This window comes from Microcaecilia unicolor, chromosome 5, assembly GCF_901765095.1.
Source record: "Microcaecilia unicolor chromosome 5, aMicUni1.1, whole genome shotgun sequence".
Lineage (NCBI taxonomy): Eukaryota > Metazoa > Chordata > Amphibia > Gymnophiona > Siphonopidae > Microcaecilia > Microcaecilia unicolor.
The window spans coordinates 345,213,385-345,357,563 of record NC_044035.1 but is presented as its reverse complement, the minus strand read 5'-3'; the positions used below and the strand labels follow the sequence as shown (position 1 = coordinate 345,357,563).

The following is a 144,179-nucleotide window of genomic DNA, read 5'->3' as shown; positions in this document are numbered from 1 at the left end:
TGCCTTTTTTAAATTTTGGCCCAAAATGGATGTGTGTCAAAATGAAAATTGGTGTGCGTCCATTTTGGGTCTGAGACCTTACCGCCACCCATTGACTTAGCGGTAAGGTCTCACACGGACGGTAGTGGTCTAAGCACGTACAATGCCTTTTAGCGCCCAGTTAGCGCCGCACGCCAACAGATAAAAATTATTTTCCGGTGCACGTAGTGGACGCACATAAAAATGGAATTACCACCCGGGCCATGCAGTAGCAAGGTGGTAATTCCAAATTGACATGCATTGGACGTGCGTAGGCGCCTGTGTGGCTTAGTAAAAGGGCCCCTAAACTTTTTTCTACCACCAAAAAAACCCCCCACTTCTTTCCTCGATCCTATCTTCTGCTCTTGGTATCAACTCCCATCTCATGGTTTAGACCCCCTTGCCTTCTCTGTAGTTAATAATAATCTGTCTTTGAACATCATCCCAACCAACTGGAAGATGGCCCCTGAATGTCCTCTTCTCAAGAAGCCCACCCTGAACCCTAACTGCGCCGTTCATTACAGGCCAGTTTTTAACTTGTCTTACCTTTCTAAGCTAACTCTTCCTCCTTATGACCCCCAATTTGTCTATCACACTTGATCATTCTCTACTATAACCTCGCTTTGTATTTGTTCATACCAGTATTGGCGATCGCCTCTACTGTACTATGTAAGCCACATTGAGCCTGCAAATAGGTGGGAAAATGTGGGATACAAATGTAACAAATAATAATAATAAGCTCACTGAACATGTTTTATTTCTTAGGGGGCTGGGACCTCACTTGAGTTTACCATCACCAGGGCTAATCTTATCATTCTGGAAAATCGGGCATAGAATGACATTTCCCCCCCACCACCACCTTCCATTTAAAAATCTTCAGATAAAATCATGTGACTATCAAGAGCGTAGCCAGACAGCAGATTTTGGATGGGCCTAGGCAAGAAGTGGGTAGGCACCAAATGTTCTCCCCTCCCCCACCATCACCACCAAAAAATTATCTCAGCTGGCAGGAAAACGCTTCTTTCCACCTTGGCAGTCTGCAGCAGGCATGCGCTGAAAACTGAGCGTGCGCAGGTGCCAGTATTGTGGAGAGTAGAATTTTGTTACTATCAGGGGAAAGTTTTCAGTTGGCAGAGCTTGGGATCCCCAGCAGCTACCTGTAAACATGTGCTACCGTTGGGTGGGCCTGAACCCTAAGTGGGTGGGCCCCGGCCCACCCAGGCCCACCTGTGGCTACGCCGCTGGTGACTATACCTTTTATTTTCTTAGCCTCAAAAATGAAATCTTTCGAGTCAATATTCAAAGTGATTTAACTGGCCAGAAATGACTCCTGCCGATCTCTACTACCACTACGAATCATTTCTATAGTGCTACTAGATGTACGCAGTGCTGCACACATATGCAGGTACTTTCTGTGTCCCTAGAGGACTCACAATCTATGTTTTAGTACCTGGGTCAATGGAGGGTTAAGTGACTTGCCCAAGGTCACAAGAAGCTGCAGTGGGAATTGAACCTAGGTTTCCAGGGCCAAAGCCCGCTGCACTAACCATTAGGCCACTCCTATAAAATATAATAATGAACAATGTGTTTTCCTTATTCCTCAACAACTGAGATCCTTTCTTAATGTGAAGAAATTTGCCTCTGGAGGATCCGTGGTTCTTGGACAGATAAGCTTGGTTAAAATGATAGCCTGATACCAGTCTGCTTTTATTAGATTTTTTGTTTTTTGTTTTTTTCAGCTCCTTCTTTTCTATATTTCCTATGCAAGAGTGGTCTTGAGTTTTCTTTGAAATGGAAAGAAAGAAACTCCTTGCCACTTTTTTTTTTTTAATTACATTCGTACCCTGCACTTTTCCCACTCATGGCAGGCTCAATGCGGCGGGCAATGGAGGGTTAAGTGACTTACCCATAGTCACAAGTTGCTGCCTGTGCCGGGAATCAAACTCAGCTCCTCAGGACCAAAGTCCACCACCCTAACCACTAGGCCACTCCTCCACTGTTGCTACTATTTGACATTCTACATGGAATGTTGCTACTATTGGAGATTCTACATGGAATGTTGCTATTCCACTAGCAACATTCCATGTAGAAGTCGGCCCTTGCAGATCACCAATGTGACCGCGCAGGCTTCTGCTTCTGTGAGTCTGACGTCCTGCACGTATGTGCAGGATGTCAGACTCACAGAAACAGAAGCCTGTGCGGCCTTCTACTACATGGAATGTTGCTAGTGGAATAGCAACATTCCATGTAGAATCTCCAATAGTAGCAGCATTCCATGTAGAATCTCCAATAGTATCTATTTTATTTTTGCTAGTGCCCGTTTTATTTGCTCCAGAAACGGGCCTCTTTTACTAGTTATATATAAAGCATCCCAATGACAATCTTCCAGGAAGAGGGCGACTTTTCCCACCTGCCTTTTCCTGCTGAGGTAACTTATGGTTATGTCTCAGTTTTGGGTTTTTTTTTTTGTTACATTTGTACCCCGTGCTTTCCCACTCATGGCAGGCTCAATGCGGCTTACATGGGGCAATGGAGGGTTAAGTGACTTGCCCACAGTCACAAGGAGCTGCCTGTGCCTGAAGTGGGAATTGAACTCAGTTCCCCAGGACCAGAGTGCAGGATGTCAGACTCACAGAAGCAGAAGCCTGCGCCATGGAATGTTGCTAGTGGAATAGCAACATTCCATGTAGAATCTCGAATAGTAGCAACATTCCGTGTAGAATCTCCAATAGTATCTATTTTATTTTTGTTACATTTGTACCCTGCGCTTTCCCACTCATGGCAGGCTCAATGCGGCTTACATGGGGCAATGGAGAGTTAAGTGACTTACCCAGAGTCACAAGGAGCTGCCTGTGCCGGGAATCGAACCCAGTTCTCAGCTCCCCAGGACCAAAGTCCACCACCCTAACCACTAGGCCACTCCTCCACCTGTTCAGAACCAACTGCTAATTTTCAGGGGCACTGAAAACTGGCTATTTTGGGGGCATTCCAGGGGATCAAGTCAGTACTTCACCAGTTAAATAGTGCTGAATATCTCACTTAATTGGCATATGTTAGCAAGCTCTGGAAATTCAACGCAGTCAGCAAACTGGTGAGAGCCACTGGCTGAATATCAGGCCTTTTGTTGCGATAGTCCGAACCAGTTTGTTTGATTAACGTGAGAAGACATCTACTTATTCCGGATTGAAATCAGATTCTGTGGATACCTGAACAATAGCGATGTGCTTTTGTCAGTGCATATTTGGTTCATTTGGGCACAGTATATAGAAAACAGTTAGTTGATATCGCAATGCCTAGAACTACACTTAGCAAAATGTGACGTAAGTGGCGGCACGTAGGTTTAGGCACAGAGGAGCGCATTCTATGAGTGCATGTAAATGTCCAAGTGCTAGGAATGCCCTAAGCCTGACCTAATCCCACCGCTAAAATACCCCCGACATGCCCCCTTGTGATTTGAATGCACTGCAGATGAATTGCATAGGTACACATCTGCAAAATAGGTTTCGAAGAATACCAATGTGAATGTTTGGCGAAGAAATACGTCTAAATGCTGTTTGATGGTGCTTTTTGCATGTTTTTCTCTTTCTAAAATGAGCTCCCTAGTTGCTAATAAATGGGCTACTATTAAGATGTGTTATTTACTCTTAACCCCATTTTGATAACTTCTCCCTAATGCGTGCAAAAAACATAAAGGAATCCTGTTCAGAAGGAATGGATCCTCAGGAGCTTAGCTGAGATTGGGTGGCAGAGCTGGTGGTGGGAGGCGGGGCTGGTGGTTGGGAGGCGGGGATAGTGCTGGGCAGACTTATACGGTCTGTGCCGGGGCTGGTGGTGGGAGGTGGGGCTGGTGGTTGGGAGGCGGGGATAGTGCTGGGCAGACTTCTATGGTCTGTGCCCTGCAAATGACAGATACAAATCAAGGTCAGGTATACACAAAAAGTAGCACATATGAGTTTATCTTGTTGGGCAGACTGGATGGACCGTGCAGGTCTTTTTCTGCCGTCATCTACTATGTTACTTACTATGTATGAAAAACATTGAAAAAAATCCACACAAAAACTGCTAAAGTTATTTTTAAAACAAAAACTAGCCAAACTATTTTTTTGACCATGCACAACTCTACTAAGCAATGTAATTTATGTAGATATTGTAGGTGCTACATCACCACTTTATCGTATATTTTTCAAAAGAATTTATTGTAAGTTGCGGCTCACCTGAGGTTGAGACCCAAAGTATTTGCAAGAAATATCAAAATCAGAGCTAAAGGGGTTATATTGTTCATTTCAGAAGCAGCAATTGATAACGGCATTGACAATACATAGTAACATGGTAACATAGTAGATGACGGCAGAGAAAGACCTGCACGGTCCATCTAGTCTGCCCAACAAGATAAACTCATATGTGCTACTTTTTGTGTATACCTGGCCTTGATTTGTATCTGTCATTTGCAGGGCACAGACCGTAGCAGTCTGCCCAGCACTAGCCCTGCCTCCCAACCACTAGCCCCGCCTCCCATCGCCGGCTCTGCCACCCAATCTCCGCTAAGCTTCTGAGGATCCATTCCTGCTGAACAGGATTCCTTTATGTTTATCCCACGCATTTTTGAATTCCATTACCGTTTTCATCTCCACCACCTCCCGCGGGACGGCATTCCAAGTATCCACCACTCTCTCCGTGAAAAAATACTTCCTGACATTTTTCTTGAGTCTGCCCCCCTTCAATCTCATTTTCATGTCCTCTAGTTCTACCGCCTTCCCATCTACACAAAGGCACAAAGGCTTTCAGGAGGACAGATTAAAATGCAAAGGAATCCTGTTTAGAAGGAATGGATTTACGGAATCTTAGCGGACTTTGGGTGGCAATGCCGGTAATTGGGAAGCAAAACTGGTGCTGGGCAGACTTCTGCAGTTTATGCCCTGATTGTGACTGAATAGATATGGATGGGCTTGAGTGTAAATTTTAAGGTGCTTCGACGTTAGCTTCAGAACTTTTAGTACAAGAACAGTGCTGGGCAGACTTCTACAGTCTGTGCCCTGAAAAATGATTCTGTGCGCATCCAAAACACGCGCCTACACTACTGCAGGCCATTTTTCAGCTCACCTTAGTAAAAGAACCCCATAAATGGCGCATCTGCCAATGGCTGTTTCACTAATCAGATGCTTCTGAGGAAAGTATTCTGTAGGTCTTGAGTGTGCACTCAGCCTCTATACGAAGAAGAACAGGACATTAGTATGAAAGAAGTTTCTAAACTTAAGTACTGCCATGTTGGGTCATAGCAATAGTCCATCGAGCCCAGTATCCAGTCTCTGACAGTGACCTGTTCAAGGCAGCTGGAAGTGCCCAGCAGAATTTATTGCTCACTGTCAGAAGCAGTGGCATACCAAGGGGGGGGAGGGGGGCGGTGGGGGCAGTCCTCCCCGGGTGCACGCCGCTGGGGGGGGGGGGGGTGCCGCGCGCCGGTCAGCGTCATTGGTTTCAATGCTCCCTCTGCCCCGGAACAGGAAGTAACCTGTTCCAGGGCAGAGGGAGCATGGAAACCAACGACGCTGACCGGCGCGCGGCACCCCCCCAGCGGTGTGCACCCGAGGGGGGTTCTTTCGCCGGGGTGGGGTGTCCCTTTGCCGGGGGGGGGGGCCGCGCTGCATGGGGGGGAGGCGCTGCACCCGGGGGGGGGGGGGGGGCGGGGCACATCGGCAATCCGCCCCGGGTGTCAGCGCCCCTCAGAACGACACTGGTCAGAAGTAAGAGGTGGAAATGCTTAAGTCTATCATAGCTAATGGACCTGTGCTCCTGAAACTTGTCCACAACTTTTAGACTATTTTTGACCACATCCTCCAGCAATAACTTCCACAGCTTAATTGCGTTCTCAAAAAATATATATTAATAATAATAATAATAATAATAAATTACTTTCTTATAGTAGTGCGCACGTATCTATGTTGAAAAAGCATATAACTAGGATGGAGCTCCTCTCCCACCAAACTTCCATTCCATGATCTTCCTGCTTCTGGTCTTCCCCTTTGCCCTCCCCCTCTTCTGTCCACTCAATTCCAATTTCCACTGTAGTGGGTCGGTGTGGGGGAGAGAAATGTGCTCCTTCCTTTTGCAAGATTCTTCTTGGTCCACCATAAATGACCTCAGTGACATCAATGACAGTCTCAAGCAAGTCAGAGTTATGAACTCTCGCCAATGGCCGCCATCTTGCATTCCCCTAGCCCCTTTTGAATCCCCTCAGATTTGTTCTTCAGTTGCATCACTACAATGTAGTAAATTTAAAACGAATCGGTGCCTAGAAAATCCACACAGAAAACATTTCCGCCTAAGCGTATTCTATAAGCAGCGCCTTAGGTGCGGTTTATAGAATATGCTTAGTTGATATCCCAGCGCCTAAAACTACGTGCCTCCATTTACACCAAACAAAAATGTGGCATAAATCCCAGCTCGTAGATTTAGGCACAGAGCGCCATATTCTATAACAATGCGCATAAATTTTGAAATGCCCACAAAACGCCCATTTCCCCACCCATAACCATGCCCCTTTTTGCCTACGCGCATTAAAATTTAGGTGCAGTGCGTTACAGCATATGCTTAGGGAGTTGTGCACGTAAATTCTAATTAATGCCAATTAGTGCTCATTATTGCTTTTAAAGTGCTGTTAAGAATGCTAATTAAATAAAATAAAGAGTGGAGTTGAGCGGGTAGATGTGAAGCGTCTGTTCACGCTTTCCAAAAATACTAGGACTAGGGGGCATGCGATGAAGCTACAATGTAGTAAATTTAAAACAAATCGGAGAAAATTTTTCTTCACTCAACGTGTAATTAAACTCTGGAATTCGTTGCCAGAGAATGTGGTAAAGGCGGTTAGTTTAGCGGAGTTTAAAAAAAGGTTTGGATGGCTTCCTAAAGGAAAAGTCCATAGACCGTTATTAAATGGACTTGGGGAAAATCCACTATTTCTGGGATAAGCAGTATAAAACGTTTTGTACATTTTGGGGATCTTGCCGGGTATCTGTGACCTGGATTGGCCACTGTTGGAAACAGGATGCTGGGCTCGATGGACCTTTGGCCTTTCCCAGTATGGCAATAGTTATGTACTTATGAAAAATCTCACGCTTTGGCGTTCAGTCTCACTCACTGGGAATGCAATTTCACTCGTGGGATAGGTCACCCTTAGCATCTCTGTATTAGCGCAGTGTATTCCTTCCTGATTAGCCCAGATTGTTTTGTTCGTTATCAACTCGCTCGCCTTTAGCCATGAATTTCTTTACAACTTGAAAACATCCTAATAGGAAGGGGTACCTTCCTCCTGCTAAATCTATGCTCACTAGTTCCCTTCGTCTTTTAGCCTTTCCCAGTGTTCCAGTGATGACAAAAGCAATGTGTCTAAACAAAAGCTGTTATAAAAATAGACTTCATGGATCTGAGCCTGCATTAATCACGCCTTTGCTTCTGAAAATAAATCCTCAGAGAACCTGTGACAGAAGAATAAGGATGAATCAAAAGCTATAATAGATGTGCTATATTAGGAATTGTAGACAGCTATCTTTGGCTATAAAATAATTGACTAATATGCCCCAGGCATTAGATTTTCCCTGGACAAAGCCAGTGGGTTGAAATATTACTACTACTATTTAGCATTTCTATAGCGCTACAAGGCATACGCAGCGCTGCACAAACATAGAAGAAAGACAGTCCCTGCTCAAAGAGCTATGTAATAAAAGTGAGCCAAGTATAGGACAATCAAGCCATTGTGACATCACTGATGAGGTTGGCTCTTATTGGTGGACTGAGGCATTATGACATCACAATATTAGCTCTGGTTACAAGAGACTACTACTACTACTTATCACTTCTATAGCACTACAAGGCATGCGCAGCGCTGCACAAACATAGAAGAAAGACAGTCCCTGCTCAAAGAGCTATGTAATAAAAGTGAGCCAAGTATAGGACAATCAAGCCATTGTGACATCACTGATGAGGTTGGCTGTTATTGGTGGCCTGAGGCATTATGACATCACAATATTAGCTCTGGTTACAAGAGACTACTACTACTACTATTTATCACTTCTATAGCGCTACAAGGCATACGCAGCGCTGCACAAACATAGAAGAAAGACAGTCCCTGCTCAAAGAGCTTACAATCTAATAGACAAAAAATAAATAAAGTAAGCAAATCAAATCAATTAATGTGAACGGGAAGGAAGAGAGGAGGGTAGGTGGAGGCGAGTGGTTACGAGTCAAAAGCAATGTTAAAGAGGTGGGCTTTCAGTCTAGATTTAAAGGTGGCCAAGGATGGGGCAAGACGTAGGGGCTCAGGAAGTTTATTCCAGGCGTAGGGTGCAGCGAGACAGAAGGCGCGAAGTCTGGAGTTGGCAGTAGTGGAGAAGGGAACAGATAAGAAGGATTTATCCATGGAGCGGAGTGCACGGGAAGGGGTGTAGGGATGGACGAGTGTGGAGAGACACTGGGGAGCAGCAGAGTGAGTACATTTATAGGTTAGTAGAAGAAGTTTGAACAGGATGCGAAAACGGATAGGGAGCCAGTGAAGGGTCTTGAGGAGAGGGGTAGTATGAGTAAAGCGACCCTGGCGGAAGATGAGACGGGCAGCAGAGTTTTGAACCGACTACATCCCACCTCTCTACTACACAGAAATCACTGCTGAATCCAATTATATAGGACACACGAGCCGCACAGTTACTAACATACCTTTGTACAAACTGAAAATCTAAAGGATGTTATTATGCAACATTAATTACTAGGAGCTTCTGCAGAATTGGTCATTGTGCCCCCCAAACATGAATGGCACAAGGGTTGATCCTTTAATTCCCTCTCCTCAGACATATTCTCAGTGTCTTCTGAAAAAATGGCATGCTTAATGGGGCTTGACATTACAAGATGACAGGATAAAAACTACTGTACTTTTATGGATTAGTTTTTAAAGCAATTTAAAGAGCATCTTAAGATATTGTGCCCTGCTCCACTGCATTTCACAAATTGGGTCTTGCTTGAGAATATTTCCAAAGTAACGATCATCATCATTTTTTGGTAAAATGAAACGTAGTCCAGCCGCGTAGCCTCACGCAATTTACTGTTGTCTGATTGGGTAATGCTTTCATGGAAAATTACCATTAATATGCTACTTCGAACCATAATGAATTTGAAAGTGCTACCATATGGAGTGAATGAAAAGAGTTGCAGGTTCGGTGCCCTGCTTCAGGCTCTTACACCATAAAGGCAACTCTTTAGCTGAATAACCACTTGTACATGTAAATTCCAGAACTTTGGCAGGTCTGTGTACACCTATGCACATATTTACATTGGCGTAGCTACAGGTGGGCCGAGGCAGGCCCGCCGAGAGACTGGGCCAGGCCCGGGACAAGGCCACCCCCTGGCCCCCCCCCCCACCCAAGGTCGCCGCCCCCCCCCCCCCCACCACCACCACCAGGCTGGGCCCTCTCTCCACCCCTGGGCCCTCTGTACTGACCTTAAGTGCCTCACCTTCGAAAGCGCAGCAAGCAGCGGCAGACCACTCCTTCCTTCCGTGTCCCACCCTCGCGGAAGTTACGTCAGGCGAGGGCGGGACACGGAACGAAGGAGTGGTCTGCCGCTGCTAGCTGCACTTTCGAAGGTGAGGCGCTTAAGTTCAATGCCAGGGAGCGACGGAGGGTGGGCGGGCCAGACTGCGGCGATGGCGCCGCCCCCCCCCTGGAGGCCCGGGCCCGGGGAATTTTGTCCCCCCTGTCCCCCCCCCCCCCTCTCGGCGTCCCTGGGCCGAGGTGAGCAGTGACTCACCCACTTTGGATTCAGGACTACATTGTTGACATTGCTGGCCGGGATCCTCAAGCCCCAACAGCTGAGGACATCCTCTGCAGAGCATTTGAGCAGAGGGGAAGTCAGTGGTGCACTTCCAGCCACCAACACCGACACCCCCAAGTAAGCTCAGTTCATGCGCATGAACTGAGCGTGTTCGGGGGCTCGGAGCTGTGGGCGTCGGCAGCTGGAAGCGCACCACTAAGTTCTCTACTGCTTACATGACCCAGGGGACTCTGCAGAGGACATCTGCAGCTGATGGGGCTTGGGAATTCCCCACCAGCCAAGATATTTCTAACTCAGGAAGGAGGGGATGACAGCAGAGAGGAAATGCATGCCCCCCTCCCCGGTCCACCCCTAGGCACCCCCTCCCAGAAATGGACTTCTGACTATGCCTCTGGTTTATGAGTAGCAGGAAAGTAAGACATAAGCATCGCCACACTGGGACAGACCAAAGGTCCATCTAGCCCAGCACCCTGTCTCTGACAGTGGCCAGTGGCCAATCCAGGTCACAATCACCCGACAAGATCCACGGAGCAAAGCATTTTGTACTGCTTGTCCCAGGAATAGTGGATTTTCCCCTACGTCCATTTAATAACATTCTATGGCCTTTTCCTTCAGGAAGACGTCCAAACCTTTCTTAAACTCTGCTAAGCTAACCGCCTTAACCACATTCTCTGGCAACGAATGCCAGAGCCGAATTACGCGCTGAGTAAAGAAACATTTTCTCTTATTTTTTTTACACTTACTGCACTCCAGCTTCATCGCATGCCCTCTTGTCCTAGTATTATTGGAAAGCGTAAACAGACGCTCCTTATCTATCTTTTCCACTCCACTCATTATTTTATAGACCTCTATCATATCACCCCTCAGCCGCCTTTTCTCCAAGCTGAAGAGCCCCAGCCGCTTTAGCCTTTCCTCATAGGAAAGTCGTCCCATCCCCTTAATCATCTTCGTCGCCCTTCTCTGCACCTCTGACTAAGTTCTATTCTGTAAGTGCAAATATAAGTGGTACAGGACCTAATTCTAAATATGGCATGTTCAGTTATGACAGCAAATCAGCACAAGTAACCGATTTGCACGTGTAACTTAATTTAATAATGAGCCAATCAGTGCTGATAATTGGATGGTAACAAACAATTATCGGCACTAATTGGCAATAGTTAGAATTTGCATGCCCTACTTACTTAGGGTCCCTTTTACTAAGGTGTGCCAAAAAGTGGCCTGCGCTGGTGTAGACAAATGTTTGAAATCATTTATTTATTTGTTACATTTGTACCCCACATTTTCCCACCTATTTGCAGGCTCAATGATCCCAAAAAAAAGTTAGAAAATATGAAAAAAAAAAGACCCAACAAAACTACAATGAATCAAAACTTTTGCCCTGTGTTCATCCCTGGAATCAGACTGTTCTGCAGTTTCGCACAGGTTTAACACCTAATGCCAGGCTGGTCAGCCTGGGCAAAGCTGTCTCGCTCCCTTTTGTAACCTTGTTTTTCACTCTGCTGTGCTTTGACATGTCAGAGAAGTGATGTGAAATGATAGGCTGGTGATCAGTGCGCTACCTTTAGATTGTAAGCTCTCTTGAGCAGGGACTGTCCTTCCCCTTGTCTAAACTTGTACAGCGCTGCGTAACCCTGGCAGCGCTATAGAAATGCTAAGTAGTAGTAGTAGTAGTGTAGGCACATGTTTTGGATGCGTGCAATCAATTTTTCAGCACGCCTGGGAAAAAGGCTTTTTTCTTTCTGGCCGAAAATGGATGTGTGGCAAAATTAAAACTAGCGCATGTCCATATTCAGGCTGAGACCTTACTTGCCACCCAGTGACTTAATGGTAAGGTCTCATGCGTTAACCGGGTGGTAAGCAGCCAGCGCACTTAAACTGCTGATTACCGCTGGGTAAGCGCCACACAGTAGAAAATAGAAAATATTTTCATTTTCTACGCACATCAAAAATGGAATTAGTGCCCAGGGCATGTGGTAGGTGCATGGTGGTTCCAATTTGGTGCACATTGGATGCGCGTAGGTGCCTACATGCCTTAGTGAAAGGAAAAGGGAAATGGGACTTGATATACCACCTTTCTATGGTTTTTGCAACTACATTCAAAGTGGTTTACATATATACAGGTACTTATTTGTACCTGGGACAGTGGAGGGTTAAGTGACTTGCCCAGAGTCACAAGGAGCTCCAGCGGGAATTTAACCCAGTTCCCCAGAATCAGAGTCTGCTGTACTGACCACTGGCCTACTCCTCCACTAGCAACATTCCATGTAGAAGCCTGCCCTTGCAGATCAGCAATGCGGCCCCGCAGGCTTCTGTTTCTGTGAGTCTGTGAGTCTGATGTTCTTACGTGCAGGACGTCAGACTCACAGAAACAGAAGCCTGCGCAGCTGCGTTGCTGATCTGCAAGGGCAGGCTTCTACATGGAATGTTGCTAATGGAATAGCAACATTAACATTCCATGTAGAATCTCAAATAGTAGCAACCACTAGGCTACTCTTCCACTCCTTGGGATTCCGGAATCTTGCTATTCTTTGGGGTTCTACATGGAACGTTGCTACTCTGGAAACTTGTTAATGGCACTTGATATACTGCCTTTCTGAGGTTTTTGCAACTACATTCAAAGCAGTTTACATATATTCAGGTACTTATTTTGTACCTGGGGCAATGGAGGGTTAAGTGACTTGCCCAGAGTCACAAGGAGCTGCAGTGGGAATCGAACTCAGTTCCCCAGGATCAAAGTCTACTGCACTAACCACTAGGCTAGTCAGTGGCGTTCCTAGGGTGGCTGACACCCGGAGCGGATTGCCGATGCGCCCCCCCCCCCCCGGCGAAACGACGGACACCCCCCCAGGTGCATCTTTACCTGCTGGGGAGGGGGGTGCCGCGCATCTGTCGGCAACGCTCGTTCCCTGCTCCCTCTGCCCCGGAACGGGTTACTATTAATAGTTGACTTCAAACATGATGAATTAGCCAGTCAGGTTTTCAGGATGCCCACAATGAATATTCATGAGATAGATTTGCATACAATAGTCTTTGCTTGAGACTAACATCAAGAGTTAGGGCCTGTGTCATGAGCAACAGACAATCCCTTCGTGGCCTTTTGAATGAAAGCGGAAAGCTGAAAACCTATCTAGTATGGGGGTGAGAGTTGATGCCCTGCCACCCATCTCCATTCGGGTGAGATGATTACATTACTACCACTGTCAAAGCAAGGAGATTGAAGTCTTTCATTTCAAGTACAAAAAAAAGAAAGATTTGAAACAAATCAACCTCAGCCTCCATCATGTAAGGAGTCTAGGAGCACAGGATGAAGGTTGGCTGGGAAAGCAAAATACCAGCTGAATTACAAATCCGGTTTTAAAGTGAATAAAGGAATGTCCCATTGTCTCAGTATCATATCAAGGTTAATACAATGAAGCATCTCATTTATACATGGGTGCACCGATGTTTCACTGATGTGTCACCAGCCTATCATTTCACATCACTTCTCCGACATGTCAAAGCACAGCAGAGTGAAAAACAAGGTTACAAAAGGGAGCGAGACAGCTTTGCCCACGCTGACCAGCCTGGCATTAGGTGTTAAACCTGTGCGAAATTGCAGAACAGTCTGATTCCAGGGATGAACACAGGGCAAAAGTTTTGATTCATTGTAGTTTTGTTGGGTCTTTTTTTTTCATATTTTCTAACTTTTTTTTGGGGGGGGGGGATCATTGAGCCTGCAAATAGGTGGGAAAATGTGGGGTACAAATGTAACAGATAAATAAATGATTTCAAACATTTGTCTTAAAACTGTTTTAATGCACTTTACTATGTTCTAACATTTGCTAATCTGAACACACATTACTTCAAAGGTTAATTTGTTAAATTAATTCAGCAAATGCCTAAATATTTTAAGGCACATTAATGAATGCATGCTAATGAATGCACATCCCTGCTGACTCTGCTAAGAAAGATAAGCTGTAGAAGAGGATGTGAAGCTCATTTCCATGTGTTGTCCGGGGCGTGTGTAAGGATGGGATCTGGGTGTTCCTAACACTTGGACATTTTTCTGCCAAACTGGAAAAAAACAAAGACATCCAGAGCTATAAGTTGGACGCTTTGGTCTAGACCTGTTTTATTAACACATTTTAATTTACTACATTGGTGTCTGCCTCTGTGGTGCGTTGTAAGTCACATTGAGCCTGACACTGTTGGGAAACTGTGGGGTACAAATGAGATAATAAATAAATAAATGTCACAAAAAAGTGCCCTAAATAACCAGATGACCACTGCAGGAATTAAAGGATGTCACCCCCTTACTCATTCAGTGGTCACTGACCCCCTCCCACCTAGGGTTACCATATTTTGTCCCCCAAAAAGGAGGACACATGCCCCGCCCCACCACACACCGCCCTGCCCCCTGTCACACCCGCCCCGCCCCTTTCACGCCCTCACTCCGCCCCTGACACATTTTCCCCTCCCCCCTGTCACACACCCCGTCACCCCCCCTCCCCTTACCTTACTACTGCCCTGGTGGTCTAGTGACCTCTTCGGGGCAGGAAAGAGCCCCCTCTTTCCTGCCCGGAGCGCTGCCCTGCATGCATTCTTCCTGTTGGTGATCTCGGCGCCGATTCAAAATGGTCGCCGAGAGTTGAAGTCTGGCGAGGTCACTTCAACTCTCGGCGGCCATTTTGAATCGGCGCTGAGATCACCAACAGGAAGGATACATGCAGGGCAGCGCTCCGGGCAGGAAAGAAGGGGCTTTTTCCTGGCCCGAAGGCGGAAGAGGTCACTAGACCACCAGGGCAGTAGTAAGTAAGGGGAGGGGAGCTAGCCATCATGTTTCTATGTTTGTAAAATATTATCACTTATAGTGAGCACATAATACTTTCTATTTGATTTTAAGAAAAATATAGTAAACTTTTTTTTCTGGAGTGCATTTTGCTAGCCCTATTTCGATTTTAGAACTGGATACATATTTACCATTATCAGCATGTTTTTAAACAATTTAAAATACCTTATACCTTGTTTTAGACTCTGTTGATTGGAGTTTAGATGAAAGAAAAGTAAGTGTGACAAGCTGTTAGTCTCCCATTAATTTGGTATGTATGTAGATGTATAATTTGATTTTGAATGGCTCTGTTCAGTGCTTTTAATCAATATTAAAGAATGTATCTATCTATCTATCTATCTATCTATCTATCTATATACACACACACATATATACTATATATAAATACAGATTGAAAAATAACTTAGCTCTTTGACTTAGACTTTAAAAATATACAAAATTAATATTTCGCTTATATGACTCATGCTTGTCATCATATATAATTGTGTGTGCATATTCCCTGGGATTCTATATATCATGCCGCGATTTCTGTGTGGAAATCGAAGTGTATTCTGTAACAATGCACATAACTTAGTTAATAAGCCAATCAGCACTGACAATTGGATTGTTAACAAGCAATTATCAGCACTAATTGCCATTAATTAGAATTTACATGCACTACTTGCTAAGCGTATTCTGTAATGTGGTGCACATAAATTCTAAGTCGCATAGTTGAAAAGTGGGTGTGGTTATGAGAGTAGAATGGGCGGGTCGTGTGTGTGTCTAAAATCTATGTGCTTTGTTATGGAATACCCCAGCTCTGCGCCTAATGTAGGCGTTGGGATATATACCAGGTTTTAGTTGGTGTAATTGACCACGAATACATTTAGTTGTGGGGAGTAGCACTCTGCGTATTCTATAACGTACGCCTAAATTAAAGTGTACTTTATAGAATACGTTTTGATTTCCATGTGGAAATCGAGGCGCGATAAATAGAATCGGGCCCATTATGTGTTATTATGTTCATATATATGTATACTATAATTTGATTTGAAGTAACTGTTTTATGGTTTTAACAGTAAATGCTTTCACTCCTATTGCAACCTGATTGGTGAATCTTGGCCATATTAAGATTTGTATTAAAATTGACGTTTAATCTAAAGTGTCACGTCTTCTTGTCTACATGTTTGGTGTGTTAACTGTTGAATGTGCCATGTTACAATGTGGACCAATTTGGGGGACCTGTTTTCTCACAAGATCTTCTGCCTTTCTGTGGTTCATATTACAAGATGGTTGCAGCATGACTAGAGATTTCATGAATTTCAGAGGTTCTATACACAGCTTATGGTTAACTGTGCTTATGACCCAAACACTAATATTGTCTGACTTTGCTTTCATAAAATAACTAATACAAAAAGACTCCAGTATTTTTTTCATATCACAAAAACGTTTTATTGTATTGCAATGCCCACTAACCTCACCAGCACTGCTATCTAATGTTCAAACCTCACACATTCATTCCTCCACTCACCTTGCACCACCTGTATTTGAATGGATTGTTGGTGGACTGTTGAGTTAGTCATCGAGCACACAGCACTTGTATTGTGATGCATACAGATGATTGGAGGTGGCGTATTTAATCAGCCAACGGAGGGTCAATAGACATACAGTGTTTTTCCATGAAGAGCAGTCATCCAGCGTTTACGTGGCAACACTTTTACAGCGTCCAAGCGGAAGGCGTGGCGTCTGTAGGAAAAGGACTATCTAGCTGGCAGGACTGAGTTCTGATCATTTGTGCATGATATAATGTATAAGTATGATAAAACATATGTAAAATAAGAAACAGCATAAGTCTGCAGTTTAAAATGAAAAATCAGTTGTTTTGTATTCAAATACAGGTGGTGCAAGGTGAGTGGAGGAATGAATGTGTGAGGTTTTAACATTAGGCAGCAGTGCTGGTGAGGTTAGTGGGCATTGCAATACAATAAAACGTTTTTGTGATATGAAAAAAATACTGGAGTCTTTGTGTATTAGATATTAAAAGTGACTCTGGAATTAAAAGAGTTATCCCCTAATTAGTAATTTTGGTTTCATAAAATAAGACAACTTCACATCAAGTGTGTCCTTTTCACAAGTCAGTGACAAGCCGTGCAGCAGAACTCACAGATTCATCAAAATCCGAGAGGATCTCTGACGTGAAAGCTTGTTCTACGGCTTCGAAGATGGATGAAGACCACCTTTCATTTCATATGGGCTATCTTAGCTTACTTGGGATCCGAGACAGTGGCCTAGAGCAGTGGTTCTCAACCCAGTTCTCCGGGCACACCCAGCCAGTCTGGTTTTCAGGTTATCCACAATGAATATGCAAATCTGTCTCTTTGGTATGCAAATATATCTTATTCATATTCATTGTGGATAGTCTGAAAACCTGACTGCCTGGATGTGCCCTGAGGATTAGGTTGAGAAGCAGTGGCCTAGACACAGAAAAAAAAATTCTAGAGCAGGGGTGGGCAATCTTGGTCCTCGAGGGCCGCAATCTAGTCAGATTTTCAGCATTTCCCTAACATAAGTAATGCCACACTGGGAAAAGTGGAGTGGAGTGGAGTGGCCTGGTGGCTACGGTGGTGGACTCTGGTCCTAGGGAACCGAGGAACTGAGTTCAGTTCCCACTTCAGGCACAGGCAGCTCCTTGTGACCCTGGACACGTCACCTAACCCTCCATTGCCCCAGGTACAAATAAGTACCTGAATATAATATGTAAGCCACATTGAGCCTGCCATGAGTGGGAAAGTGCAGGGTACAAATGTAACTTGACGGAGTTTAAAAAGGGGTTAGATAGATTCCTAAAGGACAAGTCCATAGACCGCTATTAAATGGACTTGGAAAAATTCCGCATTTTTAGGTATAACTTGTCTGGAATGTTTTTACGTTTGGGGAGCGTGCCAGGTGCCCTTGACCTGGATTGGCCACTGTCGGTGACAGGATGCTGGGCTAGATGGACCTTTGGTCTTTCCCAGTATGGCACTACTTACAGTATGTACTTATGTACTTATGTACTTAACAACAACAAAAAAAAAGACCAAAGGTCCATCAAGCCCATAATGGAGGCCCTGCATGCAAATAGATCTCATGCATATTGATTAACCCACACCTTAGAGTGAAAATCTCTATCCTGTTATCAATCTAAAACCTATGACTACTGATAACAGCTCAAAAACATTTTTTAAATGCTCCTAATATACTCAAAATATTTTTTTTTGTTATTATTATTATTATTATTATTATTAAAGTTTACTAAATAATAATAAAATATTTTGAGTATATTACCCTGTTTCCCCAAAAATAAGACATCCCCTGAAAATAAGACCTAGTAGAGGTTTTGCTGAATTGCTAAATATAAGGCCTCCCCCGAAAGTAAGACCTAGCAAAGCTTTTGTTTGGCCCCGATGGGACATGGACACAAAAACCTTAGTTTTTTTCGCTGCAACCCAAAGACGAAATAACATTAAAGAAACAAGACTGAGGTGGAAAATCTATTGTCCAGCAGACTCCTACCATCCTCCTTTACGCTTTTGTGAAGATCAACTACCGGTAAGTGAGCCCGGAAAGAAAAGAAACGTCCCCCTTGCAGAAATAATAAAAGAAAAGAAAATGAGTAACCGAGCCCTTTCGGCGCTGCTCCATCGCCCAAGGGCTAAGTCAGACTAGAAGGATGGAAAGTGTTGTGAATGTACAGGAGGAGCGCATAAAGTGCCACCAACGGGGAACGGAGCTACCGTAAAATTTTTTCTTTTAACGTTTGTAATACAGTAGGGATGATCCTGCGCCCTAAGCCCTCTCACAACCTCCCGAGACCCCCAGCCAGAGCAGCCCGGCCCCATATTCCATTACCTTCCCTAGTGCATACCCCTCCTCTATTCCCAGCCTGGCCAGGGCGGCTCTGCTCCGCTCGAGTCCTGCAGTCACTGTGGGCAGATAGGCGAGCCACGGCCTACTCCTGCAGGATACCGCCCCCCACTTCAATACTGTTCCCGACCACCACAGTCCCCCCACTACTCCCGAATAAGACATCCCCTGAAAATAAGACCTAGCGCATCTTTGGGAGCAAAAATTAATATAAGACACTGTCTTATTTTCGGAGAAACACGGTAGAAGCATTTAAAAAATTTTTTGGAGCTGTTATCAGTAGTTATAGGATGCATATTGATTAGGGAAATCCCGAATTGGATGGGGTCTTCCAGGACTGAAGTTGCCCACCTCTACTCTAGAGGGCTGCGGCTATGCCCCTGAGCAATCTGACACGGATTCCCCTCCTAGACCATATTGAACACAGTAACAAATAAATAGGGTGAAAAAAAAATCTGATTGAATTTCACTTCGATTTCATATGATAAATTAAGCTGCCTGTTCAGAAGCTCCTTCTAGTTTAGATCAAAAGAAGAAAGGGCTGCCACAAATCAGGTCTCCTGCCCTGCCTTTCTCCCCCTCTCTGTCTTGTTCACTGCTCTCTGGACTGAGCTGAGCGGATGGAGAGAAGCAAATTGTCCTTAATCTATTATGATGCTAACCAGACCTTTGCTGCTGTGTTATCACGCAAAAACACACAGGGAGATAAAATGAATATTTTTTTAGTGTTATATCACTAGCATCAGTCAAGAAAAAAAGTGCCTCAGAGATCAGCAGAATATCACACGTCTTTTTCTTAAAGCCAATTTGTAAAATCTGCGGGCAGTAATCTTCAACCCTACATTTTCACCTCAAATTGCAACTGCAGTCCAGAGCGCTATGTGAACAGACCGTGCTTTCGTCTGAGCATGCATCCAGAGCTTTCCTCTACAGTTTTTCTAAAAGCATTTCGCTTAACTAGGCTTTGAACAGAGCAAAAGATGGAAGGGAAGGGTTTTGGGATTTATATACATAGCAACATAATAAATGATAGAATGATAATATCACAATTCAATCTTTCATGCAAGAGACTACCTGCGTCTCCATTTTCCTACCTGTAAGAAAATATTTTATAAATCTATATATTCAGCTACTTTTTCATACCAAGGTACTAAATGGTGGAATTCTTTGCCGAAAAATATAAGATCCCAACTTGATTATTTGGTTTTTTTGTAACTTTATGAAATCTTTCCTTTTAAAAAAATTTCTGTCAATTGATCCTGGTGCCTAATCTCCCCCTGCCATTCTCCCCATTATGCTTTATTATTGAATTCTTTATCTATTTATGATTCTATCCTTATTGATATGTCTGGGTTTATATATTTCGTTTCGTATTTTCTAATGACTTCTTTTTAGCTTGTTAGCCACATTGAACGCAACATTGTACGGAAAAATGTGGGGTATAAATGTCATAAGTGGAGTGGCCTGGAGTGGAGGAGTGGCCTAGTGGTTAGAGCAATACTCTTGACATCCCGAGATGGCTGACTCAAATCCCACTGCTACTCCCTTGTGATCCTTAACCCTCCATTGCCTTTATTTATTTATTCACTGCATTTGTACCCCACATTTTCCCACCTAGTGGTATGTTCAATGTGGCTTACAATTAACTTCAGGGGAAACAGGTTATATGTTAAAAAGCTGTGAGGTGCGACGAAGCCAGGTTAAGATCAGTCCAAAGTCGTGGTTAAGGAGTGTTGATCTGTTTGACATCCTTACTCTGCAAAATTGTTGGGGCAAAACCCCTTTAAACCATTTCAACACATTCCCCGTGTTCCCTATATCACTTCAAATCTGGATCAATATTATATGATCAACCAAATCGAACGCACTAGAAAGATCAAATTGGATCAGACTAACCTGCTTACTGGAAGGAAATGTCATCACAACACTAGATAGCAGACTGATCCCTGAGCTCCTTAGGTACAAACTTAGATTATGAGCCCTCTAGGAACAGGGGAAATACCCAGTCTACCTGCATGTAACTCACCTTGAGCTACTACTGATTAGGGGTCTCTTTGGGGGCGGGGACAGAAAGGAGGAGCAGCCCAAGCCAGCTGCATTAACAGGCTGCTAACAGTTCTGCTGCACGCACTGCCTTCTCTTTACCCCCACACTAGCCTGGAAATAGAGTTAAGTGAATTGGAGGGGCATAATCGAACGGGGGCACCCATCTCTAAGCGCAGCCATCTCTAATGAAGGCCCCACATCTCTAATGAAACAAGATAGGTGGCCATCTTTTGTTTTGATAATACGGTCGGGGCCGGCCAAATCTCAACATTTGGGCCGCCCTTAGAGATGGCCGACATTGGTTTTCGCCAATAATGGAAACAAATGGCGGCCATCTCAAAACCGGCCAAACCCAAGCCATTTGGTCGTAGGAGGAGCCAGCATTTGTAGTGCACTGGTCCGCCTCACATGCCAGGACACCAACTGGGCACCCTAGGGGGCACTGCAGTGGACTTCACAAATTGCTCCCAGGTGCTTAGCTCCCTTACCTTGTGTGCTGAGCCCCCCAAAACCCACTCCCCACAACTGTACAACACTACCATAGCCCTTATGGATGAAGGGGGGCACCTAGATGTGGGTACAGTGGATTTTGGGTGGGTTTTGGAGGGCTCCCATTTACCACCACAAGTGTAACAGGTAGGGGGGGATGGGCCTGGGTCCGCCTGCCTGAAGTGCACTGCAGTACCCACTAAAGACTGCTCCAGGGTCCTGCATAATGCTGTGATGGAGCTTGGTATGACATTTGAGGCTGGCATAGAGGCTGGCAAAAAGATGTTGTTGTTTTTTTTGGCTGGGAGGGGGTTGGTGACCACTGGGGGAGTAAGGGGAGGTGATCCCCAATTCCCTCCGGTGGTCATCTGGTCAGTTTGGGCACCTTTTCAAGGCTTGGTCGTGAACAAAAAGGGACCAAGTAAAGTCGGCCAAATGCTCGTCAGGGCTGGCCTTCTTTTTTCCATTATCGGCTGAGGATGGCCATCTCTTAACCACGCTCCGTCCCGCCTTTGGTACACTGCTAACACGCCTCCTTGCACTTTCGCCGGCTCCGCAACGGAAAGCAGTTGAAGCCGGCCAAAATTGGCTTTCGATTATACCGATTTGGCTGGCCTTAGGAGAAGGCCGGCCATCTCCCGATTTGTGTCGGAAGATGGCCGCCCTTCTCCTTCGAAAATAAGTAGGTTGGGGCCCTGTTTACTAAGCAGCATTATAGGTTCGTTAACCATGTACATGCCTACAATATCACTATAGGTACCTGCATGGTTAGCGCATGCGCTAAGTGTAGGCGTGCTAAAAACACTAACGCACCTTAGTAAACAGAGCCCTTGGTCAAGATCACAAATAGCCACAGCAGGATTTGAACTATGCTTTCCTAGTTCTCATCAGCAAAAATATATTGACAATGTGAAGTGAAAACCATAATAAAACAAATAAACTTCACAGATAATACTCTACAACTACTGATAATTCTTACTGTGCTAAAAAAAAAAAAAAGAACAACAACAAGAGAAAATAATCCTCAGAACATTCAGGTGTTCTCTGTCAGCATCTGCGTAAACCAATCATCAGCATAAAGCCTCCTTTAAATCTACTGCCCAAAGTTTGTATGGTTCAAGAAAAAAAGAAATACCTCAATAAAAACCTATATCCTATATAATAAAACGCACCTCCAACATTCTGAAGCTGACTGCATGGCTGAGGCATTCCTGCTCTCTGTATCCATCTCCTGAATTGACATCACGTACTTCCGGGTTCGTCACAAGCAGAAGTGACCAACCACACGAGGTTTCTCAGCTTCAGAATGTTGGAGGTGCATTCTATTAAATAGGATTGGTCAGTTCCTTGAAGCACAGCCAGAGCTCAGTGTCCTGCACAGTAACGCTCCGACACCAGACAGAGAGAGGGGGGAGGGGGGTCTGACACCAGAGAGGGGGGGGAGGTATCTCTGTCACACACACACTCTCTCTCTCACACACACACTCTCTCTCTCTCTCATAGTCAATGTCTTTCTCTCTCTCACTCTCACACACTGTCTCTCACACACTCTATGTCTCACACTGTATCACATTCACTCTCTATGTGTCACACAGTCACTCACACACTCTCTTGGTCTCATACACTCAGTCACACAGAGAGTCTGTGTCTCACACACACTCTCTCTCTCGCACACACTGTATCTGTGTGAAACAGACTCTCTCTCACACTGTGTCTCACATATGCACTTGCACACACTCTCATTCTCACACACACACTCTCTCTCTCACAGACACACTCACACCCAGACTCACTTTCTCTCTCTCACACACTCTCACATTCACTCTCTCTCTCACACACAGTCACTGTCACATACAATCTCTCAAGCACCACTGTGTACATTCCGAGGAAAACCTTGCTAGCGCCCGTTTCATTTGTGCCAGAAACGGGCTTTTTTTACTAGTATATATTTAATTTTTTTTTTAAACCTTATCTGATGGCTCAATGAAACTCATTTTCTCAAGGTCCGGCAGTAGCCATAGTTTCACCCAACTGCTTAAGGGAAATCTCCTGCACTTCTTCCTTTCCACTATGTCATAGTTCCTTTTAGGGAAACTGCTTCTTCACAGAGCTTCTCTGCCCTAACCTTTGCAGGTCCTAGCATGAAAATCCGCACTATAATCAGAAAATCTTTCCTTGTGCAGATCAAGACACTACATTGAATGCGACAAAAAAAATCTCATGGTGATGAGTTACTGCATTGTAAGCAGTTACTCAGTATTGCCTGGTTGACTTGACCCCTGAGTCAGGCGTTGGGTTACACCGAAACACGGCCCATGCCTGGTCATAAATAAAGTGTACTTATCCCATTCTTGAGAGCCATATGCTAATGGCAACATTAGCGCATGAGTGAACTATATCCAACCAAATTAGAGCTTCTAGAGTGTAAAATATTCAACCATCCTTTCCTAAATCAATACACTCTCCTATTTCTACTGTTCTGGTATTATATTGGAGGAAAAAGCCTTTTTCCTCCAAATATAATACCAGATCAGTAGAAATAAGAGAGTGTATTGATTTAGGAAAACATTAGCGCATGGCCATTAATTTAAAAAAAAAAAAAAATGGAAAATCAGCCATTTTACTGCTATGGTAAAAATGGCCTTAGGGGGCAGGGCACAAAAAAAATCCACATAAGGGCGTGCTAAGACCACTTTTTACTGACGCTTAGAAAAGGAGCCTTAGTGATTAGACAAGACAGAGAAAAGGTAGACTAATGAGCTGAGGGGTCCTTTTACAAAGGCAAGTTAGCATTTTTAGTGCACGTTTATTTTTAGTACAAGCTAAAAACACTAACCTGCCTTTGTAAAAGGACCCCTGAATGCTTAACTTTTTTGCTTAAATTGAATAAACCTGGGGCCAGCAAGAGATATCAGTGGTCCTCACAGCGTCCGGGGAGAGGAAGTCCAGACAGAGTATTGGCCTGTGGATCCTGGTCATGGATTTGGGCTGTGATGGTTACACAAGAGGAGGGTGAGGAAGGTTTTTTATTTAGCTAGGGATGAATGTTCATGGATCCGTAAAAGGTCAGTACTACCTATTCAAGTCCTCTGTGCAAATGATAACTGGGAGGTGGTCTGAACACAGCTTACAGGCAGCCAGTGTAGCAGAGTTAGAGGAATATTACTAGATTTGTGGGGGTGGGGTGGGGGAGGGGGAACGCAAGTTTGAAGGTTTGCCCACGGTGTCCAAAATCCTTTCACTGGCCCTGATCTTATGTTGTTATGCTATAGGGCTGAATCTAGGATCTTTGTTCCCCTATAACATTTATTTTATTTGTTGCATTTGTACCCCACATTTTCCCACCTATTTGCAGGCTCAATGTGGCTTCCATAGTACCGTCAAAGGCGTTTGCCCAGTCGGTGGATAACAAATACAAAGTTGTATAGTGATCGTATGAGGTATAAGTGGAGGGTCGGAATGGATGAAGATTGCGTGTTGTCCTGTTCGATCATAGTCATGCTGTGTTGGTAGCAGGGGCGTATCTGAAAGTCGGCGGTAGCGGGGGCCGAAGCCAGAGTGAGGGGGCACATTATAGCCCCCCCCCCCAGCCGCCGCCATTTCTGACCCCCCCCCCCCCCCGCCACCGTGGGTACCTTTGCTGGTGGGGGACCCCAACCCCCACCAGCCAAGGTCCGCTTCCTCCTGCCGCTGCGAGGTTTTTAAAGTTCTTCATCGGGATTCGTCCTCCGTCACTCTGTGCTGCTGTTCAAAGAAGCTGCTAGCTGAATGCAGTTTCGGACTGAGTCTGACGTCGCTGCTGCACGTTGTACATGAGTCTGACGTCCTGCACGTACAATGGTAAAAGTATCTCCTGTTGTTGTTTTGTGTGTGTGTGTGTTGTTTGTCAGGACCTATTGTTTTGCTTTGACTCCAGTTGCCTTTTGATGTCCCCAGAATCTGCTGCCTAATCTTGTCTGACGGTAGGCCAGTCCTACACAAGGTAAGACATGCTGAGTCACACCAAGGTCCATAGAGCTCAGTATCCTGTCTTTAACAGTACCCAGCAGACCCAAAGCGTAGCCGAATGGACTATCCCCATGGAAAATTTACTAATCTATTCTCAAACATAGTAACATATAGTAACATAGTAGATGACGGCAGAAAAAGACCTGCACGGTCCATCCAGTCTGCCCAACAAGATAAATTCATATGTGCTACTTTTTATTTGTACCTGTCCTCTTCAGGGCACAGACCGTATAAGTCTGGCCAGCACTATCTCCGCCTCCCAACCACCAGTCCCACCTCCCACCACCAGCTCTGGCACAGAACGTATAAGTCTGCCCAGCACTATCCCCGCCTCCCAACCACAAGCCCCGCCTCCCACCACCAGCTCTGGCACAGACCGTATAAGTCTGGCCAGCACTATCTCCGCCTCCCAACCACCAGCCCCGCCTCCCACCACCGGCTCTGCCACCTAAACTCGGCTAAGCTCCCAAGGATACATTCCTTCTGAACAGGATTCCTTTATGTTTATCCTACGCATGTTTGAATTCTGTTACCGTTGTCATCTCCACCACCGCATCTGTATCATTGCATTTATAGCACTTAGGCTCAACATAGCCAAAACTTTAAAAATGTGCTTCTACATTTCACAAAATCATTCAGGCCCAGCATAAAAGCTTCAGGGTGGGTGGACATGTCCTGAATGCAAAAGAATTAATTATGCATCAGAAAAAAAAAAAACAGTTAAAAAAGTCCAGCTGTTATCAACATGTAAATTCTCTGTGGGAGACATATCTAGATCCAAGACTTTGAACTGGATCCCAGGATATGTTACTGATGATTTATTAATATTCCTATTGGGCAGTTTCCAGTCTTTGGAGTTTTTAACTGGAATTTCTGGTGCAACATCTTTTTTTTTTTTCCTCTGGTTTTTTATTTTCTGTTTCATTTCTTCTTTCTCTCCCCTCTGTCTTTCCTTCAGAGTGAATATTTTAATACCTGCTTTTCCTTCTCTCTCTCTTCCTATCTGTTCTCTGTATACTTCAAACTTAGATATTTCAACAGGGATTCACTTCTTCAAAACACTTATTTACATTACCTAATATATTTCTGTAAAATCCACTAGATATATTTAGTAAAAATAACACAACTCCTGTAAAATCTTATTCCTAATTTTACTCCTTTTTAACAATCTCTAGTGCAGTGGTTCTCAACTTTTTTTCAGTTAGGACATACCCGATGTATGCAGTACATAAGTACATAAGTAATGCCATACTGGGAAAAGACCAAGGGTCCATCGAGCCCAGCATCCTGTCCACGACAGCGACCAATCCAGGCCAAGGGCACCTGGCAAGCTTCCCAAATGTACAAACATTCTATACATGTTATTCCTGGAATTTTGGAGTTTTCCAAGTCCGTTAGTAGCGGTTTATAGACTTGTCCTTTAGGAAACCGTCCAACCCCTTTTTAAACTCTGCTAAGCTAACCGCCTTCACCACTTTCTCCGGCAACGAATTCCAGAGTTTAATTACACATTGGGTGAAGAAAAATGTTCTCCGATTTGTTTTAAATTTACTACACTGTAGTTTCATCGCATGCCCCCTAGTCCTAGTATTTTTGGAAAGCGTAAACAGACGCTTCACATCCACCTGTTCCACTCCACTCATTATTTTATATACCTCTATCATGTCTCCCCTCAGCCGTCTCTTCTCCAAGCTGTATAGCCCTAGCCTCCTTAATCTTTCTTCATAGGGAAGTCGTCCCATCCCCGCTATCATTTTAGTCGCCCTTCGCTGCACCTTTTCCAGTTCTACTATATCTTTCTTGAGATGCGGCGACCAGAATTGAACACAATACTCAAGGTGCGGTCGCACCATGGAGCGATACAACGGCATTATAACATCCTCACACCTGTTTTCCATACCTTTCCTGATAATACCCAACATTCTATTCGCTTTCTTAGCCGCAGCAGCACACTGAGCAGAAGGTTTCAGTGTATTGTCGACGACGACACCCAGATCCCTTTCTTGGTCCGTAACTCCTAACGTGGAACCTTGCATGACGTAGCTATAATTCGGGTTCTTTTTTCCCACATGCATCACCTTGCACTTGCTCACATTAAACATCATCTGCCATTTAGCCGCCCAGTCTCCCAGTCTCGTAAGGTCCTCTTGTAATTTTTCACAATCCTGTCGCGATTTAACGACTTTGAATAACTTTGTGTCATCAGCAAATTTAATTACCTCGCTAGTTACTCCCATCTCTAAATCATTTATAATGTCACATACACAAACATTATCCATGACTCTCATGGACCTTTGGTCTGACACAGTATAGCACTTTTTATGAGTTAAATGTTGACATGCTCTGCATTCACATAAACCCTCACCCCCCCCCCCCAAAAAAATAACAAACAAAAACAAAAAAACAGATGTAGAACAGAACTAGTACATTTCTCCGTGGAAGTTACCATGCAAAAAGATAGATAGATTTCTGTTTCTCATGTCATTTGATTAATAGCAAAAAATAATCCCAAATAACAAGTATTCTGGTAATCTATATATATAAAAGGCAACCCTGAAGCCTCCAGCCGGAAGTGTGAAGCGCCAGAGATATCCAGTTTTCCACATGTACACTCTGAAGAAAACCTTGCTAGCCCCCGTTTCATTTGCATCAGAAACGGGGCTTTTTTACTAGTTAGTAATAATGCCAAACTACAAACCAAATACTCTCACAACATGAATACTCACTCTGTGAGCATTTCCGTGTTTTTGATTGTAGAGTAAAAATCATTTCGGAGTCCCTGAGGAAGTCTCTGGACGAAACCCTGCAGAGTTGGACTCTTGATGATTGATATAAATACAGCAGAATTTGGATTTACAGAATACACATGTGGAAAGGGGGCAACATAGATAGTGTCCACATTGATGAAGACGCTGTGGAATTTTCATTTCAAGACATCATGATGGCTCAGCGTTTTCAATTTGAAGGCGAGCACATCGAACTAATCAGATAAGGGTCTCTCCTTTATTGTGTATTACCGAAATAATGAGTCTTCACTGAGGTTCAGTGGAACAGTTGGTGATAGCTTGACACGTAATTTGATTGAGTTTGAACATTGAGGTGGAGTTATTAACTCTCCTATAATTAGAGCACTTTATAGTGGTTTGGATAAAGCACGATATAGAATATAAAAATAAAAAACCACGGAGTGGTCCAATGATTGAGATGCTCAACCACCCCTAGAGTAGGCAAGCTTGTTATACATGAGATCTAAAAGCTGCCTCATATTGGGTGAGTAAATACTCTGAGGACCCTCCTAAAATAATTACACATTATATGCATGATAGCTGATAGCTTTAGTGCTCGAGTTAACAAGCGAGGTCAAGCTTTCACCTTCTAGAGTATCCACATTGTGAGAGTATTTGGTTTGTAGTTTGGCTTTTGATTAATAGCAACATAAATGCATTTCTGAGACTTTCCTTTAGACATTTAGAGTCACTGTTTTTAGGCTCAAAAGTGCAAATATTTCCTGACCTTTCAAGACAGACACAGAAAAGGCAGAAAGCTTTTCTGGCCTTTCAGTCCAGGGTGCAAGCTTTAGGTGCCAAGTTTGTGCTTAGATTTCCTTGTTTATGCTTTGTAGTTTATGAGGGTAAACAATTTCAAATTTTTTAATCCAAAACAGCTAAATGATTATCTTGTTGCTAAAGAAGAATTGAATGCTATAACATAATCCTGAATGCACATTGTTTGGGGCAGGCTGGGGATAGCATTCAGGAGTTACGTCTGCCTGTGGATTTTTCCATTTCCATTTATATTTTCTTAAAAAATTATTTCTGATATCTTAGATCTTTGTTCCTTAACTTGTGGACGTAAGATTATCGTTTATTTTTCTTAATGACTAGTAAAAAAGGCCCGTTTCTGGAACGAATGAAACGGGCGCTAGCAAGGTTTTCCTGGGAGTGTGTATGTTTGAGAGAGAGAGAGAGAGCCAGAGTGAATGTGCGGGTGTGTGACAGAGTGAGACTGTCTGTGTGACAGTGTGTGTGTGTGAGAATGAGAGTGTGTGACAGGGCCCCCTCCCCTGTTCCTAATGCCCCTCACCCCGTTCCCTCCCCTCCTTTTCCTCCTCCTTCCCACACTTTGGGTTCCTTAAGGCTTTCAAAAGTCTATGTACCCCCGTGGCCCTAACGCCCAGTATCCGGATACCCCACCGCTTTCCTCCTCACCCCTCCCCCAAGATGTAATACTTTCACGTACTTCATTTTTAAAAAAAAATGTCCTATCTACCCTGTGTCCAAATGCCCGGCATTCAGATTGTGTTCCTCTCGTAAATTTTCATTTCTTTCATTCATTCAGAACTTGCCCCCCCCCCCCCCCCCCCCCCGAACACTTTTGGTTCCTTCAGTCTTTTAAAACTCTCCTATGTACCCTGTGTGCTAATGGCCAGCATTCAGATTGTTCCCAAATGTTCATGTCTTTCAGTGGTTCAGAACTCCCCCCTCCCCCCATTTAACACTTTCGGTTCCTTCAGTCTTTTAAAACTCTCCTATCAACCCTGTGTCCTAATGGCCAGCACTCAGATTGTTTTGCTTTGCCAAATTGTCTGTCACTGATGTCACTGAGGTCAGAGCATGCCTGCCTAGCAGACCACTTCCGGCAGGCATGGTCCCAAGCACAACCTGTTGGAGGTGAGAATTATTATATAGGATTTGTGATGTTTGTATTTTTCTTTATATTTCTTGATGATCTCAGATATGTTGGAGATATGTAATTTAAAATTTAATAATGAAATAAAATAAAACTAAAATAAAACAGCTAGTGTACCTGAAGACTGGAGGGTGGCCAACATCTTCACATTTTTTAAAGGGCTCTAGAGTGACTTAGGAAACTATAGACCAATGAGCCTAATGTTGGTGCCAGACAAAATGAGCAAAGATATTAAAAAAAACAAACAAGAAACACCCCAATGCTCACCAAATAGATAGAAATAACTTTGTGTGAATAAGTTAGCATGGCTTTAGCACAGGGGTTAGCAACCACAGCCCTCAAGGGCCACATCTCATTTGGGTTTTCAAGATTTCCACAATTAATATGCATGAGATTCATTTTCATGTACTGATTCCACTGTATGCAAATATGACCCGATGAGCAAAAAGGTATCAAAGCGAGGTATGTGACTTATTTATAACAGAAGATAGAGGGATATCAACTGCATAATCCTGCAAGATTTCAGCCTCAGGTCAGGGGTGTAGCCACGGGTGGGCCTGGATGGGCCCAGGCCCACCCACTTTTGCTACAGGCCCGCCCCGCCTGCGACAGCCCCCTGCACTGACCTGAAGCGTGTTCTCCCTCCAATCCAGCACCGGCGATCATAGCCAGCCTTCTACCATGTCCAGCAGGAAGTTGCAGAGTAGGCGGGACGCTCCTGAGAAGAAGCTCCGACGACGCGCGCTGGACGTGGTAGAAGGCTGGCTATGATCGCCGGTGCTGGATTGGAGGGAGAACGCGCTTCAGGTCAGTGCAGGGGGCTGTCGCGGGCGGGGCGGTCGCGGGTGGACACAAAATGTGGTGGTGGTGGCGGCGGCGGCGGGCAGGGGGTGGACGGTGGAGAGGAAAGAGGTCTGTGCCCACCCAGTCCACCTCCAGGCCCACCCAAAAATTAATCGCTGGCTACGCTACTGCCTCAGGTATTGACTAATTACAACATTTATTAAAAAAAAAAATAATTAACCCCAGAAATCAATACCCCACTTAGGTACCTGCAGTTTTTAGGCTGTAGAACATGAAAAACATCAAAATTTGTGAAAAACGTTGCATAGTCCCATTCTACTGTCCCTATAGTACACAAAACTTTCAAAAATGAAAGTTGCCCCTCCAAAGTGTTATACCTTTTATCTCTGTTATTTATTACCCCACTTTTCGTACCTTTTCACTCAGCAGATCACAAATAGATCTCATGCATATTCGTGGCCACAGAATTCACAAATGTGTGAATATTCTGTGAAAATAGCTTTCCTAAAATAATTCAGGGTGAAGTAGACCCCCCCCCCCCCCCCCATTTCTTTTTTATTAAAAACCTTTTTATTTATCCTGGCATTTGAAAATAGTTAATAGCAATGGAGAAGGACATAAGAACATAAGAATAGCCATACTGGGTGAGACCAATACCGAACTATGTAATTTTCCTCCAGGAACTTGTCCAAGCCTTTTTTTTAAACCCAGATATGCTACCCACCATTACTACGAGTTCCAGAGCTTAACTATTCATTGAGTGAAAAAATATTTCCTCCTATTTCTTTTAAAAGTATTTTCATGTAACTTCATTGAGTGTCCCCTAGTTTTTGTACTTTTTGGAAGAGTGAAAACTCAATTCACTTCTACTCGATCTATACCACGCAGGATTTTGTAGACCTCAATCATATCTCCCTTCAGCCATCTCTTTTCCAAGCTGAAGAGCCCTAACCTCTTTAGCCTTTCCTCATATGAAAGGAGTTCCATCCCCTTTATCATTTTGGTCGCTCTTCTTTGAACCTTTTCTAATTCCGCTATATCTTTTTTTTAGATAGTCTCTGCTATGACCAACCACACCTGCTGCTTACTACTACTACTACTACTACTACCTGACTGGTTGCTATTGTGAGAGAACAGACATGTGTATAACAGTTCCTTTCCCTCCTCATGTATATATCCCCCATAATTGCATCTAATTTGGTTCCCTTCCCTCCCCTCCAATATTCACCGTTTCTGTAAATATGTCAATATGTAGATATGAATCAGCTATTTGCTTATCTTCCAAAGCCCTCAGCCTTGATGGCAAGGAAGTATGCAGAACAGAGAGTAAAGTATAGTCTAGCCACTGCCTATGCACACTTGCTGGTTGGTACCAGTTCTGGCAATGCCCAGCAGGAGGCACTTCAGTCAGCCTTGATACTGCCGACCTGTGGTCAGGGTATCACCAAGTAACTTGAAAGTAACATAGTAGATGACGGCAGAAAAAGACCTGCACGGTCCACCCAGTCTGCCCAACAAGATAAACTCACATGTGCCATTTTTTGTGTATACCGTACCTTGATTTGTACCTGTATTTTTCAGGGCACAGACCGTATAAGTCTGCCCAGCACTATCCCCGCCTCCCAACCACCAGCCCCGCCTCCCACCACTGGCTCTGGCACAGACCGTATAAGTCTGCCCAGCACTATCCTCGCCTCCCACCACCGGCTAAGCTTCTGGGGATCCCTTCCTTCTGAGCAGGATTCCTTTATGTTTATCCCAGGCAAGTTTGAATTCCGTTACCGTTTTCCTCTCCACCACCTCCCACGGGAGGGCATTCCAAGCATCCACCACTCTCTCCGTGAAAAAATACTTCCTGACATTTTTCTTGAGTCTGCCCCCCTTCAATCTCATTTCATGTCCTCTAGTTCTACCGTCTTCCCCTCTCCGGAAAAGGTTCGTTTGCAGATTAATACCTTTCAAATATTTGAACGTCTGTATCATATCACCCCTGTTTCTCCTTTCCTCCAGGGTATACATGTTCAGGTCAACAAGTCTCTCCTCATACGTAAACTACAGTGACTCCAAAAGCTCAGGACCTTTTTCATTGACAAAATTTGGGAGAAACTAATTTTTCCTGTTTCCTTTTCTATGAGTGGTGTTTTACTTAGCAGAATATGTGTGTTTTCTTATTGGTAAACAAGTACCTACTTTTCTTTGAAAACTTCTGACTCAAAAATGGAATGTTAGGCTCTCACTTCAGTCAAAAGATTGCATGTGCTACTCACCTTTATGAGTTAACGTAAGAAATGTTTAGCAGAACCGGATACTTGTGACTCTGAATTTTGAGTTAAGAGATTTTTGAAGTGAAAGGTAATAAACCTTGCTTATATTTATTTGGCACTTTAGTATATTGCCTTTCAACTGGAGAACAATGTATTGACAGTCCACTGGCATCCTGCTGTGCCTGCCATAACCTGCTGATGGTGTGGATACTGTTACACAGTGGGTTGCAATCACAAGGTCTTTGACCTTTCCTCTACATAAGGAGTCTGCCAGAACTTTACACAATAGCCCCCTAACCCAGTCATAGAGGCTAGTTTGAACTAGGATACATTCCCCCCCCCCCCCCCCTCAGTAATTTGGCTTGAACGTACTTCACAAACCAGGAAACGCCAAATAATTGGAAAGACAAATAATTCTGAATAATTATTACAGCTTTAGGAAGAGCAAACTGACAGACTGACTAGGATGTGTGCACAACCTTTCACCCAACCAAAATAACTCTGGAGTCTGTCATATGACTGCATCCAAGTGTTACTCTGATATATTGTGGAAAATATAGGCAGGATCTAATGCCAGGAATTCAGCCCTATGACCTGGCAAAGCAGCTCAAGTTTCGATTGTGTCATGGTCTCCAATACAGTTTCTTCATTTCCAGGTTGCTGCTAAAGCTAGATTTGTGATGCATGCTCACAGAAACCTTATGCCCTTCCAGACTGAATTATAACCTTTTCCCTACTTCTTGTCATACATTTTGGATTTACTACTTCAGTACATTCTTCATGTTCAATGCAAGAAACTCTATCCGTTTATCTTCTTTCTGTTGGCCACACCCATTTTTTTTTCTGTTGACAAGTTCATAGGCTAAGTTATATGATGTTTGGCTTGTTTATATACCTTCAAGCTTTTCTGAGATCACTTTCTCCGCATGCATTTCCCCCAACAAAGTGGTTTAAAATCCTCTACAATCTGTGCACTCAGAGCCAGCCCAACCACTACGCAAACTAGGCCTCTGCCTAGGGTGGCAGAAGTCAGTGGCTGCACTAAACAAGAGACAGGCTGGAAGTTTGAAGGGGATAGATTGTTAGGCCTTGAGCATATGCTGATAATGAAGACTTCACATCAACTGCGGGGCTGGTGGTTGGGAGGCAGGGATAGTGCTGGACAGACTTGTACGGTCTGTACCAGAGCCGGTGGTTGGGAGGCAGGGCTGATGGTTGGGAGGTGAGGATAGTGCTGGGCAGACTTATATGGTTTGTGCCAGAGCCGGTGGTTGGGAGGCGGGGCTGGTGGTTGGGAGGTGGGGATAGTGCTGGGCAGACTTATACGGTCTGTGCCCTGAAGAGCACAGGTACAAATCAAAATAGGGTATACACAAAAAGCAGCAAATATGAGTTATCTTGTTGGGCAGACTGGATGGACCGTGCAGGTCTTTTTCTGCCGTCATCTACTATGTTACTATGTAACTGCAAACTGGGGCGGACTTGGTGGGATGGTGGAGCAGCGGTGACAGCAATTGCTAGGAGGAGTGAGATGCTAAACATGTGGGAGATAGGAGAAGGATGGAGATCCTGGACACCTTGTGGGGGATGGAGGGGAAAGGGAATTGTAGGATTTCTCAAGATGAGTAGAGAAGGGAAGGGTAAAGGTTGAGTTCCTTGTGTAGAGGAGGAGGGAAGAGAAGATGAAAGGACTCAGGGGGTAGAGAAGGGGAGATACTGGACACCTTGTGGGGGGAGGTTATGGAAGGGACAGGGAGATGCTGGATTTCTCAAGGTGAGTAGGGAAGGGAAGGGAAGGATAAAGGCTGAGCTGGGGGGATGAGGGAAGAGAAGGAGAAAGGCTAGATACATCAGGGGGAAAGGGAAGGGGAGAGGTTGAACACCTTGGGGGTAGAGAAGGGAAGAAAAGATGCTGGACACAAAGGGGAAGGGCCTTCAGTAAACCTTAGGGGGTGGAGAGACCAACAACTGATGGTTCGCCTAGTGCATCAGATCATGCTCCACATTCAAGTATTTTCCTACAATCATGTATTGATAAAATAGCAGAGTTTTGAGAGGCTATGCCCCTCATTCTGTAATCTTGTTCACACATTTTTGTGCTTAGTGTGCAGGTTATAGAACAGTGCCAGGTACATGTGTAAGTTATTTCCCTAATTCAGTGAGAACAGACACTAACAACCAATAATTGATTATTGGAGTTAATTGGCACTAATTTGCAGTTAGGTATGATACCTGCATTTAGGTGCTATCCTTTAATGTAAGCGTCTAAATTATATAGTGCACAACTGTGAGAGGGGTCTGGATATGAGAGGGCATGGGAGAGGCACGGGTGTGCCATGCAGTTACATACTATGGTTTTAGAATACTGTCAGTTATGCGCATAACTGCTGCATTTAGCGGTCAGCATTTATGCCTGCCATAGAGTTAGCGTAAGTGCTGAAACCTAAAGTTACATACATAATTGCGGATTTATGCTAATCTTCTATAACAGCTTAAGTGCATAATTGCCATTCTAGAATTTGCAAGACTGGTCCCAAGGCAGCAGAGATGATGCATCTCCTAATGCAGATGGAGGGGAAGGCTGTTGAGTGGAAGCTTTTAGCTCCTCAGTGGGAATGCGGGAGATGACTTGCAGAGACTTGGCAGCAGTAACTATTTTGTATATCTCGATTAATTTGCAAAGCATCTGAAAATTGAAAAATTTCACTTGTTGGGATCAGAGGCCGAGCAATACAGCATTTTTTAGTTTTGGTTGACACTGTCTGAACGCTTTTGGTCGAAGCCAAAACCGGGCAGAAAATGGACTTTGGGCCTGTTTTGGTGCCGTAATGTTGTCAGCCTCGTTGTTGGGCCGGTAAATCTCACTCTTTGTGACAGGCCATCCTTAACATCTCTGACAAACTAGTTATGAGGAGCAGGCTGGAGGAGGGTGGCGGAATGTCCTAAAAAAAAAAAAAAATCTCCCTTTTTAAAAACTATTTCCCCCTTGACATCTAAAGGTCACTCTAATGCAGTGGTTCCCAACCTGCCAGTGCTGGGGGCACACCCAGCTAGTCACATTTTCAAGATATCCACAATGCATATGCATAATACTTATTTGAGTTCACTCTCTTTAAATGGTTGCATTCATCTAAATAGTTGGCAATTTATTAACAATCTTTACCAAAATTACTATATATTCAAATTCCTCAATCACTATCAAACACACTCATTCATGAATATGCATGCCATAGATTTACATGATCCAAAAGAGGCAGTATATATGAATCTATCGCATACATATTCACTGTCTGCGGATATCCTGCAATCTGAGTGAGGGCACCGGCCACACCAAACATGGCAGTCTCGGAGGGGCCGACGTAAGCGCTCCCCGCCTCGCGCTGATTGGTCGCCGCCGTACGTGTAGCGGAAGTGACGCCAAGGTCCGGCAAGCTGTCGCTCTAGGACCCCCGGGCGCGCGGCAGGTTTGGTTATGACTCTGAGGTGGCGGCGGGCCCTGCTGCTGGCCTGGCTGCGGCTGCCTCCTCCCCCGCCCCGGATGATGACGTCCGTCCGGCAGCCCGAGCCGGTCGCCGGCAGCATGGAGGAGGTGTTGACCCGCTCGGTGCCCCCTCTCCCCGCCTACGAGACCAAGGAGAAGTGGCCGCCCCCGGCCGAGGCGCAGAGCCTGGGCTTCATGCGCTACTACGCGGGGCTGGAGAGGCCCGAGCGCGCCGCTTTCCTGGCCAGGCTGGCCGCGGGCTTCGGGGTGGACCACGCCCTGGTGGCCGAGCTGAGCGGCAAAGTGCTGCAGGTGCAGCAGCAGCAGAGGGACCTGGGCGCCGTCCTGCAGCTGGAGGACAGGCTCAGGCACTACCTGACCCCGCAGTACAAGCTGCTCTTCAGCCACATCAGCAGACTGCAAGGGGGCATGAAGTTCTTGGTGGACCTGAGAGCTGATGTTGTAGAGAGCTTGGCATCGAAGCTGGCAGAGGGCCCCCAGATCAGGGTAAGAGGCCAGTTTTTAAGCTTTCAGGGGTACAACTTTATTTATTTATATTTGTATCTTATTTACTAGCCATTAAGCCCGTAACGACGGGCAAGTTTTTTGTTTTCCTATGGCCTCCCCCCGCCCTCCCCCCATGTCCAGCAACCCTCCTCTTCCCCCTCCCATCCGCTCCATCAACTGTTCTCCATCCTCAGGCTCCCATCCATGTCCACCCATCTCCTAAGTGTACCGCGATTGTGACCTGTACCCTGCCATCCCCTCCGCCACCATTTCCCCCCCCCCCCCCCCCCCCCCGCCGCTGCCAACTTTGACCCCCCGGCGTCGCCCCCCTCTTTCCGCCGGCGTCATGTCCTCCAGCTGCTTTCGTTACCTCCCGTGATTCCTCTTGTCATGTCGTCAGTTCTCCATCGTCCGTTTCCCTCAGTTCCGCCCCCTCCTTCCCTCCCTCCTCCTCCGATTTCCACGCCCATGTCCAAGCCCTCCTCCCTCTTGGGATGTACTGCTGGTGGAGGCGGGGCTTGGACTTCTGCACTCTCAACGTTTGGTCTCTACTGCGCATTTGCGGGTGAGTCGGTCACTTGTCATTTATATGTTTGATTGCATTTGTATCCCACATTCCCCCACCTATTTGCAGGCTCAAAGTGGCTTACAATACATCATGGATAGTGGAAATGAGAGGGGAGTAAACATTTGGTATTACAGAAGGATTTTGGGTTGCATGGTAATGGAATACATAATACATAGTAACATAGTAGATGACGGCAGAAAAAGACCTGCATGGTCCATCCAGTCTGTCCAAGACAAACTCGTATGTGTATACCTTACCTTGAATTTGTACCTGTCCTTTTCAGGGCACAGACCATATAAGTCTGCCCAGCGGTATTTCCCGCCTCCCAACCACCAGTCCCGCCTCCCATCATCGGCTCTGGTACAGACCGTATAAGTCTGCCCTCCCCTATCCTAGCCTCCCAACTACCAACCCCTCTTCCCCTCACCCAATTTCAGCTAAACTTCTGAGGATCCATTCCTTATATAATAGTAATCCTATATAATAAAACTCAACCACAACGTTCTGAGGACACTGATGTCACTGTCAGGTCCTCCGGGCACTTCCTTCCGGTTCGAAGCCTTCGTGGTGGTGAAGCCACCGAAAACACTGTGTTGAGGCCCCGCCCTCGCGTCAAACGTGATGACGTCGAGGGCAGACAATGGCGTCAGTGGCTTCACAAACAACGAATCAGCAGATTGAAGGTGGCGTGCCGAGGTCCGCAACAATGGCGGTCAGTGCCTTCAGAACGCCGAAGGGGTGAGTGGGGAGGTTTGGAAGGAAACCGTGCTAGCGCCCGTTTCATTGCCACAAGAAACGGGCATGTGCGTGAGTAGGGAGGGGGGAGGTTCGGAAGGAAACCGTGCTAGCGCCCGTTTCATTGGCGCAAGAAACGGGCATGTTTTACTAGTATAACAGAAGGAGTTATTAGCCTGGTACTTTTATTTATTTATTTATTTATTATATTTGTATCCCACACTTTCCCCACTAAAAGCAGGCTCAATGCGGCTTACATAGTAATACGTAATAGAATTTTGTTATGTAAAGTAGGAAATTAGGTATCAAACATATAAACAGCAAGTGACCGACTCACCTGCAAACGCGCAGTAGAGACTTCCCTCTCTGTCCTGCCCGCACGTCAAGACGTGATTACGTCAGAGGGCGGAACACAGAGGGAAACGGAGTCGAAGTCACTGTGGGACACTGCCGCCTGGAAGCGAACATCACGTGCACCAACCTCCCCCCCCCCCCCATCCCCACCGCCGCTCCTCCGCATCGGGCCCCCTGCACTGACCTGGTGGCGCCTCTCACCTCATGTGGAAGCGCTACAGGCAGCAGCAGAGCTAAAATTAGTTCAAATCACCTGTCCTCAGATACTGTGAATGAGTTTAATCAATATTAGGGCCGGGTTGCTCTTTCACCAACAGAATTGGTGCTTCTGTATAGAAAACTTTAGAATATATAAAATACACTAAACAGGTTCATTCACTGAAAAGTTGTCCTTTCAGCTAATCACATCTGTATTAGATCATCCATGTCATGGCCTTGTTAATTTATTAGGATTTATTTACTGCCTTTTTGAAATAATTCACTCGAGGCAGTGTACAGTAAGAAGGTGCCTCTTGTTTTCTGTTGTGTGTCTTGTCTGTGTTGATTAGACACTAAGCTCTAGTGAGGAGGGATTTTCTGTAAAGCTCTTCATATATCTTGTAGGACTGCACCAATCTCAATATAGCATGGTACAATTCTAATCAGTTACCTGTCTTGGCTAGTTTTTATATGTCACAGCTTTTCTTTTGGCGGTTGTTTCCGTTTTACAATTAGCAGTTGAATGATACTGTTCAAAACTGTAAATAAACAAAAAAATGCAACAGGTTCCTGCTTTAGGATGCTCTGGCAATAACAGTACTAGATTATCCTGATATCTGCTAATACCTAAATATGGATTAATAATACTTGGCTTTATATTGAGTGGTCCATATTTTTCCTGTGGCTTCATCGTAGGAGGATTTAATGAACTATTATGGATAGTGCACGACTTGTGATATGCACTTTAAAGTATTCAGGTTAGTGCGGACATCTGGTTCACATGCTAAGCTGAATAAGCAAATATCTTTTATAAGGAAGACTTATAGTTAAATCAGGTTTTGTTTTGAAGTGTTGAATTTGGTTGGTAGTTCATAACTTTATGGTTCTGTTAATTTGTGCAAATTTTGCGACTCCTATAACACTGAAAGGGATTCTGACTGCTCTATTCTAGATATGTCAGTTCTATTCAAACTGTAACTTGCCTTGCATACCCATTTTTGCTGTTCCCCATTTTTGCTTTGATGGCATTCGAAAGGAGATGTATCAATAAACTGAATTGAATGATATGAAAGAATAAATTAAAAGTAAATTTGGGATGAGGTGACCTTCCATAATTCACATTTACATGCTACAGAGAGGGACAGTGGTAATGGTGTAATTTGGTGTTCTAGACATCTAGCCCTTCCCCCTTCAGGTAATCTAGTTGATCTTTAATCCCAACCCATGTAGGTGTGCTGCTTTTTTTTTTTTTTTAACCTAGTTAATAGGTGCAAAATAAAGCATTTTATCTTTAAAAAAAACTTTTTTTAAATCATACACTTCGTATTTACGTTGTTTCAGTACTGAATTGCTATGACTGTAATCTAGAAATAACATTTTGTTGTTAATACAGTTTCTACTTCTGGTCAGAGATTTTAAAAAAAGTAACATAAGTCTGTAACGTTATTTACACAGATTCTTTCCAATTATTAGTCTACCGCTTTATCATTTATTTTTTTCCAAGAATAGTTTTGTAATTTTGATGTCCTACTTCCCTTCCACGTCTTCAGACATGGGCAGTAGTGCTTCATTTTATTTAAACAGGAACTGTACCTAAAGTATTTTTACACTTGGCAGTGAGTGCTACTTAGGGTACCCACTTCTGTGGCTTCATACTGGTCAGGTAAGATAGTAGGACTACCCATTAGAAAGCAATATTTGCAGTGTGCCAAGTGGCAAATGCATTAAAAGGTTTTCTCTGCAAATATGCAAATAAAAGCAAATTGTTGGTGTAGGCTGTAACAAGGCCCTGTGTGTGGCTTCTTTGCACAGCTTGCCTTGTCCAACTGGAGCTGCTGCTACATTAACAAAATGATGCCTTTTCCATTACTGAGAAGTAAAGAACTGTTGCCTTCAGATGCAGAATTGGTCTTTACAAGCCAAGGTCTACTAGGGTCTGGGTGCCTGGGCCAGGAATGTCATGACCCAGGTAGCTCTGGAGAGCTAGTGCTGCCGATAAACAGATAAAAGTAACGCGGGCTTGATCTGAGAAGTGAGCAGAGTTTTTTTATACATTAACTTTCAAGGAAATGCTTTGTAATATAATCCCCTTTTAGTTTTTACCCCTGACGCAGCCTGAGGGCGAAATGTGGCCACGTCGGGTATACTCTGGAAGAAAGGAGAAACAGGGGTGATATGATACAGACATTCAAATATTTGAAAAGTATTAATCCGCAACGAATCTTTTCCGGAGATACGAAGGAGGTAGAATGAGAGGACATGAAATGAGATTGAAGGGGGGCAGACTCAAGAAAAATGTCAGGAAGTATTTTTTCACGGAGAGAGTAGTGGATGCTTGGAATGCCCTCCCGCGGGAGGTGGTGGAAATGAAAACGGTAACAGAATTCAAGCACGCGTGGGATAAACATAAAGGAATCCTGTTCAGAAGGAATGGATCCTAAGGAGCTTAGCCGAGATTGGGTGGCAGAGCCGGTGGCGGGAGGCAGGGATAGTGCTGGGCAGACTTATACGGTCTGTGCCAGAGCCGTTGGTGGGAGGCGGGGTTGGTGGTTGGGAGGCGTGGATAGTGCTGGGCAGACTTACACGGTCTGTGCCCTGAAAAGGACAGGTACAAATCAAGGTAAGGTATACACAAAAAATAGCACATACGAGTTTATCTTGTTGGGCAGACTGGGTGGACCATGCAGGTCTTTTTCTCCCGTCATCTACTATGTTACTATGTTACTATGTAACTGTTTAAATAAACCACTTCTCTTTTATCTTATTTTTTTTATTGTTTTATTTGATCTGCTATTTTTGTATTAGCGTTGGCAGGAGCCTGCTGGGCCACCACAGAGGTTGAGAGTGGGCTAATAGGGGAGAAAAGTTCAGTGCCTTCTTGGCATGGTTAACAGTACTACCATCCAGGCTGACTTCCTCTACTGGACTAGGTCTCTTCTAGCAAAACTTTCTCAACTTTCTCTCTTCAGTCACATTGCTGCTTCTTTGCTGGTTTGATTCTCTCTGTGTCCCTCATCGCGATTACACCTTCGCAGCTTTCTTTCACCAGTAAGCACAGGAGACTGGGTTTGGTGACTGGCAGTCTGTCTGCCTGTTCCCGGTTATACCCATCAGCCTCCATGTGCCTTCCAACTGCCCTGGACTCAACTGACTACTGCTGATGTAAATTATGCAGAATTATGTGGTTATGCTTACCATTATTATCACTGGGTGTAATTAAGGGGACACTGCATCAGACTGGCCTGGCGTGCATGGTAGTTGGCATCAGTTCTAATCAAGTTGATTGTGTTGACTTACCTGTGCACCTGGAGGGATTTATGAACCAGCGTCCAGTTCAGGGAACAGGTCCTATGATGCTCACCAAGAATGTGTTTGATCCTCCTGCCTTGCTAAACTTGATACTTACCATCTCCACTGGGAGGTTGTGTCATGTATAGGTCACCTTGTGTATGGTCATGTATTACATCATTTGCCAGCCTCATATCTTGACTCCTTTTTCAGTAACTTGTTTTCCACAGAAATGTGTTTCCTGTTTGTACACTATGTTTATTTCTTTCTCTTCTCATATGGAATATATGTATTTAAGCCTTGACTCCCCCCCCCCCCCAAAAAAAAATATTGGAGCTTGTGAAGTAAACCTTTTGTACTGTTTCTTTGCCTTCTGACCCCACCAAGCACTGATTCTTCATTTGCTTCCAGTGATTGAGCTTTTACTGCTGGACATCTAATATAATAATTTGCTCCTCCAACGTTCGAATGAGGCTACCTGCGACCGTAACCAACTCCTGACGTCACTGTCCAGCGCTAGAACCCTGCTCGACTGACATCAGGAGATAACACTAGTAACAGGGAGGCGGGAAGCGCATGACCACAATAACAAAGACGTGGCTCTCGAGGAGCCCCTTCAGATCTTTACCTGACCACGGCGGACACAGACGTTGCTGTCGAGGAGCCGCTTCAGAAATTTAGCGGACTACTGACAGCGGAAACAAAGAAGAGCAGGAGCAGGTTCAGTACTCTGCAGCGGAAAAAAAAAACCCGGCAGCCGCTTCAGCTCTTGAGAAGCAGTGAGAGCTGAACGGCAATGGCCAAAAATAGTTAACCCTCCTCTTTCCCCCTCACCCCCTCCACCCACCCATGTCCAGTGACCCTCCTCTCTCACCTGCCCCCCCCTCCAGCCTCCCAGGTTGTCCAGCGAATTCTTCGGGGCAGGACAGGCAGGACTTGGCTGCTCGCGCTGACCCTCCCCCGTCCCCCGCTGCCGGATCGCTCTTCAAAATGGCCACCGAGACTTACAAGGGTTACTTACGTCAGAAGGGGCGGGCCCAGGTCAGGGAAGGAGAGACGTCCTCCTGAAGACGCGCAGCCATCAGATGATCTTCTTGCCCGTGCAGCGCCTTCACACATAGGTGAGAGGCGCTGTGCGGGCCCGGAAAGGTGGAGGGGGGGTCCGGTGGAGGGGGGGGAGCGGCGGTAACGACCTCAAGGGGGCGGGGCACGGGGGCGGAGGATGGCGGGAGGCGGAGCTGTGGGAGAAGGAGAAAGAGAGAGACAGGAAGGGAGTGGGGCCGGGGCTGCTAAACTTTTGATTTTTGTTTTAATTTTTTATTTAATACAGGGGGAAGCGGGGAGCAGCGGCGGGGGGGGGGGGGGGGGGGCAAGGCTGTCCATACGGGACGCTCCTGACGAGCGCCTTTGCCCCCTCCCGATCCTTTTTTTTATTTTTGGTTTGATTTTATATTTTAAGCAGGGGGAAGCGGGGAGCCACGTGTTGGTGTGGGGTATTTATATTTTCAAATGTGCCAGCTTGGATTTTTATGCTGCAGGGAGAAGCAGGGAGCAGTGTCTGTATGACAGCTCAGGCCTTAACGACAGGTCTGACTTCACGTTAAATATATCGCGGTAACTGATTCGGTGCAATCGTCGGTATGGTTAGTGCATTCCAAATTGTCCACATTATAATTGGAAGTGACTTGTTTGCATTCCGTTTTCGTTAGCTGCTAGCGTCGTCAGAAAATGGCCTTTAATGCGTGCTACGGTTGAAAATTTCTTCATTAAAGGGTCGTTAAAGTTTAGTGCATCTGGGCCTTAGTGTGCATACAGATGCAGGGAGCCAGATACTTTCTCACTTTAGACGTGCTGAGAATGGAAAATCACACTCGCACAGAGTTTGATAGATTCATGATTTTTTGTGTGATTATGAAAGAGTACAGTCCTGAATGGCTGACTGACCATCACTGCCTTGTGGGTTTGTTCAGACCAGTGAGCTGCACCATGTGTGATTTCATGAGTTGTGATGTTCTTGAACTGATACACCCCCCCCCCGCATCTTACCCCCAGGTATGTTGATAAAATGACTTTGCATGTATAGCCCCACATAATTAACTTTATTCATTATATGATGATAGGATGGTGATTTGCCCTATATCTGTTCAGTTGTAGTGTGATTTTTCTGAAATATATGAAAATTAATTTCTCAGTTATATTGGCCAGAGTTATGTATGCAGCCCAAACAGGTTTTCTTTCTCCAGAATAGAATGAAGAAGCAAGTATTTTGAAGGGTTAAAAATGTGGGGATCTTTTGAGATGCGGCTCATTGATTGGCCCAATTAACTGCAACAGTTTAGGAGTATGAGAAACTACCTGAGAGTGGATGTAATGCTGTCGTTGCATTTTAGTATTGAAGAAACAGCACTGAGGGACTTTATACCTACATGCGGATGGGACTGTAGCTGACAGTTTTATCACAGTAACAGAAGTGCTGCTCTGTAGGGATGCATGCACTTCATCTGACTTACTACCTCTTTAGCGTTTGAATCTATGAAGTTCGGCAGCGCCGTCTATCTTAGGCTGAAGCATTTGTGGAAGTCAGACTGCATTTATGCCAAGGGTAGGTTTCCTCAGATGGAAAAGGGGTTAGGGAATGCAATTCCAAATTGATTACATTCCTTCCCAGCTGTGCCCAGAGGGATCATGCCCGTGACATTTGCATGTTCTTAAGAGGTATCTGAACAGCAGCAAATTCAGCTGAGAGATCTGCCCTCATGTTTAATTCATGCAGTCTTTACATCCATTCTGGCTAGCTTTAAGGGTCCGTATTTTATTAGAGTTTTCAGCATGGTGTTAAAATACAGTGAGTGCAAAATAAACAACAGATGAAATGTGTAGTGCTCCAAAGAGACCCAAAGTATGCAAAATGTGAAGATGACTGTGAGCAAAGTACCGAGGGGGGATGAGGAACGATTCAGAGGGATTTACTCCTAATACACAAATCTTGAACATAAACAGTCCACAGGATCAATACAAGTGACCTAGAAGAAATGGCTGGTCTCTTCAAAAGTAGTTAACTAAGAGGTCTTTTTACTAAGGTGCGCTAATGGAATTAGCATGCACGAAATGCTGTACAGCACTTAACGGGTATCCTATATAATAATTTGCACCTCCAACGTTCTACGTCTGGATGCCTGGGTTCGTAGCATCCATAACCATTCATTGCCCCACACTCGCGTCAAAACGTAATGACGCTCGAGGGCGGAACAGTGAGAGGGAAGGGAAGCCAGCGCCAGCCAGCCAGAGAACATTCAGGTACAAATCGAGGGGAGGAGAGAATTGTGGGAGAATCGCTCCCCCCTCTCCTCTGAGTTCCAGGCCCTCCCTGTCCTCCGAGTTCCAGGTCCCCCTCCCTTCCTGTCCTCCGAGTGCTAGCCCGACCTGCGCTGCCTGCCCTCTTCTCCCAGTCCTTTGCCTGCTCCTCGCCTTCCTGCATGCCCCCCAGAATTTAAAAGTTCTTACCTCGGGGTCCGGCGGCAGCAGTGAAAGTTGAGCAGGTATAGTGCTTCAACCTGCCTTCCCTTGTCTCTCATCTCTGCCTCTGGTCCCGCCCTTGCGGAAACAGGAAATTAGGGCGGGACCAGAGGCAGAGCTGAGAGAGAAGGGAAGGCAGGTTGAAGCGCTGTGCCTGCTCACCTTTCACTGCTGCCGCCGGACCCCGAGGTAAGAACTTTTAAATTCTGGGCAGCATGCAGGAAGGCAACGGGCAGGCGGAGGACTTGGAGAAGAGGGCGGCCAGCGCGGGTTGGGCTAGCACTCGGAGGAGAGGGAGAGAGGGGGGCCTGGAACTCAGAGGAGGGGGGGGGCATGGAACTCGGATGAGAGGGGGGAGGGAGGGGGCCAAGCTGGAACTCGGAGGATAACCTTACTAGCGCCCGTTTCATTTGTGTGAGAAACGGGCCTTTTTTTTACTAGTGTGCTAATAAATTGGGGTGTGTTAAATCCATTAACTTACCTTACTTAAAAGACCCCTAATTTTTTTTTTTGTGTGTGTGTTTGTCAGAGACCATCATATTCTCTTTGCTTAGGTCTGGTTAGCAGCAGAAGTTGAGATGTGGACTAGACACAGAAACATGGACATGAATTATCCCTATAGTGTAAAAGAGGCAAAATTTCAAATGTTTTAATTTTGTGTGTTTTTATGTATATTTGTAATCTTGTGCTAACTGAATACTTCTGTGAAAAACTTGCTAATATGAGTAACTGCTTTTTGAAAGAGGCCTTCAAGTATGTGTTCTTAAAAGCTGTAAATGAAGCTACAGGCAATACCATGGTTCTCATCCATACTTCCAATACTTTTGCAACTGCATTAGCCCCATGAGTGCACCATAGGGTGGCCCCAATTTAGATATTGGATTTTTCACTTTGTCAAAAAAGATTGATGTTTACATTATGGGAAAAGCTATACAAATAGGTGCCCGTTTACTCAGATAGTATGAGCATATAAGGGAAGAAACCAGGCAGCTAGAACATAACGTAAGAATAGCCATACTGGGTCGACTGACGGTTTATCTAGCCAAGTGTCCAAGGAAGCACAGCTGAAACGTAATCTCTAGAAGCAGCTATTTGATAAAAGCTGTACAGTTATGTACATGCATCTATGCATGTGTAGATCTCTATCATTAGAAGCAGTTGGGCTGTTGTGGAAGAGGATCCGGGATCGTACCTGGTTGAGCGTGGAGCTTGGCCCTATAGCCCCCGGTCACGCTTCTTAGTGCCACTGTGTAAGGCTTTGGCTTGGTTCCATGGGACCTTGCCTGAGGGGTGCAGATCCCCATCCCCCACCCCTTTTGCCAATACACCTTGTTTGGGTTTAGTTTTCCTGGGCTCTCCTGCACTCCCCGGGTTCCAAAATTTGAATAGATTTGGCCTGGCTAGACTTATTCCTTATTTAAGGGAATAAACGTATTTAAGCTGCTACTGCAGGTTTAAGAAATTTAAAGGAAAAAAAAAAGGCAGGAAATCCCATTTTACTAGAGTATAAGGGATTTCCCTAGCTCTCTGCAGGCACTAACAGCGGAGTCTCTAGTACTCCAGGTGAGGCAGGCCCAGACAGGGAGGCAGGCCTGCAGGTACCTTCCATGTGGTTGGGCATGCCAGCTAGCAGGCACTCCAGTTCTAGCAAGAGTTGGCAGCTGCTGGCTCTGTCTCCAGTGTGATGGGCTGTTTCCAACTTTGGAAATGGCCTGGGAAGGGGACGGTGGGTCTGACGCTACTTCTCCCTGTGCTGAGGCATCAGGACCTGTGGTGTTGATTGCCTTCGGCGGGAATGGTGGCTATTTTAACTTGGGCAACCTTTTCTCTTATAGCTGGTTTTCAGTAGCAAGAGGGGTCTCCATCCTCCCCCCCCCCCCCCCCGGGAATTGGGGGTGTGTGTAATTTAGAAAAGATTTAAAGAAGAGTGACCAAAATGGTAAGGTTATGGAACTCCACTCATGAAGAAAGGCTAAATAGGTTTGGGCTCTTCAGCTTGGAAAAGTGATGGCTGAGGGGAGATATGATCGAGGTCTACAAAATCCTGAGTGGTGTAGAACAGGTAAAAGTAAATAGATTTTTATTTATTTTTTTACTCTTTCAAAAGGTACAAAGACTAGAGGACATTCAATGAAGTTACAAAGAAATAATTTTAAAACAGATAGGAGGAAATATTTTTTCACTCAACGAATAGTTAAGCTCTGAAACTCCGTTGCCAGAGGATGTAATAACAGCAGTTGTGAATCTGGGTTTAAAAAAGGTTTGAGCAAGTTCCTGGAGAAAAAGTCTATAGTCTGCTATTGAGACAGACATGGGAGGAGCCACTGCTTGCTCTGGGATCAGTAGCATGGAATGGAGCTACTATTTGGGTTTCTGCCATATACTTGTAACCTGTATTGGCCACTGTTGGAAACAGGATACTTGTCTGGATGGACCATTGGTCTGATCCACTATGTTTATTCTTATGTTCTTATGTAATGTAAATATTCTTAAAATAGCCACAGGGATCTCTATAGTTTTAGTTTCTAAGGTGGCATTTTGCTAAAATGTAATTCATGGAAATTTTTCTTGATTTCTATATAGAGCCCCGTAAGTCTAAAATCCCAGATTCTGTAAATGGTGACTTGTTTCCCTGATGAAATTGTGCAAATCCTACTGCTCACGTCATCGCTTTATAGTTTATGCTGTGCACTGGTTCACAATCGGTTTTACTGACCCCTACTACAAGGACTAAATTAGATTTAGATTAGATAAGGAAGCCATCTGAGCCGCATTATACTAAGATTAACCTTTGAAAGCTTCATTTCCATTGTTGCCGTTCTGTGTTGTTCATCTCATCCTACTGATTTTCTCTGTTCTATTTATTTTGCATTCCCAGCAGGTGGGTGGTATACACAAATCTGCTGATTTGGATACAAATGGTGTTGAAACTGAGACTACTTTAGTGGCTTTCAGAACTGTCATTTTTAGTGCTGTCGAAGAGGCGGATGAATGTAGACCAAATTGTCCCAATACCTTTTACAATCCCAAGTATTTCAGAATTTTTTTTTTTTTGTATCGCTGCTGGGAAGGCAGGGGTTTTCACACAGATTAGCTTCAGCAACAATGCTACGGTCTGTATCTGATTACACTTGGTTAAATTGGAACATGAAGAGATAGCAACCCCCCATCGGAGATGTTGAGCTCAAGTTTAGAACCAGGGGTCCTTTCTCCCAGCCCTTTGCTTTTACGTAAGCAACTGATAAAGGTTTCTTAAAAAAAATGTATTTTCCATTTGAGCATTTACATTTAATGGCAAGAACATTTAACATTAGAATTTTATTTGGATTTATTAACCACTTTTACTATTTTATTTATTTATTGCATTTGTATCCCACATTTTCCCACCTATTTGCAGGCTCAGTGTGGCTTACAGAGTTTGATTGTGACATAATCATTCTGTGATGTCAGTTACAATTTGTAGTGTTCAAAGATTATGTAATAGAAGAGAGAAGGAAGTTGTTAGGCAAGGTTGAAGGTGGACTGTGATAACTGTGTGATAACTACTTATCATTTCTATAGCGCTACAAGGCATATGCAGCGCTGTACACCATACACAAAAGACAGTCCCTGCTCAAAGAGCTTACAATCTAGATAAGACAGGCAGACAGACAGAACAATTAAGGGTAAGGGAATAAAGAGGTGAGGATAAAAGGACAGGGCAAGTGAATAGTGGTAAAGAGGTGGGCTTTAAGTTTGGACTTGAAAACAGCCAAAGACGGGGCTAGACGTACATGCTCGGGAAGTCCATTCCAGGCGTGAGGTGCAGCAAGATAAAAGGAACGAAGACTGGAATTATAAAGTATTAATAATAATTTATAATTATAGTAACATAGTAACATAGTAGATGACGGCAGAAAAAGACCTGCATGGTCCATCCAGTCTGCCCATGACAAACTCATATGTGTATACCTTACCTTGAATTTGTACCTGTCCTTTTCAGGGCACAGACCATATAAGTCTGCCCAGCAGTATTTCCCGCCTCCCAACCACCAGTCCCGCCTCCCATCACCGGCTCTGTTACAGACCGTATAAGTCTGCCCTTCCCTATCCTTGCCTCCCAACCACCACCCCCTCTTCCCCCCAACTGCTCCGCCACCCAATTTCAGCTAAGCTTCTGAGGGTCCATTCCTTCTGCACAGGATTCCTCTATGCCTATCCCACGCATGTTTGAACTCCGTTACCGTTTTCATCTCCACCACCTCCCGCGGGAGGGCATTCAATTATAAATTATAAAGATGTTCAGCCAAAACTGCGTAGGGGCAGGCTCATCTAATATAATAAAACGCACCCTCAACGTTCTGAGGACAACGTTCTATGAAGCCTTGAAGCCTTGAAGCCTGAAGCCTTGAAGCAATCTGACGTCACTCCCAGGCTGAGGCTGAAGGGTTCGTGGATTCGTGGTGTGAAGCCTTCAAGCCAGCCAGCCGTCTCTGCCCCGCCCTCGCGACAAAACAAACAAATCCGGAAGCGAAACGTCAGGGAAGGAGGCGGCGCTCCCGACGTCTAGCCTTCCCTTCGCTGTGTTCCGCCTTAAAAAGAAGGCGGAACACAGCGAAGGGAAAGCTAGACGTCGGGAGCGCCGGCTCCTTCCCTGACACTTCGTTGCCGGAAACGCCACGGAGGTAAATTGAAAAAGAAGAAAAAAAAAAACAAAACGATGCATGGATGCGAAGGGGGGGGGGGGGGGGGAGAAGAGGGCGGGCCAGGCTGGGACATGGGATAGAGAGGAGCATGGATGCGAGGGGGGGGGGCATGGAAGGGAGAGAGGGGACTTGCTGGAAAAGGATGAATGGAGGGGGCAGGGGACAGAGGAGCATGGATGGGCATGGATTGGGAGGGCAGGGCTCAGGGAGAGAGGGGAATTGCTGGAAATGGATGAATGGAGGGGGCAGGGGACAGAGGAGCATGGATGGCCATGGATTGGGAGGGCAGGACTCAGGGAGAGAGGGAAATTGCTGGATAGGGATGAATGGAGGGGCCAGGTGACAGAGGAGCATGGATGGGCATGGATTGGAAGGGCAGGACTCAGGGAGAGGGGAAATGCTGAATAGGGATGAATGGAGGGGACAGATGGCCATGGATGGATATGGATTGCAGGGCAGGCCTCAGGCAGAGAGGGGAAATGCTGCATAGGGATGAATGGAGGGGCCAGGTGACAGATGAGCATGGATGGGCATGGATTGGAAGGGCAGGACTCAGGGAGAGGGGAAATGCTGGATAGGGATGAATGGAGGGGACAGATGGGCATGGATGGATATGGATTGCAGGGCAGGCCTCAGGCAGAGAGGGAAAATGCTGGATAGGGATGAATGGAGGGGGCAGGAGACAGAGAAACATGGATGGCCATGGATTGGGAGGGCACGGCTCACACTCTCTCTCTGATATACAATGTCTTTCTGACTCTCACTCTCACACACTCTGTCTCACACTGTATCACATTCACTCTCTATGTGCCACACAGTCACTCACACACTCGCTTGGTCTCATACACTCACTCAAACAGAGAATCTGTGTCTCACACACACTCTCTCTCTCGCCCACACACACACACTCTCACTCACACTGTGTCTCACATACACACTTGCACACACTCTCATTCTCACACACACACTCTCTCACAAACACACTCACACCCAGACTCACGCTCTCTCTCACACAATCACACTTTCACTCTGACTCTCAAACAGTCACTCTCACATACACTCTCCCAAACATACACACTCCGAGGAAAACCTTGCTAGCGCCCGTTTCATTTGTGTCAGAAACGGGCCTTTTTTACTAGTCTTGACATAACTTACAATTTTGTTAACAGCATAAAAATAGTGAAATGATCAATAATAGGAATAACACGACACAGTATCAGAAATAGACATAATGAAACAGCACAACTAAATAAATGTATAATGAAGGGGAGATCACGTGATGCAGTGAGCTTTCCAGACTTAACGTTGGTGGAGCTCTGGGGTCCTGCACCTCATTTGCTGATAATTTGGCATCTCTTCTCTGCTTCTCATGACCCGACGCTGTGCTAAAGTCTGTGGACACTTTATGGACAAATTTCCTGTTGTCGGGGGTGATTCTGTAGCCAGCAGCACGCAGAAGGGAAAGGCTGCGGCCAGGATGACAAGATAGCAGAAGAACATGGCGAAGACACAGCTGCTTTTACTGATGCACAGCTGGCTCAAATTACTCGAGCAGTGGTCTGCGCCTTAGATCCCCGACTTGACGAATTATCGGAACAGCTGGCTAGCATGGAGACTTTGTTGGCGGATGCTACCTGAACTGGGGAATTAGAACACAGAGTTTATGGGGTGGAGGATTGGGCCCATGCGCTAGATGCCCGCGTGGAAAAGCTAACGGTCCAACTTACTGACCAAGCTGCCAAAAATTGGTGACCTAGAAAATCGGTCAAGACGCAGCAACCTCCGCTTTATTGACCTTCCAGAAACAATTGAAGAGCGCCAACTCATCAGATCTGCTGAAACGCTGGCTGGCCAAGGAGTTTTCCCTTTTGGCTGCTTTCAGGCTGGTGTGCTTGGAACAGGTACACCGTGCTGGCCGACTGCGTGATGGACATGATTACACACATGCAGTATTAGCAAAAATCCTAAATTTTTTTCACAAGATGGAAATTTTACAAGGCTAAACACTGAAGCGGGACAGCCTTCAGTATGGTGGTGTGCCTATCAAGATATTTCAAGATTTTTCTCCAATATTGCAGGAGCGCCACAGGAGATTTTCAGCAGTTTGCTCCACTCTTTCCCCCCAAAACATCCGTTTCATGTTTTTGTATCCTTCTGTTTTAAAGGTTTTCTCGGATGGCAAGTGGACCACTTTGGACTTACTGGCAGCGGCACAAGTCTTTGTGGATCAGCTTAATTCTGGAGACTGACTGTTGTGTTCGACCCTGGTTGCTTTGGGATTGTCCTTTATTTGATCCTTTGCTTGGGACAGTGTTTCTATGTACTGGTCTGGTACTGTGCTTTGCTTGTGGTTATGACTGTTCTTTTTTTTTTTTTTTCCTGTTACGGATGCCATTGTCTGACTTGTTTTATTTTAAGAACTTTAGTAGAGTGGGGTGCGGGGCCCTGAGCATTAATTTGTGATCTCTCTTTCAATCACATTTTTACGTGGTGGAATTGTCAGTGGGTTATCACAGGGTGGGGCGGTGGGTGGGGAGGGCAGGGGTGGGAGCATGGTTGGGTGGGATTTTGTTCTTTTTAGTTGTGTGGTTGCGAGATGGTTGATTTGTATTGTTGACGTGGTGTGTGTGATTTTTTTTTTTTTAATAAGATGCATGGGACTTTGATTTATTCGAGCATGTTCGGAGTGATGACTAGGGTGAGAGATGTGTGCCCTGGTTGTTCGGGGGATTTAGGCCTTTTAATTTTTTTTTTAGCAATGTGGGCTTTCTGACTTTCCCTGATGGCTAGTGGCTCCACCAGTATTGCTACTTGGAATGTAGGTGGATATCCACCCCGGTGAAACGTAGTAGAATTTTGTCAGTATTGCAGTGTCACGGAGTGGACAACCAGACTGATGCAGAACATTTGAAACTCCAGAGGCAATGGGTGGGAGGAGTGTGCTTTTTTTTTTTTTTTTTACTTCCTCAGGCTCTCGTTGAGGAGGAGGGGGGTCACTGTTCTTTTCAGGAAGTCCTTAGCCTATGAGGCAGATTTTGGTTGTGTAAGACTCTGAGGGTCACTACCATTTGCTTCAAGTTTGACTCTGGGAGGTGCTCATTTTTGTTGCTAGTAGTTTATACCCCACCCCGTAATATAATGTTTTTAACATAGGGTGTTGAGTATCTGTGTTCCCTATGCACATGAGCCTATTATGGTTGTGGGCGACATTAATTTAGTCATGGAATCGCGCCTTGGATAGATCATCTAATTTGGGTGGGGGTGTGCACACTGCGGTCCTTTATCTCTTTGTGGAGCAAATGGATTTGGTAGATACATGGCATGCCTTGCACTCTGATGAACGGGATTATATGCACCTCTCCAGGGCATATGACACTTGGTTTCATTTAAACTATATATTTGTTTGTCTATCTTTTTTTCTTCTGCTGTGATTGATCCTGGAGAGGTGTCCAATCACACACCTGTGTGGATAGACGTCAACCCCTCGCCATATTATACTGTGTTTTTTTTTGGGGGGGGGGGGTTCCCCACCTACTTGAGCCACGACTTGGATTTTCAACAGCATTTGCAGCAGAAATGGGACTTCCTTTTACAAATTAACGCTAAGCATTTGGATCAACCTACTTTATTCTGACAGACAGCCAAGGTAGTTCTCAGGGACGACCTGATCTCTTATGTCTGTGCTCGCAGTAAGCACTTGGCTGCCGGGATTTTAAATTTGGAAACTCAGCTAAAAAAAGAAAAACAGCGTGCCCTGCGCAGTCCCACTAAACGTAATTATGAGGCTATGTTGGCTATATAGGTGGCCCGTAACACTCTTTTCATGAATGTGCGTCTCGTGCCATGTTATATTGGAAACATGGGTTTCATTGGTATGGTAATAAATCTGGTAAACTCACTCAAATAGTGAAAATCTGGAGTGAATCGAGGGTGGTTTCTGCCTTTTGAAGATAGTATTGGAATGTTGGTTATTAGCTATGATTTTCTCTGCTTATTTCCAGCAGTTATATGAGGAGGGACCCCTCGGTTGTTACACAATTCTGGGCTGCCACCTTTTCCGCCTGATGTGGTTGATCGTTTGAACGCTGCTTTGCAGGCCAAAGAACTTCAGTTCACTATAAAGGCCCTGCAGGCACATAAGGCTCCAGGACTCGACAGGTATTCTGGGGAATTTTACAAATGCAAGTACAGTTGCTAGAACGCCTCCTTTCTTATTATGTTGAGGTTATCCGGAACCGTCAATTCCCTCAGAATGCAATGTTGCGCTTATAATGCTAATCCCTAAGCCGGGTCACCCTGGCGATTTGCAGGAGGCGTATCAACCCATATCTCTACTTAATGTAGATGTTAAACTCTGTCTAGGGTGTTGGCTGAATCCCTTGCCAATGTGTTGCCTGCTGTAATGGGGGATGCACAGGTTGGGTTTGTGAGAGGTAGGCAATCTGTCCTTAATGTTAGAAAAGTGATATTGGCTATGTCACATTGGGGCTCATTTTCAAAAGAGAAAAAATGTCCGAAAAGTGCATTTGCACATTTTTCTCACAAAAGCATCCAAATTGGTATTGGATCATTCCATGCCAAGTGGTCTAAACCTTCCCACCATCATGTCTCCAATTTTGTTCAAATTTTATCTGTTGAGCAAGTCAGGTGTTAAACGAAGTTTCCCAAAATTTGAGGTCTCTAACTGCAATAGTTGCAGATCTAGACCCCCCTTTTTCTGAAAGGTTGTCAGTCCATGAGCGCGCGACATTTACCAAAATGCCATTTTGGGGGTCTAATAAAATCCAAACACATTTATAAGAATGGCTAAAAAATTCAAATCCTGTACAGTTTTTGATGCTAATTCCGATGAAATACATTTTATCATTATGGATGCAAAATCCAGTCAAACAAGTTGTCTCAAAGTGTGCATCAAAATTGGTCGCGACTCATCGGAACATTTTTGGACCAATATTCAGACCGCAACAACTTCCATGCAAAGCAAGATACGGACTTGAAATTTTGAACAAGCATTATGCTTTGTATGTAGGGTCATGCATCTTATACTTTGTCTTGCACAAGTTTTCCTGTGAAAATTTTCTCTTCCAAAAATTGCAGAGCCTATTAAGCCAGCGTGACCAGCGTATAAAATTAAGCACTAGTGCTTAAATTTATTCATATATTCAACTTGCTAACCATTTAACTAGCACTGCTGAGTATGTCTGGCCATTTGTTGGGGACTGGCTGTCTAAAGCTAGCTCTGCTATTCAGTGGGCTGAATTTTAAATGTGTAATTATCCATTTAGCAGCTGAATATTACTGTAAAATGTATAAATGCTGGCTCTGCCTTTGGCCATCCGCAATGCTGGGCCCTTCTTGTAAGCTAAAATTTGGCCGTTTAGCGAGTTAAATGGCCCAATTCCATTCATATAATGACTGAAAATACACATACAGACACGAGTCGGATTTGTCACCTGCTTGCAGATGCATGGCTTGCTTTACATATCAGACCTGCAGGAATTTAAAGCTTTACTATTTGAGTCAGTTTGATCATTTTGCACTCTATTTCATCAAATTGAGAGGTGCTTAAATCTGCCCCCCCCCCTCCCTCCACATGTCTATATTTATTTATTGCATTTGTACCCCACATTATCCCACCTTTTTGCAGGCTCAATGTGGCTTACAGAGTGTTATTATGATATAGTCATTACATGATCTTAAATACAGTCGGTAATAAGCTGAAGGTAGATGAGGATTTAAATGGAAAGGTGATAGGTCTCCGTGTATGCAACTATTGTTTTTGTTGTTGTTTTTGAAATTTTAAGGCAGTGTATTATTTTTGTCATTTTTCTGTTAACATTGACATGAAAAGAAAGATATGTGGAGCAGGGGCGTAGCTACGGGTGGGCCTGGGTGGGCCCAGGCCCACCCAGTTTTGTCTCAGGCCCATCCTCACCTTCTCCCACCCCCGCCGTAGCGCTGCCTCCTCTCCTGCACTTCACGGTCTCTGTCTCCCACCCTCGCGGCAGCGCTTTCAATTTGCTATCAGCGCTGCCTGCCTGACAGCTGACAGACGCGGCGCGACGTCCTCCTGCTCTGGGGCCTTCCCTTTGCCGCGTTGATTCAACTTCCTGTTTACGCAGGGCGGATTGCACGCGGCAGAGGGAAGGTCCCGGAGCAGGACGTCATCGCGCTGCGTCTGTCAGCTGTCAGGCAGGCAGCGCCGATAGAGTGCTGCCGCGGGGGTGGGAGACGAAGACCATGAAGTGCATCAGAGGAGGCAGCGCCACGGTGGGAGAAGGTGAGTGGAGGCAGCGCCGATAACTTGAAATGTGCTGGACTGTGTGTGTGTGTGTGTGTGTGGGGGGGGGGGGGGGGGGGTTGTAGTGCCCACCCATCCAACCCGCTGGCCCACCCAAAAATTGTCTTCTGCCTACGCCACTGATGTGGAGCTTGCCTATTTCTTATAAAGAAAATAGTTCTAATACAGTATAACAGCTGTAACAGCCTGTGTGCAGGAATTGCTTTTGAAGAAACTTGCTCTCAGTTTACAACCAAAGTTTGTCGGAAGTTGAGATTTATTTTTGATGCTGCTGTTTTCCGAGATGAGCAGAGTAGTAAGAGGCGTCGGACTGGAATTAGAATGCCGTGTCGGGTAATGAAATGGACAAAACGCATTTTAAATTTATGAATCAAGATGGATCTGCATTGTAAACTTCATTATCATGGTCATTATTACCAACTTCTCTCCCAAAATGAAGTTTCTAAAGCAGAGAGTTGATTTAATTATAGCTGCAGGCAGATTAGCACAGATTGAAACGCCTGATATAAATTACTGTCAGTTGTGAGCAGTGCCTGGAGGTGTAAAAATCCACCAGATTAATTGGGTCTTAAGGTTAATACTGATAAAGTATAGTTTCAGTTCAGACATTTTGAAAACTACCTTGGTTTAAGCATAGTCTTGTGCTTGGCATGTGCTAAGCACAGGCGCTGTCCTTATGCATATTAAGATTTAATGTCTGAATTTTCACTCTGCTCATCAGGGGCTCAATTCATCTAGGTGGGAGGGAAAAAGCATTGGAAATATTGAACTTTTTTTCTCAAGAACAACCGTCAAAGGTAGATGTTTCTCGGTCTTGGGATAAAAATATATATTTATTGCAGCCTGAAGAAAGATGTATTTGGCATATATAAGTAAAACAACCATCATAGATTCTTCTAGTAGTTATTGTGGAAAAACAGATTACAGAACTCAATACCGATGTAATAAAATTATGCTTTCATGCCGCCCAAAAGCATATTTATGAACAGCTATTAAATACACACATGCTTTTGATTTGCCTTGAGCCGCCTTCAATCTCAAATATAATTATTCCTGCTGGAGGCTGGCATAAAATCGAGGCCAGTTTTGCTGCAGTCTCAAAGCTGCCATTATTTCATATGGGAGCCATTTGGCATACCCAGTAGGTGCTAAGTGCTGTACAGTGGCATGCAGGTCACCTGGGTTGGTTAACGGAGAAGGGGTTCTGTCATTTCATTTCTTATGCACAGCCATTGCCCAGCACGGTTTACATAAAAACTGTGTCAAATTATACAATCAAACATATAAACGGCGAGTGACCGACTCACTCGCAAATGCGCAGTAGAGACTTCCGTCTCTGTCCCGCCCCCGCGTCAATACGTGATGACGAGGGCGGGACAGAGAGGAAAACTGCGCCGCCGAGGTTGATACCGCTCCCCCCGCCCGTCCGCCCGCCTGAGATCGCCGCTACCGTTCCTCCCCCCCACCCGGCCCGGGCCCTCTCTCCGCTACTAACACATCCATTCGCCGGAACGCAGCATGCACATCAGCTGAGCTGCCGTCGGCCTTCCTTCCCTGCCTGTGTCCCGCCCTCGCTGACGTTACGTCACAGGAGGGCGGGACACAGGCAGAGAAGGAAGGGCCGACGGCAGCTCAGCTGATGTGCATGCTGCGTTCCGGCGAATGAATGTGTAAGTTTAGTAGCGGAGAGAAGGCCCAGGCCAGGTGGAGGGATGGCAGCAACTCCGGGGGTGGGGGGGGGGGACGGTAGCGGTGGCGACCTCGCGGGGAGGGGGGAGGGAGGGGGAAGGAAAACCCCAATACCAGCCCGTTTTTACGGGCTCAACGGCTAGTTATATAATAAATCCCAACTCGCACCACAAACAGCAGAGACCTGCTGTAACTCATCCTACCCTACTGGAAGACTTTTAATATTCAGCATGCTTCATCCCTCCCCAGTCATCAGCACCAGACTTCTCTCAAATTGCCATGTCTTTAACTTTTTTTTGGTAGGTCGTATTTGCTTCCTGCCCAAGCCCTGTCCTAAAGCTTGTTTTTTTTCTCAGCATCCCTGCAGTCGGCATCTGTAACGGCACCCCATGTAGACCACAATGCCAGGTTTGACTAGTATACCAAGTTAAGCAATTTGCTGAAATCCCGGCTCCTTAATGCTGAAATACTAAAGTAAAATATTTAAATTGTATTCATCCTTTCAGGATTCAGTGCGATATAGTCAACAATAATTGAGCACGCTGCATTCTCCTATATCCATAACTTAATTAAGCTGCATGACCTATAAGTGACCAGCCACTCTGTCTGGTATAAAGCATAGGGGGACAGATTTTAGAGGTCTATTCATGTATGACCCGGTGAAAAGAAGGAGGGGGTATATGATGGACATGTGAATAATTTCAAGTATAAATACTTCTTCAACGGAACGTTTAGCATTAAAAAGAAACTTTATAGGATGAGGGTGAAAGGGGGTAGACTCTGGCATAATGTAAGGAAGGGTGGTGGATACATGGAACCAGTTTCCTAGTGGAGGCAAGTACTGTATCTGAATTCAAGATTGTGTAGGACAGACCCAGAAGAGGGTCTCCTGAGAGGGAGGAAGGGTCGTAGAGCTGAGCAGTTGGTGAGGATGAGTAGACTGAATAGGCTGTATGGTCTTTATCTGCTGCCATATTAGGCAGCAAAATGTGAATAATCATGTGTGAAAATAGGAAAGTTAGCCTGAATACACCTTCTACTCTTTTGAAGGTGATTCCCCCCCCCCCCCCCCCCAAATTTGAAGAGTATTCAATTATTAAATACTAAGCTTTCCTGTACATGTTGTTTTGAAGGGTTTAGTGCTACTTCTTGTGCTGCTTATAACGTGTACAGTTTTACAGGTTTATTCTCTCTCTCTCCCCTCCCCCCATAATGCCTTCAAACATAATACACACACTCTTACACCCTATGTACATCATACATGCAAACATAATTTCCATTATGTAGCTTCCCACTATTTCAGAGCCTGTGGAATAGTTGTCCATCAGCCTGTAGATGGAGATAGAGGACTGAAAACTGGGCTGAGACATATCTTTCTTGGCATCCAGCCCTCAGTATTTTCTGTCTCCAGCAGGTGGACGGACACACTTCTCAGCCTCTGGTTCTGAGTGATTTGCTCCTGGTCCAGTTGGTCCCCAAGTATATAATATCATGTTCATTGTTGATTTAATCTTGAATTGATAATGAATGTGACTGTTGGGCAGACTAAATGGACCATTCAGGTCTTTATCTGCCATCACTTACTGTGTTACTATTGGCCCCTTTTACAAAGGCGTGCTAGCGTTTTTAGTGCACGCTAAAAATTAGCATATGCTAAACTCTGAAACCCATTATATTCCTATGGGCATCTTAGCGTTTAGCGCATGTGAATTTTTAGCGCACGCTAAAAACGCTAGCGCACCTTTGTAAAAGACCCCCTGTATTTGTGGTCGTCTTCATAACTCCTAACCCATCAAAGTCCTAAATTTCACTAGATACTTGGATACATGCTTGGAATAAACTCCCTGAGCCCATACGCCAGGCCCCCTCCCTGCCCATCTTCAAATCCTTGCTCAAAGCCCACCTCTTCAATGTCGCCTTCAGCACCTAACCACCACACCTCTACTCAAGAAATCTTGACTGCCCCAACTTGACATTTCGTCCTTTAGATTGTAAGCTCCTTCGAGCAGGGACTGTCCTTCTTTGTTAAACTGTACAGCGCTGCGTAACCCTAGTAGCGCTCTAGAAATGATAAGTAGTAGTAGATACCTTTGAAATATGAAATAATGAAAGAGAGAAAACCTAAAAAAAGATAAATGGAACATACAAGATACTTTTTGAATAGTTTATATAACCTTAGATTTTGGAAATGTTATTTGTCTGTATTAAAATATAAGGAAACTGGAAATCTTGGCTGGGTAGTCCAAATTGAGGACCAGAGGAGTAGTTCATAGTGTTACGTTGTGGCTCTGTTGATTTAACTTGACTAGATGAGGCTATAAATAGAACCCTTGTAGATATTGCATTCATTATAAACAGATATTTATTTATTTGGTTCACTTGCATCCCACATTTTCCCAGCTTGTGCGGGCTCAATGTGGCTAACAAAGTTAATACATCAAAACATAATACAGCAGGATATAATAATTATAGAAAATTAACAAATACAGTAACGAAAGCAGCTAAATAGGAGAATACGGATTGGAAAACAGGAGCAACAAAAGGGAAATCAGTCAAAATGGAAATAGGGGATTAAAAAGTAATGAGGTATGAAGTACTGAGCCAATGCAGCTTTCTGGGTACAGAAGTGAGAAATCCTATGTGATTTCTTGTTATGGAAAGAATATGAAGTCCAAATGAGAGCATATTATGACCATTACTGGTTTGTTTTTGCTGTGTTTTGGTTAAAAACAGTATCTGCTTTGATGGAGAAATGAGATTAACTTCAAACACATTTTAGAATATCATAGTATAGTTCTTCAAAAATTTTTTTTTTTTTTTTTTTGCAGAGTTGTCCCTTGGTAGTAGTAATTTCAGAGAGGAAAATATATAGTAACATAGTAACATAGTAAGTGACGGCAAAAAAAGACCTGTACGGTCCATCCAGTCTGCCCAACAATGTTTTGGTTTCTGCCAGAATCCCCAACCAAAAGCGCCACCCACTCTCTGCCCCCAACCAAAAACATTGCCCTTCCACTCCTGCCCTGGTTAGGTCACGTGGCCTAACCAGGGCAGGAGTGATACCCAGTCACCTCTTCTTCATCCCCAATCTCCTTTGCACCTGCTATCTCCGCCATCAAAATGGCGGCTGAGATGACTTCAGAATTTCAAGAGCGTGAAGCCTATTAAAAAAAAAAAAAAAAGTCGTCTTTCATATTTTTTTTCTCTCAAATCTTCTTAAAGGTCTCCCAGGTTCTGCTACATGATATTGCACAAGCTTTAAGTGTTCTAATACATTTGATGGAATTTAGAATACAGAATGTAATTTACAAGGCTATAAGTTAATAAAATGGTGCTCTAGGCTTGCTATAAATGTTGTGATAGCTTGTGCAATTTGTGGAAGTCATTAAATTTACTAGTCAAAATAATGTGTTAGCACTCTGTATGAGAATTAACACAAATTTGAATTGTTTTAGGCACATCTGTGACAAGCTCTCATTTAATGTTATGGTACATAAGCATTTGCCATACTAGGACAGATCGAAGGTCCATCAAACCCAGTATCCTGTTTCCAACAGTGGCCAATCCAGGTCATGAGAACCTGGCAAGATCCCAACAGAGTAAAATAGATTTTATGCTGCTTGTCCTAGAAATAAGCAGTGGATTTTTCCCAAGTCCATCTTAATAATGGCTTGTGGACTTTCTAGGAAATTACCCAAACCTTTTTTTAAACCCTGCTAAGCTAACTGCTCTTACCACATTCTCTGGCAACAAATTTTAGAGTGTAATTACACATTGAGTAAATAAATATTTTCTTTTGATTTTGTTTTAAGTGTACTACTTAGCTTTATTGTGTGCAAAGAGTAAACAAGAGATTCATATCCACCCATTCCACTCCGCTCAGTATTTTATAGACCTCTATCATATCTCCCTTCAGCCTTCTTTTCTCCAAGTTGAAGAACCCTACCCTCTTTAACTTTTCTTATAGGGAGGTTATCTCATCCCCTTTATCATTTTCATTGCCCTTCTCTGTACCTTCTAATTCTCCTATATCTTTTTTTAGATGCAGTGACCAGAATTGCACATGGTATTTGAAGTGTGGTCACACCAAGGAGCAATATCAAGGCATTCTAATATTGTTTTGTTTTCCATTCTTTTCCTAATAATTCCTAATAGGTTGTTTTCTCGTTCATTGAGTTTTGAGAGGTACTCAGCATACTGTCGTAATACAGACATTCAAATATTTGAAAGGTATTAACTTACAAACAAATTTTTTCCAGAGCGGAGAAAGTGGTAGAACTAGAGGACACGAATTGAGGTTGTGCGGGGTGGGGGTGGTGGTGGGGGAATGACGACTGAGGAATAATATCAGGACGTACTTTTCCATGGAGAGGGTAGGACATACCTGGAATGTCCTCCCGCGGTAGGTGGTGGAGATGAAAATGGTAACGGAATTCAAAAATGCTTGGGATAAACCCAAAGAAATCCTGTATAGAAGGCGTGGAACCAAACAAATTTAGCAATGATTAGATGGCAACACCAGTAACTGGGAAGCAAAGTCAATGCTGGACAGACTTGTACAGTCTGTGCCCTGATCATGAGTGGACAGATTCAGCTTCAGTAGCAACAAGGCCAGTTCTGGGCAGACTTTCACGGTCTGTGTCCTGAAAAATGGCAAGGCCAAATCAAGATCAAGTATACGTATGTAGAATCACATACTTTATACTATGAGTTTATCTTGTCGAGCAGACTGGATGGACCTTACAGGTTTTTATCTGCTGTCATCTATGAAACTTCCTAACGCATGTGTTATTGGCTTGTATGTTGACTTGTATGTTTACTGCTTACAGTGCCACATGAACATGGAAATATAGAAAGTTTATGGCAGCTAAAGACCACACAGCCTACCTAGTCTGCCGATTCATACTGTTACTGAGCTCTACAATCTCTTTTCCCTCTGAGATATGCTTGTCTTGTGTTTAATTGAATTCAGATATAGTTCTTGTCTCCACCTCCACTGGCAGGCTGTTAAATGGATCTACTACCTTTTCCATAAGGAAATATGTTTCTTTAGATTACTTCTAAATCTATCCCCTTTCGCATCCTATCCCCCCTTGTTCCAGAGCTTCCTTTCATTTGAAAGATTGCAGATGGTATAAAATACTGCGACCGTGTTTTTTTTTCTCTGCCCACCATTTTGGTAGTTACACCACTATTGAGATCCTTACATTGGCTTTCAGTTATGGTATAAAGAGCATACCTTGGCTTATAGACTGCTGTTTTACATAGCTCCATCTTATTTAAGCTGTATCTTATGTTCTTTGGTGAAGGAAATCCGTAGATCTTCTAGAAACTCTTTAGTTTGTTTTTCCTAATCCGAAACCTTACCGTTTGAAAACAGCTTTTCATTCTGCTCTCCGTTATCAAGTTGTACATATCTGGAATTCTGTATAGATTACTATAAGGAAAATAGGTTCCTATCCTGTGTTTCGAAAATGTTTCAAGACCTATCTTTTTAGGAAATACTGAAGTCAAAACACTTTTTGTGCAATTCTAGCATGTTTTATAATTCCCAGTGATTGATCAGCTTCTTCTATATTGTTATCTTCATTGAACCTTGCGGTATATACGGACTACAAGACTATTTTGTATTGTATTGAAAGAGGCCTGCCTCTTGTGCTTCCTTGCCATCAACAGATCAATTCAGAAACTTGTGGGTTATGCTTGTCTACCAGCAGGTGGAGATAGAGGGCTCAGAATTGAGTTGTGTCCAAATAAGTAGTGTGTAGCTGAGGCAATTCAGTATTCCTCCATCTCTAGTAGGTGGAAAACTGTTTCCTGTGTAGCTCCTGGATTGGCCTGCTGATGCTTGCCCTTGGTCTAGTAGTCCTTGTCCTAGTTGAGCATGGGGGTTGAGGCAGTTCGGATTAGCCTTTAGGTACACTTGGTGATGCTAGGTCTTTCTCCCCCTCTCGTTCCATCCTCCCTCCCTTCCTCTCTCAAAAAAAAAAAAAAAAAAGCTGCAAGTCAGTTTTAATGCTCAGTGGACTAAAAGTGTTTGCTTGGCAGCCTTCTTTTTTTTGGGGGGTGGGGGGGGGGCAGGGAGTCTTCCTTCAGTCACTGTGTCGGCAGAAGTTGTAAAACACTGTTCAGATGGTCTGGGACAAAGAAAAAATATTTAACCTCCTAATAATAAATTAACTATTTACTGGATACCTAAGAGGAAAACTTGTCCCCGCCCCCAGGCCAAAGTCTCTTTTCTCATTGAAAGAAATAATTTCCATCGTTCTTGCATTGTTTGAGAAACATTGGGGTAAATCCATATTCATTCTCTGTCCCCCAAAAAAGAGTATTGCATTTTTTTTAAAGTAAAGGCAAATAAGCAGGTTGAAATCTTGCTCAAATGATGTTATCTTGAAGAAGAGCATTGATAGACGACTTCACCTCCTTGGTATCTTTCTCTAAAGCCTTAATTCTTGGAAAATGGTCTCTCAATAGCTCCTTGTTTATTTGCCAGTTCTGATGCTGTAGTTACTAAGGAGTCCTTTTATGAAGCCGCATTAGTGTTTTTAGCTCACAGTAGAAATCGGCTGGCGGTAAACACTGATACACCCATCATATTCCTACGGGCGTCTTGGTGTTTACCAGCAGCTGATTTCTACTGCGAGCTAAAAACGCTACCACGGCTTAGTAAAAGCCCCCTAAGGAACTTAAATCCATTGAGCATTTAGAAATCGGCGTTTATTTTCAAAAGAATAGTCCAAATACCTTGCAAAGAAACTTCAGGCGTATATCCAGCTTTTACAGGCACCGTCTCTGAAGTTCCAAACAAGTGGAGGAGTGGCCTAGTGGTTAGAGCAAAGCAAAAACCGTGCTTCTCATTTTTCCCCCCAAACCCACCTCCCCACTCCCCCCGTTTTCTGTTGATGGCTCTCTCATTCTCCCTGTCTCCTCAGCTCGAAACCTTGGGGTCATCTTTGACTCTTCTCTCTCCTTCTCTGATCATATGCAGCAGATCACCAAGACCTGTCGTTTCTTTCTTTACAACATCCGTAAAATCCGCCCCTTTCTTTCCGAGCACTCTACCAAAACCCTCATCAACACCCTTGTCACCTCTCGTTTAGACTACTGCAATCTGCTTTTGCTGGCCTCCCACTTAGTCACCTCTCCCCTCTCCAATCGGTTCAAAACTCTGCTGCCCGTCTTGTCTTCCGCCAGGGTCGCTTTACTCATACTACCCCTCTCCTCAAGTCGCTTCACTGGCTCCCTATCCATTTTCATATCCTGTTCAAACTTCTTCTACTAACCTATAAATGTACTCACTCTGCTGCTCCCCAGTATCTCTCCACACTCGTCCTTCCCTACACCCCTTCCTGTGCACTCCGCTCCATGGATAAATCCTTCTTATCTGTTCCCTTCTCCACTACTGCCAACTCCAGACTTCGCGCCTTCTGTCTCTCTGCACCCTACGCCTGGAATAAACTTCCTGAGCCCCTACGTCTTGCCCCATCCTTGGCCACCTTTAAATCTAGACTGAAAGCCCACCTCTTTGACATTGCTTTTGACTCGTAACCACTCGCCTCCACCTAACCTCCTCGCCTCCTTCCTGTACACATTAATTGATTTGATTTGCTTACTTTATTTTTTGTCTATTAGATTGTAAGGTCTTTGAGCAGGGACTGTCTTTCCTCTATGTTTGTGCAGCGCTGCGTACGCCTTGTAGTGCTATAGAAATGCTAAATAGTAGTAGTAGTAGTAGAGCACCGGTCTTGCAATCCAGAGGTGGCCAGTTCAAATCCTGCTGCTGCTCCTTGTGATCTCGGGCAAGTCACTTAACCCTCCATTGCCTCAGGTACAAACTTAGATTGTGAACCCTCCTGGGACAGAGAAATATCCAGAGTACCTGAACGTACTCACCTTGAGCTAGTACTGAAAAAGGTGTGAGCAAAATCTAAATAAATGAAAAAATAAACTCCTGAGGCTTCTGAAGCTGCAGGTGCCATTCCACTTGAGACAGCTAGTTGCTCACAATATGCAACAAGATATGATTGTTTTGAAATCCTTTGGTGTACTTTGTAACGTCTGCATACCCTTTGTACTTGAAAGTATTCTAACTTTGTAAAGGAGTGGTTTTTTTTTTCCTTTTTGTTTGTTATGCACTAATTCCATTTCTTTGTAAAAATAATACTTATCTATACACTCTTCTCTTACACTTACATTCACGCACTCAATTTAAATACTGTGCAAAAAAACCTATTAAAATATTTTTCTGTGGTGTAAGCAAATTTAAACTTTACAATTTGGCAACGAAATATTTGTCAGCTAATATTTGTGAAATCTAGAACAAACACTTTAAGGAAAAGCTGAGTGAACTTGTAAAGATGAGCATAGTAAGACTGGTGTGATTTGGGCTCCTGGAAAGAAAAGATGTTAATGTTGGCAGGACGGAATTGCAAATAGCCTCTTGCAGAGAGGTCTTGGCTATGCCCTGCAACTGAGTTTTTCAGATTCAAGGATCCTTTATGGTCTTGTGGTCATGTGAACGGGGACTCTTTGGCAGTGTATCTAGATGTAGCAAACCTTTACAGGGGGACTAAAAACAAGAGACCCTCTTTCAGTTCATTGATTCTGCAGCAGGATCTTTTTCAGGTCCCGAGTACCATGGCAGGGCTGTCAGGGTTCAAAACCACAACCCTCCAAAGCTTGTGGTGGTACAAGTCTGTGGGTGTGTTTTTCCTCTGCAATTGAATTTCTGAAATGTAGGTTTCCACATAGGGATCCTTATCTATTTTTGCAGCAAGCAAGGTGCGTTTGCATACAGTTTTGTCTTCTTTTTTTTGTTGTTACTTTTTTACCCCGCACTTTTTCCCACTCATGGCAGGCTCAATGCGGCAGGCAATGGAGGGTTAAGTGACTTGCCCAGAGTCACAAGGAGCTGCCTGTGCCTGAAGAGGGAATCAAACTCAGTTCCTCAGGACCAGAGTCCACCACCCTAACCACTAGGCCACTCCTCCACTGTTGCTACTATTTGAGATTCTACATGGAATGTTGCTATTCCACTAGCTAGCAACATTCCATGTAGAAGTCGGCCCTTGCAGATCACCAATGTGGCCGCGCAGGCTTCTGCTTCTGTGAGTCTGACGTCCTGCACGTATGTGCAGGACGTCAGACTCACAGAAACCTGCGCAGCCTTCTACATGGAATGTTGCTAGTGGAATAGCAACATTCCACATAGAATCTCCATAGTAGCAACATTCCATGTAGAATCTCCAATAGTAGCAACATTCCATGTAGAATCTCCAATAGTATCTATTTTATTTTTGTTACATTTGTACCCTGCGCTTTCCCACTCATGGCAGGCTCAATGAAGCTTACATGGGGCAATGGAGGGTTAAGAATCACAAGGAGCTGCCTGTGCCTGAAGTGGGAATCAAACTCAGTTCCTCAGGACCAGAGTCCACCACCCTAACCACTAGGCCACTCCTCCACTGTTGCTACTATTTGAGATTCTACATGGAATGTTGCTATTCCACTAGCAACATTCCATGTAGAAGTCGGCCCTTGCAGATCACCAATGTGGCCGCGCAGGCTTCTGCTTCTGTGTCAGACTCACAGAAACAGAAGCCTGCGCAGCCTTCTACATGGAATGTTGCTAGTGGAATAGCAACATTCCACGTAGAATCTCCATAGTAGCAACATTCCATGTAGAATCTCCAATAGTATCTATTTTATTTTTGTTACATTTCTACCCCGCGCTTTCCCACTCATGGCAGGCTCAACGCGGCTTACATGGGGCAATGGTAAGTGACTTGCCCAGAGTCACAAGGAGCTGCCTGTGCCTGAAGTGGGAATCGAACTCAGTTCCTCAGTTCCCCAGGACCAAAGTCCACCACCCTAACCACTAGGCCACTCCTCCACTCCAGTTTTGTCTTACTAATATCTTCTATTTTCTAGATGCCCATAGGACCTTAATTTCTTTTCTTTAGGAATCAAATTCCTCTGGAAGTTGGTGGTTCTATATGCATTATAATGTCACATGTAGACGTCCATCAGGTGTCTCCCAATGGAAAAAGGGTTGAGAACCACTGCTGTATATAATGCTGATCTTGTTCAGCTTGACCCCTAGAAATGGAACCATATCATTATTACTCTGGGTATAGTGCATATAGGTGTTCAGAAAACAACTGAATAACTTGTGTAAAACAAAAATTGTATTAGCCTGATACATTGACAGCAATAGATTAACTCGCCCTCTTCTTCAGAGCATGGTTTAAGAATATATCCATTTAAATTAATTTTTGTAAACTTTCTCATAGTATTATGGCTTTTTAAAAAAAAAAATTGGACCTGGGTAAAGCTAGTATTGGAGATGAGAAGGTAAGTAATAAATATAGACTGGAAGATTTACTGTGTTTGCAGTGCTAGGGATATATTTCTGCTGACTAGTTTGGACTGCCCTAATGGAGCTGTCGAAGCTGGTAACAGCACACATCTATCCAGCCAGATCCAAACTCAGTCAACTTAGGTCGTCATGAGGTAGGTTAGTTTTACCTTACTGATGATATATGATGGATATGATAGAGGCTTATAAAAACAGGAGTGGGTCAGAACAGATAAATAGGGAACCATTGTGTAGCATTTCAAACAGTACTACAAATAATTTCATAGTGTCCCCTATCAGGTCGCAGTTCCAAAATAAATTGTAGTGTGTTTTTCCCCCCGCACAAGCTGTTGAATATGTTGTTAGTTTCAAGGCACCTAGTATACCTGAGTTTAAGAGAGGTTTGAATAAGTTCCCCACTCAAAAGCCCATAGACAATTAAACCTGGGGAGAGCCACTGTATGCCCCTGGGAAAAGACCTACTCTGTGGAATCTGCCCAGTACTTCCCAGCAGATTGGCCACTGTCAGCAGGATGATGGCCTGGATGGACCTGTGGTCTGACATAGCATAACGCATCTTATATTATTCTGTTAGCAACTCCAGTCCTTAGGAGCCGCAGACAGGTCTGGTTTTCAGGATATGCGCATTGAATCTTCTTTAAACACATTCTCTTTTTGGTCTGAGAGCCAAATTAATTAGTATGTTTTGTTTCTCTTGAAAACCAAGCATTTTTCTGGGTCTCAGGCTCCATGAGGACTCGAGTTGCGCACCTCTGGAAAAGACGATGATGATTGGTTTTTCAGAATTAGTTTAATGGTTTTGAAATATTGAATAGTTGTGAGGAATTCCTTGTGTGTGTATGTATGAGAGGGGGAGTTTAGTACCTTAGGAGGATGGATGTTCATGTCGCTAGTATGTATAGGGGTATATGAGTAGTTATTAAATGATGTCAACGTAAGCCTGTACGCTAAAAACTAAAGGTCTCTTTTTAGTAAAGCACATTAAATAGTAAATGTGGGAATTGTTACATGCTGTTTGGGCATGTCACGTAACACAGTGGCTTGACATTTTGCGCACTCTGGGGCCCTTTTACTAAAGTGCGTACAACGCACATAAAATTAGAACTACCGCGTGTCCTGGGCGGTAATTCTAATTTTGATGCTCATCCAAAACATGTGGCAGAAAATAATTTCTTGTTTTCTACCGTGTGGCGCTAACGGTAATCGCCAGTGTATGCATGAGAACTTATTGCTAAGTCAATGGGTGGTGGTAAGGTCTCAGGCCCAAAATGGACGCACGCTGATTTGTATTTTGCCGCACGTCAATTTTCATGCAAAAAAAAAAAAAAGCCTTTTCTTCAGGCACGCTGAAAAATGGACCTTTGAGCGTCCAGTACACACGCCTACACCAGCACAGGCCATTTTTTGGCACGCCTTAGTAAAAGAGCCTCTCTAATTCCTATGTTGACTACATAGTGCGGAATGGGCATGAAGCAGGTGGTGGTTAGTGCATTGGCGTTATGTGCAATGCAGTTACCCTGTGTTGAGTGTATTGCACCCCAAATGGAGTCACAAAACCTGATTTTACATAGTGTCCCACAGATCAATCCAGAGACTGGTGGGTTATGTCCCTCTGCCAGCAGGTGGAGATAGAGAGAACTTCCGAAGTTCACTATATGTGATCATGTGCAGCCACCTAAACCCCAGTATTCTCTCTATCTAGCAGGTGAAAGGTACATAACTCTGCAGCTCTGGATTGGGGCTCCTCACCCGTTCCCTCGGACCGAGTTGAACGTCCCTTAGGGGGTTGAGGGCTCACTGCGATAGTGAACTGGGTAAACCTGGTGGGGCCAGGTCCCCGTCCCTTCCTCTCCCCCACCCCCGCAGAACTCCCTTTGCCAGCCTACGTGAGTCTTTGGAAAAAAAAAAAAAAGAACGGGTCCTTGCTCTCACAGTAAGATAGGGCTTTGTTCTGGCTGGGGCAGTGGTTAATTGTCTAATTTTTGGCGGGGAAGAGGGTGAGTTCCTTGGTACTTCTGCTGGGAGCAGATGACAACTCCCTCAGAGATAGTCAAACGCTGCTCCCGGTGTGGGAGCCGGATGTTTGTGCAGCGCTGCGTACGCCTTGTAGCGCTATAGAAATGCTAAATAGTAGTAGTAGTAGAGCAGCGTCGGGAACGTGCTCTGCCTGCCCTCACAGCTCCCGTTCTGGGGAACAAGTTGTGGGACCACTTGGCTCAGAACGTTGAGTCGACAGCGCCATTGTTTTCCTTTGGGCCCGCTTCGTCCCGCCCTGCAGAAGACTATTTGGCGCCATTTCATGGGCGCCTTTGGCGTTGCTTTCGGCGGCCTCCTCTCCTGGCGAAATGGGTTCCTGCCAGGCCACGGGTGCTGGGATGGCTCCGGATACGTGGGACTGCAGGGCAGCGTCGGTCTCAGGGAGTGCGTCACGCTCCATGGCCGGCGCAGCTGAGCCAGTTTTAGACTCTTCCGGCGCCATTTTGATGTCTTCCCCGCGTGGTACAGAGCGGGGGGAGACTTTGACGATGGGGGCTTTGCCTGCAGCAGCGTCTGCTGCCTCTCAGGAGGGAACTAAGGATGCAAATATTTTGCAGTTTTCTCCAGAGTTTGTGCTTTTAATGCACAAGGCATTCCTGCTTAAGAGGTCCGGGGGGGGGGGGGGTTCCCTCTGTGTCACCTCCAGAGGAAGTAGCCATGCCCCCTCCAGAGGAAGTAGCCATGCCCCTTCCCTTAGTGACCAAGCGTCCGCATTTCGAAGCACGGGGCTTGGATTCTCTCTCGATGTGTTCGGAGGTAGATGATGGCCAGGAGTCAGGAGTTTCCCGACTAGGCCACTCAGATTCTCTGGAGGAAGGCGAGTTGGCCTCTGAAGGGGGAGATGATCCCACGGTGGAACGTTTGTTCCGCCAAGAAGAGCTGCCGGCTTTGATAGTGCGGGCTATGGAAGTCTTGAACATTTCTGTTACAGACAGCGGTTTGCCTGTTTGGGTTGCCCCATCTATTATGTCGGGAACTAAGCGGCCTCCCAGGACTTTTTGGCAATGAAAGTGCTCATTGCGGCTCAGTGGGACACTCCAGAGGCGGTATTGCACGTGGCCTGGGCCATGGCGTGCCTTTATCCGCTCTCTGACACAGAACGGGAGTTTTTCCAGCTCACTGCAGTGGATTCTGTAATCACTGCATTCACTAAGAAGACTACGTTGCCGGAGGAAGGCGGCACAGCTCTTAAAGATCCTCAGGATAGGAAATTGGAGTCTTCTCTGACGATGTCTTTCGAGGTGGTGGCATTGTGTATGCAGGCTTCTGTCTGCGGTTCCTATGCGGCCAGAACATATCTTTCCTGGGTGCAGAAAGCAGCCTCTCCGGAGGAGCTCGTTCAGGTTTAGCCTTCTCTTGAGGCGGGCCTCGCATACCTGGCGGATTTGCTTTATGATCTCCTTCGAGCCTCGGCTAAGGAGGTGGCTTTGTCAGTAACGGCTCGCCATTGGTTGTGGTTGCGGCACTGGTTGGCAGATACGGCGTCTAAGTCTCATTTGGCACTTTTGCCATTCAGAGGTAAGCTGCTTTTTGGGGAGGATCTGGACAAGATTGTCAAGGATCTGGGGGATTCTAAGGGCCGTCGTTTGCCTGAGGATAAGCCTCGGTCTGCTGCCTGTGGCAGCAACTCCCGGTCCCGATTTCGGGATGTCCGTCAGTATCGGCTGGGCAGATCTGGCTCTTTCTCGAAATCACGCTTTCCTCAGAAGCAGCAGCCGTTTCGTGGGGAACACCGCCCCGGCAGCGCTTCTTCAAGGGCAGCCGCTGGAACTCGTCCCCAATGATGGGTCTTGGCTCATTTTCCGGTGGTGATAGGGGGGGTTCCTGTCCCTTTTTTCTTGGAGGATGGGCCGGGGTGACGTCAGACGAGTGGGTCTTGGAGGTCATACGAGATGGTTACAAGCTAGAATTTTGTTGAACCCTGGCAGAGTTTTTCATGGAGTCTCCTTGCAAGGCTCCATGCAAGGTAGCAGCAGTCAAAGAAACTCTAAGAAATCTGATCCAACTCGGAGCAGTTGTTCCTGTGCCTGTGGAGCAATGAGGTTTAGGCCGCTACTCCATTTACTTCGTGGTACCGAATAAAGGGGGATCGTTTCGTCCAGTGCTTGATCTAAAGAGTGTAAACAGGGCTCTTTGAGTGCGTCACTTTCAGATGGAGACTCTGCGGTTGGTGTTGGCTGCCGTTCAGCCAGGAGAGTTCCTTACCTCACTCGATCTCGAAGAAGCGTACTTGCACATTTCTATTTGGCTGCCTCATCATCGGTTTCTGCAGTTTGCAGTTCTGGGCCAGCACTTTCAGTTTCGGGCCCTGCCATTCAGCCTAGCAACTGCCCCCCATACTTTTTTCAAGGTTATGGTGGTAGTTGCGGCTTATTTGTGGCGGGAGGGAGTGCAAGTGCACCCTTATCTAGACGATTGGCTGATAAGATCACCCTCCTTCCAGGAAAGTGTCCAGGCAACGGACAGGTTCGTCAGTTTGCTTCGTTCATTGGGTTGGATAATCAATTTGGACAAGAGTCAGTTTCTTCCTTAATCTCTGGAGTATCTTGGAGTGCGGTTCAACACTCGGTCGGGCACCGTTTTCTTGCCGGAGAGTCGCAGACTGAAGCTTCAGTCTCAACTTCGGAATCTTTTGGGGCTTCAGGCACCCAGGGCCTGGGATTACGTTCAGGTGTTGGGCTCCATAGCGGTCAAACTGGAGGTGGTTCTGTGGGCCAGGAGGTCAGATGTGGCCTCTTCAGAGGTTGTTTTTGAGTCACTGGTCCCCCTTGTCGGAGGATTACAAAATTATCTACGGCAAAGTCCCAGGCTACATGACAGACCTTATAGATCTACCAACCAGAAACACAACCAGATCATCGCGAACATACCTAAACCTCCACTACCCAAATTGCAAAGGACTCAAATACAGAGCAACCTACATATCCAGCTTCTCCTATATAAGCACACAACTATGGAACTCACTGCCAAAAACTGTGAAAACAACCTACGACCATCTAAACTTCAGGAAATCACTAAAAACCAACCTGTTGAAAAAGGCATACCCTACTGACCCAACATAAATGCCTACACTCTGGAGGAGTGGCCTAGTGGTTAGGGTGGTGGACTTTGGTCCTGGGGAACTGAGGAACTGAGTTCGATTCCCGGCACAGGAGCTCCTTGTGACTCTGGGCAAGTCACTTAACCCTCCATTGCCTGCCGCATTGAGCCTGCCATGAGTGGGAAAGCGCGGGGTACAAATGTAATAAAAAAAAAAATAAAAAAAATACAGCAAACCCAAAGCACGTAATGGACACTATATAACCCCTCCTCTCTTCGATCCCCTTTGTGCCTGAACCTTAATCGACCACATCATCAGCGTGTATTTGTTTCTCTACCGGACTTGGCGAACGACTTTACGGTACTATGTAAGCCACATTGAGTCTGCAAATAGGTAGGAAAATGTGGGATACAAATGTAACAAATATTTTATATGGGTTATACTTGAGGTTTTTTGTGAAAATTGTAAGCAGATTATCAAATTGCATAATAAACTAAAGAGGTATAGTTGTAATAGCATACTGGTCTGGTGATTTAACACGTTGGTTTGTTTTTCTGTATTGGATTTGGTATAAAAATCAGTCTAGATAATGATTTGGGCAGAGTTTGTTTTTAGGGGACAGCAGTCTTTTGTTGTTTTTGTTTTTAGTCTTTTTGATCCAGTATAATTTTAGTAACTAGAGAAAACTGGATTCTCTGCATATTATAATAATTTTATTGCACCTGCAACAGAAAGGCCCATATGTTAAAACACATGTAAGCTACTTCAGATGCAAACAAATTCCTTGTCAAAAATGCTTCTTGTCAAAATGATTTTAAAACTTTTGGAGGAGAGAATAGCCCAATATGAACTTGAACAGAGATTTCTAAAATGAAATGGATGGTATAAATGTGTTTTTTCCTGTTGGCTTTCCTAGGCAATGCCTGATCACTAGTGGGCAGTTCACAGCTACAGTGGGGGAAATAAGTATTTGATCCCTTGCTGATTTTGTAAGTTTGCCCACTGACAAAGACATGAGCAGCCCATAATTGAAGGGTAGGTTATTGGTAACAGTGAGAGATAGCACATCACAAATTAAATCCGGAAAATCACATTGTGGAAAGTATATGAATTTATTTGCATTCTGCAGAGGGAAATAAGTATTTGATCCCTCTGGCAAACAAGACCTAATACTTGGTGGCAAAACCCTTGTTGGCAAGCACAGCGGTCAGACGTCTTCTGTAGTTGATGATGAGGTTTGCACACATGTCAGGAGGAATTTTGGTCCACTCCTCTTTGCAGATCATCTCTAAATCATTAAGAGTTCTGGGCTGTCGCTTGGCAACTCGCAGCTTCAGCTCCCTCCATAAGTTTTCAATGGGATTAAGGTCTGGTGACTGGCTAGGCCACTCCATGACCCTAATGTGCTTCTTCCTGAGCCACTCCTTTGTTGCCTTGGCTGTATGTTTTGGGTCATTGTCGTGCTGGAAGACCCAGCCACGACCCATTTTTAAGGCCCTGGCGGAGGGAAGGAGGTTGTCACTCAGAATTGTACGGTACATGGCCCCATCCATTCTCCCATTGATGCGGTGAAGTAGTCCTGTGCCCTTAGCAGAGAAACACCCCCAAAACATAACATTTCCGCCTCCATGCTTGACAGTGGGGACGGTGTTCTTTGGGTCATAGGCAGCATTTCTCTTCCTCCAAACACGGCGAGTTGAGTTCATGCCAAAGAGCTCAATTTTTGTCTCATCTGACCACAGCACCTTCTCCCAATCACTCTCGGCATCATCCAGGTGTTCACTGGCAAACTTCAGACGGGCCGTCACATGTGCCTTCCGGAGCAGGGGGACCTTGCGGGCACTGCAGGATTGCAATCCGTTATGTCGTAATGTGTTACCAATGGTTTTCGTGGTGACAGTGGTCCCAGCTGCCTTGAGATCATTGACAAGTTCCCCCCTTGTAGTTGTAGGCTGATTTCTAACCTTCCTCATGATCAAGGATACCCCACGAGGTGAGATTTTGCGTGGAGCCCCAGATCTTTGTCGATTGACAGTCATTTTGTACTTCTTCCATTTTCTTACTATGGCACCAACAGTTGTCTCCTTCTCGCCCAGCGTCTTACTGATGGTTTTGTAGCCCATTCCAGCCTTGTGCAGGTGTATGATCTTGTCCCTGACATCCTTAGACAGCTCCTTGCTCTTGGCCATTTTGTAGAGGTTAGAGTCTGACTGATTCACTGAGTCTGTGGACAGGTGTCTTTCATACAGGTGACCATTGCCGACAGCTGTCTGTCATGCAGGTAACGAGTTGATTTGGAGCATCTACCTGGTCTGTAGGGGCCAGATCTCTTACTGGTTGGTGGGGGATCAAATACTTATTTCCCTCTGCAGAATGCAAATAAATTCATATACTTTCCACAATGTGATTTTCCGGATTTAATTTGTGATGTGCTATCTCTCACTGTTACCAATAACCTACCCTTCAATTATGGGCTGCTCATGTCTTTGTCAGTGGGCAAACTTACAAAATCAGCAAGGGATCAAATACTTATTTCCCCCACTGTATATAGTGGAAAAGAAATGACCTTGTTTTGCATGGAAAGCAGGAGGAGAGTTGGAACAGAATCAGGCTCTTCATGGAACATTATTCATATTCCTAAACATTTGTTTAAGAACATTCATATTCCTTTTGAGTCCTGCTTATTTAAACATTGTTGCACAATAGCAAACTCTTAACCATATGTCAAATTCTGCAGTATTCATCACTCCTATTTTAGACTGTTTTTGGATTATATTTCTTAAATTTTTGTATGCCCTGGTTCTTTTTTAATTATTGTTTAACCTTATAGTCGATTTTATCATTGTATTTCAATTTTATTATCTACTATAATAAAACTCACCCTCAACGTTCTGAAGTCACTCAGTCACTCACTGAAGGGTTCATGGATTCATGGTGGTGAAGCCACAACACTGACCATGTCTCTCTGCCCCGCCCTCGCATGACGGACCAATCAGAAAAAACACCCTCAACATTCTGAAACACAAAGGACCATCACAACACCGTTCCCAGGCAACACTAGGCATCGTAAGACGGACCAATCAGAGGAAACTTCGTGACAATAAGGGAGGAGCATTCCCCAGCAGAATGGCTCATTATCTGTGCAGCACGGAGAGCACAGAGCCACCGCTGGAACGAGAAAAGAATATTCCTGCTGTGGGTATGTGCAAAAATAGACCGGGGGGGGGGGGGGGGGGTGGAGAAATTTTTAAATGCCTAATGTTAGTACTGAAGAGTGTCAGAGGGCCAATAGCACAGACTATATTTGGGATCGCTTGACATGGAGTCAGAGGAGCCGGAAAACAACATGCCCGTCACCATCTGGGACGTGGGCGAACAGGACAAGCTGCGGCCCAGCTGGAAGGATTACCCGCGACCCAGCCACATGCTAGCGCCCATTTCATTGGTTTTGGAAACGGGCCTTTTTTACTAGTATTTATATATTTATGTACATGTATACCTTTGTTCATATTTTTCCTAAGATGTTTTTATCTTCTTTATTTATGTAGACTCCTGTAATGGAATAGAATTTTAAAGATTGTTTTTCAACCCTGTCTTGAACGACCAGTGCACTTGGGGGTCTGTATTATTGATTAAAAGTAATTCTGTTTCATTCATTGTTTGTGCTATCTTAAAGGATTGATTTTCTACCCTGCTTTTTGTCCGATAATACCCTCTGAAATCATGTTTTTCTGGCCGAAAATAACTTTCCTTGTGAATACAAAAATAAATTGGAATGTGGAAGATAAGGCATGTCTCTAACCAATTCAGTTTGTGCAGGAGGGAGACAGGATATGCTCGGCGTTCAAGAAATGAGCCACCTGGCCAGTGATTTGTTTGCTTGGGCCGGAAGCATGTGACTGCATCCTCATGTACATTCTGTAACTTTCCCTTGGAAGCATTCCTGTAACTTTCCATAGTTTTGGACATGAGATCAGCGCCTAATAAAAAGGGAGAGCTTGTCAGCACAGGGGGGTTCATCTGTGAGCAACGTATGGGCTGCGCAGAAATCTGTTCCTGGTCCAAAAAGTTAGTAGCTCTTTCGCTGTGTGTATGTCAGGCCCTCCTCAGCTGATGATAACAAGAGCTTGGATGATGGAGATCAGTGATGATTGTATGTATGTAATTATTGTTTCTTTCCTGGTCAAAGAACTCTTTGCATTGCTTGGATGTAGAGGCCAGTGATGTAATAATTGTCTTAATCATTGCGTTTGCTTCTTTTCCTGGTCTGAGAGATGTAGAGATCAGTGATGTAACCATTGTTTTCATATAGCTAATTACTGTATATGTGCTAACCAGTATATATATATATATATATATATATATATATATATATATATATATATATATATATATACACATATTAACCAATTGCAGAATCTAACTTCCTCTAATAAAGGTTTCATTTACTCATTACGAATCCAAAAGAATCCACGGTAATTATTGGGTAGTCTGTTAGTGAGACAGGCTGTAAATCCATAGCAGATCAACTCCTGAAGAAGGCACTTCCAGTGCCGAAACATGGTACTGTGAGTCAGCATTCAATACATTTTACTTCTACATTGGACGTCCTTGGTCTGTTCTTTGAAGAGCCTGATTCTGTTCCCACTCTCCTCTTGCTTTTGTGACTTTACGTGGAACTTCGTTGTTCTTTCCACTCCTGTAGTTTTGTAGCTTCCCCTCGTTTTGCATGGGCCATAGAAAAAGCCAGTAGTGGACGTTCCTTGTTCGGTGTCTCTTAATTTTTGTCTTTAATTCATGCATTTAAAAAGGTTAGGCAGAATATTATATATTATATTTATATTATTTATATTTTTTTATTTTTGTACCCCGCGCTTTCCCACTCATGGCAGGCTCAATGCGGCTTAAGTACTTATTTGTACCTAGGGCAATGGAGGGTTAAGTGACTTGCCCAGAGTCACAAGGAGCTGCCTGTGCCTGAAGTGGGAATCGAACTCAGTTCCCCAGGACCAAAGTCCACCACCCTAACCACTAGGCCACTCCTCCAATATAGTTCAAAGCAGATTACAATTAGGACATGCAGGTTATAATAACAATAATACAAGTTTTAAAATTAAATCTTTAATGTCCTGATTGATTCTGGGTGCTCTGGAGTAGCATCATTTGCTTCTGCATGCATTCATGAGCACAACCGCAAGCAGGCATTCGATATTTCTCCTAATCTTTTCTGTGCTACAAGTTGCATATGTTATGTACATGATAAATTACATAGGGACCTCTGTGTTCTGGGAGACTTGCTCAAACTCCTCCATCTGTCTCATATAAGTCTGAATACTTAAAATAGTTCTCTGTTTTTTGGCCTCTGGTGCCTATGCCTGCATCAAAAAATAAATTCCACATTATGTATTATTCTAGGTCTTCATAAATATAAATAATTTTCAGCTCTGACTTCGCACAGATGCCTGTAAAATATTTTTTAAATATATTCAAATAGACTTGTGTTAGAAGCAGAATTAATTTTAGTGTTTATCTTGAAGGAAATCCAATCATTTCAAATATGCAGATGGTAATCGGTAACAAAACAAAAAACGACCAGTATCTGTAAGGCCTGCTAAAACTGGCCTCCCATGTATTCCACTGAACCCTTGTGGCACATCTGTGAAAAATGACAAAACGAATCACTAACACTGATGGTATCTGATTGTTTTGATGTGTGAAGACAGATTTTACAGCTGGAATGTACAGATCAAACACTAGTGCTTTAAGGGCACTGCCTCCCCTATTAGTACTGCCTAAAACAAGCTTCCTTGTCATCAAGCAGATGAAGCCATTACGTATGGGTTATGTCCATCAACCAGCAGGGGAGATAGAGAGCACTCAAACTTTCACAGTGCCCTCTTGGCCAGCTAGCTCCACTGCCTCTTCAGTATTCTCTATCTCCCCTAGCAGGGTGGCTGCAGCTTGTTCGAGCTCCAGAAAAATCTGCCGGGAGGTGGTTCCTGGCTTGCCAGTTGTTAACCGGGGTGTTGGAGGCTATACTCCCCTGCTGGTTGATGGACATAACCCATACGTAATGGCTTCATCTGCTATGACTAAAGGAAAGAAAATTACCAAGGTAAGAACCTAATTTTCCCATCTTTCCAAAACCTATCTAAATCTAGTCGTTGATCTCGATGAGCATAGGCATGCATTTTCCTTTGGAAATGGAGAATACCCTGCCCTAGTCCTGCCCAAACCATGGTCTCTTGCCATATGTACATATTTGCAATTCACATACTTAAATCCTGGCTTTCTAAAATTGGATTTTCTACGTGCATGTAAATAGCAAATAGGGCTTCTAGAATAATGGCTATAATGACACAGTAAAAATAAAAATCACTGAAATCCTGCTTTTTTTTTCCTTTTGATGTGATCTTTGCTTCTTTCCCAAACACAGCTGACTCAATGGTGCAGAAGAAACAAGTTTATGTAACTTAGAGCATTTTCATCTAATTATTATTTATATTTTTATTTATTGGGATTTATTTACCACCTTTTTGAAGGAATTCACTCAAGGCAGTGTACAATAAGAATAAATCAAACATGAGCAATTGACAATTACAGCAGTAAAAATATTCAAATAACATTACAAAGTATGACATAGTATACTGCTTACAATGTCAACACAATACGTAATAGAACATTTTAATTGATAGTGAAGGGTATAAGCAAAGATGGAACATATAGATAAGTAAGAGAGTAAGAGGAGTTAGAAAATAAGGTGACTAATTTAAAGAAAGATGCATATGAGGTCAGAGGGATAGTTAAATATTATCTAATTCTATGTAGTATGAATGCTACTTTTGTATACAAACATTTAAGAGTAAGGTGTATTTAAAAGTAATGGTCAGTCTCTTAACCACCTATTCAGATTTATAATTATACATGTTAATAACGATTCTTTGTAAAAACTGTTTTTAAACGTATGATAGATATTGTAATTGTAAGCAGTAGGTAAACACATCTTTGGCTGCTTTATTCTGAGTTAATTTAAGAACATAAGAATAGCCATACCGGGTCAGACCAATGATCCATGAAGCCCAGTATCCTGTTTCCAATAGTGGCCAATCCATAGAAACATAGAATCATGACGGCAGATAAGGGCCAAATGACCCAGCCAGTCTGCAATGACCCATCCAGTCTGCTGTTTCTCAATAGCCACTAGCTCCTCCTTTTCCTAAGGGATCCCACATTTCTGTCTCACACTTTCTTAAATTCCGATATCTTCATTTCCACGACCTCCACCAGGAGGCCATTCCATGCATCCACCACCCTTTCCATGATATAGTATTTTCTTAGATTCTTCCTAAGCCTGTTTCCTCCTATGCCCTCTCATTCCAGAGTTTTCCTTCATTTGAAAAAGGCTCACCTCCTGTGTATTAACGCCACTGAGGTATTTAAACGTCTCTATCATATCCCTTTTATCCCACCTCTTTTTCATAATATGCATGTTGAGGTCCGTGAGCCTGTCCCCATATATTTTATGACAAAGACCATTTACCAGTTTGGTAGCCGCCCTCTGGACTTACTCTATCCTGTTTCTGTGTTTCCATAGGTCTGGTCTCCATAATTGCAGAAAGATATAAACAGGATGGAGTTGGTCCAGGTCACAAGTACCTGGCAGAAAACCAAATAGTAACAACATTCCATGTTACCAATCCAGGGCAAGCAGTGACTTTTCCCATATCTGTCTCAGTAGCAGACTATGGATTTTCTTCCAGGAACTTGTCCAAAACTTTTTTTAAACCCAGATAAGCTGCTACCTAAGAGTTCCAGAACTTAACTATTTGTTGAGTGAAAAAAAATATTTCCTCCTATTTGTTTTAAAAGTATTTCCATGTAACTTCATTAAATATCCCCTAGTTTGTACATTTTGAAAGAGTAAAAAAAAATGATTCACTTTTACCTGTTCTATACCACTCAGGATTTTGTAGACCTCGATCATATTTCCCCTCAGCTGTCTCTTTTCCAAGCTGAAGAGCCCTAACCTCTTTAGCCTTTCCTCATATGAGAGGAATTCCATCCCCTTTATCATTTTGAACCTTTTCTAATTCCACTACATCTTTATTTGAGAGAGAGCAACTAGAACTGAACGCAATAAAGGTGAAGGTTGCACCATGGAGCGATAGAGGCATTATAGTATTTTCGGTCTTATTTACTATCCCTTTCCCTAATTTGTCATTGGGATTCTTGGTTCCAATTTAAAATGTAAGAGAAAAAAAATCTTTTCTCATTTAGGTCTTCTTTTCCTAAGGTGTGCTATTGATTTCCCTGCAGCAAATGCATTGAAGCCCATAGGAATTGAATGGGCTTCGTTGCATTTGCCGTGCGGGAATTGCTAGCAAAGCTTAGTTTTGATTGCAAAGCTATTATTTTGATGTCATTCTAATTTATTATGGCATTTCCTTATTTCTTTTGTTTTTTCCTTTTCTATTGTGCTCCTCTGCTGTAGTAAATTCTTACTCATTTTCTTTCTAATGCATGGACTCTTTTGTTGTGATTGCAAAGCATTTTGGATTATTTTATACATTAGTGAAACTCTATTCTTGGATTGCCTTCCTAGGAAATGAATGGGGTTCTGAGAAGCATGCTGTCTGAGTGGTTTTCTGTGGGCTTCCTGAATCTGGAACGAGTCACTTGGCAATCGCCCTGTGAGCTGCTACAAAAGATCAGTGAGTAAGTGTTGAATTTCTATTACCTTTCAGTATCGTACGCCAGAGAGAGAGAGAGATACAGATTGTCCCTCCATCTAAGATCGAGCAATCATAGTCTTATCTTCTTTTCAACATGTTTAGGGCTGTGTGTTTGTAATCATTGTGTGTGTGTTGTTTTTTTCATTTGTGATGGCGCTGTTATATCCAGTACTGCACATACCAGATAGTAGAAGTAAATAATAAACTTAAAGACGGAGCAATAATTCTACTGGAGTAAGTGCACCAGTGATATGATTTTCATTCTCTGGCTTCCAACTCTAATTAGATTTAAGCATAATTATTTTCTATTGCTAACTTCCTTTTGCAAAAGTTAATTTGTAAAAATGAAATAACCATGAAAATAACTAGCAAAAGGCAGTTCTGCTTCAAAGATTTCATCAACCAACTCCAGGCTCGGCCCTTTCTGCCTCGCCTCACCCCATGCGTGGAACAAACTCCCCGAGCCCATACGCCAGGCCCCCTCCCTGCCCATCTTCAAATCACCGCTTAAAGCCCACCTCTTCAATGTCGCCTTCGGCACCTAACCATTATACCTCTATTCAGGAAATCTAGACTGCCCCAACTTGACATTTCGTTATTTAGATTGTAAGCTCCTTTGAGCAGGGACCGTCCTTCTTTGTTAATTTGTACAGCGCTGCGTAACCCTAGTAGCGCTCTAGAAATGTTAAGTAGTAGTAGTAGTGAACAAGTCATTGGTGAGGCCCCACTTGAAGTATTATGTTGAGTTTTGGAGGCTGTATCTTGCTAAGGATGTAAAATCACTTGAAGCATTTCAAAGAATAGCGAGAAAAATGGTATGGGGTTTGCGTAGCAAGATGTAGGAGGAGAGTCTTAATGACCTGAACATGTATACCCTGGAGGAAAGGAGAAACCGGGATGATATGATACAGATGTTCAAATATTTGAAAGGTATTAATTCACAAACGATTCTTTTCCAGACACGAGAAGGTGGTGAAACTAGAGGATATGAGTTGAGGTTGAAGGGGGGTTGACTCAAGAATAATGTCAGGAAGTATTTTTTTCACTGAGAAGGTGTTAGATACCTGGAATGCCCTCCCGCAGGAGGTGGTGGAGATGAAAACGCTAACGGAATTCAATAAATGCATGGGTTAAACACAAAGGAATCCTGTTTAGAAGGAATGGATCCAAACAAGCTTAGCAGAGATTAGGTGGCAACACCGGTAATTGGGAAGCAAAACAAGTGCTGGCCAGACTCCTACAGTCTATGCCCTGATCATGGGTAAATAGATTTGGATGGGTTGGAGTGGAGCTTTTCAGGGGCTTCGATGACAATTTCAGAACTTTTAGAACAAAGACCATGCTGGGCAGACTTCTACAGTCTACGTCCTAGTGGTTAGGGTGGTGAACTTTGGTCCTGAGGCAGCTTCTAAGTTTACTATTGCCCACTGGGTTAAGGAAAACATTTTGTCAGCATATATTCTTTCTGGCCCGTCGCTGCCAGTTCAGGTGAGGGCGCATTCCACGTGGGCTGTGGCGACTTCCTGGGCGGAGGCCTGTTGGTCGCTATTGAGGAAATTTGTCGAGCAACAACATGGTCGTCGGTTCACACTTTTGTCAAGTACTATCGCTTGGATGTGGCAGTGCGAGAGGAAGCGTCCTTTGGGGCTTCGGTTCTTGCAGCAGGAGTTTTGACTTCCCAACCAATTTAGGAACTGCTTTACTACATTCCACAAGTCTCTGGATTCATCTGTTGCTGACGCAAAGGAAAAATGATGTCATACCTGATGATTTTCTTTCCTTTAGTCGCAGCAGATGAATCCAGAGTCCCGTCCCTATCTTTGTATTTTTGGTTGTTGGACAGATTTTTCCTGAGGAGGTTTCTGCTGTGTTTGGTGTTCTAATTGTTCTTTGTTTCTAGATTTTAGCGTGTGATGTTTGGGGAGGATACCTTGTGGATTCTGTGAGGAAGGGGCTGTAACTGTTTAACACTATTGTTTCCTTCTACTTTGTTACGAGATATACTGGCTGGCCAAGGAGCAATATGTCCTATAAGGCACAGTTCAGTTCATTGCTCTCTATCTCCACCTGCTGGTAGATGTACACAACCCACAAGCAATAGAGGAATAGATGGCTCACAGTAGGCTACACAGAGGCATCCACCCTTCCAGTCTTTGCACCTAAATGATTCCTTTGCTGCACTGGAGCATTATGATGCTCAGGAAAAGTACTGATGTGGAACCAAAGACGTACGTGCAGGACATCAGACTCACAGAAGCAGAAGTCTGCGCGGCCACATTGGTGATCTGCAAGGGCCGACTTCTACATGGAATGTTGGAATAGCAACATTCTATGTAGAATCTCAAATAGTAGCAACAGTGGAGGAGTGGCCTAGTGGTTAGGGTGGTGGACTTTGGTCCTGGGGAAATGAGGAACTGAGTTCAATTCCCACTTCAGGCACAGGCAGCTCCTTGTGACTCTGGGCAAGTCACTTAACCCTCCATTGTCCCATGTAAGCTGCATTGAGCCTGCCATGAGTGGGAAAGCGCAGGGTACAAATGTAACAAAAATAAAATAGATACTATTAGAGATTCTACATGGAATGTTGCTACTATTGGAGATTCTACATGGAATGTTGCTATTCCACTAGCAACATTCCATGTAGAAGGCTGCGCAGGCTTCTGTTTCTGTGAGTCTGACATCCTGCACGTACGTGCAGGACGTCAGACTCACAGAAGCAGAAGCGAGCGCGGCCACATTGGTGATCTGCAAGGGCCGACTTCTACATGGAATGTTGCTAGTGGAATAGCAACATTCCATGTAGAATCTCAAATAGTAGCAACAGTGGAGGAGTGGCCTAGTGGTTAGGGTGGTGGACTTTGGTCCTGAGGAACTGAGTTCGATTCCCACTTCAGGCACAGGCAGCTCCTTGTGACTCTGGGCAAGTCACTTAACCCTCCATTGCCCCATGTAAGTCACATTGAGCCTGCCATGAGTGGGAAAACGCGGGGTACAAATGTAACAAAAAAAAAAATGGCAAGGACAAATCAAGATCAGGTATACATATGAAGTATCACATCATACCTTATATAATGAGTATCTTGTTGAGCAGACTGGATGGACCGTACAGGTCTTTATCTGCCATCATCGTCATCTATTGTGTTACAAGTCTGTGGATTCATCTGCTGCAACTAAATGAAAGAAAACGATCAGGTAAGACATAATTTTTCAATCTCTGTACAGAAAGCGAGGTGAATGCATAAAGCGGCTTCAGGAGAGATAGTGGAGACAACACAATAATAGAATTCAAGAAAGCAAACAACAGAGTATATCTGAGGAAGGGATAGTAAAGCAACAGGAAATGAGTCTTACGGTGTTTACTTCTGTCATATTCCATGTTCCTATGATGCAAGCACTAAGAGCAGCACTAGAAAGAATATCGTAATACAATATCTCCATTTGCTCATTGTAACCAGAGTTACTGTGCATCATTTGAATTATTGAAGGGTTGGTTATTGGTTAAATGTGCAGTCTCAATAAACGTGCAGCACCAGAAGGGTCAGAGCTGCCATTTTGAACCTGGGGAGCAACGGAACATCATGGAATTGGCTCCTGCTCTGCCACTGTATTACTATGGAAACCCCTAGGAAGTGGGCAGTTGAAGCTGGGGATTGGATTTGGTAATTTCTTTACCATGGCCCTATTAAGTGCTACTGATAGTCTGGTGCACTTAATGCATTTTCTTGAAGGCAACTAAGGGCACCCACACTATCTGTGGCTCCAAAGTAGTACACAGTAACTTACTCTGTGCACTTCCTTTCTGTGCCCATAGCCTGCCCCCGTACTGCACTGGCCATTTTAGCACATGGTAGCTGTTACCACAGGCTTAGTGTGCTTTGGTAAACATTGCCCCTTAGTGTAAAAGCAAGGTAAGTTCAAGCTTGTGAATCATAATCTCTCCAACAAAGTAGAACATTTCCTCTTCAATGTGTTGTTTTATTTATTGACAAGCCAAAGAACACAATATTATCTTAGTGGGGCCTTTCCTCTGCCATGTCCTCGCTCTCTCATGCAATTTCTGTGGGCAGGGCGCTACAGAGGAAAGGCCCCGCTGGCTTGCAGTGTCAGTTTTTATAAGCACTGTAGTTTTTTTTAAACTTTTGTTTACATCCTTTTGACCACCTGAGTCTTATCTATGTATCCTTGTTCTGTGTCTTACTCAGATATGAGGCTGTGCATCCTGTCAGAAACTGGACAGATATGAAACGTCGTGTTGGGTCATACCGAAGATGCTATGCGTTTTTCCACAGTGCAATGCCTGGAGAACCACTAATTGTCCTTCATGTGGCTTTGACCAACCAAATATCCAACAATATTCAAGTAAGATCAAGAATCAGTTGGGGGCACAGATCCCACAATTTTAAAACCCAAATAGGCCTGAGCAGGAACTGTAGGGAAAGGGTGGCGAATTTGTGGAACGGCCTTCCGGTAGAAGTGGTGGCGATGAAAACAGTACATGAATTCAAGAGAGCTTGGGGCAAGTACATAGGATCTGTAAGGGAGTGATAGAGAGAGTAGATGGCATAGATGGACAGACTGGATAGACCATATAGTCTTTATCTGCCTACATTTTTCTCTCTTTCTATGTAGCCTTCCTTTTTCTGAATAGCCAAATTGAAGGCTAGAAGTGCTTGCAGACATTGTATGGTCTACAGATGGATCGACAGAATAAGTAGACTCTGTGATAAAGAAACTTGACTTAATGGAGAAATCTTTCTGAACACAACTTACGAATGGATGTGTTAATATGTGTCCCAGCTTGAGACCCATCCACTGGAATAGTGGTGGGCCGAGTTACATAGCTTAAACTGCTGAAAAGCACTGACTAGGCCTGAAAATCTGATGATGGCCTTGTTGCTGAGCGCCTGCAGAAGCAGGGCTGCTTGATAAGCCTTAATAGAATTTAGTGTGACATTCAAAAGCAGTGCAAAAGCCAAGATCAAGGAATTAATGGCTAAAATCCTAAAAAGTTTGGTTCAGAAAATGGAGTCTGCTGCAGTTAAGATGGCTCCTAGTATCACAAGATATAAAACTGATCTCTCCATATTAGGAAAGATGTTTACAAGATGGGAAACTGTCGTTATTAAGAAATTTCAGTGGGGTGGGGGGGGGGGGGAAGAGGGAGCAGGTGGGCACCTGACCTGCGGTTAAGTATGATTCACAGATAAAAGGAAAAAAGTGTCTCTCCATTGAATTGTATGGACAGCATATACTATATAATAAATGTAAATCTGAGCTGGAGTCGGAGTCCTTCCCCAACGCTAGTCAAACGGCGAAGCTACGGTCGGTTGAACCCAGAATCTGACTGATGTATGTACCAGCTTGAAGTTTCAATTGGTGAGAATAAAGACTATTTCTATCACAACATTCTCTAGTCTACTTTTCTGTTTCCTCTAACACTCATATACAAGACAGGTGATCACATAAGTAGATTATCCTTTAAACTCCAGTACATCATGAGGGAGAATAGATGCCTGAAGATTCACCTAGATCCCCGAAACCAGAAAGCCGAGGTCCTGGGAGTTAGATTTGAACTGCGCCTTCCGTCACCCCCTCTACACCTCCGTGTCGGAAGGCGGTCCTTTGGTCCCCTGTTCACCTCACCGTGGAAAGGGGTTCCACGGAGGTCTAGAGAGGGGTGGCTAAAACAATTGCTAGCAAAACAGATGTTACATTGCTCAGTGCCTAGGATTCGTTCTTTAAACTTAGTTTCACTTGATTCATTTAAGAACAGCTATTATAGTTAGGCTTCATTAGTTTTCTACCTCCCCTAGTCATGATGTTCTTTCAAACCCCTGCAGCAGCCACAGTTGCAAGACATGTACCTAGGTCCAGGCCTGGATTTCATAGGTAGGCTGAGTCCCGTGAGAAGGAAAGCAATATCTTCTGCTTGTTGCCCTGGGCCAATCAGGTGGAGCTGCAGTCAAATTCCTCGTGGTGGCAGTAGAGGTGCAGGGCCTAAGCTTCAGCTCAATCATTCCTGCTATGTCAACACAAGCCCCACCCAGTCTTCCAAGAGATAGGGGGAGGGGAGTGAGAGCCTACCTTGGGACCTGTGGGAGAGGGGAAATCCTTGTATGGGAGCACCAGCCTAGTCATTCCTGAGAAGTATGATAAATTGGAGTATTATGGCTAAAGGTGGGGTGGGGGGGAGGTTGAGAGGTTGAGTGTAGGGTCAAGGAATATCTGCTTATTTTAACTGCTTTAAATTTGCTAACGTTCTGTTGAAAAAACATTTGCTTATTTTAACTGCATTTGAAATGTTTTAATATACCTCTGTAATTTTACCCATGCACCAGTCGGCCATTACCTCAAAGAAATACCTTCTGCTTCACCCACATTATCAGTCAGCCCTGTTACGATATCTTTTTCATCAATGTGACCTAACATCGAAATGAGTTTGACACCCCTGGTTTTAAATCCTAAAGACAACTCCCAATAGAGAAAAAAATCTTTTCAGTGAAGTGTCTGCCCATTTCTAAGGTAGATTAACCAACGCAGTGGCAGATTAATTTTCAGATTTCAGCATATGTGAATTATCCAAACTATCCATATAATCAGTTGTATTTGCTGGTCATCAGTTCCTCTTCCTGTACTTTTCTTATGAGAAAGAAAATGCAAACACTCAGTGGGTGGTAACACTGCTACAATATATGTTAAATTCTCTATTAAAAATTTCCTAAACACATCCCTAGGCGCAATCGGGGAATTTTTAGGAAAATTTAACAGAGACTTTGTTTACTTGAATTTTTTCAAATTCTCCAGTTTTGTTTTCAACTGCAAATTTTCCTTTTCCAATGCACAGTTAAGAGGTACCTTTTCAGTCTGTTGTTCCAGGGTTTCCAATTTACCAGTATGCATAAATAAGACCTTTGAGATCTTTTATGCACCAAAAAAATCTCATCTAGTTGCTTTGAGACAGTTTACAAGGGAAATTATTGCCATATGGAACCCTGTCTTACTTCTTATGGAGCCACCACCTCTATTTAATCCACCATTCAGGGTGTATGTCCTTTCACCAGCCCCATTAATAATTACTATTTACTGGTTCTAGCCAGTCTAAAGTAAGCAGTTATGTAGCTAGTAATGCACAAAGGGGTTTTCTGTGGTTCTAATATATGCCGTTAGCAGCCACCGAGAACCCCATGCAAATGTATTACAGTGAGCTCATTAGTATTCTGATATGTATGCCAGGGTCTTACCTCTCACCTTCTGGCTCCCCACCCTTGAAATTTTTAAAAAAATTTTCTGGTGGTCCAATAGATGCCCCCCCCCCCCCTTTTTTAATTTCCCTTGTGGTCCATTGGGCCCTGACCTCCCCCCTCCCCCCCCCCCCAAAGATCTCTGGGTGCGCCTAGAGGGAAATTCCCTACTACTTTACAATAGCATTAGCGCTTGACAAAGGGCATGAAACTAGCCAGGCCAGTTGAATTAATAATTATTATTTTATTTTTTTTGTATATGTGCTGCCGTAGTGAGCACTTTTGGAAAGCCTGCGAGCTTCAGGGGGAGCCTGTGGGGAATATACCCAAACAGGGTGCACAGGCAAGAGAGATGGGAGGATTGGGACCAACACCCCTTAGGCGAGGCCCCACAGGACCAAACCAAAGCCTCACACAGTGACACTAAGAAGTGCAACTGGAGTCTGTGGAGCCAAGGTCTGAGCGCAACCAGGTACAGTCCTGAGACTGTGAATTGGAAGTGGCCATTAGGCTTGACCACGCTATTTGGCCGAGGCCAGTAGAACGGGGAGCTAGGCCAGGGACAGGAGCACCATCGGCATGACCTATCACCTGCTGAAGGTAGAGAAAAATACTGGATTGTTCCAGGGAGCACCTCTGCTTATGCTGATGTCACTGCTAAAATTCAGTTTTCTGTATCTCCACCTGCTGGTGGTTCAGAATAGCGTCGCTGACTAAAGAAAAGAAAATTATCAGGTAAGACATAATTTCTACTTATTCATGGTTTTGGTCAATAAGTATACAGATTTGTCCAAATAGGTTGCTGTGCCATATATTTCATTTAATTTTTTTGTTTTACAAGGTTTGTTTTTCTGTTTTGTTTATTTTTAAACTATCATTTTGGCTTCAGTTTAACACATCAAAAACTAAATAATTATTTTTGTTTTATGTTTTAGATAGTGCCAATCCCAAATAATGTTATGCTCAGCTTTGTACATTCATAAGTATGAAAGTTGCAAATAATTTTGCTAATTTGATAATTCTTTATCCTTCTCTTCTCAGGGCATAGTGAAAGAGGTGTCAACTTCGGAAACAGAAGATGCAAATAAGATTACTTCGGCAATATTCTATTCAATAAGTTCAACTCAGCAAGGCCTACAAGGAGTAGAGCTTGGTACTTACCTCATCAAAAGGGTTGTCAAGGAGCTACAGGTAGGTGCAGCGAGTTGGTCCTATCCTTGTTTCTTCATTTTACTGCTTTATTCTTGTGCCCCTTCTGAGTTCCTCAGCTTACTGCTTGCTGTTAATCCAATAAGCAAGACAAACTTTTAAATCCGCTTCACTCTCAGGCATGGGGTCAGAGGTTATAACTGCCAAGTTTTTCTGATGCCACACTCATTTGTCATTTCTATACTTACGGTGCCACCTGCGTTTCACTTGTGCAGAAACTTTCATTCCTTATCTCAGCTTTGTCTCACTTATAATTGAAAGGACTCAACCACACTATTAAGAAGATTATTTTACAAAACACATATGTGGTCACTAAACTATGGTGATATCAAATTCCTTTTGTTTATGGAGGAAAAGCCTCTGTATGTCCCCGGTCACCGTTTTAAGTTTTTGTGACTCGGAGGGCTCCAACTCTTCATTGGCTAAAAACAACCCTCCATATTTTATTCTTTTAACTCTTCATACTGTTTGTTATTTTATATTAATACTAGCCGTTGAGCCCGTAAAAACGGGCTGGTATTGAGGTTTTCCTCCCCCCACGGTCACCCCCGCTCCCCCCCCCCCCCCGAAGTCGCCACCGCTCCCCCCCCCCTCGAAGTCGCCGCCGCCACCCCTCCACCTGGCCCGGGCCCTCTCTTCACTTCTGAACTTACAGATCCATTCGCCGAACGCAGCAACGCACATCAGCTGAGCTGCCCCTTCCTTCTCTGCCTGTGTGTGTCCCGCCCTTGCTGACGTTACGTCACAGGAGGGCGGGGCCACAGGCAAAGAAGGAAGGCCTCACTGCAGCTCAGCTGATGTGCGTTGCTGCGTTCGGCGAATGGATGTGTAAGTTCAGAAGGGAAGAGAGGGCCTGGGCCGGGTGGAGGCGTGGCGGCGGCGACTCAGAGTGGGGGGGGAGCGGTAGCAACCTCGGCGGCGCAGTTTTCCTCTCTGTCCCGCCCCCCCCCCCCCTCCGTCATCACGTATTGACGCGGGGGCGGGACAGAGAGGGAAGTCTCTACTGCGCATTTGCGAGTGAGTACGGTCACTCGCCGTTTATATGTTTGATTATTGTTTTTACGGCATATAGCACTTAACTGTTTTATTCATCCTTTGTGTACATCCGACGGGGTCCCATTTCACCTAATCGGCTTTATTGAGGAAAACCTCGTGCATATGCTTTACATTTGTTATATGTGCAGCGTCTCTTCTTGTGCCGCACGTATAACAAATGTAAAGCTTGTCCGCGGAGAAAGCAAAGATACTTACCTGTAATTGGTGTTCTCTGAGGACAGCAGGCCACTTATTCTCACGTAACCTCCCACCCCCCCCCATGGAATTATATTTTGATTGTACTCTTTATGCTTTTCATCTGACTGAGGGACCCATGTTTTGAGTGTCTGACAGGAAGGCATCAGCGCATGCGTGGTGGGACGTTGCTAGAACTTACTCTAGTGCTAGCGAGTCAGTGTCCGCACTGGGGCTCTGTCGAATGACGTAACCCCACGTGAGAATAAGCAGCCTGATGTCCTCGGAGAACACCAGCTAAATGTAAGTATCTTTGCTTTCCCAGCACTGGATTGTGAAGCCTGGGAGCTTTCAAACTGTTAGTTTTTCCTAGGTTTGTCTCTACTGTGCTGTTACTTAAGCAGCGTTCTCCTGTGTCAGTTACAAAAGCAACTCATAGGTTTGCCAACACCCACTGCAAACTGGATATATGTCCCAGTCATCTACTCAAATCCACACCTGACCGTTTCATGGCAGACCTCACATCCCACCTAAACTTCAGGCTACAACAAGGTCTCTTCCCCGAGGAATATAGTAAAATCCTAATCACCCCAATACCTAAAGACACCAAGAAAAACACAAACGACCTAACCAATTACCGCCCAGTTGCGTCTATCTCATTAGTAGTCAAACTGATGGAGAGCTTGGTGACCAAACAGCTTACGGACTACGTGGACAAGTTCTCAGTATTACACGACTTACACTCAGGATTCCGCCCCCACCATAGTACTGAAACTGTCCTAGTCACTCTCCTGGACAAATTCAAGCAAGAAATAGCCACAGGTAAAAGTATACTTCTCCTCCAATTCAACATGTCGAGCGCATTCGACATGGTCAACCACAATATACTGTTAAGACTCCTTGGCCACTTCGGGTGTGATGGAAATATACTTAACTGGACTTGTCTTGTGACTCTGGGCAAGTCACTTAACCCTCTATTGCCCCATGTAAGCCGCATTGAGCCTGCCATGAGTGGGAAAGCGCGGGGTACAAATGTAACAAAAAAAAAAAAGGGTTTTGTAACCACCAGAACTTACCAAGTAAAATCAAACTCAAACATATCACCACCGTGGAAAGCTACCTGTGGAGTACCTCTAGGATCACCATTATAACCAATACTCTTCAAGATGATGATGATCCCACTGGCAAAGTCCCTATCCAACCGAGGCTTCAACCCATTCATCTATACAGATGTCGTCACAATCTACATTCCCTTCAGTCATGACTTAACAGAAATAATCAGTGAAATCAATGATGACCTGAACATCATGGACTCCTGGGCAAACTCGTTCCAACTGAAACTGAACACTGAAAAAACACACTGCCTCATCCTCTCATCTCAACATAACAAGTATAAACCCACATCCATAAACACCCCAGAACACACCCTCCCCACTTCAGACAGCCTAAAAATACTTGGCGTCATAATCGACCGCAACCTTACCCTTGAGAGCCAAGTAAACTCCATAATAAAGAAAATGTTTTACTCAATGTGGAGACTCAAACGAATAAAACCTTTCTTCCCAAGGGAAATTTTTCGAAACCTAATACAATCAATGGTCCTAAGCCATATAGACTACTGCAGCGGAACCTATGCGGGATGTAAAGAACAACTCGCAAAAAAACTCCAGACCGCCCAAAACACAGCTGCCAGGTTGATATTTGGTAAAACACGCTTTGATAGCGCTAAACCCCTCCGAGAAAAGCTACACTGGCTCCCAATCAAAGAATGGATCATCTTCAAAATCTGCACCTTGGTCCACAAAATTATCTACGGCGTAGTCCCAGGGTACATGACAGACCTCATAGATCTACCAACCAGAAACAGAATTGGATCATCACAATCATACCTAAACCTACATTACCCAAATTGCAAAGGACTGAAATACAAAACAACTTATACATACAGCTTCTCCTACTTAAGCGCACATCTATGGAATGGACTCCCAAAAGCAGTGAAAATAATCCATGACCATCTAAACTTCAGGAAATCACTAAAAACCACCCTCTTCAAAAAGGCTTACCCCACCGATCCAACGTAAATCCCCACACCCAGCAACACAACATAACCAGTGATCGTACTGGACAATATACAATCTTCATCCCTTCCATCCTCATGGTGCCTGATACACACCTACCTCATTTCGACCACAATATAACCTGTATTTGTTATCAACAGACTGGCGAACGCCTTTACGGTACTATGCAAGCCACATTGAGCCTGCAAATGGGTGGGAAAATGTGGGGTACAAATGTAACAAATAAATAAATTATCCAATATCAAAACAGTGTTTCAGAATGGCTGATGATGGCTCATTTTGTTATTTAAACCTGCCTTTATAGAAACCAATCTTCTGTCTGTTTGAAATTTGAAACTGAACCATCATCACCTGTCAAACTAAATTATCTTTTGCTTTGCTCATTTACCTGGGAAGTGCTCCCACAGATATTATGTACTGGTTAGTGCCAAATATTCTGCTAAATGTAGTGATGATAAATGTTGAGAGAATAAACAAATTGCTATACTGAGAGAGGGTGAAATAACAAAAATACTATTTTCTTTCCTGTTCTTTCTGCTCCTCCATGATTTCATGACTGATTCCACCCATCTAATTTCAAGCCTCTCCACTTTTTAATTTCCTAAGAAAACAGCTCTGCTGGAAATGCTGTGGAGAAGGGGCATGAGAGCTACCGAGGATGTGCAATGTCGGGAGCAGAGTGTGAGCTAGGGCTTGGAATGGAAGTAGCAGGAAGCTCTTATGCTCGGGCTCTGTGCCTGTGCTGAGTTCCTTTTTGATTTGTTTTTTTTTTGTCTTTGTTTTTAAAAATTACTGTTGCAGTTCAGAGCAAAAAAAAAAATATGGGAAATGTATCAGTAAGCCTGTTGTTGAGCTCCGAATGCTTTTCACTTAATTCCTTGCATTCAGCGCCAGGCATGGACTAAGCCAGGTAAAACTCCTAAGCATGACTTTGACCAGTGGTGCAGAAATTACAGTGACTAATTTAATTTTGGGACTACTAATTGCTGAGGTCATTTCTTTCCCAGTGACAGAGCATAGTGTCTGCTACTTTGAACTCCGCTATCATTATGCGCCCAATTAGCGCCTTGTCTGCAAATCACATTTAGACAGCATTTTTTTTTTAATGGACATAGGACATTCTTCTTTTCATTTGATGTAGAGGTGCTCATGATTCTCAGCTGAGATCTGTAAAACCAAATCTTCTTGGTGTTTTTGGCTGCCATTCCATCAAAATACTTTAAAAGGTAATGGGATTTAAACTGCTGTCTGCTTTAACAGAGCATTGATGGCTCTAAATAACTCGGGACCCGGTGCTTAGAAGTGAACACGGGCAGTAGAGGCCGTAAGCGCTGGACTAGTGCCTTTGTTTACCGGTGCACAATGCTGAAAGACCTCTACCACGGTAAAGAACAAGCACACTCACCATCAACGCAAGTAGCATGCTAATGTAGTCAGACGCATGCAGATAGGGGTCATTTCCTATTCCCTCCGATGCTCGTAGAACAGCAGACTCCACAAGGGCATTCGTACCACTGCAAACCTTAGGCCAGTTCGGAGCTGGCGTAAGGGTTTTGTGAAGCAGCACCACAAGTTGACACATCTCTACGTAAATAACTTTTTTTTTTTTTTTGCTTTTACAGTATATACTGTTTAAATCTGTCGTAGAAAACTTTCTTTGGAAGGGTCAGAGCTGCTTTGCTTTCCAGAGGTGGTGCACTAATCTTTCAAAAATGCTTTACCTTGCATTAGGCTATACAGTTTTCATATCTCTATATATAAAAGGCACCACCAACGTTCTAAATGAAGCCTCCAGCCGGAAATGTGAAGGGGGAGAGATATCCGGTTTCCCCATGAGTGTCTGCCCCGCCCTCGCTCTCTCTGTAACATAAACAGTGAAGGAAGACACAGCAAAGCACGAAATCAAATCGCTCTTGTAACAGTGAAGGACTCAGAGGAGGGAGGGGAGAGAGGGCAGAAGCCCTCACTATCTCTGTAACACAAACACAGCACAGCAGGAAACTTAACACTGAAGGACTCGACTCCGAGGGGGGAGGGGACAGAGAGGACAGACAGCACAGGGGAAGGGAGAGAGGGCAGAGGGCAGGGACACACACACTCCCACATGCACACAGAAGAAAACCTTGCTAGCCCCCGTTTCATTTGCATCAGAAACGGGGCTTTTTTACTAGTCATTATATATTTTGTAAGCGAAAATACATTTCAAATAATTGTATCGCTGCCTTAAAGTCTGGAATTGTACCACTGCCTTTAAAGTCCGGAGAGCTTAGGAGGCACCTCTTCCTCCTCCTTCCCTCCTCCTCTCTGACATTCTGGGCTTGCGCTCAGGAGCTGCGCTTAACACACAACTCTTGAGCGCATGCGCCAATCACCATCCTTCCCTTTAACTTCCAAAACAATTGCCTAATTTGCAACGCTAACAGCGTGCCTATATTTGCATCTCATTAGCGTTGAGCATTAGGGAGGAGTTATGCCGTGCTGTTCCAGGGCTGTTCAGTACGGCACCAGAGTTTTGAGCATCTGTCCCTTGGTGAATTTTGTACAAAACTCGCTTACCTTATTAAAAAACTAGTAAAAAATGCCCATTTTAAAAGGGAAGGAAACATAGTAACATAGTAAATGACGGCAGAAAAAGACCTGCACGGTCCATCCAGTCTGCCCAACAAGATAAACTCATATGTGCTACTTTTTGTGTATACCTTACCTTGATTTGTACCTGTCCTTTTCAGGGCACAGACCATATAAGTCTGCCCAGCACTGTCACCGCCTCCCACCACCGGCTCTGGCACAGACCGTATAAGTCTGCCCAGCACTATCCCCGCCTCCCGCCACCAGTTCTGCCACCCAATCTCGGCTAGCAAGGCCATCCCCCACCCTCCCTCCCTCGCTGTTTCAGACTCTGCCCTCCCTCCGTTTTCACCCCCCCCCCTTCCGCGACACTGTCGCCCCCCCCCCCCCTTCTCGGTCAAAACCGTCCCCCCGCCGCCGTCCAGTACCTGTGCTGATGGGGGACCCCAACCCCTGTCAGCCGAAGTCCTGTGCTGGCCTTCACGGCGTTGCTTCTTCAATGATTTTGTGTTCAAGTAGGAACTTGAACCGAAGATCATTGAAGAAGCAACGCCATTAGTACTGTGGTTTTGGCAATCTTTACCTTAGCTGAAATAATCCTATAGCACATCTCTTTCACGTCTTGCAGTTGTAACTGGAGAACTGAATCATTGACGTGCTATAGACGTAATCTACTTAGATTTTAGCAAAGCTTTTGACACGGTTCCCCACAGGAGGCTCTTAAATAAACTAGATGGGCTGAAGATAGGTCCCGAAGTGGTGAACTGGATTAGGAACTAGTTGACGGACAGACGACAGAGGGTGGTGGTAAATGGAGTTCGCTCGGAGGAGGGAAAGGTGAGTAGTGGAGTGCCTCAGGGATCGGTGCTGGGGCCGATTCTGTTCAATATATTTGTGAGTGACATTGCTGAAGGGTTAGAAGGTAAAGTTTGCCTATTTGCGGATGATAACTAAGATTTGCAACAAAGTGGACACCCGGGAGGGAGTGGAAAGCATGAAAAGGGATCTGAGGAAGCTAGAAGAATGGTCTAAGGTTTGGCAATTAAAATTCAATGCGAAGAAATGCAAAGTGATGCATTTAGGGAGTAGAAACCCACGAGAGACTTATGTGTTAGGCGGGGAGAGTCTGATAGGTACTGAGGGGAAGAGGGATCTTGGGGTGATAGTATCCGAGGATCTGAAGGTGACGAAACAGTGTGACAAGGCGGTGGCTGTAGCGAGAAGGTTGCTAGGCTGTATAGAGAGAGGTGTGATCAGCAGAAGAAAGGAAGTGTTGATGCCCCTGTACAAGTCGTTGGTGAGGCCCCACCTGGAGTATTGTGTTCAGTTTTGGAGGCCGTACCTTGCGAAGGATGTTAAAAAAATGGAAGCGGTGCAAAGAAAAGCTACGAAAATGGTATGGGATTTGCGTTCCAAGACGTATGAGCAGAGACTTGCTGACCTGAACATGTATACCCTGGAGGAAAGGAGGAACAGGGGTGATATGATACAGACGTTCAAATACTTGAAAGATATTAATCCGCAAAAAAATCTTTTTCGGAGATGGGAAGGCGGTAGAACGAGAGGACATGAAATGAGATTGAAGGGGGGCAGACTCAAAAAAGATGTCAGGAAGTATTTTTTCACGGAGAGGGTGGTGGATGCTTGGAATGCCCTCCCGTGGGAGGTGGTGGAGATGAGGTAACGGAATTCAAACATGCGTGGGATGTGCATAAAGGAATCCTGTGCAGTAGGAATGGATTCTCAGAAGCTTAGCCGAAATTGGGTGGTGGAGCAGGTGGGGGAAGACGGGTTGGTGGTTGGGAGGCGAGGATAGTGGAGGGCAGACTTATACGATCTGTGCCAGAGCCAGTGATGGGAGGCGGGACCGGTGGTTGGGAGGCGGGAAGTACTGCTGGGCAGACTTGTACGGTCTGTGCCCTTAAAAAGGCAGGTACAAATCAAGATAAGGTATACACATGAGTTTATCTTGTTGGGCAGACTGGATGGACCATGCAGGTCTTTTTCTGCCATCATCTACTATGTTACTGGTCAAGATCACTGTAATGCAGAAAATTCACAGTTCAGTTATAAGTACATTACTAAAAATTTGACACACTATTCCGAAATAAAGAAAACCCCCAAAATCAGAGCATTTCTTTCCCATTTGGATACCAGGGCAAGCATCTGGGGTGTAGTTGAAGTCCTTGGTATAGAGGACTGTGATTGCTTCGTGTACTTTTTGTGCTTGCAGAGTTTACTGCACTATCCTTAAAGACCAGCAGAAAGAGGGTAGATAGGACAGTGGTGGGGTCGGAAGTGCGGCAAAGGATCTGAATAGTTGAATGGTGTACATCCCTGTTCCTGAATGAGCATGAAAAGGGGTAAGAGCAGTACATTGAATAGGGCTAGGGCAAGGATTGAACACTGGGGCACGCCGGATTTTAAAGGATAAAGTTGGGGAGAAGGAACCGTTATGAAAGAGCTGGAATTGCGACCCGAAAGGTAATCGGAGAACCAGGAGAGGGCAGTGCTACGAATACCTAGGGAGTGAAGTCGAGCATTCCACTTTTTCTGGGGGAGCAGTGACTATCCATAGCATTTCACATCCCTTTCAAAATCTTGACGACGCATGAAATTTATTATTTGGGACAACTGTCCCTTTTGTCCTGTTACAACCTTATGTCTCTCCCCATATTCTTTAATCTAACCATCAAAATTTGTTGGTGATACCATCTTTTCAGGTTTTTCACTTGGAAACAATTTGTCAGGTAAATTTTGCAGTTACTACACCTTTATGGAATTCTTTTCCTGCTGATTTGCATCTTGTTGTCTTCCGAATTTTAAGGCTAAACTAAAAGTTAATTTTTTCAACACGGTCTTTTTTTGCCTTGGGAAATTAGTATCTGTCTGATTTATCATGCAGTCAGTCATCATTTTGCTGGCAAGTGGTCGGAGCCTGGGGCACAGTAATGAGGGAAGGATGATTTGATATGTGTTGTGTACTAATTTATGCTAATTGTAACTGTCTTTTCCATTTTTATTATAACTGTAAGCTACTCAGATGTTCTGCAATAGGTGTTATATCAAACAATAATAATGATCAACTAGGTTCATGCTGCACTGTAGACCACCTCCAACCATGGCAACACAAGGAACTGAGAGATTTGGTACTAGTACCATCCCCTTGCATTGGCACAGGGTGTTCATTTTTGAATTTGGGAACAATTGTACTTTAGAGTGCACCAATTGGGGACAGGCATGCGAACTTAAGGAAAACCCACAACAACTGGGGGCATCTGGTAATGTTATGTTCCGCAACCAAGAATTCCAAGAGGATTCGAAAGGGAAATAAGGGTTGTGGACTAGAATAAAGCAAGGAAGCAGGTGGTGGTTGGATACGTCTGTAGGATGGAAATCACAGGTTGATTAAAAATGGTGATGCATTAGGCTGTATTTACTTTTTCCTTTTTATTTTTTGTACAGTATTTCAAGTCTGCAAAGGGATTGTTCTCTTTCCTTTTGTATTATTGAAAAATCAGTGAAAAAAAAAAAGATAGTGATGCTGGGAAGAGTCAAAGGAGTAAGGAAAAGAGGAGGACCATAGAGTTGAATGATATGTGTGACTGGACTGGAATCCAGAGTATAGAACTCTGCCGCATGTCTTATCTTCCGCCTGGACCGATACACTCATATCACCCCTCTCCTCAAGTCACTTCATTGGCTTCCAATCAGGTACCGCATTCAGTTCAAGCTTCTGCTACTAACCTACAAATGCACTCGATCTGCAGCCCCTCCCTACCTCTCTACCCTCATCTCCCATTACGTTCATACCCGTAACCTCCGCTGTCAAGACAGATCCCTCCTCTCAGTACCCTTCTCCACCACCGCCAACTCCAGGCTCCGCCCTTTCTGCCTCGCCTCACCCCATGCATGGAACGGACTCCCTACTACTACTATTTAGCATTTCTATAGCGCTACAAGGCGTACGCAGCGCTGCACAAACATAGAAGAAAGACAGTCCCTGCTCAAAGAGCTTACAATCTAATAGACAAAAAATAAATAAAGTAAGCAAATCAAATCAATTAATGTGAACGGGAAGGAAGAGAGGAGGGTAGGTGGAGGCAAGTGGTTACGAGTCAAAAGCAATGTTAAAGAGTTGGGCTTTCAGTCTAGATTTAAAGGTGGCCAAGGATGAGGCAAGACGTAGGGGCTCAGGAAGTTTATTCCAGGCGTAGGGTGCAGCGAGACAGAAGGCGCGAAGTCTGGAGTTGGCAGTAGTGGAGAAGGGAACAGATAAGAAGGATTTATCCATGGAGTGGAGTGCACGGGAAGGGGTGTAGGGAAGGATGAGTGTGGAGAACCCATACGCCAGGCCCCCTCCCTGCCCATCTTCAAATCATTGCTCAAAGCCCACCTCTTCAATGTCGCCTTCGGCACCTAACCACTACACCTCTACTCAGGAAATCTAGACTGCCCCAACTTGACGTTTCGTCCTTTAGATTGTAAGCTCCTTTGAGCAGGAACCGTTCTTCTTTGTTAATTTGTACAGCGCTGCGTAACCCTAGTAGCGCTCTAGAAATGTTAAGTAGTAGTAGTAGTAGATGTCAGAATGGAGGGGGGGAGGTGGATGGGTTGGCACATTGGCCCTGGCCCCACCAATATTTTCCTGCCACTTGCTGCCTTCACTTGCCTTTCTAGAGCAACAGTAGCTCATCCCAGGTGACATGCATAAAGCCCCGTTCTCTTAAATTGCCTTTGTGGCTGGCAGCTTGAATACAAGATGCCTCCACCTAACCTAGGGCTTCCTTTTACCATGTCCAGCCTCCCCTGATGTAACTTCCTCTTCAGCAGAGGGAAGGCCTTGGGCTGGCCAGACGCAGCCTGTTCCAGCTCTGTTGCTGTTGGCACTAAAGGCAAGCTTATTGGGGGTGTGGGAGGGAGTGGAAGAAGAGGAAAGGATGCCAGGACCTGTTGGGGGGGGGGGGGGAAGGATGAAGAGTGAAAGATGCTGGGGTTGGGGGGGATACAGGAGGGGGAGGGAAGAGAGAGACATGCTTGCAGGATTCCTGGAGAGGAAGAAATGCTGGACTCCATGAAGGGTGTGGCAGGAGGGAGGGAAAGAAGAGAGAATGTTGATCCCGGGAGGAGGGGGGGAGGAGGAGATGGGGCAAAGAAGAGATGTGGGCCCCGGGGAAGGGGTGGTGTGTGAGGGGAAGGGAAGGGTAAAGCTGGACATGGGGAGGGATGGGGACACAGAGGGGTGGTGCTGGACACATGGGGTGATGCTAGTCATGTGGGGAGGATGGGGGCAGGGATACAGGGAATATGCTAGGCAAGGCAGAGAGGGATGCAAAGGAAAGAAAAATTGTGGACATGGAAAGAGAAGCAATGCTTCTGAGAAGAGAGTTAAGAGACGACAGAAAAAAGCAGAAACCAGACACTGGGACTAACATGATTTCCAAAAATAAAATGACTAGACAACAAAGGTGGAAAAATATCATTTATTTACTATTTGTTAAAATATGTTAGTTTTTGGAAAGTACATCTGCCAGAGCCAATGTTAGGCACGGCTGGGACTCGAATGACAAACATCACTTTGTTGGCCTTCAGTCTCTCTTATTGTTATAGTAAATCTCACTTGTTAGGACGGGTCACCCTTGGCGCTTTTGGAATCTTATGCTTCCACTGTTCTGCTATCCTTGGCTGGGGATGGGAAAAGCAAGGGCCTGTGTGGGGAAGGTGAAGGTTGGAGGAATAGAGAGATAGGGTTATTTGTTGAACTAGGGGTGGGGTGGAGAGCAGGAGTGGATCTTGGCCCGCTCCTCCTTCCCCCTCACCCCCCCCCCCCCCAAACAAAAAGGCATTCCACAGTTCCTTATCCATGATTCAGGATAGGAAATGATCTTGGGCAAGAAGGACAGTTTCTATCAGTGGTTCTGCTCCATAAGTATTGGGGGGTACAATGATGATGGTAACCATATCCTGGAATATTTCTTTCTAGAAGCTGAATGACACTTAATTCATGCTCAATAGATGTGCCATTTGAAAACTGGATCAGCCAACTGGCTTAGAGGCTATTTATCTTGTGCTTAACTTAAATATATTCTGAAACCTTTCCCTCCCTATTTAAAAACAATGGTTGAAAACACATCAAATTTAATTTAAACTGCTGTGAACGATGCCCCTGATCCCCATCTGCAGCCGCTTAACTTACAGCATAAATTACACATTCATTGTAACAAGACCAGGAGAATCCAAATGATGTGACTCAGCTGTAAGACAAAAATTTACAACCAAGGGACGAAGGTATCTGCTTGCCTGCAGGATTAAAAAGGAAATTGTAGCAAGAGGTTAGTCTTTTCACATTAAGAAAAATGGCTTAGTCATGAAGAGTGTTCAAGAGATTCATTAAATGTAACAGGTGTTTTATCCCATTTATTATCTTAGAGTTGGCTTACAAATGTAATGAGAATTCTACCAGATTTTGTTTTGTTTCTCTCTCACGCTCTCTCTCTCTCTCTCTCTCTCTCTCTCTCTCTCTCTCTCTCCCCTTCTTTCTTTTTGTTAAAGCAAATGTCTGAACATTGAAGCTGGTGAAGGAGAAATTATTATTAGGCCATTTTATAAAAAGAATCCATGAAAGAATAGTGTGTAGAGAGAGAGAGAGAGAGCTCATATTTTATTGGATATGATCTTGTTGGCTTTGGTGGAGGAGTGGCTTAGTGGTTAGTGGTGGTGGACTTTGGTCCTGAGGAACTGAGTTCGATTCCCACTTCAGGCACAGGCAGCTCCTTGTGACTCTGGGCAAGTCACTTAACCCTCCATTGCCCCATGTAAGCCGCATTGAGCGTGCCATGAGTGGGAAAGCGCGGGGTACAAATGTAACAAAAATAAAATAGATACTATTGGAGATTCTACATGGAATGTTGCTACTATTTGAGATTCTACATGGAATGTTGCTACTGTTGGAGATTCTACATGGAATGTTGCTACTGTTTGAGATTCTACATGGAATGTTGCTACTGTTTGAGATTCTACATGGAATGTTACTACTATTGGAGATTCTACATGGAATGTTGCTACTGTTGGAGATTCTACATGGAATGTTACTACTATTGGAGATTCTACATGGAATGTTGCTATTCCAAGCAACATTCCATGTAGAAGGCTGCGCAGGCTTCTGTTTCTGTGAGTCTGACGTGCAGGACGTCAGACTCACAGAAGCAGAAACCTGCGCGGCCACATTGGTGATCTGCAAGGGCCGACTTCTACATGGAATGTTGCTAGTGGAATAGCAACATTCCATGTAGAATCTCAAATAGTAGCAACGGTGGAGGAGTGGCCTAGTGGTTAGGGTGGTGGACTTTGGTCCTGGGGAACTGAGTTTGATTCCCACTTCAGGCACAGGCAGCTCCTTGTGACTCTGGGCAAGTCACTTAACCCTCCATTGCCCCATGTAAGCCGTATTGAGCCTTCCATGAGTGGGAAAGCACAGGGTACAAATGTAACAAAAATAAAATAGATACTATTGGAGATTCCACATGGAATGTTGCTACTATTGGAGATTCTACATGGAATGTTACTACTGTTTGAGATTCTACATGGAATGTTGCTACTATTGGAGATTCTACATGGAATGTTACTACTGTTTGAGATTCTACATGGAATGTTACTACTGTTTGAGATTCTACATGGAATGTTACTACTATTGGAGATTCCACATGGAATGTTGCTACTGTTGGAGATTCTACATGGAATGTTACTACTGTTTGAGATTCTACATGGAATGTTACTACTGTTTGAGATTCTACATGGAATGTTGCTATTCCAAGCAACATTCCATGTGGAAGGCTGCGCAGGCTTCTGTTTCTGTGAGTCTGACGTGCAGGACGTCAGACTCACAGAAGCAGAAACCTGCGCGGCCACATTGGTGATCTGCAAGGGCCGACTTCTACATGGAATGTTGCTAGTGGAATAGCAACATTCCATGTAGAATCTCAAATAGTAGCAACAGTGGAGGAGTGGCCTAGTGGTTAGGGTCCGTGCAGGACGTCAGACTCACAGAAGCAGAAACCTGCGCGGCCACATTGGTGATCTGCAAGGGCCGACTTCTACATGGAATGGAGCTGATGGATGCCGAAGCAAACTTTGGCATACAGTGTCACAATCTCTTTAGCTGGCCCTGTTTAGAGGAACTTTTTATCATGGCTGAGCATTTTCGGAACGGACCAGAGAAATTCCTTCCCCGAAAAAGACACAGCAGTAACCATGGTTGTTGTAACCAGAGTTTGCAGATGTCCCCAGCCTACTGTAGTTTACCAGTGTCTGCCGTGTAAGGGTCTGATTTGTAAATGAGCAAAGTCACATCAAACCAAGTTCAAATAGTCAGCTGAAAGCTCAGCACCAAAAAAAAAAAGAAAAGAAAGAAGAAACAACCTTCATCAGGATTAAAGCACATGAAAAATAATTTTAAAATGTAAGTAAAAAAAAAATGTGTAATCTGCAGAATGAAAAACCCCCCCACTTAAAATCAGGCCCACATCATCCATCCATATCACCCAGAAAGTGGCTTTGCTCATTTTCTGATATATTCCCATAAGACTTCGGTTACATGATGTCAATAGGCTAGAAAACCGCAAAAGAATTTATCCCTGGAATTCTCACCAATCTGAATTTTTCCTTTTCCTTTATTTAATATACTGCCAATTGCCAAAATTGGCAGCAAGGCGGTTTGAAGATGAGCTAGGAAGCGAAAAGAGAGAAAACAGAAAAGATGTGTTTGTCCCCATCATTACAAAGAAAAGACTTGACTTTAAAGCTAGCGTTTAAGAAACTTCTTAAAAGTTAAAATTATGAGGATTCAGATTTAAGTTCAGGCGGTAGGGTGTTCCAGAGTTTGGGTCCAGCATAGGTGAATGCCATAGCACAAGTGGTATCGAGCCTTATAACAGAGGAGGAGGGGAGGTGAAGGAGAGCTTGTTAAGAAGAACACAGATTCAGGGGGGAAGCATAGGGGATGAGCAAATTGGAAATGTATTCTGGAGCTGATGATGATAAGTCCTTGTAAGCCAATAAAAGTAATTTGTAATTGATGTGAAAAGAACCCAGAATAGTGCCTGACAGTGACGGTTATAAATAAATAAATTCTAGCATCATATCATTTAAGATGAATTGTGTCAGTTGAAATTATGAGCTACTACTACTTGACATTTCTAAAGCGCTACTAGGGTTACGCAGCGCCGTACAATTTAACATAGAAGGACAGTCCCTGCTCAAAGGAGCTTACAATCTAAAGGACAAATGTACAGTCAGTCAAATAGGGGCAGTCTAGATTTCCTGAAAGGTATAAAGGTTAGGTGCCGAATTATAGGGCCCTGTTTACTAAGGTTCCCATATGTTCCTATGGGCATCTCTAGCGTTAGCGCACGCCTATGGCGCTGCTTAGTAAACAGCCCTTAATGTTTACTGAAAATGTTAATGACTACCCAATAAAAAATGTATTGTGATGCCGTCATGCATTTCAATGAAAAGTATTTTTTCACGGAGAGAGTGTCGGATACTTGGAATGCCCTCCCACGGGAGGTGGTGGAGATGAAAATGGTAACGGAATTCAAAAATGCGTGGGATAAACATAAAGGAATCCTGATCGGAAGGAATGGACCCTCGGAAGCTTAGCTGAGATTGGGTGGGGGGAGGCGGGGCTGGTGGTTGGGAGGTGGGCCTTGTTCTGGGCAGACTTCTACGGTCTGTGCCTTGAAAATGGCAGAAACAAATCAAGGTCAGGTATACACATAAAGTAGCACATACAAGTTTAAATTGTTGGGCAGACTAGATGGACTGTGCAGGTCTTCTTCTGCCGTCATCTACTATGTTACTTCCAGGTGAAGTTTGACAATTTTAAACCAGGCAATGACGTTTTTTAAACTCTTTGAGGATACAGAGCAGCTACTGTGTCTGTCAGCAGCCATATTATAGATGTGAAAACAACAGCAGCCCATAATGTTTCAGGGTGTGACAGACACTACAGAATGTGAATCTTTCATTTGAAAACTATGAATCTCAGCTTTCTGGAAATATAAATTATTAGTGTGACAAATAGTCCCTAAGATACTGCAGCTTGAAAACAGCATGGTACAATGGAAAATAACTGCAAAAGGGATCCTAGAAGCAGCTGTTACTGAGTTGCCTTAGGTCTGCCAGTGAGATGAAAGACGGTGGAAATGCACAAAGAAACTGGGCAGCCTCTTCGGATAGTCATTCCACGATGTTCTGTGACAGAGCTTGTATGTGTTAGACATGTAACACTAGGCACTTAGAACATGGTCAGGCTCTGTGATATAACCCGTCATGGCTGTCAGTTTCCATCCTACAGAGGAAAGCTTGAATTCCCTTCATTTTTTTTTTTTTTTTGTGAAGACAGGTTCTCAAATAACCAGAGCAGTTTCATAAATTAGCCTGTTATCTTACTGCTAAGTTAAATAGGATGTTAATATTGAAAAATGTGGTTTTTTTTTCTGAGCTGTATACAAGAAAAGCATTCATCTTTAAGGCAACAGAATATTAAATGCCAGAATTTGCTTAGCTGATCTGTGCTTGCGACGTCTGTGTTTAGATCTTGGGTATGACCCCTTTCCATCAGTGCTGATCATCCGATTGAAGAAGGGGGGCAGACTCAAGAAAAATGTCAGGAAGTATTTTTTCATGGAGAGCGTAGTGGATGCTTGGAATGCCCTCCCACGGGAGGTGGTGGAAATAAAAATGGTAATAGAATTCAAGCATGCGTGGGATAAACATAAAGGAATCCTGTTCAGAAGAAATGGATCCTAAGTAGCTTAGCCGAGATTGGGTGGCAGAGCCGGTGGCGGGAGGCAGGGATGGTGCTGGGCAGACTTATACGGTCTGTGCCAGAGCCGGTGGTGGGAGGCGGGGATAGTGGTGGGCAGACTCATACGGTCTGTGCCAAAGCCAGTGGTTGGGAGGCGGGTATAGTGCTGGGCAGACTTATACGGTCTGTGCCGGGGCTGGTGGTTGGGAGGCGGAATAATACTGGGCAGACTTATACGGTCTGTGCCAGAGCTGGTGGTGGGAGGCGGGGCTGGTGGTTGGGAGGCGGGGGTAGTGCTGGGCAGACTTATACGGTCTGGGCCCTGAAAAGGACAGGTACAAATCAAGGTAAGATATACACAAAAAGTAGCACATATGAGTTTATCTTGTTGGGCAGACTGGATGGACCCTGCAGGTCTTTTTCTGCCGTCATCTACTATGTTATCAGGAAGCTGTTGCACAAGAGTGGTGGTCACTAGTAGTTTTCCCCCTTCTGTCTATACACATAGTAGACTTTTAAGTTTGGTGAAAACTTGCTGTCTTCATTGATTCAGCAGCTGTGATGCTATATGTGGTAAGGAATATAGCAAATGAAGAAAACTCTGGGTAAAGAATGCTTGCCGCATCTCCCTTGAGGTACCATCTCAGTGGACCGTATTGTTTGGTCTAGCATCTGATGTGTGATTATATGGGCTTTCCCTCCCTGTGGAGCTGCAGTTAACTTTCTGCAGTGCACAGTCCCACTTGGGTTTGAGGATCACCAAGCTGAACAGAAGTGACTTCAGTCTCTTTGAAGGTAGAACAAGAAACATTTAATGAACGCTAGCATTCATGAAATGCTTGGGATTAATTGCAGACACAGTGCAGATGGCTACTGTGAAAACTTCATTGTGGGCCCTTTATACAAATGGGTTATCTAACACTTGCATACTCTAGACCAGGGGTAGGCAACTCTGGTCCTCGAGAGCCGCAGGCAGGTCGGGTTTTCAGGATATCCACAATGAATATGCAGGAGATAGATTTGCATACCATGGAGGCATTGTATGCAAATCAAGTTCATGCATATTCATTGTGGATATCCTGAAAACCTGACCTGCCTACGGCTCTCGAAGGACCGGAGTTGCCTACCCCTGCTCTAGACATTAATGCATACCATTTGCATGCATCTTAATATTACTGCTGGCTTCCTGAAATTGATGCAAATGTAAAGGCAAATCCCCCTTTTCAAATATACAATTTATCTCATCAGTCACGAACGTCTAACATACTAGATGACGGCAGAAAAAGACCTGCATGGTCCATCCAGTCTGCCCAACAAGATAAACTCATATGTGCCACTTTTTGTGTATACCTTACTTTGATTTGTACCTATCTTTTTCAGGGCACAGACATAGTAACATAGTAGATGACGGCAGAAAAAGACCTGCACGGTCCATCCAGTCTGCCCAACAAGATAAACTCATATGTGCTACTTCTTGTGTGTACCTTACCTTGATTTGTATCTGCCATTTTCAGGGCACAGACCGTAGAAGTCTTGCCCAGCACTAGCCCCGCCTCCCAAACACCAGCCCCGCCTCCCAATCTGGGCTAAGCTTCTGAGGATCCATTCCTTCTGAACAGGATTCCTTTATGTTTATCCCACGTATGTTTGAATTCCGTATGTACTGTTTATGGAGTCTACTTGATGCAGAAATGTTACTGCTTGTATTGCCTCAGCCATTCTTTTCTTCCTCTCTTCCTCCCCCCTAAAAAGAAATAAAAAAATGATTGCGGTCACATATGCTTGCATTCATTTATCCCATCCACTCCCCTTTAGGTTCAATAGTTGCCAGCGGACCCCCTATTCCCCTTTTGCATTCACAACCTACAATAAAGGCCTTCAGACCTTTGCTTACTCCTCAGAGTGAATAGATGCCTCACTGGCAGGAGGAAGGAGTAACACTAAATCAGAAGTGAGGAAAGGCTGAAATGGCTTGGGCTGTTCAGCTTGGAGGGGAGATATGATGGAGGTCTATAAAATAATGAGTGGAGTGGAATAGGTGGACGTGAATCGCTTGTTTACTCTTTCCAAAAATACTAGGACTAGGGGGCACGCAATGAAACTACTAAGTAGAAAATGTAATATGAATCGGAGAAAATATTTGTTTACTCAATGTGTAATTAAACTCTGGAATTCATTGCCACAGAATGTGGTAAAAGCAGTTATCTTAGCTGGCTTTAAACAAGGTTTGGATAGCTTCCTTATAGAAAAGTGCATAAGCCATTATTAAAATGGACTTGGGAAAATCCACTGCTTATTTCTGAGATCAACAGCATAAAATGGTACTGTTTTGGGATCTTGGCAGGTGCTTGTGACCTGCATTGGCCACTGTTGGAAACAAGATACTTGGCTTGATGGACCTTCAGTCTGTCCCAGTATGGCAATACTTATGTACTTAAGTACATAAGTAATGCCACACTGGGAAAAGACCAAGGGTCCATCGAGCCCAGCATCCTGTCCACAACAGCGGCCAATCCAGGCCAAGTTTTCCAAACGTACAAACATTCTATACATGTTATTCCTGGAATTGTGGATTTTTCCCAAGTCCATTTAGTAGTGGTTTATGGACTTGTCCTTTAGGAAACAGTCTAACCCCTTTTTAAACTCTGCTAAGCTAACCGCCTTCACCACGTTCTCCGGCAACGAATTCCAGAGTTTAATTATGCGTTGGGTGAAGAAAAAGTTTCTCCGATTTGTTTTAAATTTACTACAATGTAGTTTCATCGCATGCCCCCTAGTTCTAGTATTTTTGGAAAGCGTGGACAGACGCTTCACATCCACCTGTTCCACTCCACTCATTATTTTATATACCTCTATCATGTCTCCCCTCAGCCGACTCTTCTCCAAGCTGAAAAGCCCTAGCCTCCTTAGTCTTTCTTCATAGGGAAGTTATAAGTGACACCACTGACAGGTATGCTAATGAGTGTAATGGAGTTCTGCTTTAGGGAGTAGCCTTGAAGACAGGCTCTGTAATAGCAGATCCAGATTAAGGCATGCTGGTAGTGGCGATTCCTCGGCAACTACCAAAATTTAGTGTCTGTCTATAGGCCAGATTGCCTATTTTTAAATCAGACCTACTGCTCCAAACTGTGTCCCCTGCAGCACATGGTAAAAGATTGTGTTAACATTGCCGCTTTGCTCATGTTTGTTTTGCGTATCCCACTAGAAGCAACAATTAACACAGCAATAGTTATATCCCTGTACGATAGTCCTTCCTTACAGCTATCCCAATGTCACACCAATCAGTTTTCTCCCCCAAAGGAGGGATGCAAGGACAAGCTTTGTGAAAAGACTACGCAAAGCTGTATCTTTTTATGGAGGAATAGATATAAATTAATTTCCAGGTACATGTGCAGTAGGAAAATACGTCTGAATTTTTAAATTATTTTTTTTTCAACTAATTCAGAATTGCCAATCCCATGATAAGTGCTGTGTTTGAATAGGGCTCTAATTTGGACCTTCCGAAGAAAGATATTCATAGGTATGTGTGCGCCTGGTATTTTTGTTTTGTTTTTGGTTTTTTTTTCTAATCTAAAAGCGACAAGAGCTTTCCTGCAGAAAACCTTTCGAGGCCTCTGACTTCTTGATGAAAGGTAGCAATTTGGTATGGTTTCTCCTCACTAAATAGCAAATGAACTCTTTGCCTGGGTGTAACAAAACCTATTTTTATTATTAGGCAATGATATGATTGGCCTGAAAGAAAAATGCTTCTCTCTGTAATGTTTGTGAAGCTTTTCTCAGACGAGTCGGCGTAATGGGGAAATATTAGTTGAGCGCCCGCATCCTAAATTAGCGTGACAGTCAGGTATTCTGTTATATGCGGCACATAACTGCAAGGAGAGAAAACAACCTCAAAAACATTGGTTGCCTCTTCAGTAACAGTGGTAATGTTTTTAGAGGAAAAGATTCCCTTTTCCACTGCTTTGAAGTCTTCTGTAGACTTGTAGAATAACTTAATGTAGCTTATTTGTTTCCATCTTCATCCAACTGTTGATTTAAAGTAAGGCATTGGAGAAAATTACAGTCATTGTACGGTAGGTTGGTATTTTGTAAAACACCTATTTGTTTTTCTCCATTTCTCTTTTTCCTGTGCAAACTGTGAGAAGATTGTTCTGGCTGGGTTCTCTGTGCTGGTGGGTTGTATTCTGTAAATGGCTTCTACTGACCATGTAGAGCAGCAGTTATGAACCGAGTCCTTGGGACACTTGCAGTCAAGGTTGAAGGATATTCAAATAGCCGCTGTGTATCCCTTCTAACTGCCCATGCCGAAACAGGCTAGTGTGTGGGCGGTGCTAACCGACTAAGCAACCACATAAACTTAAGACAGAATAAAGGCTGTCCAGGGAGTTAACCAGGCACCGGTCTGAATATTGGCTGATGCCTGATTAACTTCCGGGTCCTGGCCTGAAGTGCAGCCATACCCCCTCCCCCACAACCTGGAAGCACAGCAGGATCCTTCTCCCTCTTTACCTCCATGCCATGCAAGACCCTCCCCTTTTGATGCCTGCTTTCCCCCTTCCTGGTTGTGGGCTTACCAGCCCATTTCCCTGTTGCAGAAATGGCATGAGCGATGCCCACTTGCCTGTTGCGGCTGCCTTCTTGAAATGGCTGCCATAACCTCCAGCGGCAGCCTCGTGATACTTCAAAGTGCAGCCTAAGGTTCTTTGCCATATGGAAGTCGTAGCGCAGCGGGAGTGCCAAATAATCATTCCCAGTGGTGTAGCAAGGGCAGGGCGTTGGGGGCGGTCCGCCCCAGGTGCACGCTGCTGGAGGATGCAGAGAGCAGCCGCACGCCTGTCGGCTCCACTGGTTCCCTGCTCCCTCTGCCCCAGAACAGGTTACTTCCTTTTCCAGGGCAGAGGGAGCAGGGAGCCAGCAGAGCCAACAGGCGCGCGGCTGCTCTCTGCACCCTCCAGCAGCCAAGAATGCACCGGGGGGGGGGGGGGGGGGGAGACTTGATGCGCCAGGGAGGGGGTGTCGTGCTGCACCCTGGGGGGGGGGGGGGGGGGGGGGGGGGGTATGCAGCGGCGATCTGCCCCGAGTGGCAGCCGACCTAGGATCGCCACTGATCATTCTTACCTGTTGAAAACACTGAGGTGGCAGAGTCTGGTGAGGTCACAGGGGTTCAGTACTAAGCATAGCAAAGGGAATGGGGGTGGGGACCTGATCGACTTTCCTTCTTTTTTGCTTTATATTTGTTTTAATGGAGTGAAACAATACACATTGAGCACACACCCATACAAATCTATACACAGTCCTAAAGAATAGCAGTCAAACTTGCAAACCTGAATTGCTGTTGTAGTCATACTGCTTGTGCCTTTCGGTCTATACATACTCCAACAGAGCTGTATGGCGTACTGCAGTTCATGATAGAACAAGCACTGCTAGTTCTGTTGAGAAGCACAGGAACCAGAGTATTGGTGACAGCTGAGGGGAGAAGAGGCAGGAGTGGACATGGCATGGATAGAGAGGGAGAAGAAAGGGAAGAAACAAAGAAGCATGCAAGTTTGGTTTCTTTTGATTTTCAAAGGTTGTCAAATTCATTTTATTTCTGACTTAGCTGTATTCTTTGTCCCATTCGTGTACTAACTTTTGGAAATCTTGAAGGCCATTCATATAGGTAAATTTGTGCTTTATGGAGAGACGTTGGCTCTCCTGACATTGTTCTCCTTCCAGACAGCTAAAAGTCACACTCAGACTTTACAACTGCATTTAGTAAAAGTGTTTAGATCGTAATGTGTGGCGTTCATTTTCAGCACCGTGTGTTTTTCATTTAAAAAAAAACCTACTTGGAGAAAGTACAAATGCAAGTATCCAAGAATCTGTGGCCAGTTTCAGAGTAGAGACCTGCACGGAAACAGGGTTTGCGGGAATCTCATAGAGTCTATGGGAATCCCCTCCGGGGCTGCAGGGCTGCCATGGAGATGGAAGCAGTTTTGTGGGGTTCCAGTGGGGACAGAAGTAGTTCTTGCAGAGTTCCTGTGAGAAGTGTTACCTGCACCTGCGCCAGCCTCTGACCTACCAAGTTCTTAGAGTACCGCTGCTGCCTCCTCCTTCTTCCTTTAACAACGCAGATGCGGAAAGTCTTCCATTAACCCTTTCTTCTACCGGGCTGATTCACAGGTCTCAGCTCTGACACCGAATGAGCATCAGAGGTCACCTGACCTACAGGTGCATGCATGTGATAACCTCTCAGCCCACCGTGCCAGAGAATCACAGACGAGTCTTGCATGTGCATGCCAGAATGTTCCAGCTTCCATTTGTTCCTCACCTGCAGTGCTGCAGCTTGAACCCAGAGAGAGAGCCAACCAGAATTATTTTTAGATGCCATTAATTTCTGGTGGGGAACGGGTTAGATTCCAGTAGGATGGCAGGGGACAGGTTAGATTTCTGTCCGTGCAACTCTCTATTTCAGAGTGAAAGTACATGCCAGAGTTCTCTTTGAAAAATGGTAGAAAGTCTGTGGGTAAAAAGTATCCATAATCTTTACAAACTGCTGTGCCAGCTAACATGGCAGAAACAGCCCTGGGTTCTTTATTTTCATTTAGTGCACTTGACTCATTCCTTGAATTTAGTTGCATAAAGAAGTACATACAGATAGCATTTGCACCATAAAATAAATGTTGCTGGGAGATTTCAATCTGCCAGATGCAGATTGGAAGGTTCCGTCGGCGGAATCGGAGAGAAGTAGATAGATAGTGGATGCTTTCCAAAGTGTTTTGCTCAGACAAATGGTGACGGAACCCACGAGGGAGGGAGCGACGCTGGATCTGGTGCTCTCAAATGGGGATAGCGTGTCAAATGTCCGAGTGGGTGCCCACCTGGGCAGCAGTGACCATCGAACGGTTTGGTTTGATATGACTGCTGTAGTGGAGGGCAGCCACTCAAAACTCAAAGTCCTGGATTTCAAGCATGCTGACTTTACTAAAATGGGGGAATACCTGAGGAAGGAGCTGATGGGCTGGGAGGAAGTACAAGAAGTGGAAGGACAGTGGTCCAGGCTGAAAGAAGCTATAAATAGGGCCACAAACCTTAATGTAAGGAAAGTAAATAAGAGCAAGAGAAAAAGGAAACCGATATGGTTCTCCAAACAAGTGGCTGAGAAAATAAAGGCTAAAGAGTTGGCGTTCCAGAAATACACAAAAACAGGAATACGGGAAGGAATATCGGAGGAAACTGAAAGAAGCCAAGAGAGAGATACGTCTGGCGAAAGCGGAAGAACAAATGGCTAGAAATGTAAGGAGGGGTGACAAAACTTTCTTCAGGTATATTAGTGAAAGGAGAATGACTAAAAAGGGAATTGTGAGTCTAAAAGATACTGCGAACCGCTATGGTAGATAGTGATGAAGAAAATCAAATTTGCTAAATAGATACTTTTGTTCTGTTTTCACAGAAGAAAATCCTGGAGCAGGACCGCGATGGACTGGAAAAAGTACAAATGAAAATGGAGTGGATACAGCATCATTTACAGAAGAGAGTGTGTATGAACAACTTATAAAGCTAAAGGTGGACAAAGCCATGGGACCGGACGGGATTCACCCCAGGATTTTAAGGGAGCTCAGAGAGGTTCTGGCGGGTCCTCTTAAAGATTTGTTTAATAAATCCTTGGAGACGGAAGAGGTTCCAAGGGATTGGAGAATGGCGGAGGTGGTCCCTCTTCACAAAAGTGGTGATAGGGAAGTAGCTGGAAACTACAGGCCGGTAAGCCTCACTTCGGTTATTGGAAAAGTAATGGAAACGATACTGAAGGAAAGGATAGTGAATTTCCTGGAAGCCAATAAGTTGCAAGATCCCAGACAACATGGTTTTACCAAAGGGAAATCGTGCCAAACGAATCTCATTTTTTGATTGGGTGACAGGAGAATTGAATCAGGGATGAGCTATGGACGTAATCTACTTAGATTTCAGCAAAGCTTTTGACACGGTTCCCCACAGGAGGCTTTTAAATAAACTGGATGGGCTGAAGATAGGACCTAAAGTGGTGAACTGGATTAGGAACTGGTTGACGGACAGACGCCAGAGGGTGGTGGTAGCTCGGAGGAGGGAAAGGTGAGTAGTGGAGTGCCTCAAGGATTGGTGCTGGGGCCGATTCTGTTCAATATATTTGTGAGTGACCTTGCCGAAGCGTTAGAAGGTAAAGTTTGCCTATTTGCGGATGATACTAAGATCTGTAACAGAGTGGACACCCCAGAGGGAGTGGAAAACATGAAAAAGGATCTGAAGCAGCTAGAACAATGGTCTAAGGTCTGGCAATTAACATTAATAATAAGCTGGAGTGTCTTTGCAATCAATTAAAATTCAATGCCAAGAAATGCAAAGTGATGCACTTAGGGAATAGAAATCCACGGGAGATGTATGTGTTAGGTGGCGAGAGTCTGATAGGTACGGACGGGGAGAAGGATCTTGGGGTGATAGTATCTGAGGATTTGAAGGCGACGAAACAGTGTGACAAGGCAGTGGCTGTATCTAGAAGGTTGTTGGGCTGTACAGAGAGAGGTGTGACCAGCAGAAGAAAGGGAGTGTTGATGCCCCTGTATAAGTCGTTGGTGAGGCCCCATCTGGAGTATTGTGTTCAGTTTTGGAGGCCGTATCTTGCTAAGGATGTAAAAAGAATCGAAGCGGTGCAAAGAAAAGCTACGAGAATGGTATGGGATTTGCGTAACAAGACGTATGAGGAGAGACTTGCTGACCTGAGCATGTATGCCCTGGAGGAAAGGAGAAACAGGGGTGATATGATACAGACGTTCAAATATTTGAAAGGTATTAATCCGCAAACGAACCTTTTCTGGAGATACGAAGGCGGTAGAACGAGAGGACATGAAATGAGATTGAAGGGGGGCAGACTCAAGAAAAATGTCAGGAAGTATTTCTTCACGGAGAGAGTGGTGGATGCTTGGAATGCCCTCCCGCGGGAGGTGGTGGAGATGAAAACGGGTAACGGAATTCAAACATGCGTGGGATAAACATAAAGGAATCCTGTTCAGAAGGAATGGATCCTCAGGAGCTTAACTGAGATTGGATAGCAGAGCCGGTAGTGGGAGGCGGGGATAGTGCGGGGCAGACTTATACGGTCTGTGCCAGAGCCAGTGGTGGGAGGCGGGACTGGAGGTTGGGAGGCAGGGATAGTGCTGGGCAGACTTATACGGTCTGTGCCAGAGCCGGTGGTGGGAGGCGGGGATAGTGCTGGGCAGACTTATACGGTCTGTGCCAGAGCCGGTGGTGGGAGGCGGGGATAGTGCTGGGCAGACTTACACGGTCTGTGCCAGAGCCGTTGGTTGGGAGGCGGGGCTGGTGGTTGGGAGGCGGGGATAGTGCTGGGCAGACTTACACGGTCTGTGCCCTGAAGAGCATAGGTACAAATCAAAGTAGGGTATACAGAAAAAGTAGCACACATGAGTTGTCTTGTTGGGCAGACTGGATGGACCGTGCAGGTCTTTTTCTGCCGTCATCTACTATGCTACTATGTTACTATGTATTACTTGAGCTATTTGAAAACGTGGCTATTTGGTGAATTTTGTGTGAATTTTTGGCTTCTGTTACTTGAATATATTATAATGATTTTTTTTGAGGGATTTTAATTTTGTAGCTTGTGTGTTTTATACTTTTGCTCAATATATAATGATGCTCATATTGAGACTTATTGTGTTAATATCTTTGTTTGTATGTACTTTTTAAAAAATTGTTCTCTGCCTAGAACTATTTTGGTTAATATAATTGTTTAAATGAAATTAAATATCCATAAGTTTTGTTAGTGCCTCATTATTGTAACATTGGATGCAAATTAAAGCTTTGCCACAGGTAGAGGTACATATCAAGTTACCATCATTCAGTGTCTCATGAGAGGGAGATGCAGAGTACAAAAGAGGGGACAGGCAAGAGCTAGAGATATCACTGCATTCACAGCCAGGGAGCTCCTAGCTCTTTTTAAACCACCACCTCCGGCCTACTTCAGATGTAAGTTACCCAAGCAAGCAAATAGAACATAAACAGTCCAGAGGACACAGAAGCAAGAGAGTACATAGCAGGAAAGAGGAATAATGAAACCATTAAAAAGAGTGATGCTAGCAGTGGAACACTTCTGGATGCCCGAAGGTTGTATAGATGTTTTAAATCCAGCAAATGAGCCTTTTAGTTACTTTGTGCGATTAAAAATCACCATCTGTATTTAATCTGCTGAAGTGACGCAGTGTCACAGTTCGTAAGGTTCTCTATATCTAGGCATGTCTTATCTTTTGTTTGCATTTATACCCAAGTCTCGGTGGCCATTTTGAACAGCGATCTGGCAACGGAGGAGGGCCAGCGCCAGCAACGGGCAGGCAGGAGCGGGGATCTTTCCTGCCTGTCCCGAAGAATTCGCTACACAACCTGGGTGGCTGGAGGGGGGCAGGTGAGAGAGCAGGGTCATTGGACATGGGTGGCTGCAGGGGTGGGGTAGGGGATAGGAGGGTCGTTGTTTGATGCGCCGCTCCCTTCCACTTGCTCCGCGTGTTTCCCTACTCCGACCCCTGCCTGGGAATCAGCTGTGAGTGACATCAGCCTGGCTACGGAGCCTAGCTCAGCAACTCCAGGAGCCATGGACACAGGCAGTCACACATTAGAACGTTGGTGGTGAGAATTATTATATAGGATATCTGACAAAGGTGTACCAAATAATAATTCACTTATGAAGACTGGTCTAAAGCCACAGGATAATCAAACTCTTTGTCATTGAAGTCTGCATGCTGTCCTGCCCCTGGTTAGGACCTGCGGTTGTACAAGGAAGACAAGGCATCATGAGCTGTTCTTTTTGTACTTTTTAATGTACTACGGCTTCCTTGTCGCCAGGGGCGGACTGACCAGGCAACTGGGCAGTGCCCGAGGGCCCAGAGGCTCTGCCCGGTGCACACTACAGCCCTCCCCGGGGGGGGGGGGGGGGGGGAGAGACATCTATTTATTACATTTGTACCCTGCGCTTTCCCGCTCATCGCAGGCTCAATGTGGCTTACATAGTAACAAGAGAATATAATCTGTAGTATCAGAATCAACAAAGGAGGTATATGATGGGACAAATGAACAAGGAGTAAATCTACTTTCCTGCCCGTTGTGCTGCCGCTATTCCCCCTGCCCGACACCACCATATTTAAAAAAATGGCAGCTGAGACTCCATGCGGAAGTCTCACGAGACTGTCGAGACCCGCAAGACTACCGTGGGAAGTCTCAGTCGCCATTTTGGAAACGTGGGGAATAGCGGCAGCGCAGTGGGCAGGAAAGAATATACTCCTCCCCCCCCCCCCCCCCCCGAGGCCATTAGACCAACAGTGTCCTTCAGGTAGGACCAGGGCACTGGGGGCGTTGGCTGTGGCGGTAGGGGGAGGCAGCAGCGCGGCGGTAGGGAGGTGTCGGGCAGCGGCTGAGCTGGGGCCCAGACCACTTTCTGCCGCCTCTGCTTGTCACGTTCCTTGCTGGTTCACATTTTTTAGCCACTGTGCAGTCTATCTGCTTTAGTGGTGAATATTTCATCTCCTTGATTTGTTTCCCCCAAATTTAGCTCCCTGCTAAGAAACTTAACTCCATGATTGATATAGAACTTGAGTTCACTAATTTGACAGAGTTTCTATGTGAAATCCTAGGTGTTAGGTCTCACCAACTCTTTCTGTGCTTTAACTACCTTTAACCTTCTGTAAAAATATGTAGGTAACGTGATCTAATAGTTCCCAGGTTGCTACACTTTTAAAATAAGACCTTTTCTTTGGATTCTTAATTTGTTTGTATTTGCCCTTAATTAGCCCACATCACCATGCCCACCTGTAAATGCTACCTTTATTTCAAAAAGGAATTCCTTTATAAGGGAATGTGGAAAATGTTTCAAGTATTTCACTAAGAGGGTTATTTACTATGAGCACATGTTATTTGATCGACCTCCCGCCCAGGAATGCCAACCCTGCTGCTCGTTCCTTCCTCCACCTTCACTTCCCAAACTGTAAGGGTGTCAAGTACAAGAGGATCTTCGCCTCATCTTTCCGCTATTGGAGTCCTAAGCACTGGAATTCTCTCCCGCAACACCTTAAAACTCAAGCGGACCACGCCCTCTTCAAGACGTTGTTGAAGACCTACTTCTTTGCCAAGACCTACTCCTCACTTTATACCGCTGCTTGATGCACCCTCCCTGGCTCCTACTCTGCTAGTTCGCCCTGTTAGATGCTTCTCCCCCTGCATACTCCTTGTTTATTCTTCTAAGTTTTCCTATTCTGTATTTTATTTAATGTTTGTAAGCCACATTGTGCCTGCATGAGTGGGAAAATGTGGGATATAAGTGAACAATAAATAAATAAATTTATTGCAGGATCCTTTGCATAAAATGGGGACCTCCTGTAAATAATACACAATAACATTCATTCATATAGTACATGATCCCCTAAATTGCTGAAAAGGAACTGAAGGTTTGTGTAAGCACTTGAATTGCTGTTCTCTGGTGAAATCAGTGAATACGGTTACACATAATGGCAATTTACTGTATATATATATATATATCTCTTATCTTGTAGTCAAGTGACTGTTGTTCTAAAAATGTGTTCATGAGAGCTGACGGCCCAAGATGGAAGGGTGGAAGCAGGTCTTTATGTTCTGGTTGTGTTTTTATTGCCACAGGAAGTATGGATGATTAATGGGGAAGGGATGTTGCCCCGCTTTTACCTCTGTATATGCCTGCCTTACTATTCTGATCAATGATTGGTGCTCCTGTTTCACTTGCTTGAAAGGGTGATAGTTTCAAAAGTGTACTAGATAATAGGAAAAAGGTTGCAGCCTTTGCTCAAAGCCAAGCCTCAGCCCCCTCCCTCTCTCCCCCAAATAGTTGCTTCTGAATGGTGGTTTATTTTTGATATTGAACTACATTTTAATGAATCTGTAGCAGTAGCCCTGGTAACAGATGTGTCAGTTTGAACAGCAATATAAATGCCTATTGGTACTGCATTTATCTTTTTTGCCAACTAAAATGGCTGTCTCAGATAAGGTATTGTACTCAGATATCAAATGTTGGATAGTCTTTACCTGCAAAAAAAACAAAAAACAACCCAGACAAATGTAACTAAGTTGACTTTCCACATTGTCTTTCTATAAAATGTTGAATAAGTAGATTGTGAATCTCTCTCCCCATCCCACCTCCATCATCTCTTGCCCCATGGGTAAAATCTACTAGTATGAGAGCTTTCTGTTAATTCTTTTTTTAAGACTCCAATTTGCCTTTTTTAGCTATCATGCAATAGAACAACTATCCAGAACTGTTGCACTTCCTAAATATATTTTGGGGTGTGGTTTTTGGATTTATTTATTTATCTTGGATTAAGACATATAATTTTAAACCAAAATTGTGGCATACAACTTCCAGCTAGCTTGTTACCTTTTTTTGAAAGCGATTTTATGTGCAGGCGTAAAGACTGGAAGAGCATCCATTTTTCAGAACCGATTCCAAGCATATACATTCATCTGTTAAACTTTACAGGCTTGCAGTGCTGCCCTTGAAAGAAGTCTGCCTTGTTTCCTCTTTGTCTTTAGTCTGTGTTTGTATAAAGGACGGCTTACGTTGTGTATCTGAGCATTTCTGCCTTCGGAGAACTTTTTCTACTGCTTTCCCAGGTCTTTTTGCACTGCATAGTCGTTCTGTAAAAATTCATTCTTCTCTCTTTATGCACCCAAGCATCCTTATGGCGATGGTCAAAGCCCGAAGGATGCTTGGGTGCCTAAAGAGAAGCATGACCAGCAGGAAAAAGGAGCTGATAGTGACGTTATATAAGTCTAGTGAGGCTTCATTTAGAGTACTGCGTGCAGTTCTGGAGACCGCACCTACAGAAAGATATAAACAGGATGGAGTCGGTCCAGAGGGCGGCTACGAAATTAGTAAGCGGTCTTGAATGCAGAAATTATAGGGACAGGCTTATGTACCTCAACATGTATACGCTGGAAGAGAGGAGGGAGAGAGGAGACATGATAGAGACGTTTAAATATCTCGAGGGCATTTATGTACAGGAAGAGAGCCTTTCTCAAATGAAGGAGAGCTCTGGAATGAGGGGGCATATGACAAAGTTAAGAGGGAATAGGCTTAGGAGTAACCTAAGGATGTATTATTTCACAGAAAGGGTGGTGGAGGCGTGGAATGGCCTCCCGGTGAAGGTGGAGTCGAGGACTGTTCTAGAATTTAAGTAGGCATGGGATAAGCATGTGGGATCGCTTAGGAACACGAAGAATTAGGGGTTACAGAGGATGGGCAGACTGGATGGGTCATATGGCCTTTATCTGCCGTCATGTTTCTATGTTTAAAATCTTGTCTTCGACAAGAAACAGCTCGTTTTTAAGCATCTCGGAGGACGTAGCAGTATGTTTCAGTATTTAGAGATGTTTGGTGGATCGTGATACAGCTATTATTTCTCTACCCCAAAATCTTTAATGAAAAATCCAATTGTGTGCATCCTGTGTCAAGGGGTACCACAAGGGCACCTCCAGGACAGCAAAGCTTGCCTTGCTCAGATTTTAAGAGGTTTGATCCATGTGAGTACATCTGTAATACAATTCCCTTCTGCCTTAACATTTTTAGAATTTGTTTTTTTTTGTTACATCTTTAAATCAATGGCAGGAGTAATGTGTTTTGTAGAGAAGCACACTTGTTCCTAGCACATGCTGTTCTTGTAACAGAAGTAATTCCTTGGGCAGCTGTGACTGACAGAACTGTTTGTAACTGAGAATCCTTTTCTCTGTGTGGGTTTTGCCTGTATAAATGTCTAAGTAGTTCACGGGAGTGCTCCATTTGGTTAATTCTTTTTTTGGTGGGTGGTGGTTAGTGGCTTGTGGCTTGGACATCACGTATGAAAACAGACTGACAGGCCGTTGATGCAGGAAAATGGTCCCCTGTGCTTTGCCTGACGACAAATTTGAGAAATGATGTAAAAGGATGATTGGGAGAGGAGGGGAAAGAGACCTGTGAGGGGAGTGGGTCCAGCAGCAGGAGAAGTAGGCGCTGTTTGTTTGGGGGAGCGTCCGCTCCCCTTGCGCCCTCCCAAGCTATGCCTCTTGAGTCTGATATGTAGTCTAGATTAAAGTTCCAGATTTATCTTAAGTTTTCTATAAGCTTTGTGGAATCCTTACTCACGTGGTGGCTAATGAGCAAACATAAAATTTTGTCTTCCTGCTAGGCCATATGATATGTGAACTCAACAGTGTTTGTTATTAACTAACGAGCGGATGGATTAATTTCTGTTTTCTCAATTAACTCCAGCTGGTGAGGCTGTTTTACATGAACAGTGCAGTTAATGCCAATGTGTTGCTGACTTTACAGCTGTGCGATGTGTGCCATTACCTTTTTCATTCTTCACATTTCCTACCAATTTTGGATGATACTCAGTTTGGAGAATCCATAGGGTCACCCTTTGAAGTCACTTACTGCCTCCGATTTGCACATTACTAGGTCATAATTAAGAAAAGCCATGCTGAATCAGGCCAAGGTGCATCAACCCCAGCATCCAACTTCTTCATTCTCAGCAGTTTTCTCTTGAGTTGTGACCCAGAATTTTTCTGATACAGCAGTGATGTAGTGGCCAGTCCAGAATGAAAGTAACTCAGCAGATCCCAAAAAGTAGATCACGTTTTCTCATAGCTTTCTCAAGTCTACCTAATTTTTTATGGACTTTACCTTGAACTTGTCCAAACATCTAGAAGCCTACTATGTTAGTGTTCTTGTCCATATCTTCTGATAATAGATTTCACAGTTTAATTATGCTTCTTGAAAACATACAGGCTGATATTCAGCTGGCGGCAGACACTGGTTTTGGTGGATGTGACCACCGAAGACTATGCATAACTAGTTTTTAATTTCTAAGACTCCCCGATTTCCCCCTCCTGGACCTCCCCCCCCCACGCACCCATCTGGTCCTACCTGCATCCCTGGTGGTCCTGGTTGGGGCATTGAGGGTAGGAGCGAAGCCCCCTTACACCTGCCCCTTGCAGTTACCATCTGTAAATAGCTGCCGTGACCTCTCGCAGCAACTCGCAGTACTTGTGCAGATGAGACATTCAAACTTGATCCCTTTGCTCTTTGCTTATTTCTTCAGATCTAGAGTTACCATATGGCTCCAGAAAAAGGAAGACATATTGAGCCAGTCTGGGTTTTACTTCCATTGCTTTCAATGGAAGCAAAACCTGAACTGGATCAGTGTCCTCCTTTTTCTGGAGCCATATGGTAACCTTATTCAGCTCAGTTATGAATATGTTAAACAACATAGATCCCGGTACAGACATTAGGACACTCCACTACAGACCCTCTTTCATGTGTATAGCTATTTTGTCCTACTCGCCACTTTCTGTCCTCCAAACATTGCCTCCCATCCCATGACTTAAATTTTCCGAGGAGTTTTTTATAAGGGACTTTGTCAAATGTCTTCTGAAACTCTAAATACACACTATTATTGACTGGCTGACCTTTATCCATTCCTTAAACTTTTGAATTCTGTTACTGTTTTCATCTCCACCACCTCCCATTTCAGAGAATTCCAGGCATCTACAACCCTCTCAGTGAAAAATTACTTCCTGACATTATTCCTGAGTCTGCCCCATTTAAACTTCATTTCATTCCCTCTAGTTCTACCACCTTCCCGTCTCTGGAAAAGGTTTGTTTGCGAATTTTGAACTTCTATATCGTGTCACTCCTGTTTCTCCTTTACTCCAGGGTATACATGTTTAGGTCAGCAGGTTTTTCCATATATGTCTTGCTACGTAAACCCCCTACCATTTTTGGCGCTTTTCAACGAACCGCTTCAAGTCTTTTTACATCCTTAGCGAGATAAGTCCTACAAAACTGAACACAGTATTCCAAGTGGAGCCTCACCAATGACTTGTACAGGGACATCAACACCTCCTTTCTTCTGCTGGTTATACCCCTCTCTATGCGGCCTAGCATCCTGGCCACAGCCACTGCCTTGTCGCACTGTTTCGTCACTTTGAGATCTTCAGACATCATTACCCCAAGGTCCCTCTCTTGGGTCCCCTTCTATCCGGTACATCTCTTTTGTATTTCTGCACCCCAAGTGCATCGCTCTGTGCTTCTTGGCATTGCATTTTAACTTCTTACTAAACCTTGGTAAACGCTACAATTTTTTGACTTTTTATATTGCAATTATAAAGTGTTTAAATGTGCTCAGACCATACCCATTCCAACCATTATATCCCTAAGGGGAATATGTGGTAGTGTCACAGATGGAACCATCATCGCACATTTGATGTTCCGCCTCCTTACCATGTATGTACATAAAACTGAGCTAACTTTGAAATCTATACCATATATCGTAGGTTATAACAGTGAAAATTCTATGTATTCAATATAATAAAAAGGCATATTCAAATTGTCCTACACACGATACATAGATATATCTACTACATAGTATAATACTGAGCTCAGAGGGTAACCCACAGATTTAAATAATGTAACTTCCTGATGTATACATAGGGAGGTGCAGTGTGCTTGATAACACTAAATGTATAATTCCAACATACAAACCTTAATCTCCCAAAACTAATCGTAACTCAATAACAAAAATATTTTACCACTTCCCTTGAGGATATATCGTGCTCACGTTTGTGCATTTAAAACCAACATCAAATGTGCAATGATGGTTCCATCTGTGACACTACCACATATTCCCCTTGGGGATATAATGGTTGGAATGGGTATGGTCTGAGCACATTTAAACACTTTATAATTGCAATATAAAAAGTCAAAAAATTGTAGCGTTTACCCAAGGTATAGTAAGAAGTAAATTTGTAGACTTGGTTTTCTTATATTATGGCCTTTCGTTTATATTTATCTATAATTGCATTTTGACTGCCAGACCCTTGACCGTTCTTCTAGCGTTTGGAGATACCTTCTTATGGTTTCTACTCCCTCCAGGGTATCCAGTCTATTAGCTATCTTTGTGTCATCTGCAAAAAGGCAAACTTTTCCTTCTAACCCTTCAGCAATGCCTCACACAAATATATTAAATAGAATTGGCCCTAGCAGAGACCCCTGAGGCACTCCACTACTCACCTTCATTTCCTCAGAGCCAATTCCATTTACCACCACCCTCTACTCGTGTCGGTCAACCAGTTTCCAATCCAGTTCACCATTTTGGGTCCTAAGTTCAGCCCTCTCAGCTTATTCCCGAGTCTTCTGTGGGGGACCATCAGGGCCGTGCCTAGGGTCTCTGGTGCCCCCCTGCAGACTATCGGTTGACGCCCCCCCCCCCCCCCCCCCCCCCCCGTCCAGCAGAGCAGGAACAGAAGGGAGCAGGCAACTAAGCCGGACCTCAGGAAAAAATAGCACTGTATGTATCCCTCATTAATAAGTCTCTGACTCTAAAGTTTAGCAATTTCATTAAAGCAAAATGTATTTTCACATATCACATCCTATCCAAGGAGAATGTTTTATATATGTCACCCATCTGTGGTAAAACTTCACACAGTATCAAAATACCTCTAATATGTAGTCGTGCCAGCCGAGGAAACTAACTGTGCTCAGCTCACAAGAGACAGTGAACATAAAATAAAACTTCATCCTTAAAAGATAATATCGGATGAATGCATGAAGGTGAATATGAATTCCTGTGAATGGAATCAATTTGATTTACAATAAATCCAGATACTACTCCCTCATATATATAACAAAAAATTATTTAAGTGGAATGGAATTATTTGACTGTACTGGTAAACAGAAAGAAATACTGTATTGCATTCTAATCTCCTTTGCACCAAAGGATATAATTCAGATCAAACATTTATCTCTGATCAACTATCTCAGATCAAATATTTATTTCAGATCAAATATTAAGGTTTCCTTGCTTACAGTCACTTAAATCTACCTAGCCTTTATATAGCTTATAGGATTTAAACACTCTTAAACTGAAATTCACCCTTTTCTATTCTTCATAAACTTCAAGTAATCCTGAAATATTCAGATCCTTTTCTCACTAGACAAACTTCAATCGCCACCAATCTCTTTTCACTTATATTTTCTCATTTACCACAATCAGGCACTCTTTTATAACTTCAGTCAACAAACACAGGAAGTCACAGCTGGATGTCTCTCTTGGCAAAGGACAGCTCTCACTCTGTTCACTTCCGGGGCAGATTTCTTAACAGAATCTGATCATCCAATCAGAGAGCTCTATTTGAATGCAGATTAACATACAGACACTCATGGGAATGTTTAGTGAAAAACACCGGACTAATTTGCATATGATTTAAATAAATTTGAGCATATGACAACCAAGTACAGACTCCCAGCACCTGAATTCTGCAATTAGATTTAAGGCAAATACTTTTAAAACTTATTTTTAGCACTTTTAAAATTTCAGGCTCTCTTTAGTTTGAATGCTGTTTCAAGCTCTGAAACTCACCCTGACTGAGGAGCTAGCCCCAAACCGAAGCATAAATAGCAATCTGGTTGTATTCTAACGTAACTGTAACTTGAAGAGCGTGCCTGCCTCAATTAATACTGCTCCTTTGCATGAAAAGGGGAGGGCAGCGGAGATAGGAGAATCACAAGTTCAGGCGAAAGATTTTGCAAGTGAGAAGACGGACGGCAGGGCAGTGGCGCCCCTCGAAGGCAAGCGCCCCCCCCTGCGGCGCTTACCTCGCTTACCGCATCAGCACGGCCCTGGGGACCATATTAACTTTCATTTACTGCCGAATTTCATTCTACTTTCACAATATGTTCCCTTTAACTCAATTTGCAGTCCCTAACCCACCTGAAGACCTTGATTAGAAAATATAGCCTTATATCGCCTCTGCCGGTAGCATATATTGCTCAAGTTTTTGGAACCTTTTTTCATGTGTAATGTGTATTCTTTATGAGTCTATTTGTAAACATTGCATAGCTTGAAGAAAATATATCCATCAGACTTATTGTCATTCCACAAGTGACTTCAACAGATTGGTGTCGTGAAAGTTGCTACTTCATCTATTAACACACACATTGATGTAGGCAAGGCAGATGATGTTTGAGAAGAACCTTGGTGTTCTTTGACACTCAGTTCAAATGCTGTGATTATTTTGTGCAAGTTTTTAGTCTCCAGATTTCCATTTACAAATTAATTTGCAATTGAATGAGGAGAGAGTGGAGCTGACTCAAGTATTCAGTGCTTGAGACTACTAATACCTTTTATCCCAAATTGGTTCCATTAAAATCCCCGAATAAGACTATTTAATTGTGTTTTGTTTTGTTTGGATTTAGCTCGTAACTTTTCAGTAGTAGCTGAAAGCGAGTTCATTCAGATACACTAGGTATTTACCTATCCCCAGAGGGCTCATACCCTAAGGGTTTAAGTGATTTGCCTAAGGTCACAAGGAGCAGCAGCAGGACTTGAATCTGAATGTTGCTGGGTGTCATCCTGGTGATCTAACTACTAGGCTACACTTATCTTAATTTACGTTTATCTAAGGACTTTCTGTTGCTGCTGTAAATACTATTTGATCGCATGTTTATTTTAAAACGTCCAGTGCTGCATCGTTTTCTTGTTTTGCCTTTTCAGTAGTGCGTGTGGGTTTTGCTGAACAGTTTGAAGGCCTCTGAGAGACACATTGTCAGTGTTGACTATGGTGAAATCCAAAATTAGACCTCAAGGGAACCATATTAGCTTCTTGTGTTTTATAGCCTGCATTAAAGGGTGGCAATGGTATTTGCTACTGGGCTCCCAGAGTGTGCAGATATATACATAGTAACATAGTAGATGACAGCAGAGAAAGACCTGTACGGTCCATCCACTCTGCCCAACAAGATAAACTCATATGTGCTACTTTATGTGTATACCTGACTTTGATTTGTATCTGCCATTTTCAGGGCACAGACCGTAGAAGTCTGCCCAGCACTAACGCCGTCTCCCACCACCGGCTCTGCCACCCAGTCTCGGCTAAGCTTCTGAGGATTCCTTTATGTTTATCCCACACATTTTTGAATTCCGTTACCGTTTTCATCACCACCTCCCGTGGGAGGGCATTCCAAGTATCCACCACTCTCTCCGTGAAAAAATACTTCCTGACATTTTTCTTGAGTCTGAACTAATAACTTAACATTGCAAAAGTTTGACTAACATCATCAGAGAAAGGTCCTTAACTTTGACCCTGGACAAGTCACTTAACGCTCCACTGCCCCAGGTACAAAACAAAACAACCCCCCCCCCCCCCCCCCCCCCCCCACTTAGACTGCGAACCCACTAGGGACAGAAAAACTACCTGTATATAATAAGTAAACGGCTTTGATTGTAACCACAGAAAAGTGGTATATCAGTTCCCTTGCACTTTCCCTGTATCGTGGTTGGTTTATTTTATTCTGTAAATCGCTAAGACGAATGTTTGATTTGCAGTATATCAAATAAATTTGAAACTTGAAGAGGGGCATAATCGAACGAACACGTCTATCTCCATGGGCGTTTATCTCCGAGAACGGGTCCGTGAAGGGGCGGACCGAACCGTATTTTGGGAAAAAATAGACGTCCATGTTTTATTCGACAATTTGTGAGCTGGGTGTTTTTGTTTTTCAGCAATAATGGAAAATGAAAGCGCCCAGCTCAAAAACGAATAAATCCAAGGCATTTGTTCGTGGGAGGGGCCAGGAGTCGTAGTGCACTGGTCCCCCTCACATGCCAGGACACCAACCGGGCACCCTAGGAGGCACTTTTACAAAAAAAACCAAAAAGGTAAAAGAGCTCCCAGGTGCATAGCACCCTTCCGTTGGGTGTTGAGCCCCCCAAATCCCCCTCAAAACCCACCACCCACAAGTCTACACCATTACTATAGCCCTAAGGGGTGAAGGGGGGCACCTACATGTGGGTACAGTGGGTTTGGGGGGCGGTGTGGAGGGCTCCCATTTACCAGCACAAGTGTAACAGGTGGGGGGGGATGGGCCTGGGTCTACCTGCCTGACGTCCACTGCACCCCCTAATAACTGCTCCAGTGACCTACATACTGCTGCCAGGGAGGTGGGTATGACTTTTGAGGGTAAAGATAAAAAGTTGTGAGACGGCATATTTTTGTGGTGGGAGGGGGTTTGTGACCACTGGGGGAGTCAGGGGAGGTCATCCCCGACTCCCTCCAGTGGTCATCTGGTCATTTAGGGCACTTTTTGGGGCCCTATTCGTGGAAAAACAGGGTCCAGGAAAAGTGCCCTAAATTCTCGCTAAAAACGCATATTTTTTTTCCATTATCGGCGAAAGGCGCCTATCTCTGATCGGCCGATAACCACGCCCCAGTTCCGCCTTCACCACGCCTTCGCCACGCCCCCATCAACTTTGTCCGCATCCGCGACGGAGTGCAGTTGAAAACGTCCAAATTCGGCTTTTGATTATACCGCTTTATTCGTTTGTGTGAGATAAACGTCTATCTCCCGATTTGGGTCGCAATATAGGCGTTTTTCTTTTTCAATTATAAGCTGGGAAGTCTACCTACTATGTATGACCGTGAAGGGTTAGGACAAACTGTTGTGTCGTGTGTATATGTTTCGCAGAGCAGGAGGAGGAACAGGTTATATTTATATATTATCTACGAGGCTACTTGAGTTAGTATAAATTGTGTAAATGTAGTAGAACTTTTGCCAGTACTTATGGGAACCTGTTTTTGTTCATAAAGAACATTATGCATTTATTTGTTTTTTATTTAACCACAATTCTTTCAGAGTGAGGCACATTCTTTGGAAAGATGACACTGAGATATGTTAGTGTCTCAGTGGGTTTATTTTGCTCACGACGGGAATGAACCTCGCTCATATGTCAGCACATGTTGGGTATGAGCCCAGTCCTTCTTCAAATTTTACTGCTAATGCTCTTAATACTTCATTATGCCAAATAACTGCCTCTTTGAGCTTGATAGCTGTGTGGAATTGCCATTCAAAAAATGTAAATCTGCAATAAAATCATGGCTCTCTTGCCAAGCGTATAACTTAACTTAGGACTGTTTGCTGCTAGCATCGTCATCATCTCTTCCAGTGTCTTTCCCTCCCTACTCCGCCTCCCTTCTTTCCCCCTCCTATTTTCCTCCCTATTCTCCCAGATCCTGAACCTTTCTCTCTCTTACTGGGTTTCGAATGCATCTGAACAAATGGTTTACCCTCTCCTGTTTATGTTGTAGTTCTTTTCTTCCTTTTGATTGTTATGATTTTAGGTTTTAAACCGCCTAGGTCTGCTAGTTACCTAAGGCGGTATAGCAAATTTTAAATATAAACATAGTATGTACAGGCAGCATATCGAGATACACTCACAAGTTCTTTTGTAATCAAGACTGTGATGCCCAATACAGTTGGTACTATTTCTGCATTTCTATCACATTTTCTTGTTTCCTGATTGTATCTTTTGGTAGTTGAGGGTTTTCTCTTCATTCTCGGTACTAAATAGTTGCTTAGTAATGACACTTCTACTGGCAGTTCTGTTCATGTATGTTCCCTCCTCCCCCCACCCCACCCCATTTCCCAGTATGTTTGGTTTGCTTTTTATTGGTTGGAATGGGAATGCGCCAGGTGATCACAGCTTCTTCGTGCTCAATTATTTTTCAAGTTTGATGCACTTCTAATTGATAAATCATGCAAGTGGTTTATAGTAATCAAAAATACTATAGTAGAACAGAGATAAAGAAGAATGAATAAAAGAGAGGAGAGTATGTTGTTTTTAATCTACCCCTCTCTAGACCCCCAGGGGATCCTTCCACACGGAGGTGTATAGAGGGTTTGTTCTTCTAAGATCTTTTTAACCGCCTCCCTGAATTCCAGTGACACCCCTTCCCATGGGTATCTGCGCTGGGGAGGCATCAGAAGGCGCAGTTCAAATCTAATTCCCATGACCACAGCTTTCTGTCTACTTGGATCTAAGTGAATCTTTGGCCATTTATGTTCCCACATAAAATCTATAAAACTGTTTCAGGGAAAAATCTTACTTATGTGTGTGTGTGTTAATTTGTAAAATATATGGAAAATAGAGAATAAATTGAAATAAAGACAGGATAAGTTTAGGTACAGAAATAGTCTTTTTATTCTTACCAAAATCAGGCTTTATTCTGGTACAATCAGTAGACAGATTCTGGATCCAACTGGCCAGAGCTCCGCTCCCTACGATGTGTTGGGGAAAAACTTCCGAAGATTCTCGGATTCCCATTTCTTATATAGTATCTGGTCCACATACAAGTCTATGGACAGGGACTTTTTTTTTCTAATCTTGCATAATCAGTGAATCATACCCAACCGCCGGTCAGGTGCCCACCTTCCCCTCCTCTCAAAGATTGCTTAATAGTGCCAATTTCAACACTTTCACTTCCTCTTTTCCAACCCTAAGATACAGATCTGTTTCTTTATATCTTGTGATACTGAGAGCCATTTTATAAAAACATTCTCCATCTTAAGAACCAAACTCTTTACCATTTTTGTCTCTAATTTCCTCATCCTGAGTGTTACACTCAATTTGAAAGTTGTACCAGGTTTCCTTAAGACTCACCAAGCAGTCCTGCTCTTGCAGGTTCTCTGCTATAAGCCCATCAGCTGGTTATCAGGCCTAGTCAGTGCTTTTCAGCTGTTTAAAGCCGTGTAGCTTGGCCCACCACCATTCCAGTGGATGAGTCTCAAGCTAGAACACATATTAACAATGTCTAGCTATTTGTATTATAAAGTATGGCAATCAAGAAGTCATGTCTGTTGGGTGTTGAGGACAAGTGCAAAGTGATTACAAGTAGGGCTGTTGATACTAAGACCGATGATCGAACTCTGGCACTGTAATGAACAGTGCCAGAACAACGTGTCAGATGATCCCCCCCTAATGCTCAATGCTAATGAGATGCAAATATAGGCGCACTCTTAGCACTAGCACTGAGTATTAGGAAATAGCTTAGAAGCTAAGGGGAGGATGGTGCCTGGCGCATGCGCTCGAGTTGTACGTTTAGCACAGCTCTTGAGCGCATGCCCAGATCGTCAGGCGAAGGGAGAGCTGCTGATTACCTCTACCTGTGTCAAGGGAGAAAGGGTGAGCTGAGGACTCTGAAGGCATCAGGACATCTACTCTTCACGACTAACTGTTCTGTAGGGTTTGAAACTGCTAAAAGATCTTCAGGTTCCCCTTATTTACCAGTGAGGAGATGGGCAAGAAGAGAGAGGGAAGATGTGTAGGAAAGTAGACACAGGTAAAAAGAGGAGGTGACATGGGAAAGTAGCCCCATGCTTTCTCTTGTTTTTCCCTCTGCTTCTTGGCCTCTTCAAACACCTAATGCCAGCTCTGAGCTGGCGTTAGGTTCCCAGCGGTAAGGGCGCTCTTCTTTGAGTATCGGAGGGAATAGGAGATGGCCTAATTTAAAATGCGATTAGCATGCAGTTTGCGCTGTCCTTTGATGTACTTGTTCCCCCCCCCCCCCCCCCCCCCCCCCGCAAGAGCCCTCTGAGCATTCTACGCCAACAATGCGGACACTTGTCTGGCTCTAACAGCCTCTAGCGTCCACATTTGCTTCTGAGCATCGGGGCCTAAGGGTATATTATTTGTTAATGTAAGGGTTTATTTTATAGGCAATTCATTGCTTTGGCAGGCTAAGAAAATAGACATCTCATTCCCAGCATACTATCTGAAATAGATTTATCTCCCGCAGTCACATATATACACTCTCTCAGCCTTCCCTTCCCCCCTCTCCCAGTTTTATTTAAAGCTACTTTTTATTCCAGAGTTTAAAAATATAAGCTACATAATTACTTGCAGATTAAAATCCCATTCTCATACACAAATAATTTCTCCTGTTTTGTTAAATTAATTTTCATGTTTATGTAGAGCTGTTCCCTGAAAATGGTACCTACTCCCCCCCCCCCAACACATACAACTATCTTTCTTTCTTCTCCTCCCCTGTTAACGCACATACGTATGGTCTGTCGCTGTCACGCTCTCATCCTACCTTTCTACTCAATTCCGCAGTACTCGGAGCTTTCTGGTCTCTACCGATTATTGGGCTGAACTGCTGCCACGGGTGTCCACTCCACCGAAACTGTGTGATTGAGAATGGTGTCACTGTGGCTCTGCAATGGCAGCAGCGGGATGATGTCATCAGGTGATGGCAGTAAGAGTGATTTTTTTTTTTTTTTTTTGGGGGGGGGGGGGGGGGTCTTCTCATAACAAAATTCAGAAGCTCTAATTAGAAGAGCTTGATGTTGCTTCTCCAGTGCTTGTTCCTTTTAGTCTATCGTAATATGCCTGTTTGCGCTTCCTCTGTTTGTTTTTTTTACAATGTACATTCACTTTTGGTTTGGGTGACCTGCTGTAGCTTCACCAGAGTCCTGATGGCTGGCCACATTTTGGGTGAGTTCCTAGTGAGAATAGAGGTGAGGTCAGAATGGAATGGATATTTTTGTTATATTTTCAATTTGTGTTATGATAGCATAACACAATATAAGCTTTTTCTATAATATGGATTGGGAGTGGGCTTTGTCTGCAGAAAGACAGGAGTACATAAGTACATAAGTACATAAGTAGTGCCATACTGGGAAAGACCAAAGGTCCATCTAGCCCAGCATCCTGTCACCGACAGTGGCCAATCCAGGTCAAGGGCACCTGGCACGCTCCCCAAACGTAAAAACATTCCAGACAAGTTATACCTAAAAATGAGGAATTTTTCCAGTCCATTTAATAGCGGTCTATGGACTTGTCCTTTAGGAATCTATCTAACCCCTTTTTAAACTCCGTCAAGCTAACCGCCCGTACCACGTTCTCCGGCAATGAATTCCAGAGTCTAATTACACGTTGGGTGAAGAAAAATTTTCTCCGATTCGTTTTAAATTTACCACACTGTAGCTTCAACTCATGCCCTCTAGTCCTAGTATTTTTGGATAGCGTGAACAGTCGCTTCACATCCACCCGATCCATTCCACTCATTATTTTATACACTTCTATCATATCTCCCCTCAGCCGTCTCTTCTCCAAGCTGAAAAGCCCTAGCCTTCTCAGCCTCTCTTCATAGGAAAGTCGTCCCATCCCCACTATCATTTTCGTCGCCCTTCGCTGTACCTTTTCCAATTCTACTATATCTTTTTTGAGATACGGAGACCAGTACTGAACACAATACTCCAGGTGCGGTCGCACCATGGAGCGATACAACGGCATTATAACATCCGCACACCTGGACTCCATACCCTTCCTAATAACACCCAACATTCTATTCGCTTTCCTAGCCGCAGCAGCACACTGAGCAGAAGGTTTCAGCGTATCATCGACGACGACACCCAGATCCCTTTCTTGATCCGTAACTCCTAACGCGGAACCTTGCAAGACGTAGCTATAATTCGGGTTCCTCTTACCCACATGCATCACTTTGCACTTGTCAACATTGAACTTCATCTGCCACTTGCACGCCCATTCTCCCAGTCTCGCAAGGTCCTCCTGTAATCGTTCACATTCCTCCTGCGACTTGACGACCCTGAATAATTTTGTGTCATCGGCGAATTTAATTACCTCACTAGTTATTCCCATCTCTAGGTCATTTATAAATACATTAAAAAGCAACGGACCCAGCACAGACCCCTGCGGGACCCCACTAACTACCCTCCTCCACTGAGAATACTGGCCACGCAATCCTACTCTCTGCTTCCTATCTTTCAACCAGTTCTTAATCCATAATAATACCCTACCTCCGATTCCATGACTCTGCAATTTCTTCAGGAGTCTTTCGTGCGGCACTTTGTCAAACGCCTTCTGAAAATCCAGATATACAATATCAACCGGCTCCCCATTGTCCACATGTTTGCTTACCCCCTCAAAAAAATGCATTAGATTGGTGAGGCAAGACTTCCCTTCACTAAATCCGTGCTGACTTTGTCTCATCAGTCCATGTTTTGTATATGCTCTGCAATTTTATTCTTAATAATAGCCTCCACCATCTTGCCCGGCACCGACATCAGACTCACCGGTCTATAATTTCCCGGATCTCCTCTGGAACCTTTCTTAAAAATCGGAGTAACATTGGCTACCCTCCAGTCTTCCGGTATTACACTCGATTTTAGGGACAGATTGCATATTTCTAACAGTAGCTCCGCAAGTTCATTTTTTAGTTCTATTAATACTCTGGGATGAATACCATCAGGTATTGCGTTACCACAACAGGCTCATGGTGGGAGTGAGAAAACCACCAGTATCTATCTAGTAGAAATGAAGCAACAGATTTTGCGAAGCAGGAGAAAAATGCTCTTTAAAAAGTGGATCAGCAATGGAGGGAAAAGTAAGCGGCAGGTATACAAATAAGGTTGGAAATGTTAAATATTACTCCCAAAACTATACGTCCATCAAATCTAGACGTATGAATAGTTAAGGCAGTGTTTTTTTTAACTGGTGTGCTGCAGCTGCTTCCCAGGTGTGCTGCGTGGATCCCTTAAGGATCCCCTCTACAGACATATGCTGCATCTTCTACCCGCGCCACATGCCCCCCGCCTGAACCGGCATCTTTTACCTGCGCCTCCCCCCTCTACCTAGGTCCACCAACTTTTTATTCCTTTCCTCCTCCTTTCCTTTCCAGCCTTCTCGTTCATTACCAGCAGTGTCGGCAATCAAGGCAGGCCGATCCTAGAAGCTTTCTTTCTGCGGCTCCACCTCTTGTGACGCAACGTCCTGTCCCCGTATAGGCGGGAGCTGCAGAAAAAAGCTTCAGGGAACAATAAAAATTATTTTTTGGACACGGGTGGTAATTCCATTTTGGCGCACATTGGGTGCACGTAGACGCTTAGGCAGCTTAGTAAAAGGCCCTGAAGTTTTTATCTGTTGACATATTAGGACATTAAAAATTAATTTCAATATGCTAATGCATGTTTGCATTAGGTATCAAAGTTCAAACCAAGTGCAATGATGAAAACAGGGTGCATTGGTTTGTTGTGACAGATTGCACAATATTGGTTTTTTTAAGGTGGAGGATTTATTGTTGCCCAGTGTATTTTGTTTATATATTAAATGTATTTCTCCAGGATAAAAAGAAGAAAATTTAGGGCCCTGTTTACTAAAGGTACGCTAGCATTTTTAGCACGTTCTAAAAATTAGTGCGCATTAACCATGTAGATACCCATAAGGAATATTATGGGCATCTACACGGTTAGTGTCTGCTAAAAACGTTAACGCACCTCTAACGCGGCTTACTAAACAGGGTCCTTGTTAAATTGTTCTCCCAAGTTTGTTGTTGAGGTTAAATGCATACCCTACACATTGTAAAACAATGACCATCTTTCCATGAAAAGCAGATAATACCAAATCTGTCTCAGACAGTGGACATAGTAATAATTGCAATATTCCTTGTTGCTCTTTCATGTATTATTTAAATGGTTAACTAAATCCAGAAATTTGCATGGCTAAGTTAAGTTTTTCAATCCTTAATGTTAAATATTACACTAATTGCAAATATTTTTAGGGGCATTTGCTATACTGTATGCAGGATACCACAAAAGAGAATAGTTGAGGACTAGATTGAGTCATTTCATGGAGATCATTTATGCACGGATGTGGTAAAACACGCGTGCAAATGACCTCTTATAGAATACTATTTTGAAACGAGTACTGGTCTGTTCTCTTAAACTGGTAGTGACCTTTCCATTGAGACACAGGTACTTCCAAGGAGTAGTTGAATTTGAATTGTTCAAGTCTTTGTTTTCTTTTTGTGTACTTTATTCAGGGAGAATTCTCTCAGATCAAGCACTTTTCCAGCCTGTCCCCAATCCCTGGATTTACCAAGTGGCTTCTTGGAGAGCTGACTTCTCAGATGAAGGAATCTGGGCGAAATGTACTATTCACAGATTCAGAATGCAAGGAAATTTCCGACATCATTGGAGGCCCAGTGACAGAAACCCTGAAGCAACTCTTAACCAGCAGTGAATGGACAAAGTCGGACAAACTGGTAAAAGCTTTAGAGACACCCTTGATGAGACTCTGTGCTTGGTATTTGTATGGAGAAAAGCACCGTGGATTTGCCTTAAACCCAGTCGCCAACTTTCATCTTCAGAATGGAGCTGTGATGTGGCGCATCAACTGGATGGCAGACACAAGCCCTCGGGGTGTGACTGTGTCCTGTGGGATGATGGTCAATTATCGTTATTTCCTGCAGGACACCAGCACTAACAGTGCACGATATCTCAGGATGAAGCACATAGAGGCTTCTGAGCAAGTTCTTAACTTGGTGTCTCAGTTTCAGAAAAACAGCAAACTGTAAACATAGATTATATAAATAATAGATTTCTTGTAAAATATATCACAAAGAGACTCTTGAATTTATTCTTATATTACCGATCTGTTTTCTTGTCACCTTCGTGACGTGATGCAAGTTAACATAATTTTTTTTGTTTCTATTTATCTTCATTGTAAAAAGTTGGCTACAGTGTGCCGCTCAAGTTTTTCATAATAGTAATTGGTTTGTGGCCTTAGTAGACTGTAAATGACTAGAGATTTGTATCTAGGAATTTACCAGCAGCCCCACTTATGTTGACTACTGCCCTGCTCTTTTGGTACTGATTGGATCAGCACGGTTCTGTATTTAATTTATCAGGTTCACTAATCATGTACTGGAGACTTACCTCTGTTGCCATGAGCACTCAGATTGAGGATGATGTTTAGCTGGTAAGTGATAAGAAGTGAACAGTACAGTGCACACCCATGGGTTGGTGAGTTTCATCTATATATGCATGGAAGTAAAGGTTAACCAACTAATGTGACATCCACAGTGCTTAAAACGTGCAGATTGAATCACCGTTCTCACAATCTATTACGCTTCCACGTGTGCTGGCCTTAGCTTTCTACAACAACCTCAAAAGGTTCCCAGCAGGCATCCAAAATAAGTAATCAAATATTGCAATATAAAAGTTACTATTTGTTTGTGGACCTTCCGAATCTGTATTCCTCCAATAGGCGATTGAGTACTGCTTATGGAACCCTCTCATTGGTCCTTTTGTGTAAACAGATTTTTAATAATTTTGCAAACACTTCTATTTCTTCGTTTATTAATTGAAAATAGTACTTAAGGCAACTTGGATAGTGAAGCACTACATAATCTCTAGACCCAAGAACAGCATTACATGGTGGAAGATCAACAAGAGATGACATATAGACGCCCAGCTGCTACACCCAAAGCCTCATTCAGCCTCTGCAAATCTTCCCACCAATTAACACCAATAAGCATAAAGATCTGAAGGTCATCTGTCAAGAGAGAACAGCAATCCCAGTGAGTCTGTCAAGCGCAGCATATACTAGTCAAACAGAGAAAGTTTGGATCCCTCTGGTACCCTATAGATTAGTTCCTCCATTTTTGGAGGGGCAGATGCAACAGATATATATTTTTTTTGGGGGGGGGGGGGTGGGGGGTGGGGAAGAAGCGTTCTAGAATGAACTTGGTCACTCCAGGACATACCCTCTGAAACCAAACTTCCATAATAGTTGCACTAACAAAACCACGGTGGACCATATCAGAAGTGGCCACCACAACAGAGGCCCAACCATCAATCGCCCTAAAAACCTTATGCAGTATAGCCACTAATAAGGTTTTGCTGCTATTACCAAAGAGCTATACAGGAACTGGTGGCTTCAACCAAGCCATTCAGTTGACCCTTACCACGTTTTGATAATCGTACCCCAAAATGGTAGGTTGGCTATAGGCTAATTGCCACATTTCCCAGGTCCAACCCCCCCTTCTTCAACAGCAGATGAACCACTGCCATTTTATGTTAGCCCACCCCACATTTTTATCATTAAATCTCAGTACATCAGCAAGTCCATATGAATGTGTTCAGGTATAGTTTTTGTACAGGCTATTAGAAATTGCACTGTTTGCTAGCAATTCTGAATAGTTTTGTAACTAGCAAATACATAATTCTCACAAATTTATCTTGTGATCAGCTGCTTGTTTGTTCAAAATTGATCAATATGGTTTGTTCTAGAAAACAAAAATAAAAACCGTGTACCCTGAAATATGGTATAATGTGCCTTGAAGACTCTGACATTAGCCATATTTATGTGTTTGGTTCAATGCACCATTACAGACTTTCTTTTTTTGGAGTGGAGGAGTAGCCTAGTGGTTAGTGCAATGGACTTCGATCCTTGGGAACTGAGTTCGATTCCCACTGCAGCTCCTTGTGACTCTGGGCAAGTCACTTAACCCTCCATTGCCCCTGGTACAAATAAGTACCTGAATATATGTAAACTGCTTTGAATGTAGTTGCAAAAACCTCAGAAAGGCGGTATATCAAGTCCCATTTCCCTTTCCCTATTTGAGATTCTACATGGAATGTTGCTGCTATTGGAGATTCTAGATGGAATGTTGCTACTATTGAGATTCTGTTGCTACTGTTTGAGATTCTACATGGAATGTTGCTATTCCACATGTAGAAGTCTGCCCTTGCAGCCGCGCAGGCTTCTGTTTCTGTGAGTCTGACGTCCTGCAAGTACGTGCAGGACGTCAGACTCACAGAAACAGAAGCCTGCGTGGCCGCATTGCTGATCTGCAAAGGCAGGCTTCTACATGGAATGTTGCTAGTGGAGGAGTAGCCTAGTGGTTAGGGTGGTGGACTTTGGTCCTGAGGAACTGAGTTCGATTCCCACTACAGGCACAGGCAGCTCCTTCTGATTCTGGGCAAGTCACTTAACCCTCCATTGCCCCAGGTACAAATAAGTACCTGTATACAATATGTATGCCACATTGAGCCTCCCATGAGTGGGGAAGCGCGGGGTACAAATGTAACAAAAATAAATAAACAAACCGCTTTGAATGTAGTTGCAAAAACCTCAGAACAGTGGTATATCAAGTCCCATTTCCCTTTCCCTATTGGAAATTCTAGATGGAATGTTGCTAGTGGAGGAGTAGCCTAGTGGTTAGTGCAGTGGACTTTCATCCTGGGGAACTGAGTTGGATTCCCACTGCAGCTCCTTGTGACTCTGGGCAAGTCACTTAACCCTCCATTGCCCCTGGTACAAAATAAGTACCTGAATATATGTAAACCGCTTTGAATGTAGTTGCAAAAACCTCAGAAAGGCGGTATATCAAGTCCCATTTCCCTTCTTTCCAATGTCAACGGTTAGGGTCTGTGATAATGTCCTTCACCTTATAAAGCTCAATGTCTGTGATGGAACAGGGGATATTAAAAACACACTCTGGATCAGTATGATTCTGTATTGGATTTATCAGGTTCGCTAATCATGTCCCGGAGACTTGCCTCCATTGCTATAAACACTCAAATTGAAGTCGTTTCTCAGCTAGTAAGCGATAGGAAGTGAACAAGGACGTGAAAAGTACAGTGCTCACCTACACGAAATAAAGGTTAACCAACTAATATGACAATCACACTGCTTTTTATGCACATGATCAAAACATACTACCTGAGGTGAAAATTTTTAAAATGTGTAGATTGAATCACTGTTTTCATAATGCTTCTACAAGTGCTGGGCTTAGCTTTCTGTAGGCATTATTTAATCAGTTCATTTAAATGACCATGCTGCTGGCAGAAACCCAAATTTCAGTTTAGTAGGCTATTGTGCTTCCCTTTTTATCTAGGAGAACAGTTAACCAGTCTTAAGTGCAAAGCAGTGTACGTTTTGTTTCTGATCCAGCATTGATTCATGGCTATTTTCAGAGGGCAAGGAGAGCTTTGGCAACAAATCTCTTTGGAAAATACTAAAACACATATCGTGTGTTTAAGGCTTATGAATTGCCTTGCTTTTGAATGGCTGAATATATGATGATATTCTTTGTTTTATTGGTTAAGAACAGTAATATTTTGTCATAGAAGAGAACTTTTTACAAAGATCATTTGCCCACCTTTAAAAACTTTCAAAGGGATGGCCTTGTTAGTCTGGTTAGGCAGATGGCACCTTAAGCTAACACATTTATTGAAGCACGAGCTTTCGAGAACAAATCGCTGGCCGCCTTCAAATCCGGGCTATAGGCCTACCTGTTTGATGCTGCTTTCAATTCCTAACTTGTCACCTGCTCGTAACCTTTATCTTGTCTTCCTCTCTTCAATAGTCCCTTTTCCCTATGTGTCCTATCTGTCTGTCCTACCCTTATCCCTTATTGGTCCTGTCTGTCTGTCCTGATTTAGATTGTAAGGTGTTTTGAGCAGGGAGTGTCTTTTCTTCATGTTAAATTGTGAAGCCCTGCTTACGACTGGTAGCACTATAGAAATGATTTGTAGTAGTAGTCCACGCTCTCATTACCTCTCGCCTTGACTACTGCAACCTACTCCTTACTGGCCTCCTACTTAGCCATCTATCCCCCCTTCAATCTGTTCAGAACTCTGCTGCACATCTTATATTCCACCTGAACCGATATACTCATATCACCCCTCTTCTTAGGTCACTTCACTGGCTTCCAATCAGATACCGCATACAGTTCAAGCTTCTCCTTCTTACCTACAAATGCACTCAGTCCGCAGCCCTTCATTACCTCTCTACCCTAATTTCCCCTTATGTTCCCGCCCGTAACCTCTGCTCACAGGACAAATCCCTCCTCTCAGTACCCTTCTCCACCACCGCCAACTCCAGGCTCCGCTCATTCTGCCTCGCCTCACCCTATGCTTGGAATCACCTTCCTGAGCCCTTACGCCAAGCCCCCTCCCTACCCATCTTCAAATCCTTGCTCAAAGCCCACCTCTTCAATGTTGCTTTCGGCACCTAACCTTTATACCTTTCAGGAAATCTAGACTGCCCCTATTTGACTGACTGTACATTTGTCCTTTAGATTGTAAGCTCCTTTGAGCAGGGACTGTCCTTCTATGTTAAATTGTACAGCGCTGCGTAACCCTAGTAGCGCTTTAGAAATGTCAAGTAGTAGTAGTAGTAGTATAAGGTGCCACTTAACCTGACCCCACTGAGGCCAAAAATTTGAACCTTGGCCAAATTGGAAGAATTAGACTTTCCAGTGAATAAAATCTAAAATATGCTAAACACAAAGAGTAGACAATGTGGAAGAGAAAATCTTGGTAAGAAGCGGTCAGTTAAAGATTAATCGACCCATCCAGTCAGCCCAGTTACATCAGGTTTTTTTTGTCTTTCTCTGTGCTTCTCTACCATGCTTTGTAGTTGAGTATACAGTTCCCCATGCTGAGTTCATCGCCTTGACCTCCCCACTTAATTTTTGTTACCAAGTTTTGTAATGGTTTCTATAGCTAGCAAAATTAGACTGTTACTAAAATATTCAGCCATCTAGGTCCCTGTGACTTTGCTGGACTTGTACCAGAGTCACCATCAACCTTCTGGTTGGTTTCTAGTGAGTTTGACTGCTTCTTCCACCTAGGCTTACCCCATAGTAACATAGTAGATGACAGCAGAAAAAGACCTGCATGGTCCATCCAGTCTGCCCAACAAGATAAACTCATATGTGTATACCTTACCTTGTTTTGTACCTGCCTTTTTCAGGGCACAGACCGTACAAGTCTGCCCAGCAGTATTTCCCGCCTCCCAACCACCAGTCCCGCCTCCCATCACCGGCTCTGGCACAGACCATATAAGTCTGCCCTCCAGTATCCTCGCCTCCCAACCACCAACCCCTCTTCCCCCCACCTGCTCCGCCACCCAATTTCGGCTAAGCTTCTGAGGATCCATTCCTACTGCACAGGATTCCTTTATGCATATCCCAAGCATGTTTGAATTCCGTTACCGTTTTCATCTCCACCACCTCCCGCGGGAGGGCATTCCAAGCATCCACCACCCTCTTTGTGAAAAAATACTTCCTGACATCTTTCCTGAGGCTGCCCCCGTTCAACCTCATTTCATGTCCTCTTGTTCTACCGCCTTCCCATCTCCGGAAAAGATTTGTTTGCGGATTAATACCTTTCAAGTATTTGAACGTCTGTATCATATCACCCCTGTTCCTCCTTTCCTCCAGGATATACATCCATGGGCAACATCGTATTGCATGGGGGTGAAACTCCATAGCCGATAGACTCCTTTTGCCACCTATGAGTAGCAAGTATTCTTAGCTCACAGAAATAATATAATTTCGATGTGTTCTTCCTCTTTTGCTTCGTTATCTATTCATCCCACTTGTTGATTTTATGTGGGCAAAATGTAGCATTCGGTAAAATTTATTACAGCAGCATCATTAAAAAAAAAAAAAAAGAATCAGGGTGAAAATAACATTTTCTAACATATGCCTGGATGCCAAAGGTCTTTCACATATATAGAATAAACATAATCTCTCTGGAGCCCATTAAAAATGAGGTACTCAAAGCAGTGCAGCTTCTGAGTGACAATCTGTCTGTAGCGGATAGCACACCACACCCACACCAGGGTCAGCCTTCTGGTTCCCAGTCGCAGAACGCGGCAATTTCTTTTAATTGGCTAGCTCTTGCAGTATCATTTTAAGTGCCAGCACTGCATTAACATACATGCCAATTAGGTATCTAATTAGATCTTGTCCCTGTTTCTAAAGCTGTCCTGGACATAATAGTTTAAAACAAGAAAGGGGAGGGATGACTTCCTCCAAAAAAAACACATGTAATAAGGATCAGTTGTACAAGGCATAATATAACTCCGTTTTAATGCTAGGAGAATTTGTCTAGATGTATCTAGCCTAGGGTAAATATGTATTTGGTAGTATTTTTGTCATTTGTTTTAATTGTTTCCTGTTGTGACTCTAAAATGAATCCTAAACTCGTGTTTTAATAGTTCACATAAGAATAGACATACT

General features: G+C 44.1%; 1 protein-coding gene across 1 annotated transcript; it reads left to right on the top strand.

Annotated features, from left to right (window-relative positions):
* Window positions 1–36,314: 36,314 nt before the first annotated feature.
* MLYCD (malonyl-CoA decarboxylase) lies at window positions 36,315–139,539 on the top strand. Its single transcript, XM_030204521.1, has 5 exons — window positions 36,315–36,835; window positions 82,230–82,342; window positions 86,562–86,718; window positions 90,642–90,791; window positions 137,184–139,539. Exons 1-5 carry the CDS (start codon window positions 36,320–36,322, stop codon window positions 137,715–137,717), a joined length of 1,470 nt encoding a protein of 489 aa, XP_030060381.1. The 5' UTR covers window positions 36,315–36,319; the 3' UTR covers window positions 137,718–139,539.
* The last annotated feature ends 4,640 nt before the right edge of the window (window positions 139,540–144,179 follow it).

Bases quoted from the DNA above. Each gene is read 5' to 3' on its own strand.
- MLYCD (XM_030204521.1), top strand. From the start codon at position 36,320: ATGACTCTGAGGTGGCGGCGGGCCCTGCTGCTGGCCTGGCTGCGGCTG. The intron at 82,343-86,561 runs GTAAGTGTTGAA...TGTCTTACTCAG, and splicing joins CTGCTACAAAAGATCAGTGA to ATATGAGGCTGTGCATCCTG. The intron at 86,719-90,641 runs GTAAGATCAAGA...TTCTCTTCTCAG, and splicing joins AAATATCCAACAATATTCAA to GGCATAGTGAAAGAGGTGTC.